This window comes from Aedes aegypti, chromosome 2 (assembly GCF_002204515.2).
Source record: "Aedes aegypti strain LVP_AGWG chromosome 2, AaegL5.0 Primary Assembly, whole genome shotgun sequence".
NCBI lineage: Eukaryota > Metazoa > Arthropoda > Insecta > Diptera > Culicidae > Aedes > Aedes aegypti.
Window position 1 is genome coordinate 335,753,537 of NC_035108.1, and position 119,688 is coordinate 335,873,224.

General features: G+C 37.8%; 1 protein-coding gene across 2 annotated transcripts; it reads right to left on the reverse strand.

The window, feature by feature from the left end:
* Positions 1–15,414: 15,414 nt before the first annotated feature.
* LOC23687802 (serine/threonine-protein kinase grp) lies at positions 15,415–115,308 on the reverse strand. Of its 2 annotated transcripts, XM_021846021.1 has the most exons (8): positions 114,925–115,308; positions 103,235–103,407; positions 74,237–75,098; positions 66,948–67,171; positions 57,817–57,994; positions 57,561–57,703; positions 28,090–28,302; positions 15,415–16,527 (listed from the first exon to the last, which is right to left on the reverse strand). In XM_021846021.1, the coding sequence occupies exons 3-8, from the start codon at positions 74,314–74,316 to the stop codon at positions 15,887–15,889; spliced, it is 1,479 nt and encodes a 492-aa protein (XP_021701713.1). In that variant the 5' UTR covers positions 74,317–75,098; positions 103,235–103,407; positions 114,925–115,308; the 3' UTR covers positions 15,415–15,886. The 2 variants fall into 2 exon arrangements, with proteins under 2 accessions (XP_021701713.1, XP_011493701.2); XM_011495399.2 differs by lacking the exon at positions 103,235–103,407.
* Between the last annotated feature and the right edge of the window lie 4,380 nt (positions 115,309–119,688).

Genomic DNA, 119,688 nt, shown 5'->3' on the forward strand with positions numbered 1-119,688 from the left:
GTTAATTTATTTTTGAAGCTTAGGGGCTGGCTCTATTCCAGTAGGGACGTAACGTCAGGAAAAAGAAGAACAAGAAGAATAGTAAGTGTAACGGTGGCATTAAAATTTAACATGTTGAGTGTTATCAAGGTGAAAACTCATTCTACTACTTAAAACCAAGATGGCGTCAAAATCCAAGATGGCCGCCAGATTTTATCACTCAAAATAATATTCCTATTCTTCATCTGACTCGAAAAATACACCAACTATTGAAAACTTGTATCTTTGTTGTACCAAAAATGATGTTTGCATTGATTGCACTCGCCATATACGTCAAAATCGTGGAACATGTTTTAAAAAATCGTTCATTTCATAGGGTAAATACCATTGCACACCTAGTTTCTGTAGCCTATCTTACGCAATTTTTCCTCAGCTTTCTGATGGTGATCTCAGAATTCAAAACGAGCGGTGCGCTAATGGTGAAAAAACGATTTTTCTAACAAAATTCAAGATGGCGGCCAAATTCAAAATGGCCGCCGGATTTTTTTTAACTTCAAATGAAAGCTATATCCTTTCTCTATACGATGCCATTAAGTTTGGTATGTGTTCCAAAGGAAATATGAGACATATCACGTGAAGAAATACCCAAGATTTATCAAAAAATGGGCTTTTTTGCAAACTGTTTAGCTAGCTGGCGTACGAGGGGTCCACCAATTTGAGAAAACAAAAAGGACCACCCTTAAGTTTTATCGAAAGCTAGCGATCAGAGACATAAAATTGGAATTCTAACGATGGGTGCCGATGGCGGCCTGGTTTCAGCGAGAATTGCTCATATGAGTAGTGCACTATTCATAAGCCAACGTTAGCTCAATGAGATGGTTAGTGTGGGTCCGGCTTTCGACGTGGTCGTATCTCGTCAAATCGACCCCTTTTGCGATAGAGAGATCGCCGCTCGATTGTACGCACTATTGTGCATCCGAGTAATCGCTGCAACGTCGCTCAACTGTCGCGTCGCTGGACTGTTGAGCGCTTTGCAGTTTAGTGCTCCAGCGACGCATTGAAATAGACCAGCGACGTTTTGGTCGCCCAAAATAGTTGGGCGAAGTTAGTGTTCGTTCTTTATTATGTCTGCACTGACAATATTCAACAAGAATTGTTCAAGTACAGTGCATGGGCTGGTTTTAGTGGGTCGTCGTTGGTGCGGCATCACCACACTCTCTTGGGTTTATTCTACGAGTGCCACTCGTAGAATAAATCCACCTGAGTTACTCTCTTTTTTTTTTCACAAAAGGGGAAATTTGCAAACAGATCCCCTGAGAAGGTAACTCAGGGAATGCGGGGATGACGCACCAACAACGACCCGCTAAAAGCAGCCCATGCACTGTACTTGAGCAATTCTTTTTGAATTGCTCAAGTGGTGTACAGTGCATCGACATTACCCTTGGCCTCAGACCCTTATCTCCCCGGAACCACCTTACAGTATCTCTTCGGGGAGGGGCCTGTGCATATAGCACAACACGTGTAGCAGAAGTAGCTGTAGTAGATAAAGCTTGGTTGGTAAACATGAGAAAAATAATAATAGCGAGGAATCATGATTGCCGAAGTTTTAGCGTGTTTCAAAATAAATTGAAGCATGCTACAATGAGCCTCTGTACGTGCCATAAATTCTTTTGTTCTCATGACTTTTACTGTGCGCCGTGTGTTGGTGCTGTCTCGCTCTCTCTCACGGAAATTTGAAAACAGGGCGCACAGTAAAAGTCAAACGTTTTATAGCATGCATAGGCTCATATCCGTTAAAGGAAAATGGAACGATGGAATGAGCCTATGCATACTATAAAACTTTTGACTTTTACTGTGCGCCCTGTTTTCAAGTTGCCCGTGAGAGAGAGCGAGACAGCACCGAAACACGGCGCACCAGGCAATGGACATGCCCTATATCAACTGCAGCGATTTGCAGTAGACAGGATGTCCCGGGCCCGATCTATCTGACAAGCCAATCGAGCCCTCTGTCACCATAGAAGATGGTGTCTTCATCGTGTCGATAGCCTGCGGCGCACAGTAAAAGTCATGAGAACAAAAGAATTTATGGCACGTACAGAGGCTCATGGAATAGCTCGTCATAATAATCTATGGAAAAGTGAACACCCTCATCTCATGTGAAAACTTCCCAGCTACAACTTTGCCGAAGATCACATTTCGATGGAGCGTAAGGATAATTTGTTATTTTTGATAACAAAGTTTAAATCATGCTGAGATGATCATTCAATTAATTTCAGAGCAACACTGCTTTTTTGCTGTAGAACATAGTAGCCTGGATTACTTTGATCTATTTTTTCCGCCAGAAGCACCACTGTTGCCTGCCGAACAGTTGGTAGAGCATGTAAAATGCAAACCCACTTTATGATGATTAATAACAATTTATCCAGACGTCCAATCAAAAAGTGGTCTTCGGCAAAGTTGTAGCTGGGAGTATTTCACATTAGAAGAATTTATTCACTTTTCCAGAAAATATTATGATGAAGAAATAGAGGGCTGAACACAAAAGATTGACGTTTTCTATAGTAATCTCCATATCACAGATCACAGATTTTTGAGCAAAAAAAGATTTTAAAGATTTTAGGATATTTCATTAGTTTTGAAAGATTTAAAGCATTTAAAGCACAATTTCTCTGTTAAGTTTATCTAAAAATATAAGTATTTTAAGTTTTTTGAAACAATTATGCACACTTAGATTTTTTTTCACGAGCTCGGCTGTGCGAATCCCGGTTTCTCTATTTTAACCGACACTCAGTTAACATTTTGTCTGGTTGCTTAGCAACGGCTTTTATTTACTGGGATCCCAGGAACTTTATTTGCCGACTTCTCGGCTGTGCGGATCCCAGTTAAAATTGCCGAGATTCGGCATTCAAAATAAGTGTGTGCATCTTTAACTTACTTTTGGTAGAATTAGTTCAAATATTTAATTGACATGCCAAATACAGCCATAATGCATTTGCAAAGGTTCTTTTTAATCTAAATAAATAAATTTTAGATTTTTGCGCAACACAGATATTTACCAAGATTCCTAAGATAAAAAGATTTTTTTAGTGGAAAACACGGATAAAACAGATTTTTTTAGTCGAAAACACAGATGAGATTCGGGAAAAATGTGGCAACACTGGAGAGAAGGGCGACGACGGAGAGAGCACACCGGCGAGAATTACGTGAGAACGCATGCGTGCGTACCTTCCTTCGGTGCATAAGAGAGCATCAAGAGAGTGGGGGAAATAGAGAAATTCGATTATTTCGCGTCGGTAAGAAATCGGTTGTGCTTCGGAAATTTCACGCAAACGAGGTCAGAGATCGCATTCGTCGCGATCGGAGCCCAGCATATGTGAAGGTTCGAAGCCACTACAACGGCGCTGAATCGTCATTCTGTTGGATAAAGTTTGCACGATCGGACGTGCTTTTTTGGATTTCGCTGTCTATTTGCAGCAAAATTATTAGTTGTGCGGTGCACAACGTAAAAAATCCGGGGAAAGGTCTCTCAGCTGGCAGTCAAATCCTGCTACTGGCGATGCTCCAGCAGCGGCGGGATTGACTATGGCTTGCAATCGGTTGTCCGTGTGCAATCAAACCGGTGTCCGCAGTAGACTACCACTGGTGGGATCTAACTGTGGATCGGAATGAGGGGACCAACGCGTATTGCCTTGCCGGGTGTTCTTCAATGACGGGTGGACTGTAATGCGGCAATGGGTTCAACAGCAGCAGCAACGGAAAGCAGTTTTGGCAGCGGAATCAGAATCGGACGGTGCTCTCTGGAGAATGAAAAATCCGGCTTCTCTTCAAGTTTTCGTTTATTCGCGATATTACTTCTTCGACTGATACAACAAAACTGATGCGCTCTGCGCAATGTGGATTACTTATATACTAATACATTCTCTGTCGGGAGATTCAATTGACAGGTGTTAGGCTCCTCCCATTACATGGAAATGACGAAACAAACAAAACAAAAACGATGGAGAGTTAATCGGGAGAAGCTTACTTTGATGTTTGATGGTTGTTACTGTACTTATAGCTAATATCAGAAAGGTATTGAATTTAGACAACAGTAATGGGAAAAGGGAGCTATGAATGAGGAATTGGGATAAGTGGTTACGTTTCTTATTGCGTTTTGGGGAAAAGGGAACTAATCAACATAGATTTTATGACAGGGAATAACAAAACAAAAAAAAATAAAACAAGGCAAAACAAAATTCAAACGTTCGGAACCGAACATTCTCCCCCCGGGCTTCAGTGCTGATCTGCGAGTGCGTCATTATTATCGTCGATTGGTAATGGTGCGAGTCGAGAAACTGGACGACGGTATACCCCAGTTGAAGTTTTTATATCAACTACCCTAACTACTGAATCATTGCCAGGATAAACATTTAAAACCTTGCCCAACTTCCACGATTGTGGCGGAAGATTATCTTCCTTCAAAAGTACGATAAGCCCAGGAACTACGTTCGGTGAACCTTTGATCCATTTTGAACGAGCCTGCAACGTATTAAGGTACTCGTTTGACCAGCGCTTCCAAAAATGGTCACGAAGTGACTGCAAATACGTCCATCGAGTCAAACGGTTCACTTGGACCTTTTCAAGTGTAGGTTCAGGTATGGCGACCAACTCTCGACCAATAAGAAAATGGCCAGGTGTCAAAGCCGATGGTTCGTGAGCATCAGAGGAGTTGGCAAAGAGTGGACGCGAATTAAGCACTGCCTCAATTTGAGTAAGGACGGTGTAGAACTCTTCGAAGGTCAAACTGGCATTGGACAGAACCTTTCGCAAATGAGTTTTTGTACTTTTCACCCCGGCCTCCCATAATCCCCCAAAATTAGGAGATCGAGGTGGGATGAACTTCCAAACGATTTCCCGAGTGGAACAAAACTCGTCGATTTTTCCCTTGGATTGATCATCCCGGAACATCAAATACAAATCGTGGAGATCGGACTTTGCCCCAGCAAAGTTAGTTCCATGATCGGAGTGAATTTCTTCCACTAAGCCACGACGACTAACAAACCGCTGTAGAGCTGCTACAAAGGCCGCGGACGACAAGTCTGAGACCAATTCTAAATGAATGGCCTTGGTAGCGAGACAAACAAAAATACAAATATAAGCCTTTACTCGCACAGATTTTCGGAGACCAACCTTCACGAAAACTGGTCCGGCAAAGTCCACTCCGGTGCGAGAAAATGGGGCGGAAGGAACGACACGAGCTTCGGGCAAACGGCCCATCATGGGCTGCAGACAGCTGGGACGAGATCGGAAACAGGTCACACACCTTGCCAATACTTTACGAATGGTAGATTTGGCATTTACCAACCAGAATCTCTGACGCAAAAGTGACATCAATCCTGACGGTCCGACGTGAAGATTTTCCAAATGCAAATCACGAATTAGAAGCTCGCAAACTGGGTTCTTATTTGGAAGCAATATTTGGTGACGGGCATCATAAGGTAGACGAGCGTTGTCTAGTCTACCACCTACTCTCAACAATCCGTCTACCAACACCGGATCTAATGCCCCTAAACGGCGGCTAGGCTTCCCGGCAGTAATCAATCGTATTTCATCTGACAGTTCAAGTCGTTGCACTAGCCCGATGATAACTAGCATTGATTTGCGCAATTCTGGAACGGTCAAGTTTCGGGTAAACACACGATTTGTAAGATCAGCCCTGCAGTTATTCACAAAACGTAGCACATAACCAATTACTCTTTGTAGCTTTCGAAATGAGCCGAAAGCTTCAAGGAAGGGAACGTCCTCAAGCACAACGTTCGCAGAGACAGTTGTCGTAAGAGCGTTAAGTTCAGGCAATTCGGGTTCTAACGGTAAATCAGGGACACTGACCTCATACTGTCGCAATTTTAAGAACGGTGGTCCATTCCACCACAGACTGTTATGCGCAAGACTCTGTGGCAATTGTCCTCTGGACACGACATCGGCTGGGTTTTCTTCGGATCGGATGTAAGACCAACAATAATTTTCCGTAGACGTGTTGATCTCCGTCACGCGGTTGCGGACAAAGACTTCAAGCTGACCGGGTGACTTTTTTAGCCAAGCGAGCACTATCTGACTATCGGACCAAAGACAAACACGTTGAATGTCCATTTTCAACGAAAGAATACACTTAGGAATGAGTCTTGATAACAGCAAGGCGGCACATAGTTCCATCTTTGGAATAGTCAACTGTTTTAACGGAGCAATCCTTGATTTGCTACAGAGCAGCGAAACCTTGACATCGATAGTAGACACCACTCTGAGATAAACAACTGCTCCGTAAGCACAATTGGAGGCATCTGCGAAACCATGTACTTCAGCGTATTTAGCACTTGGCAAACTGACGAAGCGTGGAATTTTAAACAAGTCAACATGCTTCAGAGATTCCCTGAAGGTGATCCAAGACTGAAGGATGTCACCTTCCAACGGGTCATCCCATCCTATTCCATCTTTCCATAAACGTTGCATGATCTCCTTTGCCAGAACGACCACAGGGGCGACCAGTCCCAAGGGGTCAAACAGCCTAGCGATCTCAGAGAGGACGGTGCGTTTGGTTGGCATGGACAGGTTTTGGAAATGCAATCCATAATGGAAGCGGAAAATATCCTCATCCGGGTCCCACAGCAAACCCAAAGTTTTTATCACCTTATTCACGTCGGAATTCTCAAACTCCAAAAACTTTTCACGGTCTTCATCAGGGACGGTATCAAGAATAGTGGCGTCACTGGCACACCATTTGTGAACTGGGAAACCTCCAGAATTCAATAAATCTGTCAAATCTGAACGAAGTTGAGCGGCCTGCTCGATAGTATCAGCTCCTGATACTACGTCGTCAACATAGACGTCTTCTTCTACCACCTTGGACGCTGTTGGGAAACGTTGGGACTCATCACGAGCTAATTGCAGCAATGTCCTGGTGGCCAAAAATGGAGCACTGGCCGTCCCATATGTCACGGTAGTCAATTCAATAATCTGGATCGGATCATCTGGATTATCCCTCCAAAAAATACGCTGGAGACCGGAATGCTTTTCGTCAACATGGATTCGTCTGTACATCTTGGAAATATCCGCCGTTATCGCATAACGATGTTTACGGAAACGAAGGATAATCGAAAAAAGATCGTCCTGCACAGTAGGGCCGGTCTTCAAAACTTCATTGAGAGACGGACCAGCTGCTCGCGACGAAGCATCAAACACAACTCTCAAACGGGTAGTGGAACTGCTTGGTTTCAAGACCGCATGGTGCGGCAAATAGTGGACTAGCTTCTCTGGGACATCATCTGATTCGGATACCACCTTGCAATGAGACAATGCTTTATACTCATTGATAAAGTCAACGTAAGCTTTCTTCAATTCGGCATTCTTAGCGAATCGATGCTCGAGAATATGAAAACGTTTTAAGGCCAACGAACGATTATCTTTAAGCTCGCTTACGGATTCCTTCAATGGAAGATTAACAGTGTATGAGCCGTCTGGGTTTCGAGCAGTAGTGAAATCGAACAGTTGTTCACATTCTTGCTCTTCCTTGGTTTTGGTATCGTTAGATTCTACTGATTCAATAGACCAAAACATCTCAATGCACTCTGTGAGGGGACGCAGACTGGCTGTGTAGCAATGCTGATTTGAATCGACGTCTTCAGCACCGCCAGCAACAACCCATCCCAAACGGGTTTCCTTCAAAACTGGCAAGCGATTACCTAGCATCAACTGTCCAGGCAACATCAAGTGGAAGAACAACTTGACACCAATCAAAAGATGTACTTCTCCTGGAATGTGGAAGGAAGGATCAGCAAGCGATAAACCGGAGGGAATATTCCAGGACTGAGGATTCAGTTTCTGACCTGGCAGAGGGCCAGTTACCACATCGGTAACCAAACATTCAATTTGGGCTTGATAATCCATGCAACGAGAACGGAACAAGATATTCACCTTCCGGTCCAACACCGACTTTTTACCGGTAGCACCGAAGACTTCAACGTGGGTAGGCATCTGATTGATTCCCAAGCGTTCCACAAATGAACGCGATACCAAATGTGGTTGGGAACCACAATCAAGGAATGCACGACAAGGATGTAGTTTTCCATTGCTATCAAGGACATCAACCATAGCCGTTAGTAAAAGCGTACCATCTGACCGGGGAATTTTGTGAACTGAACTGGACAAAGACGAAACGCTTTCAATCTGCGGAGGAACTTGGACACTCTCAACAACTTGGGCGGACTCTTGTTTAGGCTTTGGGCTCTCAACTACGGGCTTTGGATCTGGGTTTGGAAGTTTGGGCTCATGAAGCAAGGTATTGTGTCGGCTTTGACACTCCTGGCAAGATTTACTCGAAGGGCACTTAGAGGCAAGGTGGCCCTTTCTCAAACAATTGAAGCAAAGGTTAAGTTCTCTTACCTTAACTCTGCGCTGGGGTACCGTCAGTGAAACTAACCTGTCGCACTTAAAGTTGGGATGACTTGCACTGCAGATCTCGCACGTCGCCTCACTATTAGCTACGGGTGTAGCCATAGCGAACGACTTCGCCGATGGGGGCTTGAAGGTGGACTTCTGACTGGACTCCTTGGTGGACGATGATCTCGGGTGGCTGGCTTCACAACGCTCCAATAATGAGCACCGCTCCTTCAGGAACTTGACGGTATCTTCAAGGGTCGGTATCGTCTTATGCGGAATGGTGGCTTCCCACTGCTTCCTCGTCTCGGGGTCGAAAGCATCGGATAGGACGACGACAACAAAACGTTCGGAAACACCTTCCAAATCCTGTTCCAGTAGCCGCAATCCTTCGACGTGGCGGGTCACTTCGTTCAACAGATCTCGCATCTGCTTGGAACACTCCTTGCTCATCCGTTTGAGGCCCAGCAAGCCATGAATGTGGGAATCAACTGCCTTCCTTTCATCCTCGTAAACGTCAAGCAGCAGTTCCCATGCATGGCGGAAATTTCCTTCACTGAGCGTTTTCGGATCGATGATCTTGGCGGCGGAGCCTCCAGCTAGTGCCCTTTCGAGGTGATGCAGTTTGACCGCATCGGAATCTCTGGATCTGGCCATGATGTCGGAAAATATTTGCTGGAATCGTGGCCAATTCTCCGGTTTTCCATCAAACGAAGGGATTGGAACCGGCAGCGGTTGCTGCTGAACTACTATTTGCGGTGGCGGAGCACTGGATGTGGGCGTTGCAGCTGGAGCAGGCGACGGCGGCGATGCGGACTGGATCAGGGTTTCCACTAGCATTGCAGTTTCAGTGTGATGCGCCTCGAATTGCAGATAGGTTTCATCGTTGTCGTCCAGCTTCTCCGGTGGCAACAATGCGGTGATCTGGTGGTGGAAATTGAGGTACTCTTGGAAGTTAGCCTCCAAATTCCGGGAATACACCTTCAACTGCGCTAGCGTAAACTGCACTACTCCGGCTCCCGAAACTTCCTCTACGGTTTTCCGAATACGGGTCACTTTGGCCTTCGCTTGGCCACGGAGATGCACGAGCGTCTTCAGCTCGGCCATTTTGTTACTAGCACTTTTCTGGGGGGAATGTTTCAGCGACATCAATGCACTGTTTTTCTTCAGCCCACACGGGCACACTCACTAACACTACTATACTGTCTCTTCCGAAACTTGTTCGGACTTGTTCTTCTTCAGCCACTCTCGGGCACACAAACACTTCACAACTGTACTGTCTTTTTTCGTCCCAATCGGGCACACACACACACACTAGACAGTTTCACAAAAATCAAAATGTCTGGGATTTAACCAGTCACCCCCAAGTCCTAGTTGCAATACTAAAACAAACTACCAGACAAATTTTCATCCAATTTGGAGAAGATTAGGAGGTGCCTCAAGTCAAATTTGTGTTTTTTGGCTATTTTTTACATATAAAAAATTCTAACGAGAATTTGGAAACACGAAAATCAAAATAAATACCACTAGTTGAAAGTATTATTAGTACTTTACAACTTTTGAGAACACTGTATGCCGATTAGAGATGGTTTTGACCTCATAAAATTGATTTCTGTCCATTAGAGTACCTGTAAAACATACATTTCTCTACAGTTTTTGTTCTAAGAGATTCTTAACCTCATGCCTAATCATAAAAGTTCAATCGTAGTATTATTCCTTTGTCATTTCTGAACATTATTGTAGTACATCATTTTTGTATCCGAATTACAGATAAATTGTAAAAAATCATCGGAAATACGACATTCCTCATTCCCCTGCATTTAGTGCTGCTGCCAAATGGCGCAATTGCTGACATGTTACAAAACTGAACATAGTAGCTTTGCTTTTTCAATGATGGATGATGATTGAACAAAACAGCTATCAAATGTCGTCAACGCAGTCGTGTTTCAAACAACATTTGCATTTGATGCCAAGCAATTACAATTGTGCTATAGCCCCGAGGTCAAGCTTCTCGACTACCGATCTTGAGGATCGGAGTTCAATTATGATTATTTTTTTTTTCGAGTGTAACCAATGTTTATTAATGCAGCAGAGAAAAAGTACTAAAGGTGCAAATCACTACTTGAGCATTTCTATTCATTCACTTAGGAGTGGGAGATTTTTGTGAGTCCACATGATGCACTTTTGAACAACGAATCGTGATTAAATTTTTTGGCCTCAAGTCATTTGGTCGGCAAAAAACAACACTCTTATTGAACTCCCGTAATCAAACTCTGATCCTCAAGATCAGTAGTCGAGAAGCTTGACCTCGGGACTATAGCACATTTGTAATTGCTTGGCATCAAATGCAAATGTTGTTTGAAACACGACTGCGTTGACGACATTTGATAGCTGTTTTGTTCAATCATCATCCATCATTGAAAAAGCAAAGCTACTATGTTCAGTTTTGTAACATGTCAGCAATTGCGCCATTTGGCAGCAGCTCAAAATGCAGGGGAATGAGGAATGTCGTATTTCCGATGATTTTTTACAATTTATCTGTAATTCGGATACAAAAATGATGTACTACAATAATGTTCAGAAATGACAAAGGAATAATACTACGATTGAACTTTTATGATTAGGCATGAGGTTAAGAATCTCTTAGAACAAAAACTGTAGAGAAATGTATGTTTTACAGGTACTCTAATGGACAGAAATCAATTTTATGAGGTCAAAACCATCTCTAATCGGCATACAGTGTTCTCAAAAGTTGTATAGTACTAATAATACTTTCAACTAGTGGTATTTATTTTGATTTTCGTGTTTCCAAATTCTCGTTAGAATTTTTTATATGTAAAAAATAGCCAAAAAACACAAATTTGACTTGAGGCACCTCCTAATCTTCTCCAAATTGGATGAAAATTTGTCTGGTAGTTTGTTTTAGTATTGCAACTAGGACTTGGGGGTGACTGGTTAAATCCCAGACATTTTGATTTTTGTGAAACTGTCTAACACACACACACTACTAAACTGTCCTTTCCGAAACTTGTTCGGACGTGTTTCGACTGTTTCACTTTTCACACGCGCGAATGTACTTTCGGAACACGAACATTCGGAAACTTCTGGATGGAATTTTTCAATTCTCCACTAGAGCCAACAAGCAAACTCCTACTGCCACTGAATGCCACAAATGCTGCTATCCGGTTCGATTCAGGACCAAACAATGTGCGGTGCACAACGTAAAAAATCCGGGGAAAGGTCTCTCAGCTGGCAGTCAAATCCTGCTACTGGCGATGCTCCAGCAGCGGCGGGATTGACTATGGCTTGCAATCGGTTGTCCGTGTGCAATCAAACCGGTGTCCGCAGTAGACTACCACTGGTGGGATCTAACTGTGGATCGGAATGAGGGGACCAACGCGTATTGCCTTGCCGGGTGTTCTTCAATGACGGGTGGACTGTAATGCGGCAATGGGTTCAACAGCAGCAGCAACGGAAAGCAGTTTTGGCAGCGGAATCAGAATCGGACGGTGCTCTCTGGAGAATGAAAAATCCGGCTTCTCTTCAAGTTTTCGTTTATTCGCGATATTACTTCTTCGACTGATACAACAAAACTGATGCGCTCTGCGCAATGTGGATTACTTATATACTAATACATTCTCTGTCGGGAGATTCAATTGACAGGTGTTAGGCTCCTCCCATTACATGGAAATGACGAAACAAACAAAACAAAAACGATGGAGAGTTAATCGGGAGAAGCTTACTTTGATGTTTGATGGTTGTTACTGTACTTATAGCTAATATCAGAAAGGTATTGAATTTAGACAACAGTAATGGGAAAAGGGAGCTATGAATGAGGAATTGGGATAAGTGGTTACGTTTCTTATTGCGTTTTGGGGAAAAGGGAACTAATCAACATAGATTTTATGACAGGGAATAACAAAACAAAAAAAATAAAACAAGGCAAAACAAAATTCAAACGTTCGGAACCGAACATTAGTTGATGAAGGATGGTAGAATTCGCCAAATTAGAAAATTTGGCGAATTCAGAAAAGAGTGGTTACGACAGTGGCCTAGGCAAACTGCTTCTCCAGCACTCGGCATCCGTACACATTCTCGTATTATTCGTGCCTATTCTGCGCGGCGTGTGAGTCGAGACGAGTCGCTCTCACCGCGAGTGACGTGAGACGACTAATGTTAATCAAATGGGAGCGAGTCGACAATTGTCACCTCATTCGACTCGTCTCACCTCACACGCCACGCAGAATAAGCACGATTGTCAGGGGACGTATCCCCTCCGCATGTAGCGAGCATGTGACCTCTCACAACAATGAAACGGGGGCAATCGAACACGCCATGCTCCGCTGTTTCCTCCACACCAGTATAATTGGGACACTCAGAAGAGTGCCCGAACCTATGCAGGTACTCTCTATAGCAACCATGTCCTGACAGAAACTGCGTCAGGTGGAAGTTCGCTTCCCCATGGTTTCTACTATACCAATCTGACACATTTGGTATTAGTCGATGGGTCCATCTACCCTTAGTGGAGTTATCCCATTCCTGTTGCCAGCTTCTGAGCGTTTCCTCTTTACACGCGTCGCGGACTCCTTTGGCACTCCTTTGGTTGAAGCATTGAACATCTTCCTTGATGATGAGCCCGATGGGCGTCATCCCGGCTATGATGCACACGGCCTCTTTAGATACCGTCCGGTATGCACTTGCTACTCTTAAGTACATCCTGTACGTGCTTTCCAACCGCTTTAGGTTTCTGCTCGTTCTAAGCGCTTTTGACCAGATTGGTCCTCCATACCATAGTATGGATAGCGCCACGCTTGCCAGTAGCTTGCGGTTGCTGGCAATTACAGCAGAGCTGTAAGACATCATCCTCGAAAGCGCCGCTATAGCCATAGATGCCCTTTTACAGGCATATTCAACGTGGCTAGCGAAGCTGAGCTTGTCATCGATCATTACCCCAAGATGCCTAAGGAATCGCTTGGACTCTATGGTGCAATCACCTACCAAGATAAGCGCCCGTTGCTCGGACTTGCGGTTGTTGACCACCACCACCTCAGTCTTGTGACGGGCCAGTCCTAGTTTCCTAGACTTCATCCATTCCTCAACTATGGAAATAGAGTGCGCTGCTGTCAACTACTACTACTTCCTCCATCGATTCACCATAGTCCACTAGGGTGATATCGTCGGCGAAGCCAACAATCTTAACACCCGTCGGAAGGGGCAGCCTCAGTACGTCATCGTACATCGCTATCGCTTCCCAACTTGCGCTATTGATCGCATCTTTCAAATAAAATTTAAAAAACAGTTACGTTGCAACAAAAAAATGTCTTACGTCGACATTCATAATGTCGAACTATTCAAAGGTTATTTTGACCAATGACGAAAACATAATGGTATATTAAGTTTAAATGAAACGCGAAACAGTCGACACTTGTATTGACGAACCATTCATAGCTTGTTTGAAAATAAAATAAAAGCTACTTATAGCAACGATAAAAATGAATTATCATAAGCATGAAACGATCTCACCAGTACTTCATCCTCGGCTGAACACGAAGCTTTTCGCACTTGATCTACACGAACCGAACACGATTGGTCTTGACTCCGTTGCGCGTTCCACCGGAACATGCAACCAAATCAAAAGACCACGCACTATTAGCATAGCATAGACTGACTGTACATGTCAATGGTTGCTACTCCGTGATTGATCGGAACTGGTAATAATTGCACTGCGATCCAAATGAATAAGGGATGGGAGTTTCCGCTTACTCTCGGAGTGCAATTTTAGCAGATCTAATATTATTGATCAATAACGACGCCGGCCAAATCCTTACAGTCTGTTGGGATGGGGAAGGAATGTTAGGGTGTAATGATTGTTGGTTCTAGAGACCGAGAATACCTCTGCATCTCCACAATCATCACGGGAAGGGTGTTTATTAGTGGAACAGGAAAAGATCTGGGAGTCACCTTTGGTCGGTGATTCGATCCATGGATAAGGAGGAAAAATACGACTTATACTTAGAGCTAGTTTTTAGTTTTGTCTCGAAAAGTCTTTGGTAAAAGATTGAAAATAAACGTCAACATCTATAATGTCAAACCATTCAAAAGAAGTTTTTATTAATGGCGAAAAGAGAAAAATATATGCATATATTTTTAATTATATGAAACAGGAATAATGCCGACACTTGTAGTGACGAACCATACAAAGTTTGATTGAATATTACATAAAACTAACGCTTTCATGAAAAAATGTGTTATCATAAGGGCCCATTCACAAATTTCATAACGCTGAAGGGGGTGGGTGGGTGTCTTTAAGATGTTACAGGTCATACAAAATTCGAAAAATATTCATACAAAATGCGTTACGAGGGGGTGGGTGGGTAACGAAAACGACCATTTTTGGCGTTATTAAATTTGTGAATGAACCCTAAGCATGAAACGAGCTCACCAGTTGGTAATCCATCCTCGATTGAACACGAATATTTTTCGCACTCACACAGTGCGAACAGCAAAACTTCTCGGTGCCCCGAAAACGAACCGTCTTGCTTGGGCTTTCCGAAGCACTGAACACGCGAAACGAAACCCCCGAATCAAAAGACCACGCACTATTGTCGATTTTTTTTCCCACACTCGAATGACGCGAACCTAACACGATTTGTTTTGATTCCGTCGCGCGTTCCATCGGAACACGCAACCAAATCAAAAGACCACGCACTCTGCTCTGGCTTTTACAAAGCACTGGGCAAACGAACGAAGCCACCGAAAACACACTCCGAGCGTGCGAAAATGAATCGGACTGCTTGGGTCTTCGCAAAGCCTGTCGTAGTGAGCAGCGTTTTTGACGACATTAAGCTCCAACAGCGAACTAGCAGAACAGCTAGAGGCTGAGACTGATGAAGTGCATGAGCACAGCCCTCCCCCGATGAAGTTGCGTGATGTATTTCCGGGGTTGATTTGCTTTAAATATTGATTTGCGCTAATTGTACCCTACTTCGAAGAAAATTCGGATAGCTTCAGATCAAAAATATACCATTTGGAATTCCTTGTTTTTTTTTTTTACAAAACAGCATTCAATTCAGCAGATCAATAATTTGCATCGTACAAAACTATTTCTCTTCGAGCGAGATTTCTGAGTAAGGTAGTGAACAAACATAAAAGCAGAAAAAAACTAAATATGCTCCCTGAATTCATCGGTTTTCTGTGTTCACTTTAACATATATGGCTAGCCGACATTCTTCATATACCAAAAAGTAGTCACGAGGACACTCACAATCCAATTTCATAACGCACACTTTTGTTCGCTCAGCGTAAAGTAAAAAATAAAGGTGAAAATGAAAACTAAGGTATTTTAACTCTTATTATCTAACGCTAACCAACGCAACGGTTCCAGTTCCGAGGTACTATTCGAAAAAAGATAGCTTCTTCAAAAATACTTGCCGGCAGTGTTTGGTTTGCTTTGTTCCCCCTCCAAGAAGTGATTCCGAGGGGGATGGAGAGAGACTTCCTAAGGCACAGAATTGGTAGCAATGGCAATGGGCCACGTCACGGGCCCTTTCATCACAATATCGGCCAGACTTTGCTTGATCCGTATGAATCGTCGTTTGAACTCCAGGCCGCACCCTTTCGAGAGGCGGAAGTCGCACAGGATTCGTCCGTCCATTTCCACGATGTTCGCCTTGAAGATCAGCTGCAGTTTCCGGCGGTCGATCGTCGAGATGGTGATAACGGCTTCGTCATTGCACTTCCAACTGTAGCCCAGCTTCTCGAAGGTGGCCGTCAGTCGTTTCAGCGTTTCGTCGCACTTGGTGGACACGAAGAAGCGCGTCATCCGTCGTACCAACCGTTGGAACGGATTGTTCGATTGGGTCGCCCCCACCGATTGGGTGGGATTCATCTGGGTGCACAGGATCAGATCATCCAGCATGGTGGGTTGTGAGAAGCAAAACCCATTCCGTGCTTCGATGGCCTCCTCGACGCCGTGCACTTCGGTGTGAGTGATCGTTGGCACCGGCTGCGATTGGCACATACGTGAGGTGGAATCGTCCAGCGGGGTGGACAGATCCTGATTGGAGCAGAGCCGCTTAGCACGGGGCGATACGACCCCGTCCACTACATCCCGTCCGATGGCACCGCTGTCCGAGAGACCTGTTGGATGGGAAAGGTGAGATTATGAATGATGTTCCATTTGGTTGTAATGTATTTATTGTAATTAATGTAAATTTGTTATAGATCTAGCGTGCACGTGATGCGATTTGGATAACACTGGTATTAGAATATAGGGGCCCAAATAGCCGTAGCGGTAAACGCGCAGCTATTCAGCAAGACCAAGCTGAGGGTCGTGGGTTCGAATCCCACCGGTCTAGGATCTTTTCGGGTTGGAAATTTTCTCGACAGCCCAGGGCATAGAGTATCTTCGTACCTGCCACACGATATACGCATGCAAAATGGTCATTGGCACAGTAAGCTCTCAGTTAATAACTGTGGAAGTGCTCATAAGAACACTAACCTGAGAAGCAGGCTCTGTCCCAGTGGGGACGTAATGCCAGAAAGAAGAAGAACACTGGTATTATTTTATTGATAACAATTCTCGATAACTTTTTCAAATCGACGTAAGTAACTTCCATACGGTTTTGAGAAAATAATTAAGATGAATCACAACCTGTCTTTGGAAACTGTTTGAAAATGAACCGCCTTTTTAACATTTTTTCGCCGTGTAGATCGCTTAAATCAAATACAATACTTAAATACAATCATCTCGCGCTCTAAAACTAGGTAGTTTCTATTATTTCCCACAAAAAATATAACAAAATGATAAGCCGTTTCATTCAGTTCCTTTAGACTCAAGTAGTGTTTTATTTTGATTCGTGGTTAAGTCACTTTGTCTCTCCATACAACAGAGCGGTGAAAGTAGCGGTTAGGTTGCGAAAGTTGAAATTCTTACTCACGCCATTTTGTAATTCCGGAATTAAACGTTCTAAAAGTGAAAAATCTAGTTGTTTAAGAGCGAAACGTGTGGAATTCCGTCTGCAAAACACGTAGGATCGATAAAGTAAGTTTGTTCACTTTTCTGACTTGAGACTATTTGAATAAGTTTTCGAGAATTAAACAAATTAACGTTATACGTCACGACCTAAGATCAATATGGAGCTAAATCTTAGCATTATCCTTTTTTCAGGTCTACCCTGTTAGGCATAATGCCATTTGGCATAAGATCATTTCAAATAATGGCCGTTAGTATAACGATCACTTGACAAAATGGACATATGACATAACCGGGATTATTTCCAAAAATGAGCTTTATACCAAATGTCCATTATGCCCAATCACGGCACAATGTTGATAATCACTCTCTCGCTTGCTTCGTGGCGAAAAAGGGTTCAACAGCAGCAACTACCGCAGACAACAACACACTCCTTTGGTTTTAAATCTAGCACAGAAAATGGAACATATTCACATTTGCATTTGGAACATATTCACAGGGCTGGTAGCGAAAAGTTATACCGAAAAAAGTTATTTTAGTGACCAGATTTGAGTAAGAAGTGACTTTCGATTCTCGAAAAAGTGACTAAAAGTGACTTAAAAATCAAACCGTAGTCAGTTTTATTTCAATTCTATTACACTGTTTTAAGATCAATATCCAATATGATAGGGTATATTATATATGATCTACTACAGCTAGTAGGTCTAGTTGAGTACAATATTTGGAAATTTTTATTGTACTTCCAAGATTTCAAGATATTGCCTACATTTTTTTCAAACAGAAAAAATAACATTTACGTGAATAATGTTTTTAGCAGATTTTCAATCGTTTCAAAAAATTATCCAAGTATTTTTTTTTTTTAATTTTAATAAGAATTAGGAACAATTTAATAAGAATTAGGAACATTTGTGATTTTTTTTGTCATTTCACATTTCCATCCAAACTCCCAAAAAATTACGTCTTAAAATTCATTTTAAACTGTGTAGATCCCAAAACTTTTCTTTGACTTCAAGTCGATAAGAATTCAAGATTCAGTCTAGAAAAATTCCGTTCAAATGTAATATTCACAGAAGAATTTCATATTTAGCTTTATTAGATTCTACTTTAACGCTTCAACCTAATAAGGTAAATATTTTGTGTAACTAGATCAAGATTACGGAAAATGTAATACGGTGCAGAGTTACTTGGGCACTTTCATGATTCATTTTGAAGGGTTTTTTTTCTCGGCAGAATTATATAAAACTTTGCTTTTTTAGAAGCACTTCAATACGACGCATATTATGGCAAATTATTACCTTTAAAATAAACTTACTACTAAGGGCTGATTTCTTCACCTTCGCTTAAGCCGTAAACTACGTTTACCAATACGATTAAACCTGGTTTAAGACCTAAGCGGTGGTGAAGTAACCATTTATAAGTGAATCTAAAGTGCCAAGAATAGGATCCACCTCTTTACTTGGGCGTTAGTCAATATTTCAAATAAAAAATGATCATAAAAGATCGGATATGATTGAAATACTGCTCAAAACCAATGTATGAAAGACGCTTCCTTTGAACACCCACTAGAAGAGAACACATGGTTGACATAAGCCTGAGTGTCATTGAAATGTTCCATCAGTATGTTTAACGGGAGGTACGTTTGGCCGAATGGACATTTAGCATAAAGACGATAGGCTTAATAGGCTGTTCTTCTGAATTATGCTATTAAGGTGAAACATCTCGGAATCCAAAGATGGCCGTCACAATGGCCGACTTGTGCCCCTACTCACGTTTTCAAAGGCACAAAACTGGAAAAATAATTGGCAAACATGTCTGATCTTCTTATTTTAAGCTTTCTGCTAGTGCACAAAGCCAAAATAAAAAGTTCACTGCTGATGGATGCTTTCGAGGCACAAATCTCGGCCTTTAAAGTTTCAGTGCAATCTTAGAAGTTGATTCCAAACTGTTTCACCTTAAAGTAATTATTAGCACTAAGCTTCTAATATTTAAATCAAAATTACGTAGACAGTTTCATGATTCACTTGACATTGGGGATTATAGTTGGTCGAATTGTAATAAACTCCCAGACAACCAGAAGTCGCATAACAGTTTACGAACAAAGTCGTTCATTTGTGCAAATTGCATCGCACCCGCACTACATGGTGTGCGAAATCGTTTGACAGAAAAGTTTCCTCGCATAAAATGCTTTTTTATGAGTTCATATGTACTTTTCGTTTCGTCCCGCATACACATACAAAGTAAGTCAGATCAATCCGTAGCAGCTGTCAAATCAATTTTGTTATGACAAATTTAATCGCATAAGAGTACAGATTAGTTCGCAATAAATTCTACACACTCGCATTGCATGCTACTTTTTATCATATAAAATATGCACGTATATCGCCTCCACTTTTGTACGTATAAGGTCTTTTCACGACATCTTATACATGAAAATATGCGCATATAAGCATCGCATAACGCAAAAGGTGATTTCGTTATATGTACATTCTGGTTGTGTGGGCTATGCAACACAAATACTTAAACGCGCATATTATTGTCAAATATGAGCTCTTTGCCATAAAAAAAACATCCTGCTGAAGTGAATCAAAAAAGCCAAGAAGAGGATCCGACACCAATCATTTCTTTAAAGAAAGCATGCATGATTTCATGAACGATTCAATGAAAACGATAAATTCTTCGAAATATTTCGGAATTAAAATTCTTATTTATTAACCCATGAATATATGTTTTGGTATCATTCTCAAAAAACTTCGAAAGAGGTTCTTTAAAAATTTATGTTTAGAAACAATTGATAAAATACATTCCTAAATAGATGCTTAAGTACATGCATAATAAAAAAGCATTGCACTGAAATTTTGCTACGTGGTACCGCATAAGAAACCCGCGTAATTCAAAAAACGACGAAAAAAACCTAAGTCAAAATTTTTATTTACCTGTTAAAACAATGTCAAGGTTTTTTTACGTCGTTTTTTTTTTCTAATAACGCGGTACGTCTACCGACGTACAAACCATAGTGTATACTCTAGCTAACATCTATCCGGCCATTTGATTAGCAAATAAAATCTGTCCTTAGAAGTATGATAAGTTTGCATATTTAAAGTGTTTGACAATAGAAGACATACATCTTATTATCCACCACCAAGATTAGAAAATAAAACAATAAAAGAGAATGTACGAGATATTAAAAAATAATACTAAATATTTAAATCTAAAGGATTATTACAATGAACTAATAATAACTATATAATAACTTAGATACTTCAACAAATTACGTGGAACTCTATGAAAGTTTAACTTTTTTCCAAGCTTTTTTCACAAGAAAACCATGAACCATAATTTGATACTGACAAGAAGTTGTTCTGGTGATGACTTTAAATTTACCCAAAAGGCCAATTCATAATTTTCTCCAGAAAATTTAGCTCAAAATAGTTGATAAAAATGACTTTCTGATGAAAAAAGTGACTTTAGTTGAAATGGCATAAAAAAAGAGACTTTAAAGTGACTGGCCTAAAAAATGTGACCAAGTCACTAAAAAGCGATTCGCTACCAGCCTTGCATTTGTTACTTAATCAGAATAAGAGAGTGACAGCGAATGTTACAAATGGTGACACTCTGTGATCGGTACCAAACAAAGGATGTTTGTATCTTTTTTCTCCATCACGATATAGTATCTTCCACAAACGATAAAAGTCATACAGGCGGATAAAGGGACAAAATTATGACTCGTGTGTCATCAATGATCATAGAATTTTCCAAAGCCTGTCAAATGGCTTAATGCCATATGACCAGACCCTGGCAGAGTTGCCATTTGACATAATTCTGAAAAACGTTATAATTGAACAATTTCCTGTCACCAAGCAGGATTATTCCAAACGGGGTTTACCCTTTTTTCATCTTACACTGAGGATACTGCACTTACGATTTTCATAGTTCTAAACTATTTCATAGCTATCGTATGTTTTTCATAACAATAAAATGAATTTCATTCCTACCTATCTTGTGAAGAAAATCATACGTGGCGACCATGAAATGCAAACAAAGTGAGAAAAAATGGTGCCTGCATATGAATTGTTGACTGCTCTTCAACTTCCGACTAGCGCTTTGAAAGTGCTTGCAGGTATTTTCCGATAAATATTTCAAATCCTTCTATCATTCAAATGTATTTAACTCACGATTAATTTAAAAATTTTCTACAAAGATCCTTGCATCAATAATTTGTAAATATAGAAAATGGAGTGGATACAAACGCTTAAATTTGTTGGACAAGTAGTCAAATATCTTTGTCAAACTCTTTGAATCGAAATTCAACTAGGGAGCTGGATCCTACTTTGGCACTTTTGATTCACTTCGGCAGGTTTTTTTTTTCAAAGCAACAGAGTTTATATTTGACCACAATACACGTCGTTTGAATTGCGCCTAGTTGCGTAATTTTGGACAATTCGACCGAGAAAAACCCACCATTCCAAAGATGATTTGGGAAGTGCCTAAGTAGTTCTTAATAACCAATAACATCTCCAGAGACTTTCTTAAAATTTCCTATTTTTGAGATTCAAACCAGCAACTTAAAAAAAACTGAAAGGAATCGTGTGTATTTTTTCGGGAGATATTCGGTAGGAATCTCTGAAAGATCTCCTCGAGTAACAACTGGAGAATTCGTTTCAAGGATTAGTTGATAAATATCTAAACGACATCCAATTATAGCTTTTGAAAAAAAAATCAAAATTATCTCTGATGAAATTACTGAAGGTATGACCGTGAGGCCTGTTAATAACTGATAAAAACTGAGAAGCAAGATCTGTCTTTATTAACGAGAAAATTTCTGGAGAGATCCCTGTAGGAATTTCTAAAGGTAATCCAGATGAAATCTCTGGAGAAATTGTCAAGATTTTTCCTGAAGCTTTTCTTCGAGGAATCTGAGGCGAAATTCTTGAAGAACAATCGCATTATAGTCTCGGAAGGTTTCTCTGACGCCTGTAGTATTTTTTGCATCAAAATGCATTTAGACAGAATATGGAAAAAAGAGACTTTTAAGCCAGTTTTCGTTGAAATAAAGACCTTCCACTGAAAAAGAGGAAACCTAACAGACCTCATGTATTTTAAAGGGGCCATTAAGAGACCAGACTTGAGCCAAAAAGAGACCATACAGGCATAGAAGAAATACCTGAAAGAGGCATCAGGAAAACAACAAGAACCTAAACGGTAAAAGGAGATAACAGTTTTCATGAGGATTTATCAGAGAATCCGACCTGGCATTCAACTAAGAGTATTTCTAAGTGTTTTTTTTTTTTAATTCCTTGTAAAATTACCGCAGGCATACTGCCGTGAATCGGAAGTCAGTCGCATCTCCATTTTTTAGTTGAGTTCAGTTTTCAAGTACCCCTTCAGCTGCACCAATGATAGTATATAATGTTTTCGGAAAAAATATTAAAAACAGCAAGTCAAATTGTTCCATTATGTAAAGTAATCGCATATCAGTCACACTACTGAATTCCGTACCGTGTAATACAAAAATGAACCGTGTTCTGATCATCTTTATGTTTTAGTAAAAAGTAAATTGTGGAAGTTTCATTAAGATTGAATCATGTTCAAATTCTCTGGATAGTTTTGAATATTAGTATGGAAAACGAGTTTGTAAACTTCAAAGTCGATTTTCTCAATGCCTACTTTTTACAGATGGGACTGACTTGCGATTCACGGCAGCATATCTATGTGTATTAGGTCATGGTTTTGTTCAAGATTTATGTCAGTAATTGATTCAGGCGTTTGCCTAGAGTTTCCTTCAGATATTGTTCTGTAGATTTTCTTTGAGAAATTCATATAGTCTTCCTAAGTAGTTCCTCTAAAAAAATCGTTTTATATACCTTTAAAAATTCAATTCAGGAATTTTCTAACGATAATCTCAGAAAATACATCAGAGATTCCACCAGGACTTCCTTCAAAGATTTGTTCAGAATTATCTCAAGAAATCTTAAGTTCCGCAGGAATTCATCCAATCATCATTTTTTCTCGGATTTCCTACAACATTTTCGTTAAAGGCATCATCAAGAATTCAACCAATGATTTCTCCTTGATTTTATTAGCATTTCCTCCAAAGAAATTCTCTAAGGATGCCTTCAGAAATTACTCCGGAGATGACTCCTAGGATTCTTTCAAGAAAACATTCTGATGAGATAATGTTAATTTGATTACTTCATGAGAAATCCCTTTGCGAAAATGAAAAAAAGACTTCCTGTAATAATCCCTAGATAAGTTTTCGAAAAAAAAATCCATGGACAATTTTTTGAAGTAATTGCTGTGGATATTCATGGAAGAATTTCTGAAAAAAAAAGAGATTAGGAAATTCCAAAGGGAACCTTGTGAGATTGATTGCCGGAAAAAAAATCAAAATGAAGGGGACGGACCTGGTGTAGTGGTTAGAACACACGCCTCTCACGCCGAGGACCTGGGATCGAATCCCATCCCCGAGATAGTCACTAAAAAATTCAGTGACGACTTCCTTCGGAAGGGAAGTAAAGCCGTTGGTCCCGAGATGAACTAGCCTAGGGCTAAAAATCTCATTAATAAAGATAGAAAAAAAAGAAAAAATCAAAATGAATTTCGCTTCAACAACCTTAGAATAAACCTTTGTGGATTTCTCTGGCAAGATTCTTGAAGATATACTGGAGTAACCAAATAAAATCGGTTAGAGAATTGTTGAAAGAATCTCTGGAGACAATTTTTTGAGTATTCCTGTGACAGATGAATTTCCTAGAGAGAATTCTAGCCAAGTCTTCACGCTTACAGCAAAATGTCGATCTCAGGAAGCGTAAATTTATTACGTTACGCTAAAATTTGAAATTTTTGACCCCCTCTCCCCCTTCGTAACGCTTTTTGTATGAAAAATTCCATTTTATTGCGCTTTGCTACCAACACAAGATTTATGTACATCAGGTTTCTTTTATGATGAAGAAAAAATGGAATAACCTTTGGAGGCATTAGATAATTCTTTGGATAATAACTGAAGGTAAGGTATTCTTTGGTGAGCTCGTTCCATAATACATATTTGAAGGAAAATGGTTCAATCAATTGATAGTTATCCGATTCTGTGCACGCTAGCTTGAGCTTGAGCTTGATTGGCCGCCCGTGGATGCACTCCAGTATCGCCAGATCAGCTGCACTTACACAAGGAACCAACCGAATGACTGCTTGGGACTAACAGGCATCCTCAGTGTATAAGTGCTGGTGATCTTCTATTTTTAGGCAACAATGGCACCTGCCACGTCAGAATGCAGACCAATGAGGGGAAGGGGGAGGAATTGATGATGCATTGAACTGGCTCCCACGTAGACCGTATATTCCACTGCATCCACGCCAGTTCATGCGGGAGTGTATGGATGGGGGGAAAGGCATGGCAGAGAGGTTTGCTTTTGTGGTTAGCAGACTGCCTATGTATCAGGCGTGCGCGTGGAAGTAGGAAGCGTTAGGGAAACGGTTTCTTGTCCGTCTCTGGTTCTAGCGTTTGCTATGAACGAATAGTTTGAGTGTGATATAGGGAGACTTACGGCTTCGGCACCATTCGACTATTATCGGCAACCAAATTTCAAACGCCAAATATACAGTATTTTTCTATCAAAATACATTAATGGAAACATTCAGATGACTCTTTATTCTGTCCGCTTCCCGCTGATGAGATTACCGAGACCGAACAAACAATATCGCCCGAGATGTTATCAATTCAAATGAACACGCTTCAAAATGCGACTGATTTGGAGCTGCCGAAGAGATTCACCAGCAGTTCTTATGGGAAAGTTGCCGAAGAGAATGAGGATGCCGACAATAGTCACACTGACAAGAGATGTTCGCAGCGTTGTAAAAACGTTTCCAAATGCATTTTGACAAGTCTGTCGGTGTGAATCGATAGAGGATTGAGCAACGCATAAATGCAAATAGACAAACACGGAACTTGTCTGCTGATGTCCGAGAAAATTACAAAAGAAGTACGGCATCGGCTTAGCCTGCCGAGAATACGTAAGTTCCCCTATTTAGAATGGAAGATAGAAGCAAGTGAGAGATATACTGCCCATACTCGCATAACAGTCCCATTTGAATTTTCATAATTTTTCAGTTTTCTTCATGAATCGTACTTATTATTAGTGTACTTCTTGGTAGCATATCTAAAATTGTATCTTTGTATGGACAAAATGCGAAAAAAATACCAAACTATGTGCGTCCCATATTGAAAGTACCCGCATAACAGTCCCATCAGTAGATTACGATGAAATTCAAGCCAACCCTTTTCTGTTATGATTCCTGTAATCTTGCATCGTTGTTTTCATTTAAAAAGAAAAAGAAAAATTACTAATTTGAGTATTGTAAGTCAACTTTATTCCATGAAAATGTAGTTTTTGCTTGACATGACTTCATTTTATTCCAGAATGCTTCTGGTGATATTGATGGTTGAAGCATATTAAGTTTTTACTTCTTGAGAAAGTCTAAACAAAACATAAAATAAATAGATTTCCTCCAAATCAAAGCTATACCTGTCACATCTCTCGTCCTCTGGCTAATTAGTAACGAAATCTCCGCCTCCGGTAGGGTCATCTTCCAACGACATGGAGGGGAAAGCTTTTTGGGCCAACATGGGCATACGCACATCACCACTGGTATCGTCGACTGGTCAAACTGTGTTTTAGTGATACGATAACTAATGCTGAGAAATAAGAAGGCATATCTTAGAAATTTTTAACAGCTTTGTCGAAATCAGGCTTACCAAAGCTTGTCCGATTTTATGCCTTAATAGCTATTAGTATTATCTATGTTACCAACCCAACATAAACGTACTGCTGATGAATCCAGGGGGTACTATTCATATTGGCTGGTCGCAACACTACCATCTAGCCCAGGAATATCTTGAACACTGTCACTACCTCCACCGTATAGCTGATTATTTTAAAGGAAATATTCAAATTAAAAGATGATAGCACTAATTTTAGCAAAAGGAAAAGTGCTTTGGAAGACGTAGTAAACTTGCCAACAAATGTGTCAAGGTGCGCGATAACAAAGTAAGCGAGTCCCAAGTAATGGGACTAGTATGCGGGTATATTTGCATTTGATGAGAAAAGTACTCGGATAACGAGTCCCACCTACTATTATCTTGGATTTGTACAATAAAATCAACTGCATTAACAATATTTTATTCGTTGAGCATTTTCTTATACTGTAATGATAATGTGTTGAGTAATGCCACCAGAATTTTATGTTGCCACCAGCGGCGTTACGAAAAATTTTGCAATAAGGTTCAGATGCGTTTTTCTCGGCATGATGATTTTCCAAATGGGACTGTATTGCGAGTATGGGCAGTATACAACTACAAAGTACGAGGAAAGGGACGGGCCTGGGATTGAACCCATGACCTTCTGCATATGAAGCAGAAGCGGTAGCCATCAGACCACCAACCCCGTCCGTTATCCGATTCTGTGCACGCTAGTATAAAAATATAATATATCTGAAATGGTTGAGCTCGATAAGATGATGACGTTGATTTGTATTGAGTTTTTCAATTAAATAAATAATAATAATAATAATGTTAAAACTAAATAATTTAATTTGGTATTATAAAACACTGAAAATCTGTAAAACGGCAACATAACGGTTATAAAAAAAAACTAAGGCGAAACTCAAAAGTCACCATTCATTAGGTTTTTGGTGATAAAGCTATATGCAATCAGAAACGTATCAGCATACAGCTAAAATCACCAAAGATCCAATAAACGTGATAAAAGGCAGGCGGTTGGGCGGGTTGGCAGGCAGGCAGGCAGGCAAACATAAATAAGCTAAAAACTAAAATCTTCTTTCACTAGACACAACAAACTGGAAATTAATAAAACCGAAGATGGTTAAAAAAATACTGACAGCAAATACCGGCACTTTTTTTCTGCTTCTTCGCACAGTCTTCACTTTAAGCTCGGTGGTTTAGGGTTAGAGGGACGACACCGCCCAAGCCTTCCATGCTTTGGTAATCTAGCTTTATGAAATATTAAATTCTATCATACAGCTAAAGCGCCAAAGCATGGACGATGGGTTCCGTTTTCTCATTCTGGGCACGGGGAGCTTCTAATCTCCGTTTGCTTGGTCTGGCATCGCACTCTGATGTTGGCATTTTCGCAACACTGGCTTAGATACCGAGGTGCTCTCAGGGTTTTTCAACCTCAGGTCCTGAGGACGAGATTGCTTGAGAAATGCACATCTGAGAGTCACTCAGTACCTGAACCGGTGAAATTGCGAATGTTCTGTTGGGTTTACACTGATATCTGGTGGATTAGTAATCACTTAATCTTCAACTGAACACAAACGAAGTGCAAATTAATTCGGAAATAAACGCATCGCATATTGCTTTCTGAAGCTTGTATTCGTGATCGAAATTTTTCTGAGTCTGAAAGGTTGGTTTTAGCGATATGATTTTTTTTGAAGAAGTATATACTTGAATAGTGTTGTGGCGTTGTTTTAAAATTTCAATAAAAAGGGCAGAAAATTTTGGAAATTAGAGTCAAAAGATCACGAAAATTGTGTTCTGAAAAATTGGTTAGGGACGCAGAGATCAAATAGCTTCCAAAAAAATATTTTGCAACGATAGGGGACTGTCTTTCGATCACAAATTCAAGCCTCAAGAAGCTCTATTCATCTGACTTAAAACAATCAACGTCATCACATTCGAAAACCAAAAAAAAAGCGAACAAACCACCACTTACCTTGACTATTGTGGTTGAACTGCATCTGGCACCACTTGTGGTCCTGGATTTTGTCCAGCGTCAACCGCTGGGAGGGATTCGGCACCAGGATCTTCCGCAGCAGCGACAGCGTTAGGGTGTCCAGTTTGCTCCAGGGCGTCGCGGTCGTGTATTTGTTCTCCTTCCAGCAGAGATACTCCTGACAGGCCGATGACGGCTGATCCCATGGCAGTTCTGCAGAAACACATTGTCGATAACATAGTGGGCAATATGGGAATGGAAAAAAAGTATGAGAACAAGAACGGAACCGATATCAGTAGGTACATACAGAAAAAAAAACGGCGTACAAGCATATTAATTTATCATTCTCTTTATCAGCAGAGCAGTTTGGGCACATTGCCTATCGCGTTCGTCGTCGGGGTGACGATATACAGTATTGGACAATACGTTTGCCACTTTTTCGATTTTCCATACCAAATGGTCAACTTTAGAGGGGGTATATCTGAGTTACAGTTCTTAAACAGTTGGGATTAATAGCAGCAGATGACGAGTTTCATACAGAGTCCTTAACTATGTTCTAATTGTATTTTCTTGCAAGGGGTCGTCCATTAATTAGGTAAGGGTTTATGGGGGGAGGAGGGGGGTTTGAGATTTCTTACGCGCCATATAAATTATTTTTAATTTTCATACAAAAAAATCTTACTATGGGGGGGAGGGGGGTTCTAAAACCGCCAAAATTGTCTTACGTAATTAATGGATCGCCCCCAAGTGATGGGGCTCAATGTGGATATAAAGCGTGTTAGATTGTAGTCTGATAGAAAAAAATGAAGCTTCATTGCTAGAAAAGGAACAAAACTAGAGCAAGCCAAAGTTGGGCATTTTGTAAGAAAATTTCCATGCGCTGCTATTATTCCGAACAGCACTGTATTTATAGACCAATTTGAATGGATTTTTTAAAGATTCTCTAAACAAAACTTGAATTTTAATGTAAAGGTATTATAGAGTATTTTTTCCATCACGATTTCAAAAGGAATAACGGCTTGACTAAAGTGAATTATTTGACAAATTTATACGCTGAACCACGAAATCCCATAAAAAATATTAAAAACGTCACATACATCAAAATCCTATTCATTGAAATTTATGTAAAAAGTACATAAAAGTTATTGAAACATCCTATCATATTTATTCGTCGATACTGTAAATTGTATATTAACAAAAGCCTTGTATGTATAATATCCGATAATGTTCATGTGATTTTCATACTGAACCAAGAAATATCATAGAAAATATTCAAAACGGCACATACTTGAAAGATAATTCAAATCCCATTAAAATTATATGCATCCTTTGACATTCATATGATATACCGTAATCCGGGGTATCATTGATCAGCGGGGTAACGTTGATCGAAATGGCTCATCTCGTAATAAGTTGGTATCATCATTTATTGATGAAACATTTCCAAAGCATGAATGTTGCTTCTCTTTCTTATATTCATAAGCTATTGAAAACTAAGATTTTTGCGAAAATTGCGTTAACTTTATGCGTAAGTTTGTCAAATTTGCGAAACAATGATTTCAATGGTTAAGGATGACACTATCGAAGATTCGTGTCTCACATAAGTTCTGCAAGCGATATGAGCAAGGAAAATGCTTTTATCACTAAAAATGGCATCGCCAAAAACGATTCCGCTGTTAAAACTTTTATAAGTATGTTCAATTAGGCAACATTACCGAATTACTGTTAGGAATGTAAAATTCCCTTAGGAAATTGCCTACCTTTAGGCGTATTCCGCTGTTCGAGGTGTTTTTAATTTTAAAATAACTCAAAAAGTAAATTAGATGTAAGCGTTTGGACTTCATATTCGGTTTCAGGGGCCTTGATTTTAGTAAGTAACGACATTTTCAATATTACCGAGCGTTGTTTACATGGATGATCAATGTTACCCCATATCAGCTAAATGAAAAAATCACATTAAACATTTTTTTAAACATGCTTAAATCTTTCAAAAAACAAAATACAGTATATAATTACGAGCAATGGGTGACAGTACTTGTTTTAAAAATATAAAACTCACAACATTTGCATTTTTGAATGAAATATTTAAGAAATATCCTTAAAACTGATCAATGTTACCCCGGATTACGGTACTCGTAAAACTCATTAGAAACTTCATGTGTATTATCCGACAAATGTTATGGGATTTGCACATGTGAAAACGAAATAGTATTTTCATGATGGCGAATTTAGCGAACAAGAATTATTGTGTTAAATGTGGAAATAAGTTGTAATTCAAAGCGACGTTTATCGCAATTCGGAAGTTCACGAATATGTGAAAGCAGGGTAAGTTTACTATTCATAATCAAAACCATTTTCCGTAAATGCATTATTTTGCTCTTGCAAACGCTCCAGTACATGAAACTAGTACGTGTAAAGAAAGAAAACGTCCAGGAAACATTGATTGGCGTAGACAAGGGGGTATATGAGAAGGCAAGTGGGGGAACGCCATTTGGCATAAAGCCGTTTGGCATAACATAATTTGGCATAACGGTCGTTTGGCATAATCATTGAAAACTGAGTTGCTATGTTTTTGGCGTTACCATTGCTAACATTCTCGGTTTTTCTTAAAAACAAATAACGAGCGGTGGGAGGAATCGCAGCAAGCCGTGCGCGCGGGCGGATGCGTTTTGAGTTTTCTGTCACGTTAACTTCGATCCCCGTTTTTTTCGGATCGGCTGATGGTGCTATGCCACTTGTCGATGTTCTATGGAAAAATGTAATTTGAAGTAATAAAAGTGTTTTTCTTCGCGGAGATTCATTTTAAAGAAAGTTTGTGTTGTTCCGCGTTCTAGATTGTTACGTGATTTCGCTGGTGGATCGGCCGGCACTACGCCACCCGTTTAAAATTTATCATTCGTTTGTGATAAGTGTGATTCCGCGTTCCGCATTGGGAGTTTTTCGCAATTTAGCTTGTGCTTTAAATAATTCCTGCCGAAACAAGGCTATGTCTAGTAAAATAAGACAAAATAAAAATAGTAGTTCAAAAGCCACACAATGCAAAAACAATGTGTTTTGGTAAAAGTGTAAAAATGTGCACCTGACGTATACTCGATCGTGACCATTTTCTCGCGGGATTGGGGATGGAACCGCAGTAGATGGAAGCTTACACGCCCATGACAGCTACACCGTGGCCATCGATGAACTTGGTGAGATCGTTCTATTTTTTTTAAAGTTGTTTGCACTTCAAAATGAATAGGGGAGAGTGGTCCAAAATGCCACTCTGATGGTTTGTACATAAATTTTATTTTATTTTCAACACAATTCATGAAAGGGTTTCATTTATTCAGGATCCATACAATACAGATTTCGGTCGGGGGGGAGGTCAGAGTTACATTTCTTTTCGTTTCAGAGAGCGAGTAAGGGCGCTTAAGCCTAGGCTTCATAGCCAGGACATACGGAAGAAATACCTGTGTCCCATCCTTGGAAAAGAACCACAAACAACAATGGAGTGCGCATTAACTTTCTTAGCAACGCCACTCCCAACGATTTTGCTCGATCTCCCTGAATGGAACGGTTGGTACGGTAGTCCCCGTTTCTTCCATCACAATATTTAAAAATATTCCGTCTATCATGTTATTCATTCGTGAATAATCTGATCGCCGGATTTTTTTAAATTACCTTCAAACTCCAAGTCTGCACAGTGGGCCTAGCCATTTTAATATTTGTATCAAATCATTGATATGCTGCAAATATTAATGCTGACAAGAAAATACTGGAAGAAATTCGGTATTTCCAGGATGCTTTTCAAAATAGAATTACCATTGCTAACATTCTCATATATGATTTTCCCTTCTTTTGGTCATAGGCTGTTCTTTCTCATTACGTTGTTAAACTAGTGGTTTGCATTGTAACTAATAATATTTTCATTGACAATTTTGCTTTCTTTCCTACGTTGGCGTTATGACTACTAACATTTTCATCGACGATTTTCCCTTCTTTTTATCACCAGTGTTCGCGCACAGAGCGAATGTTTGTGAATATTTTAAAAGTTATCACCCTATCTCCTTACACCCTATTATTGAAACACGCACTACCCACCCGAACGGCAATGATTATGTATTGGCTGGCAGCTGATGAGTGAAGAGCGGCGGCTAACCACACCAGCAGATGCGACGACCAACATCACCCGGACTGTGCATGAAGGAGACGAGACAAACATGTAGGAACATGTTTGCTACGTTCCACCGACCAATGGCAACGAGGCTTGCACGGATTGGTGGGTGGCGATTCGTGGAATGCTATATAAGTGAATGAGTTTGTTTGTGAATGATCATCATTCATCAGTTTACTTTTGCCCCTTGAGGGTATCGGACGTTTTTCGAGAGCGCGGTTTAATATCGTTGTTAGTTCGCGGCTTGCAACCCAGTATGGGACGCAAGCGAAAGGTTCGGAACGGAAAGCCGGCCGACATCACGGCCAGCACACCGGAGCAGTCCTACACGAGGAAGAAGCGTCAAGTTGACGAAATCTCTCTTCAGGAGACAATCCTGTCGCGAAATCGGTACAGCACTGGAGGAACGGCTGTCAACGATAGCGACTTAGGCGACTTTGGCGACGTGCCGGATGAGCAGCAGCAACAACAGCAGCGCGATCCGCCTGGAAAAATCCCTCCGCTGATGGTAAAGTCCGTCGGCCTCAGCAAACTGCAAGCCACCATGAAGGCGCTCAACATCAGTGCGATGTACAAACTATGTCGCATTGGAGTCAAAGTGATCCTCAACTGCAAGGAAGACTACCAAAAAGCCAAGGCCTACCTGGTGAGGAGCAAAGCCGAATTCTTCAGCTTCGACATGCCTTCGGAAAAACCATTCAAGGCTGTCATCCGTGGTCTCTGTGACATGGAACCAGAGGCCATCAAGATGGAATTGGAAAACCGCTACAAACTCAAGCCATTAGCGGTATTTCCAATGAATCGCCACGACAGGAAGAGAGTGTATCGAGATGCCCTGTACCTCGTGCACTTCAAGAAAGGAACAGTGACCCTTGGAGCTCTGAAGGCAGCTAGAGCAGTCAACGACGTCATCATCACCTGGGAGGCATACCGTGGAGCGAATCGAGACGTTACTCAGTGTATGCGCTGCCTGCATTTCGGTCACGGAGCAAGAAATTGCAATGTGACGCCGAGGTGTGGTGTCTGCACTCAGCAACACGAGACCAGAGACTGCCCCATCGAAGAGGTGGTTGACTACAAGTGTGTCAATTGTGGCGGTAACCATCGAGCGACCGATCGCACCTGTGAAAAACGAGCGGAATACAAGCGGATCCGAATGCAAGCTTCAAGCCAAAACCAGCCAAGACGCCGGATGAAGGAGGCGCCGAAATTCAGCGAGGAGAATTTTCCCCCAATCCCATCGCAAGCCGGGGGCAGGCCATCTGAACGTCAAGCAGGCACGGATACTCCTCCGCCGGGTTTGTCCTATCGGGATCGACTTTGCCAGCGTGGAACATCTATCTTCCAGCCTCAGCAGAGCAATGCAGCGCCGCACGACAACTCGGCTCCATTGCTCACGCCTGAGCAACTTCTGCCCATCTTCCACGATATGTGGCAGCAAATGCAACAGTGTCGCACCCGTGCGGACCAAATCCTCTGCTTGGGAGAATTCATCATCCGCCATGGCTAATGGCCTGAAGGTACTGCTCTGGAACGCCAACTCCGTTAAACCCAAGGATGTGGAATTACACGACCTCGCGGAGAGAGAAGAAGCGCAAGTAATCACCATCACCGAAACCCATCTGAAGCCCGGCGTCAACTTCTGCCTTCCGGGATACAACACAGTGCGGCTTGACAGAACGGCTACCAATGGAGGTGGAGTGGCCATTGCTGTTAAGCAGCCGATCAAATTCGTGATCCAGCCCGACTACAGGACATCGGTCATCGAGGCAGTTGGGGTAGAAATAGCTACTCCAGATGGACCCCTGCTGGTAATTGCCGCCTACTGCCCGCAGCAGTGCTATGAAGGATCAGGTAAGGCAAGGCAGTTCAAGAATGATCTTGTAAAGCTGACCAGACATCGCAAGAAGTTCATCGTGGCATGCGACCTAAATGCCAAACACGAGGCGTGGGGAAATCATCGCCGCAACAAGAACGGAAACCTTCTATTCGACGAGTCCCAACTGGGGTACTTCGTGGTGAACGCTCCGAAGGACCCGACATTCCTGTCGCCGGCCGGCATCCCAGCCTGCCTGGACTTCTTCCTGACCAACATGGAGGTCCCACTACCGACAACCATCAACGAACTGAGCTCCGACCACTTGCCTGTCCTGCTAAGGGTTGGTGGTGACGCTGAACGAGGGCAACGCCGAACGAGGAAGGACTACCACCGGGTGAACTGGGTGGTGTTTCAACGAAAAGTCGATTCCAGAGTCGACGCAGAAGTGCAACTGGACACCGTTGAAGACATCGACCTGGCGGTAGAAAACCTGCAAGCGGCCATCGTAGCAGCCGAGAGCGAGTGCGTCCCACGAGTGCAAATCGTAAGTAGCCAACTACAATTCGACCCTGAACTCCGCAGTATAATGCGAGCTAGGAATGTGTTTAGGAGGCAGTTCCAGCGTACTGGAGATTTGTCAAAAAAGTCTCAAGCAAATTACTTGACCAAAATTATTGCTTTGCGAGTTCAGGAAATGAGGAACGACAGGTTTGAGCGAGATGTCAGGAGAATGGATCCGTTTTCAAGGCCGTTCTGGAAGGTAGCCAAAATCTTAAAATCAAAACCCCAACAGATTCCCCCCCTCAAGTGTGATGAAAACTTACTGGTGTCTCCGTTAGAGAAGGCAAATGCCATTGCATCTAGCTTCAGCAAAAATCATCTGATAGGTAGCCATTTGGTTAGTCCAATGGAGCAAGCAGTCTCAGATACACTCCTCACTTTGAATAACACCCCCTGTTACGTCCCTGACAACAAGAAAATCTCGGTCGAAGAAGTCTCTGCAGCCATCAAAGGTGCTAAAAATATGAAAGCCCCTGGCTTTGATACAATCTTTAACCTGGTTCTCAAAAACCTTAGTGTGTCCGCTCTGTCCCACATTGCCAACATCTTCAACAGATGCCTAGATCTGAACTACTTCCCGAATTGTTGGAAGTTGGCAAAAGTGGTACCAATACTGAAACCAGGAAAAGATCCCACCAGTCCAAAGAGCTACAGGCCAATTAGTCTGCTGTCGGCTCTCAGTAAACTGTTTGAAAAAGTGATTCTAAATCGAGTATTAGATCACGTAAATAACAACAACATCCTCCTACAGGAGCAGTTCGGCTTCCGTAAGGGTCACTCGACGTCTCATCAGCTGTATCGCGTAACCAATATCATTAACAAAAACAAATCCGTCGCTAAGTCCACCGTCATGGGTCTTCTCGATGTAGAGAAGGCCTTTGACAATGTGTGGCACGATGGGCTTGTTTACAAGCTCTACCGTTATAATTTCCCGAACTATCTAATCAAGATAATCCAACACTATCTGAAAGATCGACAGTTTCGAGTGGCCCTTAGTGGTGAACTTTCGGACAGCTTACAAATCCCAGCCGGAGTGCCGCAGGGTAGCCTACTCGGTCCAATACTCTATAGTATCTACACATCAGATGTGCCGCAACTTCCTGATGGTTGTTACCTGTCTCTCTTTGCCGACGATACTGCCATTATGGTTAAGGGACGTAACACCAGAACCACAGTCAAAAAACTACAAGAATGCTTGAACTCCTTTCAACAGTATGCATCCCTGTGGAAAATAAAGCTGAATGCAGCCAAAACCCAGGTGATAGTTTTCCCATACAATCGCTCCCCAAAGTTACTCCCTCCCGATGACTGCAAAATTGTTATGGATGGTGTTTCCATCGACTGGTCCACCGATGTCTTGTATCTGGGACTCACTATTGACCAGAAGCTCCTCTTCCGATCCCATGTAGAGAAAACAAAGACCAAATGCAACAAAATTGTAAAAGCACTCTATCCCTTGATAAATCGCAGATCAAAATTATGTCTCAAGAACAAAATAGCAATATTCAAACAGATTATATCACCAGTAATAGATTATGCTATGCCCGTCTGGCAATCAACTGCAATGTCCCATAGAAAAACACTACAAATTGTTCAAAATAAGGCTCTTAAAATGATATTAAATGTTCCATACCATACTAAGAATACTGAAGTGCATGATATTGCAGGTGTTCAAATGCTGGATCAAAAAATAATAGCCAATTTTGATAAATTCAAAGCAAAGTGTCAACAGTCAGAATATGCAATGATAAATACGCTGTTTCAGCAAAATTAGGTTAGGATTGTAGTTAGGATTAGTTTGTAAGTATTTGTAAGGAAAATCATAACATTTGCTAAGAGTAAAAAAAGGAAAACTCTAAACTATTATAAGAAACAACACTTTTGTGGAAGAAGATCAAAGCTGAAATGCCATGAGCAGCATCACTTGAAATGTAAAATGTACAAAAATGTAAAATGAAATGAAATAAATAAACCTTTAATGAAAAAAAATTGTGAATGATCAGTTTTCTTTTAACCATCGACGAATAAACATCGGTTAAGTTACAGTGAAAGTTTCGTTTACTTGGACAGCCGAAAAATAAATAGCCTTTTTTAAGGCTTTTGAGTTGTTTAGAAATTATTCATCGATTCGAGCTATCGTCAGCTGCTGTTCCCGCTGGCACTCTCTTCAGAGGAAGGAGTTGCCCATCCGTCAAGTGTCCGTGATCGGACAACCAGATCTTCTTTTAAGTAGCACTATTTTAATTTATAATTTCTTTTCTTTTATGCCAAATGCCCATAATGCAAATGACCATTATGCGAAATGATCATTATGCCAAACGGGGTAGCCCTAAGGCAAGTGCCCCTCCAAACTCAAAACCATTTTAATTTTGAAATTAGTTTATATCCAGTTTTGATCACTACACTGCACTGAAGTTTCTCTATTGGCGCCAACATAATTTACAAAAGTTGTAAATCAGTCCATTTTGGTGCCAGAAGTTACACTATTGGCCCCCAAAGTACTCTTAAAACTGGATTCTAATTTACAATTATTATAAAATTTTAATCCAACTGAGCTAGAGGGCGAAATAAGGACTAGCAGAATAAACAATTCAGAGAATCCAGGAGCATTCAAATTTATATAGGGAGCAATTCTCCAAGTTAAGTTTCTACAAATCATGCTTTCGGAAAAATAAGCATTGACTTCATCATTTATATCATCATTTATATCATCATAAAACAGTCAAATCAAATCAATAATTTTCATCTTAATTTCACTATTTGAGATTCTCAAATAATTCGTGTTAGCAATCTGCATCAAATGCATGAAAATCAAATCGCGCTGTGATAAATTGATGGGCGTTATGTGAAAAACTAGATGGAAAAATGATGAATTTGGTTCAGCGCAGATATGAAAATTTAGTTATTTAAAGCAGTGCTTTCAAGACAGATTTCGGCAGGCTTACTGTTTATGTGTTGATTTACGGCGAATCAATGTAGGTTAAATGTTAATAAACAAACCAATTGAATATAAATTCGTTGTTTAACACTAAACTTTATAAAATTTACAGAGAGATTAAGGAATAAATCATCAGAAAAATCTAGTTTTACGCAAGTCGCAGACGATCATGGCAGTAAAAACTGACTTGGAATCGGAAAGTTTAGGATGCAAGATATATTATCACTCTTATTAATTACGTGGAAGTCGAAATTTTGGGCATGTAGACGAAGCGGTTAAGTGAAACAGGTCAAGTTAAAATTATATCAAATTATTCTGTGGGTTCTCATTAAATGAAGTGGTAGATTTATAATTCCGAGTAATACCAAACTCAGGGCCGGATTTACACATGTGTTGCTTATATACTGCTTTAAAACCTTCATAAGCATAACTTGGGATCAATGATTGCAAGTGACAAAAACCAAAGTGACAAACTTTTGAGAAAAAACGGTTGTGAAGTTTTCTTATAACATTTATTTATTCCTTACAAATTTTATGAGAGCCGAAAAACTAGAGACAAGCGTAAAAATGATATAGATTTCAAGCCAAAGGATTACACTTTCGATGTGATTCAAAAAGTTGGCAACATTGCATCGTTTTCTCATAATTCCTTAATGTTCAATTGTATTACTTTGTGGGGGGCCCAAAACTGTGACCCTGACCAAACTATATGGTTATCAATTTCAAAAAAAAAAAAAGACTTAACCGTATAAACGCAGAAATTGTATAGATTTAACAATTTAAAACTCAAATAATGTTTTTCGACTATTTCAGTTAAACAACCCCTTTTAACATTTATTAAGCGATCATATAACAGGGTGTCTACTCATTTACAGAAATAAAATTCTCTGATATTTCCTGTTTTTTCAGGTTGAAAAATAATTATTCCAGCTTCAGGAAATTCTCCAAGATACCAAAACTGTTGACAAATGTTTCATTTTAGATGACTAAAAATTTATTTTCACAGATTTTGGCTTCTGAACACTTATTTTTCACTGCAATAAAAAAAAATTATCTGTTCTAAATTTGTAAACATTTTAAGAAACAAATGGCGATTTTCTTTTAATTTAACCGAAAACCAAGGAAGCTCATCAAATGATCTGAAAATCTCTTTAATAATCTAAGTCAGATATGAAGTAAGTAGTTTATTCGAAATTCAGAAAATCCCTTAAAAAGGGATTCATCTGGAGGCCGTTTTATATTTTTGCATATCTTGGGGTAATCAGGGCTGGTAGTGACTGACCGTCTTGAAAAAACAAACTTTAGAGACCTTCTTAGCTGAAAAAATAAACAAACAAAAAGAAACCTAACAGGAATCACGACATGAGAGTTTGATTCCTCATTTGAGGTAATTCTTAAAAAAATATATTTCTAAGACTCTTTTTAAAATTCCTCGCGACATTACGATAAGTACAACTGCTCGTTTTGCTGTAGATTTCATTCACATATTACTCCAAAGATCTCTTCAGAAGTTTGATTGGTGATACTTCGAAATTTCTAAGTAATTCTTCCATGATTTTATCCCTCCAAAGTTCATTTCATTCTTCAAGAAAATTCGAAGTTCTATGAAATTTTATCCATTGATTTTCCTAGGATTCTCTCTTTCTCTTTCTAAACTGGAATGTTTAGAGCATCTTTAAAAATTCGAAATTCTTTCAGGAATTCCTCAATTTTTTTATTTTTTTTCCAAGGAAGTCTTCGAATAATTTTCCAATCATACATTCCAGGGAAGCCCAAGCTAATTTTTTAGATATTTTTGGGATAAAATTCTGAAAAAAAATCGCGAGGAATTGCTGAGGAAAATTCTAGAGTAATCGCTGATGAAACTTTTGTAAGTTCTAAGTATGCCTTGATGAATTTCTAAGATAATTTCTGAACTCTTCTTCTTCTTCTTTTCTGGCGTTACGTCCCCACTGGGACAGAGCCTGCTTCTCAGCTTAGTGTTCTTATGAGCACTTCCACAGTTATTAACTGAGAGCTTACTATGCCAATGACCATTTTTGCATGCGTATATCGTGTGGCAGGTACGAAGATACTCTATGCCCTGGGAAGTCGAGAAAATTTCCAACCCGAAAAGATCCTCGACCGGTGGGATTCGAACCCACGACCCTCAGCTTGGTCTTGCTGAATAGCTGCGCGTTTACCGCTACGGCTATTTCTGAACTCCTGGATTCTTGATGAAATTTATTCCAGGATTGTGTCTGAATGTCACACAAGACTTTTTTCAATTTCTTTTTTAAAGAAATTCTGACAGAATTCCTGAAGAAATTTATGCATCAATTATTCGAGCAATAACTTAATAATTGGCGTATTAACTGGTGTGAAACCTTAAATTAACTTGATAAGAACCCAAGGAAATTTAGAAATTTTATTTGAAAAATTATTTGAGAAATATTTGAATCGCAGCAATAATATTTCAATGAAATGCTGGATAAATGCCAATTTTTGGAGCAATTTCTGAGAGTAATCGTAGATGAATTCCCAAGTAACATTAGTAGCTGAATAATAGTTTGTTAAGCTGAAATAAGCATAAGAGTGAGTTGTTCAGCTCTTATTTTCCAAAAATGTTTGTTGGGTTTTTAATATAATCGTCATGAAAATGCCTGGCATAAAAGAATAATCAACGTAGGAATTATTCTAACGTTTCTAGGAAAACTATTGAAACGATGATTTTTTTCAAAAACTTTGGGAAAAAAAACTTTTGTGTAAGAACTTTTATAGGATCTGTGGGAAATCTCCTAGAAGTAACAACTGGAGAAATCGGTGAAAGAACCAGTAAAAAAAGGAAATCGTGGGATTACTAGGATTTTTTTTTCAGAGTATTCTCTGTGAAAATTGCTTGAGGTCGTAGCTTTGGAAGGATTTTCTGGAGCAATTTCAAAGAAATTCCTCTAAGCATCTCTTGAGTAAGAGCCTCTAGAATGTTGCACCAGGATAGGATTCACTGCAAGCAGATTAAGGCAAAAAAGTGACTTTAAAGAAAATGTTCTAAATTCTCAATTTTTTCAAGTTTTCAAATATTCTTTCAGAAATTTGTCACCAAAAACCATCCAGCGATTCTTCAATATATTTCGCCAGGTTTTCGTCCAAGATTTACGCTTAATGCATTTTCATGAACTCGAGCAGTATTTTTTCCAGAGATGCATAAACTGATTACCGTAATGCGGGGTATCATTGATTAGCGGGGTAACATTGATCAGAATGACTAATCTCGTAAAAAGTTCGTATCATTTATTTATGGAACATTTCCAAATCACGAATGGTGCTTCTGTTTCTTATATTCATAAGCTAATGTAAGTGAGGATTTTTGCGAAAATTGCGTTTAAATTATGCGTAAATATGTCAACTTTTCGAAACAATGATTTCAATGGGTAAGGATGACACTACCAAAGATTCATGTCTCACATGAGTTCTGCAAATGATATGAGCAAGGAAAATGCGATTCTTACTAAAAATGGCATCGCCGAAAACGATTCCGTTGTCAAAACTTTCACAAGTATGCTGAATTAGTCAACAATAACGAATTTCTGTAAAGAATATAGAATTCCCTTAGGAAATTGCCTACCTTTAGGCGTATTCCGTGGTTCGAGGTGTTTTTAATTTTAAAATAACTCAAAAAGTAAATGACTTGTAAGCGTTTGGCTTTCATATTCGGCTTCGGGGGCCATGATTTAAGTTAGTAACGATATTTTCAATATTACCGTACGTTTTTTACATAGGTGATCAATGTTACCCCATATCAGCTTAATCAAAAAATCACTTAAAACATTTTTTTAAACATGCTTAAATCTTTCAGAAAACAAAATGCGGTGTATAGTCGCGAGCTATGGGTGGCAGTACTTGTTTTAAAAATATAAAATTTGCAACATTTGAATTTTCAAACAAAGTATTTGAGAAATATTCAAAAAAATGATCAATGTTACCCCGGATTACGGTACTTAGGATTATTACCAGAATTTTCGTCCTGTTTGTCCAAGATTTCAACTCAGATTTTCTTAAATGTTACATTTAGAAATTACTCTAGTGATTCCTCCTGTGATAACTTCGAAAATACCAGAAGAAATTATTTAAAAATATCCCAAGGGAATTCTCATAGAATTTATCCAATATTTTTTCCAGGGATGTCTCCAGGAAATTGTCAAGAACGTTTTTAAGATAGTATTGGAGAAACTAGTTTTGCTTGAAAAATTGTTTGAGTATTGTTTGGTAAAACAGTAGGAATGAGCGTTGATGAAATGTACGATTTGTTTTAAATAGATTACTAAATAAATTTCTTAATAAACTTGATGACCATCTGCTTATCAATCAGACGTGTAGAAAACTACCCTACATCCCTCATAAGTGGTATACCTAGTATAGAAGGCATGGAACTGTCATTGTCAATGATAAACAAAAACCATATATAATACATTTCGAGCAGTAGACCAGTGGCTGCAAATATTGCAAACATTGAGATCGGGGGACGTTCGACAACGTTGGGAAGCAATCATCCTCTCCAATATTCATAATTCATAACCACTTAATGTGATCTTTTCGAAAATATTATTTCCTATCAAAATAGTTTCTGTTTCATAACGTGAAAACGCTTCCGTTTCCTAAAATCCCAAAAATACATGTAAACCATAAACAACATAGATACCTTGTATATTGGCTCAACTATCTGCGATATGTGTGGCGCAAATCTAATTCTAAACTTGTACCAAAAATAGTTATTTCCATTTCCTTTGTAGTCACTCTGGATATTTGTAATCTTTGGTTCATTTCAATACAATGTCGATCAATGTATTGGTGGCATAACTTTTTTGACATTTCGATGTTCTTATACCGCTTATACCAGAATGCAAATATTGAAGTAGGTACCACTTTTTGAGCTCGAGTTCCACTTATGTTATGTGCTTACGAGCCCATTTTGGTAAAAAAAGAGACTTAAGGTGAAGATGAATCGAAGCCAAAGTTCAAATTTTCAAAAGCACGGATCTGGAGAACCAAGCATCCGTTTAAGCTTAAAACTTAATCGATTGTTCACCAGCTGGTGCTGACCAATCGATTAGGTTTTCATCTCAAACGGATGATTGGTTCTCCAGATCCGTGCTCTTGAAAATTTGAACTTTGGCTTCGATTCATCTTCACCTTAAGATACCTTCCTCCAAGGATTCAACAGGAAACTTTTCCAGCAAATATTTCAGAGATTACTTCAAGGAACCCTTCAGAGATTCTTCCAAACATTCTTGAAGCAATTTCTCTTGATATTCCTCCAAAAATATCATCCAGAAACACCTCTAAGGATTTCTCTAGGAAAAGCTCTATATGGATTTTTGCAGAGATGTCTTCCAGGCTTACTCCAGGTTACTCTACGACAATTTCTTAAAGGATTACTTCAGATATTTCTCCAGAAATTATACAGGTAGTCATCTCAAGATTCCTCTTCCTGAGATTTTCTCCAGAGATTGCTCCAACAATTCTTCCAGAGATTCCATCGAAAATTCATCTAGGGATTCTACAAGCAATAACTTCAAGAAGTTTTTTTTGAAATCCCTGGATAAGTTTCTGGAGTGATTCTTAGAGCAATCCCTGTAGGATTTTTTTGAAAAAACTTAAGAATTATCTTTAGAGGAATCCCCGGTGAAATTTCTGGAAAAAAATCCTGAAGAAATTCTTGCAGAAGCCTATGGAGTGATTCCCGAGAAAATCTCTGTAGAAATTCCTGTTGAAATCTCTGGAATATAAAATATGCTTTTCGGATACGCAGGCTTTATTTTTTGATGGATTTTTTTTTATAATAAAGTCTGCGTATATGAAAATCATGGGTATTTGGAAAAACTCCTGTAGGAAGGATTATCTAAGTTAATTACTGAAGGACTTCTGAAAGCATCTCTGGAGGGTTCACTGATGGAAGGATCAATGTAGAGATTTTGCTGGTGGAATCCCTCCAGAAATCCCATGAAAATCCCCTGTAGAGATCTTTCTGAAGATATCCCTGGAATTGCCCTTGGTGAAATTATTGAAGAAATCTCAGCTGAAATCTCTGGAGGAATTCATGAAGAGATTTTCCAAAAGAAATTAATGTAGAGATTTTAATGGAGGAATTTTCGTAGAGATTGTCCTAACGTAATCCCTGGAGAAATTGTTAGGTTATTTTCAGATGAAATTCCTGCAAAAATTCATGGGAGAATATCTGGAAAAATTTCAAGAGGAACGCTTGGAGAAATCCCTGGATGATGGCCCAGAATGAATCTCTCGAGAAACCCCTGGGAAATCCCTACTAGATTATCTGGAGAGATCCTTAGAGTAAGTCATGTAGAGATTTTCCTGGTGGTAAGTTTGGAAGAAATTCTTGAAGAATTTCTGGATGAATTTTTCGAGGAATCCCTTGCGGAATTCGTGTGTTGCAGAACACCAGGAGGAATTCCTGATGAAACCCCTACAGGAATTTCTGGTAAAATCCCTCAGGCGACTCGTGGAAGAATTCCGGAATAATTCCTGGGCGAATCTCGATAGGACTACTTGGGGATATCTTTGTAAGTATCAGTGGAGGAATCCTCAAAGGAGACTCTGGAGAAATCACTAGAGAAATATCTTGAGTAATCCTTGAAGAGATTGTCCTAGTGTAACTCCTGGAACAATATTTGGAGAATACCTTGAATATATTTCTGAAAAATCCCATAAGAAATCTCTGTAAAAATTCCGGAGTATTCCTGGAAGAATTCTTGAAACAGAGAACCTGGAAGAATTCTTGAAATAGAGAAATCTTAGGAGAAATTCCTGGAAGAATCCCAGTAAAGATTTTATTGGAGGAATCTAGGAAGGAATCATTGGAGACATTCATGCATGGAATCTCTGTAGAAATATCCATGCAAAAATTCCTGGAATAATCCTTGGAGGAGTTCCGGGAGGAATGTCAAATGTCTTATGGCGAACAAAAGTTCTTCTTAGAATGAATTCCTGGAGAAGTCTCTGGAAGATTCTCTGGAAATATTTCGAGAGGAATTTTTGAAGGAATCTTGGAAGTTTTTCTGAAGGAACACCTGGAGCCCTATTTGGATAAAGCTGGAAGAATTCTTGAAATAGAGAAATCTTAGGAGAAATTCCTGGAAGAATCCCAGTAAAGATTTTATTGGAGGAATCTAGGAAGGAATCATTGGAGACATTCATGCATGGAATCTCTGTAGAAATATCCATGCAAAAATTCCTGGAATAATCCTTGGAGGAGTTCCGGGAGGAATGTCAAATGTCTTATGGCGAACAAAAGTTCTTCTTAGAATGAATTCCTGGAGAAGTCTCTGGAAGATTCTCTGGAAATATTTCGAGAGGAATTTTTGAAAGAATCTTGGAAGTTTTTCTGAAGGAACACCTGGAGCCCTATTTGGATAAAGCTAAAGGAACAGAAATTGATTCAAAAATGGATTTTTGAGAGCGTTTCATTACTGTTTTTGTCACGCCGCTCCTAGAGGTCGCTGGAAGTTTCTTTTAGGACAAAAATGTTTGTTTTCAAAAATAAGGAAAATTTTGCTATTAAGGTGAAGATAAAACGAAGCCAAACCACAAATTTTCAAAAGCACAAATCTGGAGAACCAAATATCCGTTTAAGCTGAAAACTTAATCGATTGGTCACCACCAGCCAGTGACCAATCGATTATATTTTCAGCTTAAACAAATGTTTGGTTCTCCAGATTTGTGCTCTTGAAAATTTGAGGTTTGGCTTCGTTTTATCTTCACCTTAATAATTTATAATTTTTCGTCAAAAATTTCACTATAGTCATATAGTTATTACTTTTGAATTCAGATTGAAAATATTACACAAACATACATGTTAAAGATGAAGCTATGTCTATCGCGCTGTAAAATTTATATTCAAATCGATTTATAAATAATTAGTCTACCAAAGTTGACCATCTTGTATGGAAAATCTAAAAAGTTGCAAATCCTTTGTCCAATACTGTAGATACATCGTACAACCAGACGCTGAAGCCGCCGATCAATTTTTCTTCTCGCGTATCTTTTTCACATTTAGGGAAGTGCCAGCCGAGTGCATGAGTGAGGGAGGCTAAAGGGTGCCGCCAGCCAGCCAATGGGTATTTAATGGAACAACACAACATCTCCAGAGCCACACCGATTGGGGAAAAATAATGTGGGCCACCTCGCCAAAAGATATCATCAGAAGGAAGCAGGTACGGTGTGGTGCAGTTCGGAGAAACACATGCCTCAAAATGATGGTGGCGTCGATAGGTGGAATCGTTAAGATAGCAAGTTTTTATCAGTTTTGTTGGCCAAAAAGCAGTGGGGTACGGAGAGCTGTCCGGTGAAAATTTTGCGCTATGAAGCGAATAGGATAAATTCATTCAGAATATGTTTCACTTCGGTGACTCTGCTATGGCGGAGAGAAGTCCTGAGAGCATAGAACTTTCTCATTATGCGCGAGAGAATGATTCCTTTCATTCATACATGCTGAAGAATGAAATGGAGGGTAGCAAAGGGGGAAGGAGAGATGCGTGCAACTGTATTTGTTACCAGGAATGCGATGGGATGAGGTGTGAGAAATTTGTTGTGTTTTGAAGGCCTAGTGTTCAGATGTGCCTATGGAAAACATTTTTCTTGATTTTTGTTTCTAAATACCGAATATTAGCACTTCTAACTAATGATCCATAATATGGAGCAGGAAATTATCGTTTACCACGGTTATGGATCACTTTCAAAAAATGTAGATTTCTACTATTGTATGCATTGGATTCGACATTTTCAGACAATAGCACTAAGGATAAAACTAATAAAACATCAAGGTTTGTAAATTTCATTGTTTAGCAGACAAAAATGGGTGGAAAACTTGGTGTGGGGCGAAAACAGTCCATGTCTCAGTTACTACAATGCAGTATCACAAAATAAGGGCATTTTACCCTTGTTTCCAGCTCTAACACTGCTATTTTTTGCAGTAATATATGACACATTGTTAACTTTCGTCATACCATGCAATACAGATGCATTGAGTTGAAAATCTCTTGATTATGCGCACTGATCCGTAATATGTCACAATTTGATCCATAATATGAAAATTGATCCATAATATGGTTTTCAGGAACCGATACAATTTTTAATTTTTATGCAGTCCTATGTAAATATTACACTCAAAATAGTTTACTAACCGAAGTTCCAATTTGAAACGATTCGATTCGTGCTTTTAAATTACAATTTTACGTTTTCCATGTCTTTTTATTGAATTTTATAGATTGGACTCCACACTATTTGATCCATAACTGTGGGGTCATGGTAGTTTTTTCTAGCTAACCTATAACAAATCTACATATTTAGTTCAAAGCCTTAAAAAATCAGCTTTATCGGTTCGCAAAAAAACAAATTTTTGATGATAATTGTTAGGATGGGTCAGAAGATAGAGGAAATAGCACGGTCTCCCGTGCTACCTACAAAAACAGAGGCTTTCTAGGGAGTTGCAATAAAACAGTGAACAAGTCAATTTCAAGAAAATTCTGGAATCCCTAATGCTTGCTTGACTCCCCTAAGCGCACGCATTTGCGTGTCTGTGTAGCTACTTGTGCCTCAAAACTATGAATCTAGAACAATAAATCATTAGTCATACAAATTCCGAGTGGGAAACTTCCTGCCGAGAGAGAATTCCATTTCCCAGAGCGCGAAAAAACGATTCTCATCCAGACGCACTTGGCGTTAGTTGGGAATGGATGGGTTAGGTGTTGATAGCACGTATAATCACCGTGTCTCGGCGAATGTCGAGAACCGATAATGGACCATTTTTCACCGATTTGCAGATGATCGTTGGCCGAAGTTGATGGGTGGTAGAGAGCGAGCGAGCGGACATGCGCATTATTCCCGGAACTGCCCGAAGAGATTCTGCTCAGATGGAAGAGTAATGTTACGAAGGAACGAAGAAGGATCACGGTTGTTGTGAATGGGGTGTGCTCGTTTTGGGTGTTTCCCCTCCTCATATCCCCAATAGGGTGGCTGTCTAGCCCTTACGCGTGATTTGCTTATCGGAATGCTGGATTATGGGGGAGGTACAAGTTTGTGCACAAATGTTATCTTAGCTAGATAGGAAAAGCTTGCAAATGACCGACTCGAATGCTTTGTGAATTTCGACCGTTTTTCGGAATGTTGGACACTGAATGGTATTCGATGTTTCTTCTTGTGGTTTACCGTCAAACATTACAAACGTGCAGTTAGCAAAAAGGCGCATACTTTTTAAACAGCCAAACTCATAATACAACACTCACTTCACACTGTTGGTTCTTCGATGTTCACTCTAACACATATTTAATCGATTCTGAATCAAAGAAAAAAAAAAACGACGGCACGCGGTGATATTTTATCGGTTGGTGGGGTTAGCTTTAAATGATGAATAGGGTGTCCCAAAATGTCCATGGTAATGGTGCTCAACCTTAGAATGAAAGATACGCTTGTTTATAGCATTTTTTTAGAACAAACCAACTTCAAAACCATTCGAGGTTCCATCCAGATCATTTAGAAAAAACAATATTTACGACGGCAAAATTTACGCATGTGATGGGAGATGGTTATCGGCTAGGTGGGGAATTAGCTTTAAATGTATGAGTAGGTGTCCCAAAATCGTATGTACATGTGGCTCAACCTTTAGAATCGGAACCGATCATGAAAAATACATTTAGATGAATAGTCATTCGCACAATCATTTTTTTGGATGAATCATCATGTGTAATTTTTACGAATCTATGACAAAAGGTCGAAGGGACAAAAGGTCGAAGAACAAAAAGAAAGGACAAAAGGTCGGATTTTTTTTTTTCAAAAAAGGAAAAATTTCCCACCAAGCAAATCGATTTCGACATTTTGTCTTTCGACCTTTTGTCCATAAACCAATTACAACACATTCTGAAAAACAGCTTCTGTGCCTATTTCTCCTTTTTTTTTCGCATAGAATCTGATCAAAAATTCTAGAGAAACTTTCCAATTTTTTTAGTTAATCACTCGTGACGTGTATTAGTGCTTGTATTACTATATATTATCATGATTTTTCCTATGAATTTCATTAGAAATAAATTCAAGTATTTTTTCTGAACTCTCCTTTGGATATTACTCCGAACATTTCTTTAATAGGTCATTCAGAGATTTTTACACTTTCTAAATGCCTCCGACCGTTTTAGATACCTTTAAGAATTCAACTTGAAATTTTTCCTAAGGTGAAATTCTTTTAAAGATTCTTCTAGAATTTTGTAAAAGTCTTCCTCCAAGAATTCTTATTTAGAACAACTACGAAAATCACCCCGAACTTCTCCAGATATGTCTCCAGTGATTTTTTCAGGGTTCCTGCGAAATTGTCGTTCATTATTTCTGTAGGATTACAACTTTACAATTTCTTTAACCCTTGATCCCAATCCCTACCATGTCCTCCTTAAGAGACGAACCAGCCAAGGGCTGAAAAGTCTCGTTAATAAAGAAAATTCATTCATTCATGTCCTTCCTTAAAACATTGTGACCACTAACCTCGAGCTGCCACGAGTACCCTGGCTCCATCCCATTATTAATTGTATGTAATAAATAATTTCGGCTCCCTAATGCGTTAAACGCATTGGAGCCTCAAATAAACGAACGAAAAAAATTCTTTAACCCTCTAACATCCAAATTTTTATTTTCGATCTAAGTATCATTTCTCGCTATCTAAATCTAAAATTTATTTTTATTCGCAAATTTATGAATTTTGATCTTTCTAATTTTAATTTTTGAGCGTAGGGGGACATGGGGCAAGAAGGGCACCCGGGGCAAAAGTGCCACCTCTAATTTCACGTAGTTCAAATCAATTTTCTGACGTTTAACGCAGGATGAGTATAAATTGAGTACTAATTAAGGGTTTTGTAAATATTACAGTTAAAAATGTTTAGTACAAAAAAAAAAATAGAAAAATGTCTTTAATTCACCAACGCAAAATATGCGAAATATTATAAGAATGTAAGACTGGAAAACAAGGTTTGACTCCCAATAAATACAAAACATATTGATTTTTCCGCACAGTATCGATGATTTTCAATTGTTTAATATAGGTGTGAGGAAATTTTTTCGAAAAAGTCCTTTTGACATTAAATTTTACATATATAATAACAGTATGTCTTATGGGGCAAGAGGGACACCGCAATTTTCTCATATAAAATCAAATGAACTTTTATTTTTCTTGTTTTATATTGCATTAAATCAATGTTTCCTAGTAAATAAAATCAAAATAAACCATCTTGGACATTCAAGATGGTTTCTGAAATTTTTTACTATTATTGTTACAGTCAAATAAGATGAGAACTAAAATAATTTCTTAAAATTACTTATTAACTATAAGTCAACTGTTATCCCTCAGTGTTTATCTTTACTTACTCTAGAATTTATCGTTTAGGCGGGGAAATAATAAAATACAAAATTTGTGGCATTTTGCTCTGGTGGTCTTCTTGCCCCATACGAGTGGCACTCTTGCCCCGTGCCTCGTTTAAAAACCTCATAAGAAGGGACATTTTCAAAACTCTCAAATCATCATATGTTTCTTATATTTTTGAAATCGATCGATAACATCATTTAGAACAAGAGATGAGCTTGCCCCTACACTGGAAAATTCTTCAAAAATTGTGCTAATCAACCATGATTTGAACCTATATATCTTAAGGTGTCCTTCTTGCCCCCAGCCCCCCAACCTATCCTTTTTATTTTTTTCTTGGAGCCTCTTCTGGTTACTATTTTGACAATAATAAAAATTGGGTTTTTGCAGGACTTTTGGAAATATTTTTTTTTTTTTCTGGAACATATTTTATTTTCCGTGTAATTAACGGAACAGTCGATTTGAAATTATTTCAGTTCTACCAGGCTCTTCTTCAGTGGTAGGTTGATTATAGAAAAATATAAAATGTAAAAAATGGTATTACACGTTAAATTAGACCCAGCCATTTGTAGATTATAAAATAATACAATTTTTCAAACATTTTTCAAAAATACAGAAATGTTTCAAAAGTCGTACAAAACTTTTCTTATATGCGTGTTATGATCCAAAGTTTAGGCCAAAAATAAAATTTGATTTCCTAGCTAACAAAAAAAAAAAAAATACACAACATTCCAAAATTTACCCCGTCTAAAGGCAGGGTTGGGTATTGGAGGGTTAAGAATAACTGCAAGCATCACTCCAGAGATTTTTCAAATTTATCTTCAGGAATTCGTCCAAAACTTTTCAAGAAATTTTCAAAAATTCTTTCCGGCATTCTTCCAGGGAGTCATGTCATGTAACTTACTCAGAAATTGTGGAAGAACAATTTCGGAAGAAATTTTCAAAGAAAATCCTAAAGTGAACACTGATTAAACTAACGTTCTGAACCAAACTTCAAGGAACTTCAACAATGATCTCTGAAAGAACTACTGGACTCGTGAAGAAGTCTTAGAAGATTTCCTAGATAAATAACTAGGGAAATTGAAAAAAATAATTTATTGAATCGCTGGGAAAATCCTGCATGATTTGCTGAAGTAATTCCTTGAAAAACTTCGTACAGGATCCTTAAAGAATTTTTGTATGTATAATGGGAGGAATTACTGGAATAATTGCTGTAGCATTAACTTTCAATAAACTTACCAGAGCATTTCAAAGAGATTTCACTTGATATATTACTCAACGAATGTTTGGAAGATTTGTAGGAATACTTAGATGAAATGCTTGAGCCATTTTTTTAAGCTGCTGAACTCATATTTGCAACAATTTCACTTGAATGCGTCTTTCCGCCAAGTTTCAGACAAATTGGTCGTCAAAAACCTCAGTTGCCAAAGAAAATCTTCAAAGTACCCAATCATTACTCTAATTGAAGGACTTTAGGCCATTTCGTCGAAAGACATTTGGTCGAAGGGAACATTTGGTCAAATTGCTTTAGAACAATTCGTCGAATAACATTTCCCAATATCTAGGATTTCGATGATTATTCAAATGAACTTTTAAGAAGTAGTTTTTTATTACATTGACTTAAAATAAATAGTGAATTAATTATTCTTTTAAAATATCGTTATTCTTTGAAGATTGCTCAACAAGCTATTTATTATCAACGATCTGAACATAATTATAATTCTTCTAAAATTTCATCGTTCTTCATAATGAACTGCGAATCATCTGATGGAAGCATTTGGAGAGAGTGCTCAGGATCTTTCTTTGAATTTTGGGCCATGCAGCATCCGGACGTTGGTTAGTTTTCTGAATGGAACGGTGGAACGGCAGGATTGAATTTCTTTAAAGAAAAGCTTTATGGCGAAGCGAATGTTAAATGTCGGTAATCTTAAATACTTATGGCCAATTGGCTTATTGTGACTTCCAGCTTAATAACATTCGTCAAGCAAACATATGGCTTTGCTGACGTTGTTGGTGACCTCGAGCGTTGAATAATTAAACGAGAAATTGTGCTTGCTATGTATCGGGTGAAGCAAGACGAGTTAACTGTAATGACAAAAGTTCATTTAAGATCAGTTAATCTCGACTCGCAGAACATGCCTGGATGGAAAAGAAGCATGAAATGTCTAAAACGCAAGAGGTTGATCAATATGTTGAGAGAGTAGGATTCATCAAATTGAATAACAAAATTTTTCTAACCGCATATAGGTGGTTGATACTTGTTTTCCATTATTCAATCACCCTGCGTATGAGCGACATAATGCTGCGAAAATTAAACCTTTTCGACGAAATGTCCATTCGACGAAATGTCCGTTCGACCAAATGTACTTTCGATCAAACGTCATTCGACCAAATGTCATAGATTTTAAATGAAGATATTTTAGCTTCTGATCCTTTTTAATTTTTCTTCGAGAAACTGAAGGGTTCTCTAACCTAAATAAGTTTCAGGTAAAAATGAAACAGACAGACAAAACAGACTTCTTTTGCAAATGAAACAAAGTCACGCAAGTAAAAGCATGTATATTTTCTTTGTTTATTAAATTCTTAGTTAATTAATCCAATAACATATTAAAAGCTTCTATAAAAAAGGCTATTTTAATGCATACCCGGATAAACTCTGGTATAAATGTGACGGACCTAAAGAACATTTTCAATACAATATTTTTAGTGCTAAACTTCTGAAAGAAGTTATTAAACTATGACTCAAAAATTGGTGTTAAACAAATTATGGAAAAGTTACAACAATATAAGCATCGACAGTTCGAGAAAAATCTAAAAAATAATTTTGAAACATCACTTACCATCAGGAAAAGTGAAATATTTTTATGAAGCATAGTGTGGCAAAAATAAATTAAATCATCAATATAAACATTCCGATGAAGTTATTTGTTCATAATCATAGATGATTATTGACATTATAATCAAACATAACTCGCGTAACAATACAAAAGGGCCAATCCTCATTAGTTCATTTTCAATTCCTATTTCACAGAACTCAAAACAATCAATGTGATTTCTTGCTCGTTGAGTGACGATTTACTACACGTTAATAATCGTTTTTTTTTCTCAAAGCTGCCAACAATGTGAAAAAAAAAATGTGAGCTTAAATGCTTTGACCCTTTTTTGATTTTCAACCAAGCATTGGTATTTTTTATAGGTCAAGTTAATTTTTGTTAGCGTGCATAGGCCCAAGGCATGGCGCTTTTGGTTTACAACGAATGAGCAACCATGCTAAGGCCAAAGACAGGTTGCGAAATTTCTGACTGTAGACCTTTTCTTGATGCGTTGATTGGCCGTTTTGAGCTGGGGGGCAATGACTTCCTTTGGAAAAATGCGGTTATCTTTTTTTTTTTGAAATCTGATGTCTAACGTTAAGTTTCATGATTATGTTGACAATGCTTGCAAAGTTTGTGGGTGTTGGGAGATGCTATCGAATGGTATCAAAACTTGATTTGTTCACCTACGATTATCGGCCCTTTAGAAATGTAACGCGAGATAACGACTTTCTACACTCAAAATAATCCAAACATCATTGCTACGTGAAAAATCACGTGGATCATTCCAAATTTATTTTACCACTTCACCTGACTAGTGCAATGATTACTAAACCATACATAACCACCAAATGAAGACTCGGTGATTGTTACTGGGGCTTCTGTTGAACTTACGTGAAGAACGTATAGGCACCTAAATTCATTTTGACATCTGCATATCGCACGTTCATTCAGTGTTGAGCTCGAATGCTAAGATGGCGCCCGCTAGATTTCCAAAGAACTTCAAACTCTGTTTAAGATTGTTTTCGAGGTAAATATGCATTGAGCACCGAAGAATCTTGTATCATTTCATTTATTATTTCCTGATTTCATATTTATAGCATGCGAAGGCTACAGCAGAATAGACAGAACTCACAAAATTTGGAAGCAACACTGGATATCCCGCTGGGTTATTTATTCGAAATGCGCAATATAATAAATAAAGATAATCTCGATTCTATCGATTAGTTTAAAGTGTTTCAAATTGGGAAACAGTTTACTTTAGAAGCCTATTAAAAACAAGGTTGGCTTCTATTTCAATAAATATCAATGGAAAACCATATACGATCCATGAAACGCTTTAGTAAAAGCAACGGGAAAATTCACGTAGCTGTTCTGTGTAACGCTGGTGGAACAGACGAAGTGGAATAATTCATGCGTTCATTCAGTGGTACCAATAATTCACGTGAAAAGTGCAATGGAAAAAAAATCACGTATGTTTTCACGTAACAATGATGTTTGGATTATTTTGAGTGTACACTAATTTTTGATGATTTGTAATTTTAAGGCTCAATTTTCCCGGTGTCCATTTCAAACTTCAGTTTTTTCGTCTTTTTTTCCGGTGGATTGAAATTCCCGTCTTTTTTCTCGGTTCGGGGGCCACTCTGCTGGAAGTTTTTGGAGCAATTCTTCGGAGTAACCATGGATGAATTCTTGAAGATCTTCTAGAGTATCAACTCAAACTAGAGAAATCGATGAAAGAATTAGTGGAAAAATGCCTCTAATCATTCTTTGACAAATCGCTGAAAGAATTGGTTAAGGAGTCTTTAGAGGGATCCGTAAAAGGAGTTCCTTAATGGAATGTCAGGAGAAAAGAAATCTTGAAATTTTCCCTTGAGGAATGATACATTCCTGAAGTACACGCTCTTGTGCTTCCTTCAAAGGACATAATCGTCCACTGGATGTATTGACGTGTCAGTGGATTCTGTGGAAAGTCTCTGAATGATTCTACGGAGCCTATGGAATTTTTTTACTAGCACTTTTAAAAATTATTACACGGTGAGTGCTAAAATTGCAAAGTTTTGTGTTGGAGTTATATACATTTTGTATTTACATTCCTTTTTCGTCCAAAGATTTTTCACTCATTGTTGGGTACTAGTGCAGAACCATGGATGTGTAAAAACCAGTACAAAAGAATGAGGGGAAAACTGTGGGCAAAAAAGGGATGGAAATAAAAATAACACAAAACTGTGTTATTTTAGCTACAACTGAATTGCACAAAGATATATGAGCTGAGCAAATACAGAAGAACATTTTTCGACACTTACTGTCATTTGGCGTAATGGTCATTGAACACAACCAGAATTATATACATTTTCTTTCAAAAATCTTGTTCTTGATGAAAAATTGTTATGTTCTATGGCCATAATGCTAACCGTTATGCCAAATATCCTTTATGGCAAATGGCTTTATACCAAATGTCCTACACTCAAAATAATCTAAACGTCATTGTTACGTGAAAACATACGTGATTTTTTCCATCGCACTTTTCACGTAGCTCTTACGTAAATCGTAGGTAGCCCAGAATGAACGCATGAACTTTGGAAGTTCGTCCATTCCACCGTCGCTAAACGTAAGAGCTACGTGGATTTTCCGGTAGCCTTTACGAAGCGTTTCAATAGGACCTAGATGGTTTTGCATTAAATTTAACTGTAATAAAGACCAATTTTATTTCTAATAGGCTTTGGAAGAAAATTAATTCCCAATTTGAAAATGTAAACAAACTTAAAAGATTGTGATATTTTTATTGTCAATCTAAGCATTTTGAATCCTGTTTCCCCAATTTCGTCAGTTTGGTCTGTCTTGTTGTAGCCTTCGCGTGCTATAATTGATAGAGGTTATAAATCGGGTATAAAATATGAAGTAATGCAGGGATTCTTCGGTATTCAAAGCATATTTACCTTGAAATCAATCTTACACAATGTTTAAAGCAGCAGCAGCTTCTGAAATTCTTCAAAAATCAAGCGGGCGCCATCTTAGGATTTGAGCTCAACACCGAATGTACGTACACTATGCAGATGTCAAAATGAACTTAGGCACCTACGTGAATTCCACGTAAGTGCGATAGGTAACCTCAGTAAACATTACCGAGTCACTATTTGGAGGTTATGAATGGTTTAGTGATCTTTATCTTAGTCAAGTAAAGTGGAGGTAAAATGAATTTGGAATGATCTACGTGATTTTTCAGGTAACAATGACGTTTGGATTTTTTTGAGTGTAGAACATATTTTAGCACATTCTATGTAAAATTAATTACAAAAGTGAGGATTTTCTGCAAGCAGAATAAGGTTGAGATTACTCTAGAGACCATTTTGGTAAAATAAAGAATTTGAAAACCTTCCATTCAAAATAGAGACTTACATTCAAATGGATATCAAGTATACACTGAAGGTTTTTTTACGCGGTTTGTTTTTGCGCGTTTTTTACGCCGTACCGCTGAAAAACCGCGTTTTTTTTTCAAAAACGACATAAAAAACCGTGTTATTTCAAAATTTGATGTAAAATACCTGAGTCAAAAAAAAAATGGCTATACAAAACAATGTTCTATTATATGGTTTATAAGGTAATGAAACGTCGAAAAACACGAAGTTTTTTTTTTCTTGAAACAACACGGTTTTAGGTCTTTTTTTAAATGACGAAGTTTTTTACGCGGGACGTCGACCGATATAAAAAACGCTAAGTGTAAGAATACGACAATTTTCATTAAAATAACCGTTTTTCATAATTTGATCCGTGGAACCTTTGAATGATGTTCTAAAAAGTCGATTTGTTCTACAAAAATGCTATAGATAATAATATCTTTTATTCTAGAGTTGAGCACAATGAATTTTCGAACATATTTTTCCTGGGACACCCTAATGATGGGCATTCGTGTTTGCATTTTATCGGGATGGTTGCAGTTTATATCGAAATGTGAGTAAAACACAGGTGAATTAGGTATTGAGTGAAATTAAAAAAAAAAACAGCAATCAGTGCATATATCAGCAACGGCAGCGGCAGCAGCGGTAGCAAGCAATTCCCAGTTGGACCTCTGGTACTAAAGCTTTAGAAGATACCATATCACAAAGCTCAACATTCTACAGCTAGAATACCAAAGATTCAGCCGGAAATCATACGGATACGGATACGAAAGTAAACCAATTAAAGATAAAACACAATGAACACAATCATTATCAGAAAAACGGAAGATTTGCATCAAACATTCAGAGAGTTACAGTGCCAAAACACGGCGCCGCGCGGATGGTGCATAAAACGGGATGGGTAGTGATTTCTCGTGTGTGGCCGTTGTGGGTGACACTTGGACAAACTTGTGTAAAGCCATTCGCTCGGAAAGTGTACACTTGTAGCAGCAGCAGCAATCAATCAAATGTTTCAGCCGGGATTGATGATGATTTGTGCGCGGTGGTCGTGCTGGGATCACAAAATTTTAAGCTTGCGGTTTAGCGCGCCAGGTCAATATTTGCAGTGCGACACAATAGGGAGCGATAAAAAAAATTGCACAATGAGTTCAAATCACAGCGACAGAAAAAGAAATCAAACCGAAACTAAAAAAAATCTTCAAACATTCACGAAGCATTCGAGCAAAAGGAACATAAAACGGCAAATGTAGAGAGTAAAAAATGGAGTTAGTAGCAAAACACAGCAATGTGAGCGAGGGGAGCAAGTGCGGTGTTAAGTGCTCAACACACACCGCAACGATGAATTGCACAAAGATATATGAGCTGAGCAAATACAGAAGAACATTTTTCGACACTTACCGCCGGCCAGCATCGTGACTAGGATGATCCCGCAGGACCAGAGGTCGGCAGGGGTGGCCTGATAGGGTTTCAGCAACACCTCCGGGGCCACGTACGGCAGGGTGCCGCATTTTTTGTCCAGCAACCGCTCCCGGCCTTTCATTCTGTATAGACGGAAACACCAAAAAAAAAAACGAAAATCGACACGTTAGACTCATTAGGATCTTCCATCGTATAGCGGGCTCGCGTTCACGGCTCACGGAAGTGTACCTACTACCTGAACATGGTGGCCATGCCAAAGTCGGAGATCTTGACGTTGTCGTGCTCGTCCAGGAGCAGATTCTCCGGCTTCAGGTCCCGGTGGGCAACTCCCCGGGTGTGCAGGTAGTCCACTCCGGCGAGCAGTTGGTTGAAGTATCGCTGCGCTTCCGGGATGGGCATTCCGACGTCGGGCTCTGGAAGGGAAAAAGGGAAGAGTCAATGAAGAAATTAATTGATGAACGAAGCATGAAAAATGCAATATGTATAATTAGTGTAGAATGTACCTAATAATATGGATTCTTTATAAACGACTTAATTCACAGATTTGAAATCAGAAAAAAATATTCCAGTTACGAGATACCTTGGAATTTTCTCAAAAAAAAATCTTCAGGATTTATTCAAGATTTCCACCAGTAAGTTATTTAAGGATACCTTCAGAAATAAGTTCAGATATTATTCCAGAAATACGTTTATAGATTGTTCCATAAATTACCCAAGGGTTGTCCTCAAGAGGTTTATCCAGAACTCCTTCCAAGTAATTCTCCAGAGAACCGTAAAGTATTTTTAGAAATCTTAAGAGGAATTCCTAAAAAATACGGAAGTCATATCTAAAGGATATCACAAACAAGCTTGAGAAAATCCTGGTGGATTATCTAGATAAACTGTTGTAACAATTTTTGGAAACATTGCAAACAATACCCTGCATGAAAATCTGCAGCGTTTTTTGCAGAAGTCTCTGAAAACCTTGGACACAATTCCAGGGCTGGTAGCGGCCAGACAACAAAATAATAGTGAAAGTGACTAAAATGATCAAAATAGTGACTGAAGAGTGACTTCAAAACTACCATTATTATAAAAAAAAAACCTGGAAACGAAAATAGTTTTCACATAACCATTTACAGTATTGGACAAAACATTTGCAACTTTTTCGATGTTCCATACAAAATGGTCAACTTTAGAAGGAGTCGAATCTGAGTCATGGACCGATTTGAAAGAAATTTTCACAGTGCTTCAAAAATAACTCGAATTTTAACATATATTTTTGAGTGATTTTTCCAACCACAAGTTTAAGAGCAAAAACGGATTGACTAAAGTGAATATTGTGACGATTTTTTATAATTGACATACCGTAAGGCGGGGTGACATTGGGCCATAAGGGTGACTTTGGGCCAATGTTTTTACAGCAAGCTAATGCCAGAATAATGAAAATAATGTGTCAAGCTTCAAGAATACGTTATAAATAGCCAATAAATGGTCATAGATTAGTTTTTTGACGTTCCTACTAGCCATGAGATGCATCGAAAGAGGCGGTCAAAGTCACCCCCTAGGCCCAATGTCACCCCGCACGGCGGTAACTAATCAAATTATAGGAATAGCTTTATGGTATCTTCAGCAAAGTTGTAGATTTTGACGAGATGAACAAATTTGCTCAGAACAGTTTTTGTGTAGAACTTTTCGATTTTGATAAGAATAGTTTGGAATGTTTCTTCGAAAATTACACTTTAGTAAAATCGTTATTACTTTAAAATTCGTGATTGGAAAAAAACATTCAAAAATATATGTTGCAGTTCAAGCTATGTTTGGTGTTCTGTGGAAATTTTATTCAAATCGCTTCTAATTTCGCTCACTGCTATTTTATCCACATTTGTTGATATATATTGGACTATCAAATTGCAAGTTATGTAACCATGGCTGAAGTAGAATTATTCAAAATACTAGCCAACAAAAATGTCTTTCGCAAAACATGTTTAAACTGTCAGATATCGAATAAGGAACAGTTAACTGTAATTAGAAATCGGATCATTATGGTAATATACAACAAGCATCATGACAAGGGTGGTTGTGACAAGAAGATGTCGCATTTGAGTTCTAATTCCTTATTTTTATACAGCCAATATAAGCTATACATAGATTACTGATTGAAATCTCTGATCTCAGTCGTTAGAGAACACATAGTGGTGAAATTCTTGTTTATGAGGAACTTACTAGAATTCATTGAGATTTTTAAAATCTTTAAAATTTGTGGAAGAATTCGAAAAATGTTTTTGGTTGTGTTTGTATACAAAATTTTGGTGGAATTCGTAAAAACAGTCCTATATAAATTTCAGAAGATTTTGATGGAATTCCTGACAGAATCAATAAGTTTAAAAAGCTTAAAAATATGAAGAATCTAAGGGTGAATTTACAGCCGATTTTTTTTTTTCAATCTAAAGTTTACTTTGAGGGGTCATTCAAAAATGACATCCTTCATTTGGGGAAGGGGGGATCTACAAAAGTCGGTTTATGAACAAAAGGTCGAAAATGGTTTGCTTGGTGGAAAATTTTTCCTTCTTTGAAGAAATATTTTCGACATATTGTCCCTTCTTTTTTGTACTTCGACCTTCTGTCCTTTCGAACTTTTGTCATAGATTCACAAAAGATTCACATGTATAAGGTATTGAGAAAGGCGTGACAGAGGGGGAGGGGTCTGGGAATCCCAAAAAACAATGGATGTCGAATTTAAATTGTCCCACACGCGCAAATTTATGAATTTTGGTTTTTCAAATTTTTATTTTTAAACATCCTTATTCTTTTTAATTTTTTTTTTCTTGAAACCTCTTCTGAGTACCAATTTTTGATAATAACAAAAATTTGAGTTTTTGTAGTACTATTGAAAACATAAAATTTCTTTTTTTTTCTGGAATATTTTACTTTTCATGTAACTAATTAAAAAATTGATTTGAAAGTATTTAAATTCCACCAGGCTCTTCTTCTGCGATAGGTTGAATATAGAAACATATTCATGTCATTCAAATGTACAAATTTTTGTATCACACGTTAAATTAGACCCAGGCATTTGTAGGGGAAAAGCTCCAATTCTCGACCTAGTACTACTTTTCGACCCATTCATACGATTTCGGCCTAGTTGGTGTGGAAATCCGAAAATTGGCACAGATTTCTTGTAGGTCAAAAATTAGTGCATTTCCACTAGGTAATGAAATAATAAAACAAAAAACAATACAACAATATTTCAAAAGTCGTATAAAACTTTCCTAATATGCGTATAATGGCCCAAGGCTGAAGCGAAAAATAAAACATTTTTATTTCCAGGCTGAGTAAACATACACAAAATTCCAAAAGGTCTGTGGGGGTGGGGTTGGGTATTAGAGGGTTAAACCTTTTTTCTATGGTAAGTAGCTTCGGAATACCATTTATTTTTGACGAAATAACGTCAACGTCATATCAAGCTACATTATTTGTTGAAGCATTCGTTATTGGCGATTAAAAGTGACGTTAGGTAACGAAAGTTTTCCAAATTGAAATGAATATTTACGGTTGCCCTAAATGCAATAATCTTGACAGTTAAATGATTGTGATTTTTCTTACAAAGTTATTACTAGAAATTTTAAGATGCACTAATCCCTATTCTAGAAGATCGCCATCTACGCATTTTAGCTTTGCGTTAGATCACCAATAGATACGCAATTTTTGTATAGTTCATTCAGGAATATATTAAAACAAAAAATCTTTTATAGATTCAATTAATGCTTAACGGAATACCTCCAGAATTACCTCTAATATATAATTGAGCAGTCCAATGCTGATAACCTACAGTTATTTCTACAAGGATTGCCCCGAAAATTCATCCACGAAAGGATTATTTCTCCTCAAAAGCCGTCTCGAAATTTTACACCGATTCAGGGATTTCTACAGAAATTCCTCTAAGATGACTCAATAAATTCGTCTAGATTTGTCTCATGGAGATCCTTCAGGAAATTCCTCAAGACTTCTTAAGGGATTTTACCGATATTGTATCCATGAATTACTACTTCTGAAGACTTTCACAAAGATTTCTCACGTAAATGTTCCATGAATTTTCAAGACAGTTTTTAAGGTTTAACAATTGTATATAGATATTTTATCAATTTTCTATAAATATTCTGCCCAACGATTTTTAGGGATTGTAAATGTAAATTTTCTCCGAATCCCAAGGCATATCTCCGTACGTGTCACATAATAAACAGATGGCATAGACAGCTCACAGTTCTTAAGTTCATAAGAACGCAAAGCTAAGAAGCAAGCTCTTCCCCAGTTGGGACGAAACGCCAGAAAGAACAAAACCAGGAAAGCTCCAGAAATTATTTCGACAATTTTTTCCAATTATTCGTGTTTTTTTTTCAGAGATTCGTTCAAACTATCCTGTAGCAGGGAGCAAAGCCATACGGCATAAAGCCATACGGCATAAAGCCATACGGCATAAAGCCATTTTGCATTAGGTCATTTGGCATAACCAGAAATATGGCACTACTTTCAAAAGATGACTGTTTTTGAGGAGCAAATGTTATGCCAAATGATCCAGACTCCTGCAGAATGTTATCCATGATCATTTTTTAAATAATTTTCCCTAAAATTATTTCTATTATTTTTTTTTAACTCAAATATCAAGAAATCTCTTCAGAGATGCTTGCCAAAGTTCATCAGATATTCCTCGAGGAGTTTCATCAGATATTCATTTTAGTATTTCGTCTGCCGGATTTCCTGACGATACCTCCCAAAAATTTTTGGAAAGTTTCCTAGACAATCTCTTGAGAAATTCCTGGATAAATTCGTTGAAGACTTTCTTAGGTAATTTAAACAGAAATTCCGTGGCTGATAGCGATTCACTTTTTAGTCACTTGGTCACTTTTTTTACCTGGGCATCAGAAAGTCACTCTTTGCAACAAAAAGCCACTTTTTGTCAGTAAAATGGTCACTAGTCACTAAAGGCTGGGTCAACTTCTTAAAGTCAAACGGTGAGAAAATAATGTATAACTCACTTATCTATGTTATTATAAAGACAAACATAGTGTAATTTGGAAGTCATATGAAAATAAATAAATTAGGGAAAAGGCAAATATCCCGTATGAAATATAGAAAATGTGAAGATTTTTTGTAGGGAATCTGGGAAACATTTTTGAAGAAAATGCAAAGAAAACTATTTTGGCCGAGTTATTTGAACAAATGTTGGCGAATATATTGCAGATTTGCTACATGAATTGCTAATGAACTTTCTACAGTAATCTAGTAAACTTTCCACACAAATCTTCAACCGACTTTGTGAAAGAATCCCAAAAAAAAACCTGGTGGGAAGTTAAGACAAAGACTCTCAGTGATTCCTACCAGAATCATTAAAGGATTCCGTCAGAAGCTCGTCCAGGACTAGGACGTTTATATTTAGAACACACGCCTCTCACGCCGAGGACCTGGGATCGAATCCCATCCCCGAGATAGTCACTAAAAATTTCAGTGACGACTTCCTTCGGAAGGGAAGTAAAGCCGTTGGTCCCGAGATGAACTAGCCCAGGGCTAAAAATCTCGTTAATAAAGATAAAAAAAACTGAATGTATTCGTGAATGAATCGCTTGATAAATTCCTGCAGCTTTTCCTCGTGGAATCTGAGATGGAATTCCTGAAGAATCTGCGAAGGAGTCACAAGTTTCCGTGTAATTTATTGAGTTGCCTTAGCTTTCTTTTGCATTTTTCTTCATTCATCATTTCAACAATTTCCACTCAAGCCATAAATGTATGAACAAGTCAATCTTTTAGAAAATTGTTGCTGAAAAAAAATTACTATTATTATTTTGAGCGATTTCACCTGATGCTTAAATTTTTAACCGGTAATGTGGAAAATTTCATATTTTGTGATGGAAAAATTAAGTGTATTTGTAGTTCTTAGCCAAAATTTCATGCCGATTGCTTATAGGGAAACGAAGTTACAGGATGCCAAAGTTTCGCATTTTGTATGAAAATCGACTTCCACTACTATTATTCTGAACACAACTGTATTTCCTGAATTGGTAAATTCTCCTAAAAAATGTTATTGTTTTCTACTTAAGAGATTTTTGGCACGATGCCAGAACAGGTTCTGATGATTCTTTAGGAAATCCTCTTCTGGATTCAAGCAAAATTATATCCTCTAGATATGTTTAATGGGTTTTTTGCATCATCTTTAATAGATTTCTGGTGATATCCTATGCTGATAAAGCTAAGTAACCCGTCATTTGTTTTGTCAGCCATGTTGACTTTGCAGTTCGCACATTTTGAAGTAACAAAACTCAGTCTTCATAACTTATATTGGTTTGGACAAGCATCACTATGTGTGCTTACATTCAAACATCATCAATGACTCGTACACATTTCAATGACGACCTACTTTGCATTAACTTTGACGAGCCACCACCAACCAATGGCATGATTAGTTAGAAGCGATTTTTTCAATTATCAATTTGAAATCTTACTCCACTATTAGGTACCGTAATCCGGGGTATCATTGATCAGCGGGGTAACATTGATCGGAATGACTCACCTCATCAAAAGTTTGTATTATCATTTATTGATGAAACATTTTCAAATCATGAACGGTGCTTCTGTTTCTTATATTCATAAGCTAATAAAAGTTAATATTTTTGTGAAAATTGCGTTTACATTATGCGTGAATTTGTCAACATTTCGAAATAATTATTTTAATTGTTAAGGATGACACTACTGAAGATTCGTGTCTCACATGAGTTCTCCAAACGATATAAGCAAGCAAAATGTGGTTCTTACTAAAAATGACATTGCCGAAAACGATTCCGTTGTCAAAACTTTTATAAGTATGCTCAATTGGGCAACATTATTGAATTACTGTTAGCAATGTAAAATTCCCATAGGAAATTGCCTACCTTTAGGCGTATTCCGCGGTTCGAGGTGTTTATAGTTTTAAAATAACTCAAAAAGTAAATGACTTGTTAGCGTTTGGTCTTCATATTCGGCTTCAGGGGCCATGATTTAAGTAAGTAACGATATTTTCAGTTTTACCGAACGTTGTTTATATAGGTGATCAATGTTACCCCATATCAACTAAATCAAAAAATCGCCTAAAACATTTTTTTAACATGCTTAAATCTTTCAATAAACAAAATACAGTATATAGTCTCGAGCTATGGGTGACAGTACTTGTTTTAAAAATATAAAACCTGCAACATTTGCATTTTCAAACGATATATTTAAGAAACATTCAAAAAAATGATCAATGTTACCCCGGATTACGGTATTTGATTTTAGATATATATTATTGGCAATATTATCAACGTTCAAAACGAATCTTGATTTAAAAATGCATTTTTCAAAATAGTTGGTGATTTTTAATGAATTCACTTCATTTCAAACAAACAAAATTGCTTTGGATTAGAGATCAAGAAATCGCAAAAGCTGAAAGTAAATCCATATGCAAACTTTTGTGAATAGATTGAAATACATTACGGTGATCGAATTCACAATCTTCTGATTTAAAAAACAAACAAGCAAGAAATTGCTCAAAAACTGTGAAACTCTGAATATCTTAATGAGTATCGTATCACAGAAAAAGAAAACCGTCTTCGCGAGTCTCAGTTTGAGCCGTTGCAATACGCGTTTGGGATATAAAGCTAAAATGTCCTCCAAGAGGCCATAGCGGAATCAGTACCAGGTGCTCTGGAATGACCACATTAGTTGATACCTAGTTCACTCTTCAATTGTTGTCGTATTCCTTCGAATTCACGAAGATGGCAACGTCACACGGCTGGTTTTGGACATAAAACGGAAATGTCCCCAAAGAGGCCTTGGCGGATCCTGTGCTAGGAGCTTTGGAGTGGCTTTTTATTGACATCTTTCCTTTTTTCTTTCTGGCGTTACGTCCCAACTAGGACAAATCCTGCTTCTCAGATTAGTGTTCTTATGAGCACTTCCACAGTTATTAACTGAGAGTTTTCTTTGCCGATTGACCATTTTTGCATGTGTATATCGTGTGGCAGGTACGAAGATACTCTATGCCCTGGGAATCGAGAAAATTTCCTTTACGAAAAGATCCTCGACCAGCGGGATTCGAACCCACGACCCTCAGCATGGTCATGCTGAATAGCTGCGCGCTTACCGCTACGGATATCTGGGCCCTATTTTATTGACATATCTTCCTCGAATTTACGAAGATTAAGAGTCGCACGGTGTGTTTTTGACATAAACGGAAAGGACCCCAAAGAGACCCTCATGGAACGTGAGGCAGGAGAGTGGCAACATAAGTTCGTATCGAGTTTATTTTTTCTTTATTGACAAGTATTACGATATTTTTTGGACATGCAACGGAAATGCCCATGGTGGAACCGGCTACGATGTTCCGGAATGGACAATCAATTCAAATTATGTTTAAATGATAACTCCGGCATCGTTCCGAATGCAGCTTTGTCCGTTTATGACAAAAAACTGGTACCTTTTTAAAGTCAATCGAAGGTTTTTAAAAAAAAAGTCGAAGGGAAACTGGCGATATGCAAGCTGTTTGAAAATGCCTTGTCGGGGGAACGGGATCATGCACTGCAACTGTGTGCTTTTTTTATTTATTCTCACTTGTTCCTAATGAGATGATGATTGCATTTAAAAGAAAGGTATGATTTAGTTGATTCAGAGCTATCACTGATGTCTTTCAAAATATGATTTATTACTCAAAACGTTCTTAGAAATGACATCACGAACAAATGTTGTCAATCAAGCACTTTATGTTCTTCTATTCTTGGCTAGGTTCTCACTTGAACAGAGCCTTTTCTCAGCTTAGTGTTCCATGAGCACTTCCACACTTATTAACTGAAGGCTTTATCTGCCAAAGTTGCCAATTTCGCATTCCTGTATCATGGTAAGTACGATGTGCAGAGAAATCAAGGAAAATTCCATTACGAAAAGATTCTGGACCGACCGGGAATCGAACCTATACACCTTCAGCATGGCTTTGCTTTTACCCCGAACACTCAATGTTCTTAAGATGTTATGTTCGCTCGAACCTTATCATGGCTGCGAGCCATCCTCAAAGTTTAACGAAAAAACTCTGCGAACTTTAGAAAACACTGGTCACTACTTTGTCAAATCCTTTTTCTAACTTTCAGTTTCAACCTTCGCTCGCTCAATTCCTCGTCACATGTTCTCCATTATTCACCTTCAATCCTTTCCCTAACCCCAGCCCGCCCCAACTTCCAGAACTTTTCCTCCTTCCGAGGAAAACTTTTACTCCATCTTTGGGGAAATTTGCCCACTCCCCGAGATGGGTTATCAAATTTCCCTTTTCATTGCACTTTCACACGCGAAACAACGTACCTATTTATCGAAAAATGATAGAAGACTTACCTATCCGATCGAACAGCTCCCCACCGGACGCGTACTCCAGGAAGATGTACTCGATGTCGCCCTGGGTGCGCTTGCCGAAGAACTTCAGGATGTTCGGATGCTGCAGGATCTTCTGGATGCAGACCTCCTTCTTGACGGAGCTTTCCGCGTCCGGATGCTTTTTCAGATCGACCATCTTCATCGCGACGGCCTCACCCGACTGGCGGTTGATGAGCAGCTTCACTCTGTGTGTGCGATTTGCGACGACGATGGCCGACGAGGACAAATACACCCCCACAGGAGAGAAGGACGACCAAGTTGACGAAGAAGAAGCCGCGGAGAGAATCGTATGTGTGCGTGTTGAAATCATGATTTTTTTTTTGAATTTTGTCGATTGCATCCAGTTGGTCGGGTCGGGTTGTGAAGTGGGTGGTGTGTGATGGAAAAGCACATGATTCGAACAACGAGATGAGAGAAGGGCGCGCATTCGGAGAGTCGGAGATATTTAACGATGAGCAGTGCACGGTCGGTCGGCCATCCAAGTGAGCGTGTGCACATTCCGGTTGCGAAGAGAGAGAGAGAAAAAGGAGAAAAAACAGGACAAAGACAGGATAACACGGTGATTAGAGAGAGGTTGCGATGTGTTTTAGACGGGGACGGTAGGGATGCTCAATATGAACGGAGTTTGCTTTGAAGTCATTTGACTGTGGTTGGAAAGTTTAAAACTGTTTCGTTTTGTATCGAAAAAACATGTATTTACCCGGGGTGAATCAGTAGATTACCATCATAGATAGTCGAATTCCCCCTGGGGGTCCTGCCAGTAAATTTTCACTCAGAGTCCGAAATAATATGTGTGGAGTTCCCTTTCTTTATTCCATGTGTTATTGCTATAAGTTACCCTTCTTCTTCTTGGCATTGCATCTCCACTATGACAGAACCTGCTTTTCAACTTAATATGCTACGAGCACTACCACAGTTATTATGAAGCGTTCTTTGGCAATGTTGTCATATTTTACATTCGTATATCATGTAGTAGGCACGATACATGTGGAAGTCAAGGAAATGTATATTACGAATAGAACAACTTTGATGAAGATTGGCATAGTTTTCATGAAGTACTAGGTGGATTTCTGATAAAGTTTCGAGGAAAATTTTGAAAACCTGAACAGTATTTGTATAGATTCAAAAATGAGATTTTTAAAGAAATCTTGGACGAGATTCTGACAGAATATTATGTTGATATTTATTCAAATTTTCAATTTCGAATACTACTTTAGAAGTTCATATGTTATTTCTTCAATACACTTACTAAAAAAAATGTCTAAGCATTTTGTTGAAGACAATATCAACAACATTTTCCAGTGTCAATCCCAGAAATTACTCCAAAGATTCAGTTAACTTTTCAGAAATACCTTTAGGGATTTTTAGGAGTTAGGATGTTTCCCAAAAATAGTCGTTTAGGATTTTCTAGAATTTCCTCCAGCGAATTGCAAAGGATTTCTTCCAGATTTCTTTTGAGAAATGGTTTAAAAAAATCCTACATTTTTGTAAAAAAAAATCAGAGGGGGTTGTGTACAAGACACGACCGCATGACGTTAACTACGCCATTTTGCATTTGAATTTTGGTCGATTTTCATAATTGCAGCCTTCCTTTAGTTCAAACTCTAACATAATATCGTGACAGTCGCAACATTTTAGATATTTAATTGACACCCAGTATATTGTCGTAAGATGTAGTTAACATCAAAAGAAGAATGAGCGAAGAAGCAGAAAATGGTCTCCTTTTATAGTGCACTAGCCAACCCAAAGGAATCGTGGAAGACAATATGAACGAGTTTGGTTGCGTAAGAAAGGGGTCGACATTTTTCTAATTTTCGACAGTTTATCGTCAAAAATCAAAAGTTTTCTCCATTTGAGTAAAATGTTGTATCAATTTCCGACCGATTGGTGGGAAAATATTGAAAATCTACCGATAAATGGCTGAGTTATTACCATTCAAAATCTTACATAATTTCGTGACGGTCGCAACATTTTAGAGTTTCAATTGACACCCAGTATATTGCCGTAAGACGTAGTTAACGTCAAAATCTTTTGAAATTTCCCAAAAGTTAGCAGACAACTTGACCAAAGAGGAACGGGTCTATAGTGGTTAGAACTCACGCCGAGGACCTGGGATCGAATCCCATCCCCGAGATAGTTATTTATGACAAAAAGGTTATAGTGACGACTTCCTTCGGAAGGAAAGTAAAGCCGTTGGCGATACTAGTCCAGGGCTAAAAATCTCGTTAATAAAGGTAAAAAAACTTGGCCAAAAAACATGCCACAGTGAATCTTGAAAGTCCCAACTAGTTCTTTACCCTGTCTTTAGATTTTTTTTCTATCATTATTAACGAGATTTTTAGCCCTGGGCTAGTTCATCTCGGAACAACGGCTTTACTTTCCTTCCGAATGAAGTCGTCACTGAAATTTTTAGTGACTATCTCGGGGATGGGATTCGATACCTGGTCCTCAGCGAGAGAGGCGAGTGTTCTAACCACTACACCAAGTCCGTCCCCAATCTTTAGATATCTTTATATTTAGATAATATCTGGGGATATCTCGAATTCTCGAAATTTAGTCAGATTTCTTTAGGAGTTCATATAGTTCACTTTCTAAAGAATTGCTCCAAGGATTTTGTTCAATACACCATCAACACAATTTTCTAAAGGCAACCGCAGAAACTACTCCAAAGATTCAATTACCTTCCCAAGACATGCCTTGAAAGATTTTTTATGACTTTTTGGATTTTTCGGTCAGTTTTTCTAAAGGAAATCCTATAGAAACCTCTGTAGAAATTTAAGATGCGCTCCGACAAGGAACTCCTGAAAAAATCCAGTACTCTTTAGACAGCCGTGGAGCAATGATAATACATAATAAGATGTTGAAAAAAAAAACAAGTATAACACGATTTCTTATTGTCGACGCAGTAAAAAGTTGGAAACAGTTTCACGACGAAATTGAACTTTCCTCAGAATCTATGCGAGATATCCCGCGTAACAATTCTAAAGGGCCAATGATCAAATTGTAAACAAATCCAGGGTGTCCATTCAAAATCAATTTTTCAATTCCAGGATTTTTCCTGGATGTCAAAAAATTTCAAATTGGAACTGCGGCTGGAAGAATTAACGATTTATATTTTTTATCGTTTTTCAGTACAAAATGGTCAAATTTAAAAGACTTCTTCATTATGAAAATTTTTGATTAAATTTGGCAAATACCGTTTTGATTCGAAATCTAGACACCTAAGGAGAAATTAAACATAAAACTTGAATATTATTACCAATTTAATGAATATCATCAAGCCATCCCATATGTTTACAACGTTAATAACTTCTTGTTTGCTATAATGCACACAAAATTACAATACATGAATAAAAAATCATAAAAATATTAAAACTTTCATTGTAAGTCTTGCATCGAAACCCAGACATAATTTGCTTCGAATGCCGAACACTTTCATTTAACTAAAATACTCGGTAACTTTGCAAATATTTTAATGGAAAGAAGTTTAAAACACTTTACTAAAGGTAATTTCACCAGTTTGTGATTCACATTCCTGTCCTTTTTACTATCTAACAGCCAAAAGTGATTCAAAGATGAGGTAAAATTACACAAACCTCTTTTCTAACGCCGCACCTGATTCAGTGACATGCAGTATCTGGAATACAGCATGTTACGTTCTTTTTTTTAAATATTTTAACAAGTCCAAAGGGTCACTCTGCAGTTTTTCAGCCGTGGATTCTCAAAACACGTCTTCGAGCACAACAGAATTGTTTTGGTTAATTTTATTTTGACTTTGAGTCACATTTCATTTCATATTCATAATTACCCTTCTAGAATTTTTTTAAGTATCTCAACGATGTTCCATAAAATCTTCTTTGAATCTGCTCAATATCATTTTTTAGTTTCGCTAATAGTGCTTAAAATTGAAACAAACATTTATTCGTATGTTTGAAATATATATTTTCCCGTTTTTTTTTTACAATTTCCCGTATTTTTCCTGGTCATTTATAATTCCCGAGTTTTTCCCGAATTTCCCGGATCGATGTACACCCTGCAAATCGAGTTATGATACTATTCGATAGCATCTCCCAACTAATGATCCCTAATATGAGAGACGAGCGGAAGTAAAATGGAATGATTTGGCAACAGACCAGCAGTGCTGAGTTTGCTCGGCGTCGAGAAAAATATTGTAACACGGACATGACTTCCTCATTGTTTAAAAAATGTATTTTGATTCGTAAGAGATCATTGAGCTATATTTTCGAACTAATAAACAGCAGAAAAAATCAACAATCAAATATTGCATTGAAAAAAAAATCAAAAAAGGAAAATATTTTATACTTTTTGCTTTATGCCAAACAATTTTTACCGAAATAGTTTCATGCAGATTACATTACTTTTCAAAAAAAAAATCAAAACAAACATAACGCATGTTCGTTTGACTCACACTTTGACAGCTCTCACTGCTCGATTGGCTTACACTTTGACAGAAATGTCAGCTTCCGCGTATCTCTTTTATAAAGGATCACTACTCCCAACATCTACAAACTATGCAAACATTGTCAAAATAATCATAAACGTTATCGTTATAAACTCGATTTTCAAAACGGTCAATAACCTTTTTTTCAAAATTATTCATTGGCCCTCTGCTCGAAACGGCCAATGATCGGTTCTCTCTTCATCAAGAGGGCCTACAAACGGAAAATTTCGCAAACTGTTATTGGCCTTACACTGAGGCAAAAATACTTAGGTTTTCCATAAATCAAGACTTATGAACCAGCCAAATTATGGTTTCATTGCACGCTTAAACATTTCGAAAATAGGATCATAAGTTTCATAAATGAGAGCTTTGAATTCTTGAACAACAATTACTTGAAATAATTATCATAGCAATCGCTAGAAGAACTACTCCGCTTTCGATGTTGGCTACAAGTTAATCGAAAACAGATCACATGTTATCAAAACATGTCAATTTTTGTGCACGCCTGAAATAAAAAGCGAACAACATTATCGATTGATAAAACAATTTGAGTAAATACCATTGCGTTTATTACCGAATTTCATTGATTGACTTATGAAATTCATTACTGAAATTCTTCACCAAAATCATAAGTGAAACTTACAAATTTCAACAATAATCGTTGTGGCGCCAAATCATAATTATTCCTTAAGAAATTATTAAGTTTTTTTGCCTCAGTGTAGTATTGTGAGAGGCCAATGACTCTTGCTCATTCAACCAAAAGGACCTAGCCTTGGGCCAAGCACCGCTAATAAAGTTCAATTTGGCCAATAAAAAAGGCGATTATTAAAAAACGAAAATGAGCCAAGCATAATTTTGTCCATATTTTTGGCAGTTTTCATAATAAAATCGATTATTGACGTTTAGTAATAGTAAATCGTCACTCATTGATTTGAATACTGAGAAATAGGAATTGAAAATGTGGTGAACAATGTTCAAATCGAATTTTCTCAGAATGCAGGATTGGCCCTTTTGTATTGTTACAGGAGATATTTAGTGCATTCGAATCACATCAGATACCATACTTTCGATTAGAGTATCTTGCATGAACACCGAAAATACTCGCGTAACTTTTCAACAAAACCTATGTAACAATGAGATTTCCTCCTCTTTTGCTCTCTTTCGATTATAACAGTGCAGTACTAATGAGTTTGGGAAATTTTTCACTACAGATTGGAAGACAATGCCCTTAGTTTCATACAAAAACGCTACAGAAGAGGTTAATGTGGCTCAGTTATTAGATAAAAAGAGAGTAAACAAAAAGAGCCTCTCAATATTAAATAGACCCGTTTAAAAATTTACGCGAGAATAGTCAATTTTTGTGGAATTATATTTGAACTATATTTTTCACAATAGGTCCAAATCAGGGGTTTAACTTTTAACGCTGGGCTAGTTCCTTTGGAAGGGACACGGGAAACCAAATACACCCAGCAGCATAAGCATAAGCATTGATGACCGTACATTTCGTAGTTGCTACTCCGTGATTGACCAGAATAATCGAAGTTGCACAAGGAACCAATAGATGTAGCTTGGGAGTAGCTTTCCATCTCCAATGCACACTTTCGGGAACTCCAGACATTAAAAAGTCAATAACTGCGCCGGCCACGTTTTTACGGTCATCGGGGAAGGAAAGAAATGTTAGTGTGACATCCATTGTTACTACAGACCGAGAGATCACATCTGCATCTCCATGGTTGTCATGGGAAGGAGTTTTGTTAGTGGGGAGGGAGCTGCATGATCAGGATTCACCTTGGTAAGTGATGCGATTCATGCAACCTCAGTTCAAAAAATCACCTATCAGTACTCGAAAGACATCGTGAGCATACGATAAGCCGACTCTTTTAGCGTCGAACTATTCCAAGGTTATTTTTGAAAATGATAAAAATCAGGCATAAGGAAAGGTATAGGGTTTTAAGTACAAGATTCTATGTAGGCACTTACAGTGACGAACTGTTTATATTTTGTTATGTCAATTCATTTAAGTAACATTCCCAATAATAATAAATAAACGTTGCATAATATACTTTACATTTAAAATAAAAGCTAAAAGCATGAAACGAGCTCACCAAATTGATTACCATCCATTCTTGATTGAGAAGCTGTAGCTACTTTAACCCGTATAGGCCTGAGTGGAAGCCAACATGCTGAGTACTCTTGTGCGTTTGTGCCCCTGAAGGTACACAAATTTCAAGTCACAGATAATTTCCGGAATCGGTTATAATGTGGCTACTACATGACGGAGTTTTAAGAAATTAGCATCAGTGTAAACATTTTGAAAAACGATTGAATTGGAAAACTATGAGTTTGGCATTTGATTAATCCTACAACTGCTCGTTTTTGGGTCCCAGGATGCCTCAAACTTACAATAAAGTGGCCCATTTGTATCTGAACATCTGTGCGAATACTTGTTTTTAATTATGAATCGTGGTTAACGGCCAACCAGCCGAGTTAGTTGCTAGTTGCCCCACATTCAGTTGAAGCTTATTGCATTCTGAAAACAGAACTTTTAAAAGCCTTAGACACTGGAACGCTGACTACACTTTTCTGCATTCAACGTATATTTATATTATTTCGATACCAGAGACCTTCTACAGGCAGCAGACATTCTGAAGGAAACTGAACAAAAAACACCGTCATTATTGAGCATCCCTCGTCATTAGCACCGCCAATTGCGATAGTGATTAAAACGATTCAAACGCTCCGGCCAACCGGAGACAAAAGCGTGCTGCGGCCAAGTTATAATACTTACTCCCCGTAGGCACCCTCCCCGAGGGTCTGGGCCAATGTCCATCCTTCGACGAATTCCCGATTCGGCTGTGTCGATGTCATGTCTCCGGATTCCCGTGTCCGTGTTTTTTGCTTCTTTTGTCCCTTCCTTGTCCTCTCGGTGTCCTTATTTCTCCTTTTTTCCACCGAGAAGAGGTTTGGTGTTGTCCTAGATTGAAATTTGATTTCGATCCAAATTATTCGCTACCGCAAAAACCGGATCGCGTCCTCGCTGCTGCTGGTGGCGACGAGTTCTGTTGCCGCCGCTGATGGTATCGGTGGGGGTAGAAATTTTTCCTTAACGTTCAGTAGGGCGATGATGGAGGTGTTGTGGGAAAAAAGGGCGATCGCACACATGTACCTTAACACACACACTGACGATAGGGGGGCTCCCTTGCACACGTGGGGAATGAGCGAGTTCTCGTTTTTTGGTCTTGTTCCTTGGGTTTTGGTTGCACAGTGCAGGAGTGATTCTTGGTTGGGAACCAGGACACTCTCGGTCGGCCGAGAATTGTTCGTTCCGGTGATGGCCAGTGGTATTAATATTTTTGGTACTTTGCCAAACTGGCAGGGCAAGTTATTTGTACGTCGACCAGCAAACTGTGTGCACCGCGACGATTGGGAGCTTTTTGCTGGTCCTGGTCCAGGCTGCTGCTGCTAGCAAACGGGGCTGCGTGAAAGACGATGGCTTGGGCAAGGGCGAGCGGTACAGGTCGTGCTCTGTATCGATTCAAACACTGGTCGTCGTCGTTTCGGAAACGTCGTCAGTGTTGCCATGTCCTAGAACGACGGGCCGGCCTGGATATGCATGAACCGGCGAGAGGGATGGGCGACTCGGCAGGATTCTGGAAGCAAAGGAGAGAGAGATTAAATCAATTAAGTGCATTGCATTGAAAGGGGGTTTGATTTACGTGGAATGATAATGGTCATTTTGCATTGTCTTTCAATCTTCTTTATTCTGGGGTTACGTTTCAACTGGGTCGTAGCCTTTTCTCAGCTGGTGTTTTACGAGTACTTCCACAATTATTAACTGAGAGCTTTTAAGCCAATTGATCATAATTGCATTCGAAAATCTCCAATAATTCATCTAAGAACATTGTCAAAATGTTTTTCTCTATGAATTTTTCATTGGATTATGGAATTTAGAATGAATGCCAAATGCTTGTGTTAACTTCTATATTTTTTTGAATTTTTTATGATAGATTACTGAGGAAATCTATGTTTATGTTCGACTTTATGCCAGAACACTCAGACCTTTATTCTAGTAATCACGTCAGCGAACTGCAAGGAGCCTAGCATGAATGAACACAAAGTATCGATCTCTTGGTATCATAAGCTTCAACCGATTTGGACGTTTTCATTAAACTTCTCCTAGGATCAGTTTCAAGATTTAACCATCGCTTCCAAACTTTGTAGAGTAATTGCTGAACATATTTTTAAAACAAATTTTATGTCTGATTGATCAAATACAAATAATAATAATAATATAATTCTCGATTACTTTTTCAAATCGAGGTATGTAACTTTAATACGGTTGTGAGAAAATTAATTAAGAATAATCACAACCTGTCATCTAAACCTGTTTTAAAATAAATCCCCTTTTTAACATTTTTCGCGTGTTCTTCTTTTTTCTGGCGTTACGTCCCCACTGGGACAGAGCCTGCTTTTCAGCTTAGTGTTCTTATGAGCACTTCCACTGTTATTCACTGAGAGCTTACTATGCCAATGACCATTTTTGCATGTGTATATCGTGTGGCAGGTACGAAGATACTCTATGCCGTGGGAAGTCGAGAAAATTTCCAACCCGAAAAGATCCTCGCCCGGTGGGATTCGAACCCACGACCCTCAGCTTGGTTATGCTGAATAGCTGCGCGTTTACCGCTACGGCTATCTGGGCCCCTTTTTCGCCGTGTACATCGTTTAAATTTTGCATGCAATCGACTCGCGTTAAAATACTTGGTAGTTCTTATCGGTTCCCACAAAAATTGTATGACAAAATTATAAGCCGTTTCATTCAGTAACTTACGACGTTTTTGTACCAGTGTAACATCGGCTCAAGTAGTGTTTTATTTTGATTCGCGGTTAAGTCAGTTTGTCTCCCCATATAACAGAGCGGTGAAAGTAATGGTTATGTTGTGAAAGTTGAAAATCTTACTTACGCCGTTTTGTAAACCCTGAAATATAACGTTCTAAAAGTGAAAAATCAGGTTGGTTTATAACGGAACGTGTTGAATTTCGTCTGCCACACATGTAGGATTGATAAAGTAAGTTTGTTCATTTTTCTGACTTGAGCTGTTTGAATAACACAGCATAACAAAAATGACATTTTTGCGTGTCTCAAGAATCAAATTATGTTTCTCTTATATGGGAAAATGCAATACTTTTTTAAACCTTAGAAAAATAACTTTTCCACATCGAAAATATTAAAAACAGGGTGTCCATTCAAAATCAGTTTTTCAATTCCCGGATTTTTCCCGGATGCTTAAAAGTTTAAAACCGGATGACATCATGGTTCTGCGATCTTAGAAAGATTTGATAGATTCTTCAGCTGTTTGTTTTGGATGTTAAATATTAAGTAATATAGATCTAATCAAAACATTTGCAACTTTTTTGTTTTGTCATATAAATGTTCAAATTTTTAGGACTGTATTTAAATACCATCTGAGTAAAAAAATAAAAATAAAATTCAACTACTGTGGGTTAGAAACCTCTTGAATTTTGGAGGAGTTTTGGAAAAACAGATATTATAGTTATTAAAAGTCTAAAAGACCAACAATAGAGATGTTCTACGCAAACTTTCATGAATTGCCAGGACTTAAAGTTTGGTATAGTTACGCTTAGACCTGGTTTTTATTTTTTTAGACATATCAATTCAAATTTACTGTTTGAAAATTGCATTGAACTCGCAATTTGCAGAAGAAAATAATTGACATGTTAGATATAACCTACTATTTTTATTCGGAAGGGCAAAATACTGAGCATTCTGAGATATTTTGGAATTATACTGTGTATTCAGATCATTGTTCCAAAAATCAATCATGTTTGTAATGGCCAACCCATCTTCTACTAAGAATGCCTAAATTATGCGTTAGACATGGTCCATAGCTGAGTCCTGGAGAAATTCTTGATCTGGTGAAACTCTCGTTGGATCCAAGAGATCTTTAGGATATAAACGATACCCCGCAAAAAAAACCTTTGACTTATTGCTTGCGAAAAATAATGACATAATTCCAAACAAGCATCTTAGGAATCCATCAATAATATTGCCAAGAATGTCTTCAAGAATTAAACAAAATCTGCTCAATAATTCTTAAACGACCTTGCCCTTCATTCATCATCATGAAATCTTTAAGGGTCTCACAAGGAATACGCTGATAATACCAGAAAGAATTCACTATAAATCTGCAGAAACACATACAAAATCTCGTCAGGGATCTCCCGAAGACTTTGTCATAGATAGCCGACTAGTCAAGTTAGTAGTCAAAACAAAGCTTCTACAGTAATCCGACAAAAAGCAATTCTTAATGAATGTGCCCAGAATGTCATTGGTAAATCACTTCAATCTACCAAAAAAAAAATCCTAAAAATCTTCTAGCTCAGTTTTACTTCCAATCGCTAGTAATGCGCTCAAATTTTTTAATGATTTTCCAAAGTAAAGTAACTGGTCAATTATCGCCTCGATTTCATTTAGGATTCTTAAAAGGTTGTCATCAAAAATGTGCCATGAATCTTAATAGAAATTCATAAAGCATCTCATCAAGACACTTGCCAGGAATCCCTAAGTATAGATACTTTCCAAGGCTATCAATTAATTTTCCTAGAAACTCCTTGTGCTTAATATGTTAAGCCAGAAATTCAACAAACATTTCAAACGAAATCGGTAGCAATAGTGAAAGAATCTGCCACAGATCTCTTCTTGAAACCAACGATTTTTTTTGGCTATAAACATACCAGCAACCGTTAACAATTTCTCTAGCACTCAGTCGTGAATTCCTTGACAAACTTTTGTAGTGCTTTTTCCCGGCGTATCCTACAAATTCCCGGGTATTTCCCGTATTTCTCCCGGTCAGTTGTAATTTCCGGGTTTTTCCCGCTTTTCCCGAATTCCCTGTATAAACTTTGTTGATAAGTATTGTTTTAAACATAAAGTTTGAATTCTGCTGCAAATTAAGCAAATAAATTGCCTTACAAGCTGACAAACTTGCATGTAAGTTGGATAAAATAGTCAATTCATTCATTTTCAACAGCCAATATCTCAAAAACTAGACGTGCTACGATATTTTTGAAAACGGCAATGGATTCAACAACTCTTAATTGAGTGAATAGCGGTATTTTGGTGCTTGAGACAAAAACGTGTTGCGCAATGTAAGTTTTCGAGAATTGTAGAAATTGACAGAGACATCTTTAGAGAACAAAACTGATCAAGCATTGCACAATTCGTTCTCGATTGATTTCGAAGCACGATCAAAGCAAGTGAAGAAAATATCCCATTTGTATCGGTCCAAACAAGCTGCTACACAGCTGATTAATAGCTACAGCGAATGAGAGCACCAAAGTGAGAGCGATGATAAAACACATTTTTCTCGCTTATTTAGCATTGGGGGTAGTAAAGTGAAACACCTTCACTGGTAGTAAGTAAAACACCTTCACTGGCACGATAAACGATCCCCAAACATCCAATAGACCTTTTCACGTAACAGGCCCGTCTGTTTATTTGTTTACATCGGTCAAGGACCGATGCTAACTCAGACACTTTATTCACAGACTGGCGAATAGAAAATCCCAAAAACTGACAACGTTAAAATCTCACTAAAATCGCTGGCAGCGTAATAAGCACTTTCTTAGTGAATAGCAGATGAATGAGCCTTCAAGTGAACTTCTTATTTGAACAATGACAAATGATATGTTTTCTCGATCAAGCAATGAGTTTTATTGAGGTCAAATTCCACTAAATATATTTGAACTGCATTTTGCTATAATACCAATCAAGTTTTTCCGGTAATGCGAATTATTATTTTTTTTTTTTGTTGATTTATATATTTCTGCCAACTGCCCACCGATTCAAGCACTCATTTTCGATTGGCTCCGATAGTTCCATCCGCCAGACTGTGAATAGAGTAACTGTAGTGCCAACACGGGCCTGTCATTTTCATAGAAGAACTGTCAAAGAGCTTCCGGATCAGCTGATTTGAAACATCTCGTAAAAAGGTCTATTGTAATCACAGGACTGAAACGGCTGTCATCCACTTACAATTGGAATAAAGACAGGAATTTGGTGCTGGAGAAGGTGCTGATTTGACAACTTCACCGAAAAATGTTCCGTTTAAACTCGATTTCTTGGACCGAATTTTCATAAGGGGTTCCTATGTATGTACACTATTATCCTTCAGATATGATCATAGCTGTAACAGAGAGATACCCTCAACTTTCTCAGAATTCAATCGATGATCGAAAATCATGGAAAAATGTGAAAAGAAATCGTAAAGAGGAATTTCTAAAAAGATTTCCGAACAAAAAATATAGAGGATAAAATCCATGTACGCAAAAACGAAGTTATACAAAATGTAGTACAATTCGCATTAAATCTAGGTCTTCTGTACCAATACTTTACTCTTTCATTTCAACATATTCTAAAAAAAAACCCACTTACTTCATTTCTTTTACTTTTTCGCAAAGTAAATCACACATGAAGATGCTTCACAATATGAAGTATGAATATGTAACATGAAATTTAGAAAAATGAAGCATAAATCAGCATGAAACCGATTTTTCAGTATGTGTGAAAATTACACACAGATGTGTTGGTCTAGAAGAGCCCGATTTTGTGTAAAATTTCCAAGAGAGTGAGCAATTTGAGGAAAATTCGTTTAAAGAATTCTCAAAACAATCATATAGTGAGAATTGATAGGTAATTTTAGGAGAAAATTCTGAAGAAATTCTAGTAATCCTTTGGGCATTTCTAAGAAAAGTTCTTTGATGAAATCTCAAAGATATTCCAGTAAAAGTGTCTTAAAAAATCATAACATGAATTCATAAACAAATATTGGAGAATTGTAGGAGGAGTTTCTGGAGAAACTCATAATTTTAGAACATTTTTTAAAAGAGTTGCTTGAAGAACCTTTGGAGTAAATCTCTGGTGGACCTTCTATCAGAATCTCTGATAGAATTATATAGTGGAAGCTCTGGACGAATTCCTGGACAATTTTCTGGTAACTTGGAATTCAGGAGTTGTTCCAAGGTCGCAGCTTTCCTAAGACAACCTATTCTAGAATTCCTGTAGGAATCTTACCTGCAATTTCAGATTGTTGATAATTTCATGAAAAATACGCAGATACAGTTTGAAAATATTAAAGTGATTTTTAAGAGCGAATTACTCTTCCGCGAAAAAGGAAACACTGCTTCTTTCAAGAAAAAAGGTGCAGTATCGAAATATACAGGGATAAGGATGGGAACATCGTGATAGATGAAATTGAGTTGATAGAACGGTGGAAGTAGCACTTCGATGAACACCTAAATCAGGCCTGCCCAACCTTTTTGAACCGCGGGCCAAATCACAGAAACAATTTCGTGTCGCGGGCCACATTTAAAAAAAACACAAATATTCGCATATAATTTGACAAAAGCATATAAATGAAGTTCATAAAATCTGACAAAATTCAGTGAATGCTCGCGGAACATTACTAAAGGACCTATGTACAAATGAGAGATTCTCTCCTCTCTCGTTCTCTTTCGATTATAACAGTGAAATACTAAAGATTTTGGGAAATTTTTCACTATAGATCGAAAATCAATTTCTTTGACTAGCATTTCATACAGAAAACGCAGCAGAAGAGGTTAATGTGACTCAGTTATTAATGAAAGAGAAAGTGAAAAAAGAGAGCCTCTCAATGTTAGATAGGTCCTTTAGTAATGTTCCGCGAGAATGACGTAAATTACATTTGAGGAAATCGAAAAACAGATAATTCCTGCTAATATTGTGCTGGATATTGTGAAATTTTCTTTCAAAACTATATAATAATCTATTGCAGAATATTTTGAAGAATCTTTCCCAAAAATTTTGGATTCTATGTGTATAATGCCCAAGATTTTATAAAAATCATACTCCGAATTCTGTCAGAAGCCGACCCGAAAAGTGATGAAGCTTTTACGAAAATCTTGGTCAGAATGTCCAGGATTCTACTAGTATCGTGCCTAGGATTCCTTCGGAATCTCACTCAAAAATAACTTCGAAATGCAACCTTGAAATCTTTGAGAGTGCTAAAAAGTATTTTTAAAGTAAGCTGCTCAAAATTGTATGATAAATTTGCTTATGGTTCTAGCAAAATGTTATGTAGTGGTATATTGTAATTTTACCAAGGGTTTTAAAAAATTATGTATTGAATTCGTTCCAGACCGGAAGTCTATGGATTTCTGGTGAAAATCCTGTAAGAATCATGCCAATATTATCCGTGAAAGTCGTGTCCAAAATTCTTTAAAAAACTGTTTGGTTTTTAAAGATTTTGCAAAATCCTGTCTTTTATAATCTTTTCAAGGAATCTGTTGATAAAATTAAATTCCAGGATTCTTTGAGAATATTAGCCTATGATTCAATGAAATTATGTATGAAAACTTAGGCTTTTGTCCATAATTTTTATTCAGGCTGCATTTTTAAAATGCCGAAGGAAGTCATGGTAGAAAAATAGTCGAAACACACATAATTTGAGATTAGGAATTTGAATCATTGATGAAATTAGTAGCTTAGAAGATTTAATGGAAACAAAACAATTTAAACAAAATATTTGGTTGAAACTTAATTGGAAATTAAATAGTTTTGGTATGTTCTAACTTCGGGTTGGTAGGATAGTCAACTGGCCAAATATGAGAAGAATCTTTGAACCCTCCGCGGGGCGCACAAAATAAGGCCGCATCCGGCCCGCGGGCCGTACGTTGGACAGCCCTGACCTAAATGGTATTGAGATCACATGGAATGACCGTAAGGTAGTACCGGTGATAAAAGGGTCTGATACCTATGGTAATGCATTCTGTACATACCACACACAAAGCATGGAATGGTTTAGGGGTTTAATAGATTGTAACTATGTTGTCGGAGTTAATTTCATCAATGGACTTTCATTTAGGTATACAGTTCAATAGTGTGCTAGAAATTATGCGGCGCTAAACCCGGGGAACGAATTTCAACAGGCCCAATCAATTTGTCTGCTTTGCGTTTATAAGGCGCTCGACAGGGTTTGCCTAGAAAATGTGTCACTACTAGACGAATATATGTTTGAGGTGATCGATGAGTTCGGATTCTTGGATACCTTGGATCCTTGCTGAAGGCTGATAATTAAGTAATGCCTCTCGCGCATAGCGTCAGTTTTCGTCATATTTTACATTTTTCTTATGGGATAATTATTTGTGAATGGCATTCATTTTTTTCCGTGACTAAGTGACAGTTACAATATAAGCTACACTTTATTCAGATAGAATACAATAAATACAAAAAAAGCTTTCCTTAGCCAAGTGGTTAAAGTCCGCGGCTACAAAGCAAAGCCTTGCTGAAGGTGTCTGAGTTCGATTTCCGGTCGGTCCAGGATCTTTTCGTAATGGAAACTTCCATTATTTCCCTGGGCATAAAGTTTCATCTTACTTACCATACGATATACGAAGGGGAAAATGGCAACTTTGGCAAAGAAAGCTCTCAGTTAAAAACTGTGGAAGCACTCATAAGAACACAAGCTGAGAAGCAGGCTCTGTCCCAGTGAGGACGTAATAGTAAGAAGAAGAAGACAATGAATACAAGTTTTATGCTATGATCCATGATGCAACAGCCCTGTTATTGCGGATAATACCGTTTAGATTGTGAAAAAATGAACCTCAATCATGATGTACTACATAGGAAATCGTACGGTTGACCATCATATGTATTGGTCTAAAACTGTAACGTAATAGGTTGAGAGCTTACAACCCCGTGAATCAACCCCAAAAACCACCCCGAGAAACTTGTCCAGAACTAACTTCCCCGTGCGCTTGGCTTATCACACGCCCGCACAGTAATTTGTTCGTTCCATTACCAAACGGTGCCAAAACCGTCGCCACCACATCGTCACATCGTTAGCGAAACTGTGTCAAAGTTAGACACGGATGCGCCAAAATAAAGCCCTCCCGATATTGGTTCGACGGAGGAAATAACTTGGCCTTCCGTGAATTCCATCATATCGATGTTGGCACGGATGTTGGCCGAGTTGGTGTAAGTAAATCTTCTCCGCAACTTCAACTGTGGCCTGTTCCGACACGCGTGGGCGGCACTCTGCGCGGTGTGCATGTGTTGGTGCAGGACTAACCCCCCATTAGAAGGGTTCGTTTATAGCATAACTCCATCATCCTGTTGTACCACCCGTACCTCCCTCAGGGAGGTAAACACGCATAACAACCAACGGTAGTCAACGGGATTCTAACATGAGGCTGAATGCTCATAAGACTGAACACGAAAAGCTGAAATAACAGTAAATTTGGTGTTATAATGTTTTTGATGTTACTAAATTTACAAGAGAGAAACAATCTGTGCTCTAGAGTAATGCCCAGCTGAAAATGGTGGCTTAATTGACAAATATATTTTTACTAAATAAAATGAATCTTTTCCCAAGAAAACCTGGCTTTTCCTTGATTATGTATCTTTTCAGGTGTTTTATGGCAATCTATTCAAACTGTATAACATACACCGCGCATTTTTATAGTAGCTAATTAATTGTATACTTCAATACATTTCGGCTTTTAGATACTTTCAGCCTTTCATATGAACCCCCAGTCAACGGTATTGATTCTCGACCTGCCCCAGCCTAAATTTTGCTTCTCGCACATTTGCTGCCGCTGATGATGCTTTGTGGTCTATGTTGGGATTCATATTTCAGCATTCCTGGAACCGAAGAAAACAGCGAGAGCGAGAGTGAGCACATATCTACCGAAGTATGGCACAACAGGACATTTTCGTTCTTATCAGGAGCAGCAAACTCCCTGTTCCTACTTTCACACTGCTACTGCTATACGGTCTCTAACGCCAATAGTGCGCACTAGGGTAGCCCATGATGGTCAAACTTCGTCGATGGTCAAACTATGAAAATTTTAGGTTATACTTCCGAATTTGTTCATTTGAACCTCCAGAAGCGGCATTTGTCAACACAAAGTGGGGCTTAACGAACCTGAAGTTTGTATTAAAAAATCGACCTAAAAATATGGGAAGAACGGTTCAACTACATTTACCATAGGTGGTGTTATAGTCAACCAATTTCCTTCATTATTGATTTGAAGATTCTCTAATTAATAAAGCAGATACTGCAATAAACAGGAAGTCTTTTCGTTTAGAACCAAATAAGTTATATCTAGAAAATGTCCTTGACTTCCCTGGGCATAGAGTATCGTCGTACCGTAAGGACGTCATTCACCGCTCATGCTCCATTCACCGCTCATTGAATTATTTTGAAAATGCAGAACAAATTTTCGCAATAAAAGTCATCAACATGTATTAGTATACCAGAATGGATTGTGTCCAAATTAAATTCATGTGATTTAATATTATATACTATTTTTAAAAAATAATTTTAGGCTGTTTCAGGCGGTAAACATGAGATGAACAATGATTTTATTATAACAGATCGAAAAATGCTTCTTAACTGCCACACTTTAATATGTTGTTGTATTATAGTACAAAGATAACAACCAGCTAATGAAAGTAAATTAATTCCAACTAGCCTCATACTTAGGATGAGCGGTGAATGGCACCCTACACATGTATCATTGGCATACGTGTTATTCGGTACCATTATACGTTGTTCACATTTCAACTTTCCTACAAAAACAAATGTTTTATCTTGCGTATAGTGCAAAAAGTTGCGAAAAATATCGAAAAACCGATTTTTGACAGAAATTAATGTGTTGAAATGCTGTTAAATGAGCGGTGAATGGCGTCCTCACGGTACCTGCCACACGATATACGAATACGAAAATGACAGCGTTGTCAAAGAAAGCTCTCAGATAAAAATTGTGGAACTGCTCATAAAAGCACAACGCTGAGAAGCAGGTTCTGCCCCAGTGAGGACGGAATGCCAAGAAAAAGAAGAAGACGAAGATATCGACCAGAGCACCAGCTATGAACGAAAATGGAATAGGAAATGATTTCAACATATATGATCGATTTTCTTCATACAAACTGTAAGCTGGGCTTCGTAGCCGTGCGGTTAGTGTCACCGAGGCGTTTAGCCGCATCGTGCTAAGGAGTGTGGGTTCGATTCCCGCCTCAGGCCGAAAAACTTTTCGAGAGGAATGTTTTCCGACTGTGCCACTGGGCGTTGCATGCTAGTCCGTTGTCTAGTGTGGTGCTTCCTTCAAAGGGCAAATAGCCCACTGGAAGCATTAACGTGTAGTGTCTTTAAAAAAAAAAGCTCGTTTAGCCGTCCTTAAAGTTGACGGATTCCGTTAAATTTTCCACAGTATCTTGTGATGGTCTAAATGAACAAATTTCGAAGTTTAAGTTAAGATTTTTAAAGTTGATTTTTGTCCATATCAAAATGGACCACCATAGTGTGCAGCTCTGTAACCGAAGCGAAACGACTTCCGGCACTTGATCTCGGAAAATTCAAAATCAATAATACTGTGTTAGATGTTGAGAGCGAGATGATTGGGGTGAGCGCAAAACTCCGCGCTAGGAGCGCATAAAAGTATAGACAAATATTTGTTTTTCCTTAACCGGAACATTGGGGGGAGGGGGTTCTTTTCTCCATCACAGTCAGTGGAAACAAGCGATTAGGATAAATACGGTGGCGGTGGATAGGAACTGCCATCGGGAAGCATGCCTTTATCATTTCAATCACAAATGGAGATACGGACCGTAATGTGTTTTGATGATTTGTCAACGATTGACACATCGCTCGGTAGGGTCCTTTCGCTAACAGAGCTGGTAGTTACTGAGTGTTAAAAATAAGGTACTGCGGGGCAAGTAGGAACGAAAATAACGATAGTTCAAACAAATTGTTCAATAAAATTTTCAAATGTCAATATTTTTCAAATCCAACAACACAATCATGTTTTGGCAACATATTTGCTGGTGTGTGCATGAAACTAATCTAATAATTTCGAAATTGTGAAAACCTTGGAAGAAAGTTTTAGAATGAGCCAATGGACGCAGTTACCTCGCTAAGCGGGGCAAGTGGGACACATCCAGTTTCATGCGTCAATCCACATCAGTTAGTCAATTATTACAATAATAGGATTGATAAGTCATAGATTTTTAATTTTAAGTACATATTTGATGTACAAAAGGGTCAACCATAAAATACGTTACATTTTAGGAAGAAACCCTTCATTTAATAGTATGTCATCTCACATTTAATATTAACTGAAAATTCCTCAATAAAAGCGTAAAGAGGAATTAAACATGTTCAAAATATATCATTTATAAGTTGTTAATTAAAATGTAGCACATAAACAATCAATAATCGACGAAATTATAAATATGTTTTGTTATTATTTATATGCATGGCAGAAAACCACCTTATGGGATGGAATTGTTTTCCATCACTACTTAATTTGGTAGAAATAACAAATAAAATTCAAATAACATATAAAAGTAATCGTTCTCATGATGCATTTCAAATTTCAGCTGTGTGTTTGTTCAATTTTGAAATCGTATTTCAAAAATAAAAAATTAATTAAAAAATAATGAATAATAACACTTTTCTTCTCCCTCTTATGCAATTACGTAATATGAGGTTGATCTTTTTTGATAAAAATCATTTGTTTGAATGTTTTAGTGCTACTCTTTAGCAAAATGTATGAAACGTGTACAAAAAGTTTTGATTCTGGTTTTTGTTTTGATAGGTCCCACTTACCCCAGGTACAAATACTTTTTGGGGTAAGATAGACCATCAAAAATTTCATATGAAATGAAAACAAAATACTGATTTATCGTTAGCAGCTTGTAATAATACTAAAAATTATAGCTTTCGATTTAAAACACATTTATTTTTTGCGAGTCAATGCAAGACGTGAAACGTGTCACAATTTGTGATGCAAGTTGAAAATGGCGCTGAACTGACAACTGTTAAATAAACCACATGGTAATAAAAATAACAATATGTTTAGTACTAAATACATTCCTTGTCATTGTATCTTCAACTTTCTAGAAGAATATCCCCATGAAAAACTTTTCCTAGTTGAGCTATGACGAAACGTCCCACTTACCCCGGATTCTCACTTGCCCCGCGGTACCTTAAGGACTTTAGAGACATCAGTTTTTCTATGAATTTCTCGTGAACTTTTACCAACTACTAGTTCTACTATTACTGTTTGTATTTTCAATGATTTTATCAAGAAGTTCCAACAGAATGTAATTTGGGAGGTGGTCAAAGATTTCTTCAGGTAAGCTGGATTTCTCTAGGAGTTCATGCAGTGATTCTTTCACGGACTTCCCAAGCTCGATGATTTTTGTTCATAAAACCTTTACGAATTCAAGAATTCAACTGGGATTTTTTCCAAGGATGCCTTCAGAGATTTCTTTTGGAATCCCTTCAAGGTATCTTCCAGGAATGTCTGAAGAAAATCCTCAGCCCTCCCTAAATTCATCCATTCATATCCTTCGAATTTCTGAAATGCGTCCATAAACTACGAAGACCAAAATATGATACTTTTTAATCTCCCTTCCTCATCGTAGACTTCCGTAGATTTTCGCCAAATCCTGTCGGGATTCCTCTGAGCAATCACTGGAGATATTTCAGGATAAATTTCCGAAAGAAATCCTGGAGTAATCTTTAATCTGAATGCATCCCTGAACAATCTTGAAAACACCCAGAGCTTTACTTAAGCCATCTTGAAAAAGCTTTGGAGTAGTCGCGGTGCCAAGATACCTTTAGAAATTTTTCAATAAATTGTTCCGAAGAAGTCCCAAAATATCATCGAACTCCTGTAGGGATCTCCAAATTAACTAATTGACGTTTGAGGAAGTCTTAGATGAATCCCCAGAAAAAGAAAATGCTTAAATAATAATTGAAGAAAATTCCAAAAGAATTTGTTTGAGGAATCCCTGAAAAATCAGGGACGGATACCTTAAAGAAATTTGATGTTCTTATTTCGAGGAATAATTACTGAAGCATTTTTCTGTGAAACTCTAAACAAGCTTCAAGGACGATTCCCGTTATAAATTACTCGAGAAATCTTTGGAAGAAACTGATTAATTCCTGGATAAAATGATTAAGAAATCTCTAGAGAAATCCTTGGAATAAATTTCTGGATAAATTTTATGATGAACTCCTGGTCGTATGCATTGAGAAATTAATGGAAGAACTCCTAATATATTTCGTGGTAAAATCCCTTGAGGGATCCTTAGGAAAACGACTAAAACACGACTACAATCGTCGTAGGAACGTCTTGAGGTATTCTGGTAGGATTTTCTGGAACAACTAGCTTACCCAACGTGGCTAGCCACGTTCCAATCTTTTAAAGATTGATAATGTCTATGTTCAACTGTAAAATGACAACATCGACAAAGAACTTTTACCGTTGATAACTATTGTCGTTTTTTAAGAACTAGGTCGGTGATCAACGCGTAAATAAACTAACGTCAAACAAATTGTAGTTTGGACGAACTTTGATCGGATTTTGGTTAGAAAAAAGAGTATCGCCAGTTCCAACCTAGGTTCAAAAATGATTTCGATAAATGAAAGTGGTGAATGAAGTTAAGAAGCAGACTTTGCCCTAATGGTGATGTAGTTTCAGAAGTAGAGAATAATGGTTATAATTTTATTACCATGACCCGACATCGACAGGCTAAGGAACGCAAAATCGCTTAAAATTATGCTCTGATCATACTCCATCGAACATGTGACCTCAATGCTGTTGTAATGTTCTGATCTGAAATGATTACAACCTTAAATGCTGTTGTAGTGTTTTTATGGTGTGAAACATTCCAGAATATTTGATGCATAAGAGAGAAGAATCTTTCCGAAAATTCTTTAATATTTTGCTGAATAATTCTATAATTCTGCTGCAGTGTTCTATAATTTATTGTTATCCTTCGAAATCACAGCTGTAATGAAGGGACCATCGACTCATGGGAAAGGAATGCTTCGTAAAGTTGTTTTAGGGGACCATCATATTAAAGCTATCAGTACACTATGGCAAATATTTGGCTTGGATCGATACAGAATCGAATGTGTGACATCGCAAAGATTTTGTCTATGTTTGTCTGTTGGGTTATGCCTAGCCAAATAGTTGCACATAAGGCAGAAGTTTGAGGATATTCTACGAATTGGGAATAACAATGTCCCAGAAAACTCTAGAATATTCTGTCACATAGCTGTTGTAGTGCTCCAAAATTTGCAATTGTAATGTTTGTAATATTTGAGTTGACTGTTGAAGTGCTCTTAAAATGCAGTTGTTGCGCTCAACGAAACATTTCAAAACGTTACTGACAGACAGACAACGCTGGGATTTTATATAGGGTAATTTACGTATTTTCGGCTGTCTAAGCCGATGCCGCGCTTCTTTTGTAACTTTCTCGGACATCAGCATTGCTCAATCCTCTATCGATTCACACCGACAGACTTGCTCAAAACTTTTTGCAAACGGTTTGACAACGCTTCGAACATCTCTTGTCAGTGTGACTATTGTCGGCAATCTCATTCTCTTCGGCAGCTTTCCCATAATTTCCCCCGCCGTAGCGCTTTTTGCATAAAAAAATTAAATTTTTGTATGAGTCATAACGCTTGAGCCTACTCCCTCCTCCCTTTAGAGCGTTACGTAATTTGTGGACGGCGCCTAAGAACTGCAGGCGAATCTGTTCGGCATTTTGAAGCGTGGTCATTTGAATTGACTTCTCTGGTGATATTGTTTGTTCAGTCTCGAAAATCTCGTCAGCGGGAAGCTGACAGAACAAAGAATCATTTGAATGTTTTCATTGGTGTGTTTTGATAGAAAAATACTGTGTATTTGACATTTGAAATTTGGTTGCCGATAATAGCTGAATGGTGCTGAAGCGGTTAGTCTCTCTATATGTTTTTAAACAAATTTCTCCAACCATAGAATAAAACTTAATGAAAAACATTTTGTAAGAAAATTTGGAAGATATCTAAAGTGAGAACTTAAAAAAAAAACAGTAGAATAATTTTCGGAGTAATTTTTGGGGAAATCATTGGAGGCATCAGCGTTGAACTGCTAAAGCAAATTCTGAAGAAATTCATCAAACAAAAAAATTCAGATCAAATTCCTGAGATAATAGTTTGTTGCACGCCATACATTACCTAGAAACTCAATATAAAACGTCAGCCAAGTATGGGAGAAATATCTGTGGTAATAGCTTTGAAAATTCTAGCTGTAGCCCTAGGAAACATCCCAGAAATATTCATAGCAGAATTTGGACTGGAAATTATGTAAGAACTACTGGAGAAATAATTGAAAAAAAAAATATCTCACGAATCTTGAGTGAACAATCTGTAGATTAATTACTGGCAGAGTCCTAAAAAAATCTGAAAGGATCAATCTCAAGAAAAAAATCCGTGGAAATCCATATAGAAATTTCTGGAGTAGGTGCTGAAGGAATTCTTCGAGGCACTACGATATAACTTTTTGGACACCACAACAGTATATTCAATATTTTTGAAATTTTGAATGTAGGATCTTAACAACTTTCATTTCGATAAACGACAATCAGTTATAAAACATTGCAACAGCTATTTAATAGAAAACTCGTTCATTTGTCGGTAATATTCTACTCTAAAATTCATAGAATGAGCTGGAACTTTTGAAATGTTTCACAGTAGAAGAAACACTATCGTAGCACTTTAAAATTCTTTAGGCTGCAATTATTAGAGATTAGAACATTACAACAGCATTTACACAACGTGCTTACTGGAATAAGGTTAGAGCATACATATAGGCGATTTTACAGTCAATAATAATACATTGTTGACACATGTCACAAATCGCTGACGGGTAATCTGCTAATCTGCTAATCTGCTAATATCAACGCACCCCCTAGCCATGGCCAATCTGCGTTGTTTACACAAACATCCCTATAAACCCCCACGCTGGGAAATACGTTTACCGAAAACGGCGTTATGAGGCTCTGCACTGCATTCCTGTATTGGATTTACTTTAATGGCATTGTTAGCAAATTCACAAAAAGTGAAAGAGAAAGAAAACATTTGTGCAGGCAGAGCCCCATAGGCCATGCTATACCCGTTAGCACGCCCGACGCCCACCGATGACAGAGTGGGTAGGCTCGCACCATCGTCCCGCCCTTCTTATCTATTTTTGAGATAGGCAGTTCTGTCAGGGTGTAAATAGTTATTATTATGATAATGTCACAAATCGCTGACGGGTAATGTTTACAAAATTATAACTATCCGACATCGATTTCTCATGCTGATTGCTCACTTTGTATAATTGCAGAAAATTGATTCACTATTCGTTAAAAAAAATCGTGCTGTAGGATAAATAATCATAATATCTCGCCTTTTACCTAATAAAGCAATATTAAAGTTTTCTTTGACTCAGTGAAGTTATTACACAAAAACGGATTGATGAAGAGAAATAGAGCATGTTAGTTAAGCCCTTATGAAGGATCAGTGTCGAATTATCCTATAATTCTTGAAGTTAAATCCCAACTGGGATGGAGTCAGCTTCTTAGCTTGATGTTTTTAGAGCAGTCTCACAGCTATTACATTTTTTGTTTCTGCTCAAGTTGCAAAATCGCATTTGGACAAAGATATCACCAATCTATCTATTTTTGCTTCCGAATCTCATTGGAACGTGGCAAGCCATATTGGGTAAGCTAGTCATATCTAAAAAATCCCAGAATTGTCTGCCTGTCAGTAACGATTTTGTGATCTTTAGTAAATGAATGGTCAATAAACGCGCTTTAGTATGATGATAGAGAAGTCAACAAAATTAGCAAATCGAAAAGACTCTGAACTATACCAAAAATTGATAATAGACGTTGATATTGTCCATAAAAGCTTAACTGTCCCGTATGAAGAAGTAGGCATTGAGAATATAACGCTCTAAGTTTGAAGTAGGTCTACTCCTAGTACATGTATGCCATGTTCATTTAGCACAACTGTATAGATTACTCATGCTGCCACTGGTAGCAGTGAAATATATATACTTGAACATAATTAACGATTTTTAGTTGCTGTTAGGGTTGAAAATGCATATAGAGTCTGATATGCCTTCGTTTTTCAATATGGGGCTACACTAATTTCATATTTTCTCTTATTTTTAAACCAAGTGTGTCAACCCTTTCTTTCCCACAGGCTTGTTGAAGAATTTAAGGTGAATCAGTTTGGAATCCACATTAAAAAATGTACCGAAATTTTGAAGGCACACATCTCGCGAAAGAAGCATCAAACAACATTGCAATTTCTATTTTAGCTCTGTGCACTAACAGAGAGTTTAACATAAGAAGGTCGACTTCGTACGTTCAATATTTTTGCAGATTGGTGCCTTTGAAATCGTGAGTAGGGACATCAGCCAGCCATTGTAACAGCCATATGAGCAAAATCACTCAAAATCACTATTAAAAACATTGTTTGAAAAAAAAAAATTAAAAAAAAATCCGCGTCTACACGTTTACTTCTAAGCTTCTTCTTCTTCTTCTTTTTGGCGTTGCGTCCCAACTGGGACAAAGCCTGCTTCTCAGATTAGTGTTCTTATGAGCACACTTCTACAGTTATTCACTGAGAGCTTACTATGCCAATGACCATTTTTGCATGTGTATATCGTGTGGCAGGTACGAAGATACTCTATGCCCTGGGAAGTCGAGAAAATTTCCAACCCGAAAGGATCCTCGACCGGTGGGATTCGAACTCACGACCCTCAGCATGGTCATGCTGAATAGCTGCGCGTTTACCGCTACGGCTATCTGGGCCCCTGTTACTTACTTCTAAGCTTGGTATTCTTATTATGAATACGTCCAAAATCATTTAGTGAGCGCGTTTTATAGGCAATGGATAATGTTTGCAAATCGTGTAAAAAGCACGAAAATACTAATGCCTTCACTCACTAAAATATCATGTGATAATACGTCTTCTGGATGCACATAAAAGAAGCGAGAAGAATAACGTAAATTTGAGCCGAATTTGAAACAGGTTTGTGTCTGATTCAGTACATGTCGATCACAGTTTTATCCTTTTCGTATCCTTTAACATGTAAAATTACATTTTTTGATCAATACATCTTCAAGGACACGTTCTTGTGTCGTTTCATCACATACATCAGTGTCATTCAGTCATAACGCGAATTACGTCTACAGTAATTATCATCATTTTTAGAGTTTCCAACACAGATGAGAAAATTTACAACCCGAAAAGATTCTCGACCGACTGGATTTGAACCCGCGATCCTCAGCATGCATACTGAAAACATTTGCGTTTGCCGTCAATGCTATCTGCTGGATTGTATTTCTTTTATTCATCAATTTAATTAAGTCATTAGGACATCTCAGTGCACCCCATCTATGCATGTGAAAGACACTTTTTTTTATTACGTTTTCTTCATTTTTGACCATCTCCCTAGCGCTTTTCGCATTGACTATGAAATTAAATCAAATCAGATTTATTGTTTCCCCGAGAAGTGTTTCATGGTCCTTTTCAACCATTTAATTTCCTTCTTGTAGAATCTAAAATCGTAAACGAGAATCATAAAACTAAAAAATATCGATTCAGGCAACACTGTCCACTCCACATCGGGACCAGGCTCCGGGTCCGAGTGCATATTCGTCGTTTTCTCGCTGTCCTGTTGCTAGGCGCGATCCAAACCCATGGGAAAATGGCAAAACCTGCTTTTCTCGGTTGTAGGAGGGGTGCCTCAGTGGCAAGCAGCAACAAGAGCAGAAGCAGCACTGCCATCACATCATATGCACTTGCACATGGAAGAATCCGCAACAAGGAAGAGGAAGGAAGCAACGAAGGAGCATAAAAGCAGCAGATAGGCCCCTGGGTTGCCGATAACGTTTTGGAGAAGGAGAAGAGAAGGAAAAATGGCACACAAAAAGGAAGCGAACATTTCTTCTACTCCTTGTTTTCTCGCGCGCGATATTTAACTTCCAAAACTGGATTTGGGATTATGTGTGGTGTGTGAAAGTTGCGCGAATGTCCCCTCCCTGCCACTTGTCACCTGACGACCACCGCCTCTTTAATCGGGGAAAAGCAATTTCGCTGATGGTTTTCGGAGAATTCATGGGGAGACATTTTTTTTTGGGAGCATCCAAAAATATAATATGGCTCTGGAAAATGCTTTAATTTTCAACGAAGGTGAATTCCTTGGATGGTTTCCGTTTTTTTTTTCAAACCCATATGCGGTCGATTTAAACTAGAACAGAACGGTCGACCACGTGAGGGAACCTGCCGTGAAACAAACGAACCGAAATTACCTCGGAAAAGCAGCTACCCTCTACCTACCTGCCTGTTCGTCTCACAGTGGTTGCACTTTATGTAAAAGTTGGCCAAAAGTGCAAATCTTGCTCGGATTGTTTAAACTGCCCATAAAAGCATAACTGTCCCATATTGATTTTCGAACCAACACCTTTTTTCGTGGCAACATCCATGTTTCAATATGTACTTCACTATGCATATCAAAATTAACACACTTTGTTTGAAAATGTTGTGGAAAAATATCAAGTTGGTACAGTCCCATAATGAAAAATAAAGGCATAACAGTCTCTATATGAACTTTGAACCCAAATAGCAATTGCAAAACGTGAATTGTGTTCAAGTTTATATTTTTTGCTAATCAATAGAAGCAAAATGAGTAATATGGGTGGTTGTGTGAAATGAATATGGCTTGTAAAAATGTACTAGAAAATTATGAAGATTTGTATGAGAAGACAAACTTCAAACTTTGAGCACTATTTTCTCAATGCCTACTTTTTCCATATGGGACAGTTATGCTTTTATGGGCAGTAAAGCCCTTGATTCATCAATAAAATACGACTTTAGAAAGTAATTTGATAATTTTTATAGCTAAAATGAAAATTCGACATTTTCGGTAAATTTGGAAAATTGGATTTAAAAAGAGATATTTTGTCTATTAGAATCATGAATCAATATCGAATAGTGAGCAGTGTCTTATGAATCCGTTGCATGCTCCTGTGAAGACGAAATCATGATCCTAATGGTGCTAATGCGAAAAGATATTCCTGTTCAACTTCAAGCCACTATGAGTCTGTCGGTCCACCAAACAAAAAAAAAAAGAAGTCTAGAGTTCTACCAGCACAAAAGAATGAACAAACGAGATTCACAACGAGTGTGTCCACCAAACCAACAACCGACACACACCGCAACCAATTTGAGGCTTAGTAGAGGTTGACCCTGTAAAAGCGTGGTACGGCAAAAATGTAACGCGCAAGAAAAAGAGCAAGTTCATGGATGAGAGGAAACAATGGTCTAATCCACCGGTGTACTAAATTTACTCGGTCTGAGAATTGTGACACTTGAGCGGGGCACGCTCCCGTTTGATCCCCACGTGATCCGGACCCGCTCTAGTGTCAAAATTCTTCGACCGAGCTGGTTTAGTACACCAGTGGATAAGACCATGGGAAACCCCCCAGCGGAATGAGGGGGTAAGGAAGGGTGAAGAGAAAGAGAAATGTAAAGCTGGTTCAGCTGGGTGTGTATCCAACGGGCAAAAGGGTTGGAGAAATGGACGACAGGGGTATGGATGGATGATGATTACCGGGATGGAAAAGATCATGGTCAATCGTGGTCTTTCTTTTGGGATTGGTTCGGTGTCCAGAACGTTTGGGGACTGTTGGGGGGCCAAAAGCGATCGGTGTGGAGGTGGTTTGGATACTTGCTCTTGTGTTTGCAATTTTTGGACTTTCAATTGCGATTGGTTGAGCATGGTAAACCCGATTGTGGTTCATCGTATCCATTGCAAAATATACTGTTTAACTTTTTGGGGTTCTGACGCTCCTTTTTTCGACGAACTTGAAACAAACCGAACTAGATGAATACTATGCAATAGTTTCTTGAATATGATTCAATACTCATCCGTTTAATCCAAAGGTCAACTAATTGTTTCAATAGTAACACTATTGATAAACGATTAATTTACTATTGAAAAAAACAATCAAACATTTTTAAACTGATATTGACAAATTTAGACCATTGACAACATTGTTTGTTCAAGCACTTTTTATAAAGACGTTTTTTTCGTAAAAAAAAAAATAGTCGATCAAAGTCGTGGGAAAAAGAGGATAGCAAATAAAAGCTTTGAAGAAGTCAAAAATCTTCAATTTTTTGTCCTTATTCATTTTGAAAGGATTTTTCGATAAAGCACGTTTCAGGAAAATTTTTACAGGTTTTCAAACTTATCCACAAGACAACTGAGCACAACTATTAACCAAGGTCAAGAAAATATAGTAAAAAAATGCTGCTGCAACCAAATTTAGGCCCTATGAACAAGTTGTAGGTAAAAATCTTCACGGAGCAAATAAATCTTTAGAGATTTGAGACCGTCCAATAAAATCTTTCTTCGAAGTTGAGGAACATTTTTGATTCGTATCTGCAGTAGATTCCTAATTTTCATTTCCCAACATGAACAGATGCAGTTCAAATTTGTAATGATTTCAGTGAGCGACACCGTCATCCATCAATTGGAGCCTGTGGACCACATTTTATTATTTGACATACAAATTCCGCAAATTTGGAGCATAACATGGGAAAGGAATTTTCTGAGTCATCTCTTGATGGAATTTTTGTAGGGATTCCCCAAAGTGTACTCAGAGTAATTTCAGGAAGATCTAGTAGAAGAATTTCTGAAGATCTTCATCGAGTAACCTGTAGAGAGATTTCTGAAGATTGGTTCCAGTACCAGGATTTTTACACGAATTTTTGTAGAAAAGCCATTGCGATTACAATAGAGATTATTTTTAAGAAATTGGCATTTGATATATTCAGACTTTCTTCAAGAATTCAAGTAGCAGTTTTATCTATGATATTTTGAAAAAGATATTCTGAAGGATAATCTTTCTATCAAATCTATAGAAAGCATTGCTTCAGACATATTTTCTAATCCTCAAAAAAATTCTTTCATGCGTTATTTCAGGAAAATACTTCAGGATGGCAAGCGAATTTCCATTTAGAAATTACCGTTTTTTCTCGCTTTTTTGTTGGTTTTAGAATTTTCCCGGTTTTTAATTTCCTGATTGAAGATAGTTCGAGTCAAATCTCAATCTGTCGATTATTTCTTCATGAAAGTAAAGCAAAGAATGTACAATGGGCAAGATGAAATGCAAAGTTTCAAACAAGATGAATTCCATGTCTAATCTATCAGTCACAGAACTAGATCGTCTTCAATTTGCAGAAAATTTCGCACACGTTTTCGCCGAAAACTTTTCGGTATGGTAGAGTAAGTGTTTCCATAGATAAAGCAATCATGTTGACCCAAGAATAAGTTTTTAAAATGGGCTGAGTTTTTGCATGCAATTTGTTTGGAAAATTCGGTAGTGCTTTGCAAAGGCCCAAGTTGTCCGATTCATTTTTTGCACGCTCAGAGTGTTTTTCGGTTGGCTTCGTTCGCTTGGGTAGTGCTTTTCGAAAGCCCAATTGTTTGATTCTTCCATAACTTATGATCTCGTCCTAAAAAGCCATTGGTATCCGAGTGTGTAACTCATTATTTTTGAGCAAATTAATGGGACAAGATGAAAATTATCACCACTGAGAGGAGATACAGGAGGATCTTCTTTTAATTGAAGAATTGTTAAATAATGTGTAAATCCTTTCGTTTGCTAAATATTAACAAACTACACACTTGTTTACCAATGGCTTGTAGGGCAGGATCATAAATTATACGTTAATTAATAAATTTTTGCCTTCATACCTCATTGTATCTCAAAACGTATTTATTTTGATTAAAGAATTAAAAATCCACCAAAGATTGTTCTTAGAAAAAATTAAAAAAATTCTTTATAATGAAATGTTGTCCCAAGCTTCTATTTCCCATTAAGATTCTATGGTTTCAATTTAAAAAAAATATTCAAAATGGAGTTTTGCAAAATTTAAAATTTTATTTTTGATTTGTTTTTTTTTTTGTTCAAGAACAATATAAAATACTTTTTCAGTGTGGCAATTTTTAAAATCTAGACAAACTCTGAAATAGAATATCCAAACACTCGTATGCAAGAAGGTTAAAGGAATAGAACTTCTGTTTAAGGAAAAGCTTAGAACATTTTGTCGGAGATAATTACCTCATGAAAAAAAATCTTGGAAAACTATCGCTTGTACTGAAATGGGCCAATATTTTTTGTAACTACACCAATAACACGAGAAAAGGCCATTATTCAATATCTGCAAAATAAAACGGAAGGATCGAATTAGAGAGATACAATCCCAGTCCAAAAATTGTGCTCATTGGCTAGAATAGAATACATGGACATTTTTATATCAATAACTTATTTTTGAATTAGATATAAACTCTCTCCAAACATAGCTGATTGAGAAAAAAATTCCAAAGGATTTTTTCGTAAACATTTAAAAATCGATTGTAAAGTCTTCCCTAAACAATATATTGAAACCTTATTTTGTGAAGCATTTAAATATTAGAGTTTATTGGCAATCAAAAGTGAGGTTAGGATGTGATTTTTTTTTTTTTTCAAATTGAAATGAATAATTACGGTTTCCTGTGCCTTTGAATTTCAACAATCTTGTCAGATAAATGATTGTGGTGATTTTTCTTCCTATGTTATTACTAAACATGTTGATTAAGAGCACTAATCCCTATTGTAGAAGAGCGTCATCTACGCATTTTAGCTTTGCGAAGCAACATAGGAGATAGGCCCCGATCGCAAAATTTATAGTTCGATTCCAGGTTGCCGCGAATTCTGGTTTCAGAAGGCAAACTTTTGAATTTCAATTTCTTGTGACGGATTTTCATAAGGGGTTTCTATGTTTATCGATAGTTTAATTGCCTCAGTGTACTCGCTTAAAAAACATAAGGGCCAATCCTTAGATTGTCAGATTTGAGAAATTTCTATTCGAATATTTTTCACCACAATTTCACAATTTCGTATTTCTGAGTATTCAAGCCATTCAAACAGAATTTTTCTTATAGGGCGATGATTCCATGAATTGTCATAAATGTGGAAAAAATATGAGTATAAATGCTTGGACCATTTTCGGCTGTTGTGATAGGCCAACTCGATTTTTGCTAGCGTGCATTGGCCACAGGCTTGGCCCTTTTTGTTTACTTCGAATGAACAAGAGAAAGTCGTTGGCCTCTCACCATGCTAAGGCCAATGACAGTTTGCAAAAATTTCCTATCGTAGGTCCTCTTGATGAAGCTAAGATTCGTTCATTGGTGGTTTCAACCGATTTTGAAAAAAGCAATTATGTTATGTTGACAAGGTTTGCATAGTTGGTGGGTGTTGGGAAATGCTATCAAATGATATCAAAATCCGATTTGTTCATTGGCCCTTTAGAATTGTAACACGAGAGTTTGCCAGGAATTCATGGAATGATTTTTCCATCAATTTCGTTAGAAGATTATCCAGCTGGACAAACATTTGAAAAGCGCCCAAAAGGTCTTGAACCTTTTTTTTCAGAAACGTTGCTGTTGAGCCCTTTTTAGCCCGCTCACGCAAACTAACACCACTATCAGAAAGATTGGTGTTAACTCTACCTGATAGTGATATTGGTGAGCGTGACCGAGTTGAGTTGGGCTCAACAGCGTCTTGCAAAGCCAATGTTTACCATTGTCGATGTGCCCTTTTGAAATGCTTGTTCAAATTTCCTTTTAGCCCATATTTAACAATTCTAGCAGTATTCTTTGGGAAGTTTTATAAGAAAGTTCTTGAATAACACAGCAGAAATATAATCTTTTCGGGCCCAGGGCTGAAAATCTCGTTAATAACGATTAATGTACTACAGGTCGCCAAAGTTGTATAATATACTGTATTTTTTGTAAGTTTCAACACATTTTACACTTATTTATTATTATTTTTCGTAATCCAATCTACTGAGTGCATAGAATCGGGCCAATCAACTCGAGTTCAAAAACAAGGTAGTTTCCATTATTTTCCACACAAAATTAATGACAAAATGATACACCGTTTTATTCAAATACTTACGACGTTTTTGCACCAGTGTAAAATCGACTCGAGTAGTATGTCGTTTTGATTCGCGGTGAAAGAAGCGGTTAGGTTCCGAAAATTGAAAATCTTACGTCGTTTTGTAAATCCGGAAATTAAACGCTATAAAAGTGAAAAATCGAGTTGGTTTAGACCGGAATTTCGTCTGCTAAACACGTAGGATCGCTAAACTAAGCTTGTCTACTTTTCTGACTATAGGTTGTTTGAATAAGTTTTCCAGAAATATATCATTTTCAACCATTTATATCTCAAAAACCAGAATCAGTAAATAGCGGTATTTTGGTGCTTGAGACAAAAACTTGTTCTGCTGTGTAATTTTCCAAAGGTGTCTCCAGGGAACCAAGTATTGATTGTTGGAGAAATCCCTGTAAAAAATCGGGAGATTTTTCTGAAATATACCGTGAGTGATCGAAATCCGTACACCTAAGAAATGATTCTAAATCCGTCTACTTCATACAAAACGCCTACTATTTGTATGAAGAGTGCGGATTTTGAGCTTGTTTCTGTGTAGCCTGCACTGGTTTCTGAACGATATTCCGGGCTTCAGAGGAAGATTCACCTTCATTACTTAGATAATTATTTAAAAAAGTAATCAATCGAATCCCTTGAAAACTATCCTGCAAGATTTTCTAATGGAATTTCTTGAAAAACATCGGACGAAATGTGATGTGAAATCTTAAATGAAATTTAAGGATTGCATGGAGATTTATCTTAATAAGTTCCTGGGTGAAATGTTGGAGAAATTCCCGGAGGAACTTCACAAAGGATACCTGGTAGAACTTATTGAGGAACTTCTGGGTGAATTTTGAATAGATTTCCTAAAATACTTCTTGGAGGAAATTTAGGAGCAATCAGTGAGGAAAACCGTGGATGAATAATTGAAGAATCTATATGAAAATGGACAGAAAATCAGCTGGGAAATCAGCGTAGGAACTCCTGGAGAAATTCTTGTATTTTCCTGGACAAATTCTCAAATAAATTACGTAAAAAATCCGGGATAAACTTTTGGGGATATTTTTGGAAGAACTTTTGCTGGTATCTTTGAAGTATAGCATTACATAAATCGATGAAAAAAAAAATTAGGAGTAATTTGACAGCCTCAAGGATTTTTTTCTGTGTGATCCCTGTCGTTGGATTTCTTGGAGGAAATTAATATGAATAACTTCTTCTAAGCATCCCTTGACCAATCGCTGGATGAGTACCTAGAAGTATACCTAAGATAATTTGTAGCGAATCTCTAGGGTAATTTTTAAGAGGGATTCCAGAAGGAGTCCTTGCAATCAATCCACAAGAAATCTGTGGAAAAATCATTATAAGATTTCATAAGGCTTTTCCACGAGGAATCTAAGAATAAATTTTATGGAAAATTGCGAAACAATATCAGAATGTTTTTGTGGAGCTGCAAAGGTCTTTGAACGAATTCCCAGACTTGGGAGGAAGATTTGGATGATTATCCACTAAAAATCTCTTATGGGATTGTGAAATTCATGGAGCAACTTCACGAGGAATTATGGTAGAATTTAAGACGGAAGTTCTGATAGAATTAAAAAAAGGTTTTTTGCAGAAATAATTCATGGAGGAATTTTTGGAGCAATCAGTGGGAGGTAAATTATTGGAGAAATCTATATGAAAATCGCAGGAAATAACTGGAAAGACTGCGTAGGAACTCTCAGAGAAATATTTGTAGTTTCCAAGAAATATTCACAAACGAGTTACTTTAAAAAAAATCCAGGTTAAACTTTTGAGGATATTTTTGAAATAACTCTTGCTGAAATCTTTGAAAGAAACGCTAAAGTTGTCGTTGCCTTTTCTGAGAAAGAAATAAGGGAAAAATGTCTGTAGTAATCCCTGTCTAGGATTTCCTGAAGCAAATTTTGGAAGAATTCTTCTCTAAACATCTCTTGACAAATCGCTCGAAGAATATCTGGAAGCACACTGAAGAGAATTGGTAGGAAATTTCAAGAGCATTTTCTGGAGGGATTCATAGAACAGTCCTTATAAGTCCATATAATTCAAGCAGAAACATCTTTAGAAATCATTGAAAGAATCCATAAAGCATTACCTCGAGGAATCTGAGAATAAATTCTGTGCAAAATCGCGAAACAATATCTGCATGTTTCTGTGGAGCTTCGACAATTTTGTACCACGATTAACGACAAAGACAAAAAGTGACTTTACTGCCCATAAACGCATAATTGCCCCATGCGAATAGGAAATCCAGCAAACATGGGACTGACATGCATTTATGGGCAGTTTAGAGACCTTTCATTGAACATCATCTAAATTCAAGCATCCAGTATCTAAAAATACCATGTTTGGTAAACGATTTCCAACTTATCTTTTCAAAGTATGAATTCGGCTGAAGTTATTTGAAGAACCAAATTCAAACAAATTATCACCCCTTCTAGTCAGGTCATAAGCGTAAATGTTACAAAATCACGGATCCAGCAGTTTAATAACATTTTCGCTCAGTTCAAAATACAAAACCAAAAAATGTGCTATCGCCAGCCCATTCGGCGAGGTAACTCAGTCCGGCCCGTACCGTTCCGGCCGGCAACACTGCTGCAACCAAGAAGCACTATACTGCTGGGTACTGCTGATGACTGCAAAAAGGAAATAAAAAACGCAGACCAACACGATTGAACTGGACTCTGCTGATGTGAATGAGTCTCTATGGTGGTATCTTTCGAATGGGACCTTCAATTTCAAGTTTTTTATTTCTTGTTCCGCTCTTCACAACCCATCGAAATTTCTGCCATTTTTTCTGAACCAAAAGTTCTGTTCTGTCTACAGATTTCGACCCAAACTCAAAATCGATACCCATTCTGCCATGGTTTTGTGGTAGAAAACTCCAGAGCAAAAACTCACCTTCCAATCCAGAGACGGCTTCGAAACCTTCGATTTCCGGCACTTTATTCCGGTCCGGGACTCCAGAGAACTTCCCCAGATTTTAGGGCACTGATTCACTCGCGATCCGGATTACTACGACAAAGCACTTCTTGTCCCCGAGAGCCCGGGTTGAACCCGTTGTTCCTTCGATCCTGTGTGGATAATTTGTGAATCTCCGGTTTAGATTGGTTCAGATCTTACGGGGCACACCACAACTTCTTTGTGTGGCGGCGGCGACGACACGAAAGAATGGAGAAAAATGTGGCACTGCTTGAGTGCTGCTGCTGCTGTTGCTTGCGGCTCTGGGCCTTGTTGGCCAAATGTACATCCAGTCCAGAGAACCAGCAAGAGAGAAAGAGCGAGAGGAGAACACGCACACTTGCGTCGGTTTTGCGTGTATATCGGAACAGCAGACGAAGACGACGACAGCACACTCTTGCGCACTCAGCAGCAACAGCAACAGAGCAGTGGCAAGCAAACGACCGATACTCCGTTCCCCGTTCCGTCCGTCCAAGTCGATATGATCCGCTGCTGGTGCTGCTGTTTGGAAATCCAGTCATTCCTCGCTGATGTGTGTAGGGTATGCTGGGGTAAAATGAATCAGTAGATTCGAACAGCCAAAAATTATGTACGATTTTGATAAGAGAACGCTTGTGAATTGATTTCTTGACTGGTTTTCTCTCTTTCTTGAGATTCTTATGAAACACAACCGTTGACCCGTTCGTATGCCATTTAGTGACATACAAACACCATTTCATTTTTATTTAAATAGATAGAAAATAGATTCCTCTACTTATTTCTCTAGTGACTTTAGGAATTTCTCTATCAACTCCATCTTGAAACCTTCCACAGATTCCTAAGGGATTTATCCTGGAATACCTACATAGATTTCTCCTTGAACTCCTTCAGAGTTTCCTGTACGGATTTCTTCATATATTACTTCAGAATGCCTAATTATTGGTCTTCATTACTCTAGGAATGCTTACAGATATTCGTTCAGTATACGGATCTCAAAAGAATCCTGGATAAAAATCAATTGAAATTTCTCCAAGAATTCCTACAAGACACTACCAAGGAATCTTCATAGGAGTTCCACCATATATTCCTCAAAGAATTGTTGCATGTGTATGCCCAGGAATCATTGTCGAAGGAGTTTTTTTCAAAGTTTTCTCTCGCCAGTAATTTCTTCATGTATAATTCCACAGATATTTGAAAGATTCCTCTGGCGTTTTTTAGGAATTCATTTGAGATTTTTTTTTCAGTCATTCCCGGATATTTTCAAATTGTTTTCCAAGAATATGTAGGAATTCAAAATAGTTTCTCACTTACAACTTCAAAGTTTAATAAATTTTAATAAATCTTCGAGCTGTTTAGTAGAATACCTATAAGTAGATGAAAAAGCCGAATTTAGTACTATACCATTACACGACACTGAAGACGGCCTTACAGTTGAGGTCGAAATACGCGTATCAAAAAAAAACTCTAGTGGAATTAAATGGTATAGTACTAAATTCGGACCCGATTTTGTCAGCCCCCGATTTTGTCTACCCCTGATTTTAGCATCCTTTTTTGCCCGATTTTGTCAACCTAAAATTGATATTCAATTTAATCAAAGTAAGCACGTATATACTGGCAATATTGGGTGCATAAAGTCAATTATGACCTTGGCCACGTCTATACAATCATCTAAAGACCGAAATTATGAAATTTGATATTTTTAATAATTCTCGCGGAACATTACTAAAGGACCTATCCAGGGATGAGAAAAGTACTGGAGCAAACATTTACCGCCTCTACATTTACATCTTTCTACACGACCATCAAAATCCAAAGCAAACCATGACGGTTCAAAACAAAAAATGTCACGGCTCTTCAAAAAATGTAATCTTCTTCTTCCTAACGTTTTTCAACCCCGAATGCGAAATGACTCGAGCACAGTGGTGACACGATTTTTGCGGTTTTCGGGGTTTTGCATTTTTGCTCGTTAAAGGCAGTATGAAATTGAACTTGTTTATATGTATCGTAACGGAATGATTGTGGTCTTTCTGTTGGAGCTAATAGATTTCAATTAGTTGAAAACACAAGCGAAATATTAGCGATTGAATGATTTAACACTTTTTTCAATCATTCAGCTTGGAATGGCTGCCCGAAAATGGTCATAGTGGAGAGACAAAAACAGTCAAGCAGTGTGTGAGCCGTTGGCAGCGCAACGCCTGATGGTATTGATGCTGCTGCTGCTTTGTGTTTTGGTGGAATGGCAGAATCGATGAACTGTGGTGAATTGTGGTCACAGTTCCCAAGACTGGACCTATCTAACATTGAGAGGCTCTCTTTGTTTACTTTCTCTTTTATTAATAACTGTGTCACATTAACCTCTTCTGTTGCGTTTTTTGCATGAAACGCTAGTCAAGGAAATTGACTTTCGATCTATAGTGAAAAACTTCCCAAAACCTTTAGTATTCCACTGTTATAATCGAAAGAGAACGAGAGAGGAGAGAATCTCTCATTTGTACATAGGTCCTTTAGTAATGTTCCGCAAGAATTATCCAAGAAACTGGTCAATGTTACCTTGGATTACGGTACACAGAAACTGGAAATAAAAAAAAAACAATGTTTCTATTAACAAAATCATAAAACTAAGTTCTTAAAGTTAATATAAAACAAACTTTTTTTTCCCGGTTTTAGCTCTTTCCCGATTTTGTCAACCTGCATGCAGCATGGGACTGACAAAATCGGGACATTACTGTATTGCATTACACAATATTGCTCAAATATCTGCTTTAAATATCAATTGAATAATTATTTAAAAAAATCCTAATATGGTGTCTGTTGCAATGGCGAAAAACGCAATCCAGTAAAGTTTAACTATTGCATTCTGAAACTTTTTTCGGATTTCACTATGTTCACTATGGCATCAATGCCATCACCGTTTGTTTGTTTACATCATGATTGAAATTGCGCATCGGCTACCGAACCTGCTTCCAAAAAACGGTCGAAGCAAAAACAGTACCCGGAGTATAACCTCATTCTCGTGATTGATGCTGTAATGTCGAAGGTAAAGGACATTGGGAGAAGCCGCTTAAGTCTATTGAGTGCCGAAGGAGACGTTTCACTTCTGTCTCAGCTTGAAGTGGTCAGGAAAAGTGGTTCGCGGGCCAAACCCTGTCCTCACAACCAACAAGGAGCGCGAACTTTCAATCTGAATTTCCATAAACAATCAAATAACATAAAAACTTCTGCCTTAACCGTTCAACATTTGGCGATTTACTCTAATTCTCGTATATTTTCAAGCCATTTTGAATTCTCGGATTTTTTTTTCCGGATTGTGAAAAGCCAATATCAAATTCCCGGGTTTCTTCCGGTTTTTCCCGGTATTTCTAAAATATTCACGATTTAATTAAAAGCTATTTTTTACCATTTCAAGCGACTTCGAGTACGAGATTTTGGTCATACAGCAAAGCATTACTATAAGCATTACATGGAAATTAATTTGTTTGCCGCGCACTACAATTTTGTACGCCCATCCTGTTTCTGATAAATTCCAGTCTGCTCTATGGAACGATATGATAACGTTTTAATTAATCGTGGAATTTATTTGATTTTTTTTAGTGTAAAAAAATGGACATTGTTTGTACGATGCAATCAAGTCAATCTTAGAATGAATCATACTTTTAATTGTAAACGGATACACAGTCTTGGTAGACTTTAAAACAAATTTATCAATTGCCATACATTTCCCGATCAGAAAGAAGACAATATCAATCCTGCAACAAAAATGTTTTTGAAAAGTTAGGTCCCATAGGGTGCCGGTACCAATGGTTGTAATGTACCAGTAGATTGGACTATGGAATAAAACGTACATTTTTCGATAAAAACGACATGTACTATTTTTGGTGGATAGATCGCTTCTAGTTTAGTCGGTTTACCAAATTGCAGTTTTTTATTTTATCAAAAAGTCATATAAATAATTAAGTTTACGCAAAAAATTTGCTCCCTTGCACCAATAGTTGCCGTCGTGTTCCAGTAGTGGATCAACGGGTGAAAGCAGTTTTTAAAATGGATGTATAAAAATGAAGAAAAGCCCCATAGATAATCTTTATGCTTCAATCGAAAGATATTAGTTGCCGTTCCGATGTAAAAATGTTAAACCTGTGTAAAAATTTACCATTTTGTTTAAAACTCCTTGTATCATTCCCGAACGTCTACTACTGGAGCACTAGCGCAACTACTGGAACACGTGTACCAATAGTGGCTCAAGCAATTTTATGTTAAAAAATTAGTTTTATCAATCTTTTTATATTTTTCCCATATAGTAGAGGTTGAAATCTTTCTGTTGACGCCAAAAGATCTCTGTTAAGGCTTTTCGTTATTTTGTTATGATTTTTTATAGCTTAGGTAGTCTACTAATGGCACCGGTACCCTAAGTTGAATTCGAAAAATGATTGAAATAATATTATCATAAAATGCCAAACACATACCTTCAGCAATTAAAAAATAGAAATAGAAAATAGTGGTCAGTGCGCATCGTACCTTCGTGCTGTGCGTACACGAATTCTCTCTGCTCTTGGAAGTTTTCTTAAAAACTACCTAAAGCAATAAACAGTACTTTTCAGTGCTACATAAACAGTACTTTTCAGTGCTAAAATTAAAAACGGTACTTTTCAGTGCTACTAAAACAGTACTTTTCAGTACTATTTTCTACTATTGATCCCTTTACGATCCTTGTTAGGACCCGTGCCTTCGATTTTTCGTTGGACCCGTTGGCGAAAGCTAGCGGTGGTAATCCTTCTTGGACACCGTCTTGGGAAAAAACCTCTCGAAGGTCACGTCTTCTTTCGTTTATTAATTAAACATGGTATCAACAACAAACAAAAGGAAGGGTGAATCTCTGAATTCACTACTTCCTTCTAAAAAAGTGGGTTTTAAAACTGTCACTACACGTGGCAAGAATGGAAGAAAGGACGTTTCCCCGGAATGCGAACTTTCTTCCAAGGGTGAAATGAATAATTGTATCGAAATGAGCAATCAGTTCGATGCTCTAGACAAATTTTCCGAACACCAAATCGAAGCAGCCTCTAGCCCAGGCTCTTTGATTCAAGTGAGGAAGCAAAGAGTGCCGCCTATCGTGGTCAGTTGTTCCGAATTTGGGGGATTTAGGCAGGAGATCTTGAACTCCATTAGGGGAATCAAGGTTTCCTTCCAAATCGCAAAGAAAGGAGACTGTCGCGTTTTGCCGGAAACTCTTAAAGATCGTAAACTTCTTCTCAGACATCTTGAAGAGAAGAAGCACAATTTTTTTACTTATGACGACAAAACTGAACGTTTGTTCAAAGTTGTCTTGAAAGGTCTCTCAAGTGACTATAAGTCACCTGAAGAGATCAAAAATGGAATAAATGATTTACTTGGATTTTCCCCTGTCCAAGTAATCATTATGAAAAAGAGAACCCAATCTGGCATTGTTCGGAAAGGGCTTTCTCAAGAATTTTATTTAGTTCACTTTAACAAAAAAGAACTAAATAATATTAAAGCTTTAGAAAAAGCAAAACTTTTGTTTGATGTCCGTGTGACATGGGAACATTTCCAGAAACCTGGAGGAAATTACCAGAACCCCACTCAGTGCCGTCGGTGCCAAAAGTGGGGTCATGGTACAAAAAATTGTCGCATGGATGCTAAATGCATGATTTGCGGAGGTTCTTCTCACGCCAAAGACGTCTGTCCAGTGAAGGAAGATACCACTAAGTTCATATGCTGTAATTGCGGGGCTAACCATAAGTCCAATTTTTGGAATTGTCCTTCACGCAAAAGGGTCATTGAGGCTCGTGCCAGGCAGATGAAAAATAATATCCGTTACGATAACGGTCGTTTCCGGAATTTGCCTGGTAGAGTATCGAACAATGCTCATTTTTCAGTTAACGATCGCTTGATCATGAATCATACCCATCAGGAATATCATAATCATGCTCATTCACAAACTAATTTTAATCCGTCGGGTAGCCGTTCGAATCTTGCATTTTCGAATGTATCTACCCACGGTAAATCCTTTGCCGATATCGTAGCAGGAAATTTGAACTCCTCCTCTGTTCGATCCATGGGTACCCATTCTACTTGTTTCAAATCAAATGGAAAAAACCCTACCGCCACAGGTAACTCCGCTTCTTCGTCTACCGAAAATTCTAATGGGAAATCACATGACATGTCTGCCTCTGATTTTAATTTTCTAACTGAACAATTGAATCTAATGATTAATGCAATGTTCAAAGCCACCACTATGACTGAAGCAGTCCAAGTAGGTGTAAAATATACAAATCAAATTGTTATTGGATTACGTTTTTCTAATGGATCCAAATAATAATTTAAATATTTTAAATTGGAATGCTCGTTCTCTGAATGGTAAAGAGGACGAGCTGTTTAATTTTCTTACTGTTAATAACGTGCATATAGCAGTTATTACCGAAACGTATTTAAAACCTGGATCTAAACTCAAAAGAGATCCTAACTTTTTTGTTTATCGTAACGATCGACTTGATGGGGCATGTAGGGGAGTTGCAATCATCATTCATAGGCGTATAAAACATCAACTGTTTTCGTCATTTGAAACTAAAGTTTTTGAAACTTTAGGTGTTTCTGTTGAAACACAGTTTGGTAAATATACTTTCATAGCTGCCTATTTGCCTTTTCAATGCACTGGACAGCAAGTTAATTTGCTCCAAACTGACTTGCGAAAATTGACTCGCAATAAGTCAAAAATTTTTGTCATTGGTGACTTTAATGCCAAACATCGGTCATGGAATAATTCTCAAAGTAATTCCAACGGCAGAATTTTATTTGATGAGTATTTCAGGATATTTCTCAATTCAATACCCTGATAGCCCTACATGTTTTTCCTCTTCTAAAAATCCATCTACGATTGACTTGGTCTTAACCGACTCTAGTCATCTTTGTAGCCAATTAGTTACTCATGCTGATTTTGATTCTGATCATGTCCCTGTTACATTTCAAATATCCCAAGAAGCGATTCTCAATCCTATCAGCTCCACTTTCAATTATTTACGAGCCGACTAGAATATATATAAAACGTATGTTGACTCTAATTTTGATGTTAACATTTCTTTAGAAACTAAACTTGATATTGACAATGCTCTTGAAACTTTAACAAATTCCATTGTTGAAGCCCGGAGCATTGCAATTCCAAAATGTGAAGTAAAATTTGAATCCGTGATTATAGACGATGATCTTAAACTCTTGATCCGTCTTAAAAACGTGAGGAGAAGGCAATTTCAACGCACTCGTGATCCTGCTATGAAAATTATATGGCAGGATTTGCAGAAAGAAATCAAGATACGTTTTGCTCAATTAAGAAACAAAAATTTTGAAAATAAAATTTCTCAATTGGACCCTGGCTCCAAGCCCTTTTGGAAATTATCTAAAATCTTGAAAAAACCTCAGAAGCCAATACCAGCATTGAAAGAGTAAAACAAATTATTACTAACTAATTGCGAAAAAGCTCAAAAACTTGCTATGCAGTTTGAAAGTGCGCACAATTTTAATTTAGGACTTACTAGTCCAATTGAAAATGAAGTTACTCAGGAGTTCGAAAATATTCTCAATCAAGAGAACGTTTTCGAAAATACCTGGGAGACTGATTTGGAAGAAGTGAGAACTATTATTAAAAAATTCAAAAATATGAAAGCTCCTGGCGATGATGGAATTTTCTACATCCTCATCAAGAAACTTCCAGAAAGTAGCTTATCATTTTTAGTTGATATATTTAACAAATGTTTTCAATTAGCATATTTTCCTGATAAATGGAAAAATGCTAAGGTTGTTCCAATTTTAAAACCAGACAAAAATCCTGCAGAAGCTTCTAGCTATCGTCCAATCAGTTTGCTTTCCTCAATCAGTAAACTTTTTGAAAAGGTTATTTTGAACAGAATGATGGCCCACCCACATCAACGAAAATTCAATTTTTGCCAATGAACAGTTCGGATTCCGCCATGGACATTCGACCACTCATCAACTTTTACGTGTAACAAATTTGATCCGTTCCAACAAATCTGAAGGCTATTCTACTGGTCTTGCTCTTCTAGACATAGAAAAAGCATTCGACAGTGTTTGGCATGAAGGTTTGATTGTAAAATTAAAAAACTTTAATTTTCCAACATACATTGTTAGAATAATTCAAAGTTATCTGTCAAATCGTACACTTCAGGTTAATTATCAGAATTCCAGATCTGAAAGACTTCCTGTAAGAGCTGGTGTTCCTCAAGGCAGCATTTTGGGACCAATATTATACAATATATTCACATCTGACTTACCTGAGTTACCTCAGGGATGTCAAAAATCTTTGTTTGCGGATGACACAGGCCTCTCCGCCAAAGGACGAAGCCTGCGTGTCATCTGTAGTCGATTGCAAAAAAGTTTGGATATATTTTCTTCATACTTGCAAAAATGGAAGATTTCTCCCAATGCTTCCAAAACTCAACTAATAATATTCCCACATAAACCAAAAGCTCTTTATTTGAAACCTTCAAGTAGACATGTTGTCACGATGAGAGGAGTTCCAATAAATTGGTCAGATGAAGTTAAGTATCTACGGCTCATGCTAGATAAGATTTTAACATTCAAAAATCACATTGAGGGCATTCAAGAAAAATGTAATAAATATGTAAAATGTCTCTATCCGCTTATTAATAGAAAATCAAAACTTTGTCTTAAGAACAAGCTTTTGATATTCAAACAAATTTTCAGGCCAGCCATGTTGTATGCTGTACCAATATGGACTAGCTGTTGTAATACCAGGAAGAAAGCTCTGCAGAGAATTCAAAATAAAATTTTGAAAATGATTCTGAGGCTTCCTCCCTGGTATAGTACCAATGAGTTACATAGAATATCCAATGTTGAAACATTGGAACAAATGTCAAATAAAATAATTAATAATTTCAGGCAAAAATCGTTACAATCTTCTATTGCCACGATTAATGCGTTATATGTTTAGGTTAAGTTAGGTTAAGTATATTCAAAGCGTTTTTTTTTTCTCTTACAAGCAGGTGAAATCAACTCACCTGTAAAAAATCTGAACTGCTACGGCAAATGAAATGTAATATGTTGTTAACAAAATGTTAATAACATCTTAAATTTGTTTTACCAAATTAGGATGATAGTGTTGTCTAATAACACAGAACACCTAGATATAAGAAATGAATGTAATGTTTGGAATGATACTAATAAAGAAAAAAAAAAAAGAAAAAAAAAATTTATGGAGGGATTTTACCTGTGCTACCTTTATCTGAATGTCGTTTCGCCGAACGCCAGTTCTCCGAATGACTTGGAATCCTTTTTTAGGATAATCACAGACATTAACTCAGCGAATCCATCATGAATTTCTTCAACGAAACGTTCAGAAATTTTTCGAGATAGACCGATTCTATAATGTGTACATGATGTAACTATGAGATATTATCTCCTCTCTCGCTCTCTTTCGAACAGTGCAATACCAAAGCTTTTGGGAAGTATTTCGCTATAGATCGAAAGACAATGTCCTTGGCTTTCACACGTTTGACACAAAAAAAAAACGGAATAGAGCAGGTTAATGTGGCTCAGTTATTGATTAAAGAGAAAGTAAAAAAGGCTCTCTTTGTTGGATAAGTGCTTTTGAAAAGTAACACGAGAATTACTCGAGAAATGTTCGGAAGGCCTACAGGTGTAAATTCTACATAAAATAATGATGGGAAATTTCATAGAGAAATATTTGTAGTAACTTTATGATGAGTCCCTGATCTAATTTATTGGGCACATCCTGGAAGAGTTCTTAGTAGATTTCATTGTATGAATCTGACTGCACAGAATTTTGAAAGCAATTTCTGGGGGATCATTCACAAATTTCATAACGCCGTAAATGACCATTTTGGACACCCACCCACTCCCTCGTAACACTATTTGTATGAATATTTTACAATTTGTGTATGAGCCGTAACATCACGAGGACACCCACCCACCCCCTTCAGCGTTATGAAATTTGTGAATGGGCCCCTGGAAGAAACTTTGCATGAATTCGTGATAAAGCTCCTAAAGGGATTCTTGTTGGGTTTCATAGAAAAATCCTTGAAAGAATTTCATCCAAAAATCTAGAATAAACCTTTGTGGATTTTCTTGGAGAAATCTGAAGTAGAATAACTGAAAAAAATAGCTATTTCCTGAAATTAATAAAGGAAGCAGCGTTGGAGGGCTCAAGAGGTGCTTGTACAAAATTTCTTTGAGGAATCGCTGGAAAAAAAATCTGGATGAATTCTTGAGTGAATAAGCGAAGAAATCCCTAAAAATATTACTAGAGAGATCCCTGGAGGAGTTCCTGAAAGTATTCTAGAAGTATCCCCTGGAAAAGAATTTCTTAGAGCAATGCTTGAAGAATTTCTTGAAGTACCTAAGAGAGAATCTCTGAAGATATCTTAAAAAAATAACCTCTCTGGACAATATTCTGGATTTCCTGATGGAATCCATGACGAAATATGTGTAGGAATGATCGGAGGAAATGCTGGAATAATTGTTGTAGTATTGAAAGGCGTGAAACCTGAAACGAACTTTTGAAGCATACATGGAGACTTTACTTAAGAAATATTTGAAAGAACTGCAGAAATCCTTGGTTGAAATGCAATTTTCAAAACTATCTCCATGAGCAATCATGTCAATTTTTCAAATGAAAATTTGATTTAATTTTTTTTTTATATTTAATAAATAATTTCTCCGTGAAATCCTCATGGAAATGATAACAATTTGCTGGACAAATCGGCGTACGAAAGCTTCTAGGGTTGAACAAAAAAAATCTTAAAAATATTTTCAATAAAACTTTGTAATAAATATGTGATTTTTTCTTGAAAAAAAAGCTCCTGTAAGAATCTTTGAAAGATCTCCTAGAGTAACAAAAGAATAATAATTCATTATAATTTATTAGTCGGTGGAAGAATCAGTGGAAAATATCTAAAGGTAATTCTGGGATAGCATCTATGATATTTTGAGTAATCTCTGTGGATATAATTGAAGGTAGTATCGTCCGAGTGCGTAAGAATTTTCTGAGACGAATTCTGGGAAAACTTTTCTGAGCATCCTTTTAAAAATCGCTGATAGAATTTATGATTGGTGGATGAATCCCTAGAAGAATTTTTGGAGGAGACCATGACAGTATTCCAGAACAAATCTTTGGAGAAATGACTAGAAGAATTCCCCAAGATTTTCCTCGAGAAATCTGAGAAGAAATTTCTGAATAACCTGTGGGAATAATCGCGAAACAGTCTCTGAAGCTTTCACTGAAGCCACTAGAATGTTTCACTAGGATCATCATGAACGGGAACGAGGAAAAAGCGTCTTTATAGACCATTTTGATTTAAGTAAAAACTTCATTGAAAATATGAACTTATTTGAAAATATCAGAAAGGTAATCAATACTTAAACTTACTGTAAAATATACGCAACGACATACTTTTGCCCCAGCTTACCCTACAACCTCAGCACTATCGCACCAACACTCATACAAAAATTCAGCGGAACGGGAGTTGGAGGAGAGTGACCGAAGAATGGAGGATGGATGGATATCAGAGAAGCAGAAGCCAGCAGCAGCAGCAGCAACATCACAAAGCGGAGCCTTTTCTCGGGTGGATTTTTCGCTTCTTTCTCACCTTCTTCGAATGGAGTATTCCTATGCTCCTCTTCTGCTGGTAAAGGTGTGTGTTGTTTCGATTTCGGATTATCTCCTTGTTCTGCTGCTGGAAGTTCTTCTTGTTCTTGTCTTGATTTCCGAAGAACTGGAACGTGTTTCGTCCTTCAACAACGCCCACTTTCACAATTTTCTGGCGATCTTGCACACTGGTTTTGTTCCGGGAGTTCACAGCCAAACTTTACACTTAACTAAGCAGTAATCAAGTTCAAAAATCACCACAATAACCACAAAGTTCTTTTCTTTGGTAAAAAAAAACGCACTTTTAACGCACGGCAATCACTCCGCATTCGACAGACTCCGACGAGGAAATGAAATTTAGCCGGCTTTTGTCCGTTCGTTCGGCGCCCGTCTGAACGTGTTTGACATTTTGTGCGTTCGACTTGTTTTAGTACAAATCAGAGCTGTGCCCAGCGTTGCCAGCTTTTTAGATTTGCCAGGAATGGGACGCTCAATTTAATTTCACATCAAGCGGAGGTGGTATAATGCACAGAGGTTGTCATTGCGTGCACCAATAGCTGTTTCCATCAGGCCCATGGCACGGGACGACTTTTAGCGTAGTCAACATCTCCATGTGTTTACTCATTTTCGGGTGATTTGAATCGAGAGAGCAATCAGAATGCGGAGTTTTGTTTAATGTTTATGATCCATAATCAAATCACTGATTGCTTGCCCGCATAGAGAATCACAATTCGCCTCACATTCAAAACAATTAATCACTTTTATCTGTTAAGGTTAATGTACTCCGAACAGTTGATTTTATGTTGAACTGTATTCAGTCTAAGGCTTAAGACGTTTAAAAATGGTTTGCGTGATGTATGCCAAACAGTAACAATAAAAGATATTATCCAGATATTGTAAAATTATACGGAGTTTCAAATCTCCAAGAAATGGTAAAATTATTACTTGACATTCTGCGAAACGGTCATTATCGCAAAACACTAACACATTTACATTCTACCGTATACAACCTATTTTTAACAGTTTGGCAAACAGTGGCTCGCTTAAGTGTTTGTGAGCGAAGTACCTACAATATTTTCATCATTTCGCCATTTGTTTTGTTTGGTTGAGGAGTGAAAAAAAAACTCGTGTGGAAATAAATTTTCAAGTGGCGGATCTTTATTTGAGAAGGATTCCCCGCATAAACAAGTACTATATTCGTACTGTATACGGTACTGTGCACTACTATTACCAACAATACATCAATAATTTCGCAAACCATCCAAAATAACAATAAATCGACACTACCGCAAACGATTTTTACAATTTGGTGAACAGTAACCGGGAAAAAAACAATACGGGAAATAGGCGGTTAAGTTATGTCACCATTTGAAAATGACGATTTTCTCGAACAAAAATTTTCGTTTACAGTTTGTCAAGTTGTAGACATATTATCCATTTTTCCACTCAGTCCACTGTAAAGAAAACAGTTTTAAAATAGTTGAACTATAAAGTCGAAGCTGAAAAAAATAACGTATGTGTAATGATTGTTTTACGCTGGGAGGGAGGCACCGATACTACACACGAAATATAGAACAACGTTTGTCTGAACTGCAAGATAACTCCAGCTTGCCAACAACAATCAAGGCAGGCTTGGGGAAAACCGCTAGTCTTCTTTTGTTGTGTACTTTCGATCTTTCCTGACAAACATGGAAAAAGGGCACAGTTTTCTATGCAATAAATAATAATTTTCATTGGAAAAAGTGAAACGATGCGTTTTTCAATTCTTTATATTCAATCAGTTGGAAGGTGCTCACGTGACATTACTTACATTTTGTGTATGAATTGATTTTCATTCAATTTTTGTCACTTTTGATGAAATGCTAAAATGTGTTTTAATCAGTTACGCGCTTTTTCCATGTTAGTCCAATGTTTGAGATCTGGGCTCACAGTGACAGTTCGTGACAGCGGAATCTCGGCTCACTATGACGTACAGAAATTTTGTATTGGTTTCTCCCTCCCAGGTTTTACGGTGCTACATAGTATTGTCGCACCGCCACCAAACCGGATCGCGCCAGTGAGACTCGCGACGCGCCTCAACTCGCGCGATTTTGAAATCAGTTTTTTTAGTGTGGCGCTGCATTCTTAAGATTTTTATGAACACAGCGCACTATTCACATATTAGCTGCGACGCATGGGGCCCGAGAAAACAATAATTATAAATAAATGTTGGTCTTGATTTCTTCCGGATACATAATATTTTCACCCTCTCCAGTACTGTTTTTATTCTTTCTTATTCTACTAATAAAATAAATGAAACAACATGGAAATGTAAATAATAGTTGCATTTTTATCAGTACTCATTATAGTAAAGCACAAGAGCTACGAATGACTTGAAGTTAATCAATTTCCGGAAAGGTTTCCGTTGATCGCGACTCCACCACGTTGGGGGAACTAAAGGTTAACATCACTTCAAGAAGCTCCGCGGTTTCCGATGGCAAGAGTTGCTGAACGTTGACCGAGTATTGGTGCCTTTTCTTTCTACCAAAGGTTCCAGATCCTATAGAAATAAAAACAACAAAACAGTCAATATTTTCAATAATATTCAACAATAGCAAACTCTTACCTGATTGTTCCGCAGTCACACGTGTTGATTTTGACCTGGTCCTGTTCATGGAAAAAGTAGTCCGTTGAATGATTGCTGTGAGTAATCTGATTTTTGCTTGCTGGTGACCGAGTAGCGATGAATCTCACAGCGACGAATCATCGCGACAAGCATCAGATTTGGTCCAAGCAGGCCCGAACAGTAATTAGGCATGCTTAAATATCGCAGACTTCAATTTTACACTTGGTGCCGGGGCTGTTATTCTCGAGAAGGCGCAGGAACATTCCCGTTGCACTTTATTTTAATACCTTTGACTCGTTCTGTTCTATTTCACTTTTTTCGCACCGAAACTTTTTTTTTCGCTTTTTCTGTCGGGAGCAAAACAAACACGCTTAAAACATTCCACACTAATTGTTAAACTTTTATTCACAAAAGTTGATATAAAAGACCGAACAAAACATGGGAAATTATATAATTTATTCATCATTTAATTTTGTTTGTACCTTCGGTTATACATTTTTGAATGTACCGCATAGTTGAGATATGTGAAAGTCAAGTGAAACAAAAAAATTCTGCTTTGTAAAACTTAATCAACGGTTCTTTGACTCTTTTTAACCGTGTGAAGCAAAGCGGTAAAATGTTTATTCCCTACACATACAAGTGCGTGGTACTGTTTGCCAAACTGTTCAAAATAAGTTACATACACTGAAGTGTACTTGTGGTAGTATGTTGCGCAAATTTGAATAAAAACCATTTGCCAGAATGTGTGGATACATTATTACCATATCTTAGAAACCTCCATCTCTATACAATTTACCTGTATCACGACACTCTAACATATTGTCACCGTATGGCACGGATTACTTAAACTGTTCTTTATAATCTAAAACTTGGGGTCCCGTATTGTTCAACATAAAATTCACTGTTTGTGATACATTAACCTTACCAGTAATAAGTAAAATACTGTTACGAATGTTTTGCAAAATGTACTTTTCTATGCGGGTCAAGCTTCTTCCCTCTGGTTTAAGGCTTATGAGCTAGATCCCAAGTGACCCTTTTCATATCCAGATTTCTCAGGTAAGAAGAATTTATTCCGTGTAACTTAGATCCAAGTTCTAACGGGCACCAATTTGTTGTTTCCAGGATGTGTTGTTGCAGTGACCTAGAAATGAAACCAACAAATTATTACCGTTACCGATCTTCCCGTAATCTTTTAGCTGAGAAATTGTGCTTCCAAGGCCCAGGATTGTGTGAGCAAGAACCCCCAGAGTTTGGAACGGCAAAAAAAAAGCAGAAAAAAGTGGTGTAATAAGAAACGCAATCTGTTTTACAGTGTGATTGCTCTAATATGAATAAAAATGCATAAAAGATAAAATCCATTCATCTTTCATTGATTAATTACAACAGGGATAATTCTTGGGTTAAATACTATGCCTAACAATTAAACGATAATTACATACACTCCCGTGCATAAGTTTGGGTTCACCCCCTAAAAAACATGCAAAAGTGTTCTGTCCATATCTCTGTGATTATACCTCCAATTGAAACTTTTTAAGCCGCATTCGAAAGGCAAAGAGTTATTCTTACTTCGTATGTATTTTTCCAAAAACATTCTTTGAACTTTGTACACTAAATTTTTAAATAAAGTTGTGACATTTTTCAAAAAACACACTGAAAAAAAACAGAGCAAATTTCCTCAGCATTGGATCGACCAAAATTTCAAAACAAGGTGTCATTAGAATCGTAAACTTATATTCTTTGAAGAGACCCCACGAAATTTTGGCGGAAAAATCTTAAAAGTATTCAAAATCAATTTAACAGTTAGTCAAGTCATCGTGCAAAAGTTTGGGTTCACCCCTCAGTATGGTGTATCGTGCAAAAGTTTGGGTTCACCTGAACTTACTTAAATCTGTGAAATCTCAAACCAACCATGTACGCTCCATTATTTGCACTCAAAAAAGCTTTAAACTATTAAAATCAGTTGAAAAACAGCAAAGGTATTGACAAAAATGATGTGCGTGCGGCTCAGGTGAACCCAAACTTTTGCACGATGGCTTGACTGATTGTTTCATTGATTTTGAATACTTTCCAGATTTTTCCGCCGAAATTTCGTGGGGTGTCTTCAAAGAATATAAGATTACGATTCTAATGACATATTGATTTAAAATTTTGGTCGACCCA

Coding starts and splice junctions, on each gene's coding strand:
- LOC23687802 (XM_011495399.2), bottom strand. CDS start 74,316: ATGACATCGACACAGCCGAATCGGGAATTCGTCGAAGGATGGACATTG. Junction 67,172..74,236: donor GGGGAGGGTGCCTACGGGGA/GTAAGTATTATA, acceptor TCGCACACACAG/AGTGAAGCTGCTCATCAACC. Junction 16,528..28,089: donor GTTCAACCACAATAGTCAAG/GTAAGTGGTGGT, acceptor CCCATCCAACAG/GTCTCTCGGACAGCGGTGCC.